Genomic DNA, 144,179 nt, shown 5'->3' with positions numbered 1-144,179 from the left:
TTCTGGAGGAAAAATTGCACAACAATGTTTATATTTGGAGCATACGTAATTGTGTACATATTATTCATGTTTTGTGCACTCCTAACTGCTTTATTCTCGTTTTTTCACGTCCAGATTGCTTTCTTTTTGCGCATTTTTGTACTGCCGTTGTTCTTGGTCGTTTCACAATTGTGTTTATATTTACTACATTTGCATTTGTGTATATTTAAATAGGGTTGTTCGTTTTCGGGTTTTATATTTTTTTAAATTCGCGGGGTAGAAATCGGGTGCTATTTTTTAAGGGATAATCGGGGAGAAATCGAGTATTTTCGTGAAAACATTCCGAAATTTTTTTTTCGGGTTAAATTTACAAATACGCTCAGTAACACAGTCGTTTTTTTTTTTTTTTCGGATGTTATCGCGAGTTGCTTAATGGTAACGCGTTAAAATTAGACATCTGTTTCAAGCTGGTAATCGGGGGACCTCAGGGATCTCTAGCTCCGATTGCCGCCTGTCGCTTCAAGGGAAGCATCGCCCACGGAATCCTCGATCCTCACCCTCCGGTGTCAACAGAAACCCCGACCGTTCGAGGGACGGTCGTCTTCGATCAGATATTTCGCTATGGAGTAAACCTCTTACGTTTTTCTGATCTGTTTACGCGACTGACTGTCTCGAACGTTGTTCGTGAGAAAGGTTGGACGCCAGCGAGATGGCCATGCCACCCGAAAGATCCTGCTGGGCGTTGACACCAAACAGCGGCTGAAGGAGATTGATAGTGGATTCCACAAGCTGCGTGCAGCAGGGCCGAAACTATGTGGCGTGCCGAGGCGCTTCTACCCGCACAGCGAGGGGACAGAAATGTCCCTCTGAGGCCCCAACGCCTATTGTCGCTTTTCCTCAGCCGGCCTCGCAGAATGTCACGGAGAGTTAGGCGCGCTCGTTGGGCGGTTGGTTGAGATTCGTGTTGCGTCCACATTGCTGCACGCAGCTTGCGAAATGAACTATAGGTCACTGTTGTCCCGAGGTAAGGTAGCTAGCGTGTGTGCACCGCAAACTTCGTAAGACAAAAAAATTAATAGATTGGTTATCTGGTTTTGGAATTCAAGGAGAAATCGGGTTTAACCCGATTCTCTTGAAACGTGTTCGGGGTGTAAAAATCGGGTAATATCGGGTTTCACCCGAAAACGAACAACCCTATATATATATATATATATTAGTCATCTTGTCTTGTGCAACCCTAACTGCTTTATCACCGGTTTCTTTCCCGTTCTGGGCTTTATTTGTGCTAATTTATTACTGACTGTGTTCTTGGACATTCCACCGGTGTTTCTTTTTTTCTTTTTTTTTTTTTTTGGGGGGGGGGGGGGGGCGGCGTCACACAAGCCAATGATCGCTTTGATGTCCCCCGCACTCCTGCATGAATTGACGAATGTTCCTGAATACAAGCTCTTATTAGTATTATTATTATTATTATAATTATTATTATTATTATTTATAGTGGGTGGGCTTTCGTGGCCCATTTCATGCATTGTTAAAAAGTTTTATAATAAATCGTACCCAAGTTGTTTCAGTTGGTAACGTACACAGCTCCCTCGCTTTCCTAACTTCCGGAGTTCCACAAGGCTCTATTTTGTCTCCATTATTTTTAACATCTACGTAAATGATATTTCAACGTCAATCACAACTTCTAAAGTATTTCAATATGCCGATGACACCCTTATACTTTCTCGACATCTAGTGTACGAGCACGCAATTGAAATGCTTCACATCGATGTCGCTAAAATAATGGACTGGTTTTTTGCCAACAAGCTTCGGGTAAACGCTTCAAAAACGAAGCTGGTGTGCTTTCATAGCCCTTTAAAAAATGTAAGCTTGACTTCTCAGCTATTTCTCCACAACACCAATTGCTCATGCTCTAGCTGTACACCAGTTGATTATGTTAGCTCCGTAAAGTATTTAGGTCTTCACTTCGACAGTGATCTCTCATGGAACTCTCACATGTCATATATATGTCAACGATTAAGAACTGTCTCATGTCTGCTTTACAATATCAAATCGTTTCTACCTTTGTCAATTAGAAAGAGCATTATGCACGCGTTAGCCTATAGTACACTAAGGTATGGCATAAGCGTATTTTTTAACTGTCCCCTCTTTTGGCACTCAAGGATTGATCGTACGTTAAAGGGAATTCTGAAGAGTGTAGCATACAACACGCACATGTCATCTAGTACGAGCTTGTTTGCTTCACTTAAGCTACCGTGTTTTCATTCACTCTTTCTTTAAACAGTAATTTGGCGACACTTCTGGGATAGTGAGTTTAAGGTCTCGGCCAGTCCATCTCGCGAGCTTAGATCTGCTCTGCGTTTTCAATCTCCTCGAGCGAAAACTCACTATGGCGAAAGCATGCGTTCCTTTTATGTGCCAAAGGTTTTTAACGACGTTCGAGCTACCCTGCTTGCCATTACCTCAAAAAAAATTCTGAAGACCTCTCTCAGAAACATGTTCGCCGATGTGGCTAGATAGTGACGTTTTCCCATGTCATTTTCCTTCTCTTTTGTAGTATAGTGCTGTACGTGCTTTTTGTTGATAGACGTGCTGCGCTGCGAAGTTCTACAGAACAAACACGTGACTAAAAATTGAAAATGAAAAGGATGAGTTTACGTTGAGATGAGGAGAAACACAACGACCACAAATAGGCGCAGACTAACAACTGTTTATTCTTTTCTTTTTCCTCCTTTTCAATGCATGAGTTTCCCAATGCGTGAGTTTGAAAAGGAGCGAACGCTATGGAATAATGATAAATGTCTTCATGAAGATGTGTGGACTTTCGATTTTTGTGGTGTTTTTCCCGTTTTCTGATAAACGTTTGGTTTTTGTGGTGTGAGAGGGGAGCTTGAAGCTGGTGCTGGTGTCCGCCTCGTTATGTTATGTATTGTCTCAGCAGTTCGATTTCCTTTTTGTTCAGTGCAATGGAAGGATCACTGGCACACGTGCCGTGCTTCCCTGATGCCATGTGGAAGGCTTCTATGATTTCTTGTTTGTTTCCATTTTTTGATCTGTCCATGACTGATGTGTTTTCGAATAGCGGTTCGCAGCTGCATCTCGCGCAATGCGCTGCTAAGTTGCCAGGTGCTTGCAATTGCCCGCATGAATATTTATGCTCTCTGAGTCTGTCATTTAAGCACCTCCCCGTCTGCCCGATGTATGAGTTTCCGCACGTCAATGGTATTTTGTAGACGACCCCTTCTACGCACTCGACGAACTTGTTTTTGTGCTTTACCCGACACGACGATTGACCCGATGTGTCGCCTTCCTCTTTGTTAACCTTTTTGCACAGTCCTTTAAGCTTGAATGGGGCGGATAGGGCTACTTTGACCTCGTGCGTTTCGGCGATCTTTTTCAGTTGGTGCGAAAATTTATGAATGTATGGCATCACTACCAGAGGTTTTTTGACCGGATCGCCGAAACGCACGAGGTCAAAGTAGCCCTATCCGCCCCATTCAAGCTTAAAGGACTGTGCAAAAAGGTTAACGAAGAGGAAGACGACACATCGGGTCAATCGTCGTGTCCGGTAAAGCACAAAACAAGTTCGTCGAATGCGTAGAAGGGGTCGTCTACAAAATACCATTGACGTGCGGAAACTCATACATCGGGCAGACGGGGAGGTGCTTAATTGACAGACTCAGAGAACATAAATATTCATGCGGGCAATTGCAAGCACCTGGCAACTTAGCAGCGCATTGCGCGAGATGCAGCTGCGAACAGCTATTCGAAAACACATCAGTCATGGACAGATCAAAAAATAGAAACAAACAAGAAATCATAGAAGCCTTCCACATGGCATCAGGGAAGCACGGCACGTGTGCCAGTGATCCTTCCATTGCACTGAACAAAAAGGAAATTGAACTGCTGAGACAATACATAACATTTATTTATTTATTTATTTATACAGTACCTACATCGCCCAGAGGGCATTACAGTAGGGGGGTTAAAATACATAAAAGATGGTTGCATCACACTTGTTAAACGCAAGTAAAACATAGTGCTTGAAAGCACCAATACACAAAGAAATGCAAAAAACATCAAAGATCTGTTGCAAGAAAAAAGGAATACAATCAGCAAGCACATTACTAACAGAAAACACGATACCAGTATAACCAATAAACAAAATACAGGATATTGAACACTGAGGGAGTTTCATAGGTCCAATAGGAGAGAAGAAAACCTGGCATCTGAGGTTTCTGTCACCACAAGTTCAGGAAGGGCATTCCACTCATGAATGCTCTTTGGAAAAAAGGAATGTTTAAACAGTTCTGTTCTACATCTAATTTCTTTTATTTTAAGCGAATGATCTACCCTTGAGGAAATGTAATCAGGACTATGAAGATACTTATCCTTGTTAATTCGTGTGCTCTGTAGGAAAATACTTCTAAAAAGTTTTAATCGCAAGCACTTTCGCCGTGAAGCCAGCAAGTGCCAGTTAAGTTGCTCTTTAAGTTTGGTGACGCTTGACCGAAAGGCGTAGGTATTTGTAACGAAGCGCGAAGCTCTATTTTGTACGCGTTCAATTTTTGAGGACAAGTTGAGGAAATGAGGGTCCCACACTGAACACGCGTACTCTAAAATAGGCCTTACGTTAGTAGTGTATAGCAAAGCTTTTATATCTTCAGGAGCCATTTTAAAATTCCTTTTTATAAAGTTTAGGACACGGTTCGCCTTAAGTGTTACTGTGTCCACGTGTTTGGCCCAGGAAAGAGTGCTGCTAAAATAGACCCCTAAATACTTTACCTCCGTAACCTCTTTAAGGTCAGTGCCGTTTAGATTGTACCTTGATAGAAAAGGGTTGCGTTTTTTGGTGAACCGAATATAATTGCATTTATTAATGTTTAGGCACATTCCCCACCTGTTACACCACGCCGCCACTGTTTCAAGGTCAGTCTGGAGTAAGTAGGAATGATCGTCGTTGCAAACTTGCCGGTAGATAACGCAATCATCCGCGTATAAACGAATACTAGATGTTAAGTTTTGAGGAACGTCATTAATATAAATTAAAAAGAGAAGAGGTCCAAGTACGCTCCCCTGGGGAACTCCTGACGTAACCGCTGCGTACGGGGATTTAACACCATTGACAACTACACACTGAGTACGATCAGTTAAATAATCTTTCAGCCACTTGATAAGATAACCAGGTAACCCCAAGGATGACAATTTGTGCATAAGAAGGGAGTGGGGCACTTTGTCAAAAGCTTTTTGGAAGTCTAAAAGCAAGCAGTCAGTTTGTATATTTTTATCGAATGAGAGAGAAATATCATGGACAAATTCAATCAACTGCGTAGAGCACGACAGACCCGAGCGAAAACCATGCTGCTGCGGGGTAAAATAATTATTTAACTCTAGATGAGATACAATATTTGAGTATATGATGTGTTCTAGCAGTTTGGAACAAACACTAGTCAGCGATATTGGCCTGTAATTAGATACCTCGCGTTTAAGACCTGCCTTATGGACGGGTGCAATATTAGCAGTCTTCCAATCCGACGGCAGCATAACGAGGCGGACACCAGCACCAGTTTCAAGGTCCCCTCTCACAGCACAAAAACCGAACGTTTATCAGAAAACGGGAAAAACACCACAAAAATCGAAAGTCCACACATCTTCATGAAGACATTTATCATTATTCCATTGCGTTCGCTCCTTTTCAAACTCACGCATTGGGAAACTCATGCATTGAAAAGGAGGAAAAAGAAAAGAATAAACAGTTGTTAGTCTGCGCCCATTTGTGTTCGTTGTGTTTCTCCTCATCTCAATGTAAACTCATCCTTTTCATTTTCAATTTTTAGTCACGCGTTTGTTCTGAAAACTTCGCAGCGCAGCACGTCTATCAATGTACAACCAACTAGCCCAAACCCAAGTCTAGTGCTTTTTGTGGAAATCGCTGGACATGTCATATGACGACTGCATTTATTGCGTGAAGTTTTTTTTCTCTTCGACCCGTTGACTGAATGATTTTCTTTCTAGTAATAAGTGTTTTTTTTTTTTCTCTTACTGAACATATGAAATATTTGAGAGAAAGACTCATGAATTCAAGGACTGTGTCTTCGAATGTACTCTTACAGTGTTTAAAAATACTCATGCCTGAGTGTTTTTTTTTTTTTTACTTTTATGACTTTAAGGATTGTAATTGACACAGTGATCAAGACAACGTTTGCTATAGTTTCATCTTCACAACTTCACCCAAGTCACTGACACAAGCATTGCGACTACATCCTGTCAAGTTAATCATCTGTATGTTATTTGCTTTTTTTTTCCTGCACGTGATGTTATTCCGTGCGAACTTCCTTTTTTGTATTTTCCAGTGAAGGGTCTGGTCCCACAAGTCTCTGATGGCTTTGATCGGACCCGATACTCAACTGGCTATACCTGCACTACTGAATAAATGTTATTATTATTATTATTATTATTATTATTATTATTATTATTATTATTATTATTATTTAATATTGAAGGAAGGCCTGGACTTCTTTGGTCATCAACTTTACTGCTATTGCATCCACCCGTTGTAGGCGAAGGTTGAAGCCATTCACCAAGACCCCACACAGAAACGAAACGAATGAATTCAACGCTTGTTTACCATGCATGAGTTCTGATTCTTCTGCATGGTAAACATCTATTATCGTTTCTTGCGGGTGAGATCCGAAGTAGTAGCGGAACTTTGCCGCCTTCTTGACAGAAACATTGAGTGAAAATGGGGTGAGGAGCACAAAGGAGCATTTGAATGTTTGAAGTAGTTTTTCAGGTCCGAGTCCCCGCTTGTGCATTTTAATGCAACTGACGCCTTGGTGATGTCTTTCGATGCATCGCTTGTTGTCGCGGAAGCGGTACTCGCTCATCGCCACCCGGAGGGACGTGAGCACTCCGTAGCATAAGCGTCAAGACGTTAACAAATACGGAAAGAAATTATTCGCAGTTTGACCAAGAGTCACTAGCAATGGTTTTCGAGGCACTTCATTTCCTTCAGAATTTATGCGGTAGAATATTTATATTATTTACTGACAAGATATCATTCTTGGGAATGTCTCAACAGCAAGAGCAGACACATTCTGCGCGATTACCTCGTATGCTACTGGAGACTTTAATGTTTGCAAAATACGACCAGCAACTAGATTACAGGAAGACGCAAGACCACGGCAACGCAGACACTTTGAGCCGACTACCACCTCTGGTAACCCAACACGAGACCTAAAAATCAGGCGATGTACTTCTGCTGGAAGCGGTGGATTACCACTTGAGGAAAGAAAAACTTTCCATCTATTGTGATTGCCTCCTCAGTGGATATCAGATACTTGGGCCTGAAGCACTGCAGAAGCAAGTTATCATTCACTTGCATGCGAATCACCCAAGAGTGACTTCGATTAAAGTTATTGCGAGGTTGCACGTTTGAAGGCCCAAAATGGATGCAAAGATTACAAAATTCGTGAGGCTGTGCAAGCTTCGTCAAAATAAGATAAAGAGTGAACCCAAAGCGCTTGCTCATTTCTGGATAAAGTTTGAGCGTCACTGGGTCCGCATTCGCTTTGGTTTCCAGGGCCCGTCAAGGGCGTGCTTTTCTTGATCGTTGTCGACGCTCTGTCAAACTAGGCAGAGGTCGAGATATTGTGTTCTCTTCACTGGTCTGCGGTTGTCGAAATGTTACGTCGAATGTTCGCATTGTATGAACTACCAGGCTCGTTCGTGTCTGATGATGGAGCCGTTTTCCCGAGTGGTAAAATGGAACCTCTCCTGAAGTAAACGGCGTCTTGTATATGTATATTGCCCCATACTATCCCTCGAGTAAACCAAGAGCGGAATGCATGGTCCGCGAGCTAAAGGATAAGCTCAATAAACAAATGCAAGGAACGGTTGCCTGCTAAGTATCACGTTTTTGTTTAAGCAGCACTCTACGCCTCACTCCGAGGCGGAACAGGCTCTGGCAGAACTCACGTTGAGCAGATACCTGCGCTCTGCTTTGTAAAAACTTTACCCCGACGTATACCGGGAGGACAGATGTACTATGCAGGCCCTCCACGCAGCTTCCAGTGTGGCAACTCCGTGTACCTACGTAACTTCAGAGAACAACCGAAGTAGCTAGCTGCTCGTCTGCTAAGATGTCTGAGTCGCGTCATGTATAAACAACAGGTGTCGGACGGCAGCGTACAGCAACACCACCGTGACCATCTAGAGAAAACCTGGGAGTTTTTATTTTCGACCCAAGCCGGACGAACTCAGCCCTTCCTTCAGGTTATCACCTACGCCAAGTGCCCTCTCCAGTTGCCCCGCTCCCGAACCATTCCACCCACCATAGCCGCTTCGTCGCTCCTCCTTGATCGTTGCCCGGTGCCTGGCTAAAGCATCAATAAAGGCGAGGAAGAGCAGCAAGTTGCAAATTTATCGTTCTCTTTCTTTTTTGCTGGCTCGCTTCTAAGTATCGGAGCCCCGTCTACGACCCCTCTACTCAAATGGCTTCTCTTCTGAAATAACGCGTTTTTTAAAGCGTCCGCTTCGGTAAATAGGCCAAAACTACGAGAAATTCGCTTTAGTTCCATCGCTCGACGACACGTGGCATCTAAGCCCGAGCGGAATTAAAGCCCTTCTCTCCTGGGAAAAGTGGTGCCGTTCAATGTTGTAAAAACATTCCAGGCACCTGCCGCGCGTCACTTCTGAGAATAACATGGTGTCTGAAATCTAGCTCAGTCGTGAGCTGTGACGCCATGAAATTCAAAAGACTGCACGTTGCACGCAACTCCTGCATCGTTGCACTTTGCGCTACTTTTAAAAATTGAAGGGCCCTTAAGTAGAACACGTTTCCAATTTCCAATCTACCCTTTCTTTCCGCCTTCTCCGCGGCTCCGCCAATCTTATCTTATGATCCGAAACGGAAGCATCTTGTAATGCGGCAAGGGCGTACTACGCTTAAAGGCCTGTCCAAACAGGATACTACAAAACTCACGACTCCGGCAAATCGTGCCGCGCTCCGCTTCCGGCCGTCGGGGGGAAATTTCGCTGCGTCAAAGCTCCTGGGGGGAAACTTCCCCCCGTAAAATCTCCCCCTCGCTTCCTCCACGGCGGCCTTGCTCTGCTCATCACGTGAATCCGGAGAGCCACTCACACGCTTTGTTCGGTGTCGTTCAATCGCTCAAGGCCTCCGCTCAGAATACGGAACCGCATCGGGCGCCATCACAACGAAAGTGAATCTCAACAAAGAAAGCAAATCCGAGGCGGCCGAAACGCACCCTCCGACGCAGGAATGTCCCAAATCCACCCGAAGCCGGACCTCCTTGGCCTTCGAGCCGAGGCGACGGCGGTACGCGAGGGCGTTGGCGAGGTGAGACAGATGCAGGTGGCGTGTGACGTCAATCTGTCGAGGAGGGCAGTCGTGATCGTAAAAATTTTCACGACTCCTGCAAACATTTTCGCGACTCCGACAAATCGCAAAAATAGAAGCGTCCGCTTCAATTTTCACGATTTGTCGGAGTCGTGCGTTTTGTATTTCCTGTTTGGTCACCCCTTAAGACGGCTCGGGACCGCGGAACCTTCCAAGGCCAGAGCTGAGCGCGTATAGCGCAGAAGCGCTAAATCTTCACTTGCTTCGCGCTTGAACTCTGAATTGGCTCCTGCAGCCAATTCGCATTTTAAAGCGAGAAATATACACGATAGTGAATTTCGTCTTAAGTTCGAGCGAAGTTAAAGCTAGAAACGCGAGCTGAACGCGTTGGTTCATAGCCTTTGGCTGTGTTCCAAATCTTATCCAAAAGGATCCGAGTTACTCCGGCGGACCGCATCACGTGACAGCAAAGATTGAAAAACGCTGGACGCGGGTAGGTTTAAAACGCTAAGGGTACAAAACCCTTACCCTGGAGCAAGATAGAGTAAATTTCGGAACACGGCCTTTGATATACTGACTAGAGACACTAATTGAGCTGCGCTTAGTGTATCGGCACTCCGCTCCCCGACACTGTTGTGGGCGGAGCCATTTCTGTGCTTGTCCTGAGCCGACACAACTGCCGATCGTCATGACTCACAAGTGCGACTACCTCAGCGTTGAATTCGCTGTTAGGAAGCTCATGTAATTGCTTTGCTTTGTCGCGAATTGTTTAAACATGTTTGGAGGACGAAAAAGCGTTTCTTGTGATTTCAGATAAAGCTTCAGATTATTGGCAACCAGGATTTTAAGCCACAATATAGCCAAGTGTGGTACTCTGAAGCTTATCTTATTTATTGACACTAATACTGACAAAACGTAGCAGGTCGCTAGGGAAAACAGCCGCCGAAATGGAAAAGGTGGAGCGGTAGACAACGGATGAGAAAAAACACACGTGTCTGACGTCCCGCTTCGGCAAGACGCCGAAACGCAGCGTCTTGTCGCTGCCTCAAGACTCTGCGGCGAAACGTGAGAATCCCAAAGTGTGTTTAGGATCCTCGCAACTGTAAAATCTCTGTGCTGACGTCCAGGTTCCCCGAGATATGGCTCTTTGATGCTCTGTGATACAAGATATTCGATCTCTAAATCCGTGGCCGGGCACTCAGCGGCTCCGTTGTAGAACTGACATACATTCGTAGTATAGCGGAGGCCGATGGCTGGGTCACTTCCTACCTCACCCGCCCGCTCCTGCAGGAATTGTTTCAGGAAGCATGATTGCTCCTGTAGCTTCGGCTTCGCCCGCACATAAGGTGGAACAATGCTAAGGGTGCTTTAATGTGCAGCCGTCTGTTTCAGGCTGAGTTTTCTCTTTGTTATCTTTCGAGTGTGTTAGACAGGGTCTTTTGGATCGATATGAAGTTCGTCTCACCTTAGCAATGACTATGGTTAGCCATGAAGGCAAAGACGCGAGCTGATTGCTCGGGGTCACTTCTTGGCGGCTGTGCTAGCGCTCATGCAGCAAGTGCCAGTCGAGGCGGCCAGGGCTACCCGCTGGCACTTGAACAGCCTTTGGAGTTTGTCAATGCTAAGATGAGGCCAAGTACCACTTGGCCGCGAAACGGTGGCATATTCGTGTCAGGTATATTTTTGTCTATATGTAAACAAGTTCCCTGCAACCCAGTAATGCCGAATACCTGCGCGTTTCCGGTTTTTATCTTGTTTTCATTTTCTTTCATGTCTTTTTGTTTTCTGTACAACTCGGAACGCACGCATGTTCATATAAAGGTGTAATCCGTAACGCAAAGCACGCTTCACATTGTAGATCAACAAATAGGCAGATCACCGGAAGTCTACTGGGGCATCAAGCACTCTGGCGCTCTCGTAATATCAACTCATGCCAGGTGCGTGTGAATAATCTGCATTAGGTAGTACCGAAAGCACCCCGGTGGTGCCTTGGTTGAACCACACCGAGAAGGCCAGCAGGAAAAGCCCCGCCTCCAGCTCGCGCTTGTCACTATCCGTGACAACTGCAAGCTGGAGGAAACGCCAACGCTCGGTCTTTATCCTGCGTCCCATCCGATTAAGCATGCAATGTTGCAACCACTCAGCTATTTTTGTTAATGCACTTAGCTAAAATTTAATGCGGGGTTGCAAGCTTTATTTCTCGTCACGAGGCAGCTGGCTGGGGGCACGATTGCGGTCATTTCACAAGTGAGTGTGTAACAGGCCAGGAGAAGAGGTACACTCTCTTGCTTCGGAGGAAACCGAAAGATGAAATGTGCTGGTGTAAAAAAACTGTGCTGCCGCAAGAGGAGCGAGATATGGCTAAAGGCCGTTTAAGAGATTAGCGCTTGACTGCGTTGCGTCCGCCTGCGTCTTTTTAAATAGATTACGATAATCCCCTCACAATGATAGCTCGCGCCGTCTTAAGGGGACGCAGCTGGTATTAGCGCAAGCAAACGCAGATGTCTGACTCGTTAGTTTCGGGTGGGACTTTTATTTTCGTAGGCGCCGTTTGTAACAACCTCATGAAAGATGTCCCGAAGAACACAGTTTACCTTAGCACAACCTTTGCGACGGTGGTGCGTGAAATTGCGTACTGAGAGGCCGTGCTACTCCGGATTAAGCGCTCACAAGAGTCCCGAGTCTAAAAGAGTTCAACAAAGCATTTGCTCTAATTCGACTCACCGATGCGAGATGAGCTATAGACTTTACAAACTAACCACATAAACCCGTACACTGGGCTCAATCGTAAACCCAGTTTTTTTTTTTTTTTTTGTTTTTTTTTAAGACGGTTAAATTGTTAAAGGACGGTTTGTAGGTGGATGAAGGTAAAAGTCTAGGATTGTTTAAATATGTGCATTCAAAACTATTTTTACGTTCATCACTGGTATTAGTTGCAGCAATAAGTTTGACATCAACCATCTGGAACAATATTCACAAAGTTTATAACGAAGTCTTTTCAACGTTTTTAAACATGTCCTCACCCAAAACACATGTCCACAGCCGGAAATGTCCAAATGCAATCTTTTTTTGCTTTTTGCTTAGATGGTCTTGTGGAATCAGGGATGGACAAAATTTTGTCATTTGGCATGGAACAACTTCAGGATTTACAGGTAAGGTACCTTCCGCAAATAGTCACATTAGTAATGTACGAAATAATAACCTCACTAAAACAGTATTAGCCAAAATTTTAAAATACTCTCCCAGACTAGCGTAATATACATAGTCAACTGCCCTATGGTGGCAACTAAACTTTCTCGGCGAGTTTTTGCGCCTTCCTGAGCAAAGGGAATATTGCCAAAAATGGCGTTAGGACTTAGTTTTTGAGAGCGAAGACACGTGACGTGGTATTGGGGACCAGATTAAAACTTCACAGACAAATAACTATAGCAAATATCAAAATTTTCTCAAGTAATGCGATACTAGACATAAACAACTTCATGACAGGGAGGTATTGAACCATCTTAGGCAATGTTTGTGGTTTCCTGTGATAGGGGCAATCGCTAAAAAAAAAGTTCGTACTTAGTCGCCACCGCGAAGAGAGGTGAAGTGTGAAACGAACGACGAAAATGAAAACAAATCCAAAGCACAATATTTATTTTAAACATAAAATTGCTCTTCTGGATATTGATATAGACATAACCAGCTGCGTCATAAATAAAAATTGTATCTCCTCAGGTGGCCTTTGTGGCTTCCTGAGCCCGGGAAAAATGCTAAAAAACCAGTTCGTACTTAGTCAGAACAGCGAAGAGAGGCAACTTGTGGTACAAGGGGAAATATTAAAGATTTCACAAAAAATATTTATTATAAAAAATAAATAATTATCTCGTAAAATGTGATAGTATACATACTGAGCTATGTGTAGGAATGCGAAAGCATTATAGTTCCCTGGGTGAAATGTTTTCGAGTAGCGTTTCGACCCGTATTAAAGTTTAGAATGACGTATAGGATGACGTCGAGGACGGCGCCCAGAGATCGACGCCGAGTAAGGCGTCTAGGACGACCTCTTGGACGACGTCGAGAATGATGCCTAGGGGATTACGTGTAGGACGACGTCTAGGATGACGTCGAGAACGATAACTAGAGAACGACGTCGAGAACGTCACCTAGAGGACGACGTGTAGGACTACCTCAAGGATGACGCCTAGAGGACGGCCTCAAAGTACCGGTTGACAACGTTAGACTTCATAGCGTAACGTTAGGCCCTACGTCAGGCCAGCGCAAATCCGCCTTACCGCTGCGCCGCCAGCACATCGATTGACTCCTTACCGACGATGACCCCATTGCTATGGAGTCACATGACGCGTCGCACCCTATAGGAAATTGGGACTCGTTTCACTCAGCCAATAAATATTAGGTGGTGCTTTTCGCCCGCTTCATTTCATGGGATAGTTAATGCTATCGCATTAATACATATTTCACCTGCTAAAATAGTAAATATGCGCGAGATTTTTTGAGCGGGTGATTCCTGTTGTTCCAACTATGTTTTCACGCTATTGCACGCTCTCGATTATTAGGGAACTTCAGAACTCGATAAGTAAACATTGAACGTGAATTTCAAAATTGTCTTCTGAAATATATTAAGGATAAGATTAATGAAATAATCGTGTTGGACTCCAAGTGCCATTGGCGCCAAGAGTTTTTTCCTGGGAGGTGAATGTCGTGGTCTATTTTTAATGGTGTCTATGAGAACAGGTTCATTGATTTAGGAAGTAAATATAATGGTCGGGTTGCGTTGAAATAATAAAAAAAGGCAGACTCTTACGTCAATATGATAATCCGCCAAACGCAAAAAAAAAACAAGAAATATATTTTTTTTTTCACTGCATTACAAAATTATAACTTTTTTTGCCTATTGATTTAAACTTGGGAGCTGATGTGACTGCCGAAAGGTGGCGTAAGGTTTAAACAGCGGCGTGCTCCCGAATCTTGGGGCTACTACAGTTTGATTTGAGATTGCAAAATAAACAACGTACTTAGTAGCTCAGTATATACTTTTAAATTATGCAATACGTTTTGTCACGATTTTCCGTGTGTTTTTTTATAAGTTTGCAGACGTGTAACATGTTATTAAAAGCTCACAATCACCTCATGTTTTTAAAACAGGCTACCACCCCCAATAAACCTACACTCTAAAAAAAGCCCGTGCATCGACTTTCCCGCACAACACTTGGACAGCCAAACAGCGAGTCTTACGAAAGCGCCTTAGCGAATGACGATGCCAAAACATACGTTTAGACCAAAAAACTCAGTCTGAGTTGTGACATTAAGCAATGCAAAACGTCACTCTTGCAATGCTTAATGTCACAACTCAGACTGCGTTTTTTGGTCTAAACATAATATTCGCCATTGTTATTCGCTAAGCTGCCTCCGTAAGTTGCGCTGATTGGCTCTCCGAGTGTCGTGTGGGAAAGTAGGTGCACGGGCTTTTTTTAGAGTGTAGAACTTATGTGGGTGTCAATAGTATAAAAACAATATTTCGATACAAAATGTGTGACCGTATTTTCTAAAATAAATTAATACCAAAGCCGTTTTAAAATTATCAAGTTTCAAAGAAGACTAATAAAGGCATTTGTCTACAAATATATACTCAACGGTAATATGCAGTCTAGAAGTTACAGAACAAACGAGCAAAGTTAGAAATAATTATTAATAACTAAAGCAAAAACAAAATTTGAGTTTTTCGTTTATTTTTGTTTTTATGTTGAAAATGTTGCAAGATATTGAGTTCTGAAACTGAAATTCATAAAAGTTTTTGCTCTAAGTATGGTTACTCCATAACTATATGTAACTTTTTTAATAAAACAAAGCTATCAAAGTTTCAAGAGTGTAAAGGCCTGTTCACAGATACAGCGGAGCGCTAAGTTAGCGCTACGTGAGCGCTCCAAGGAGCACTCATGTGGCGCTTCCTGGCGCGTCACTTAGTTCTAACACAGCGCGCGATTAGCGCTTCTGTAGCGCTTTGTTAGCGCTCCAGTAGCGCCTTGTTAGCGCTTCAGTAGCGCCGTGTTAGCGCTTTAGTAGCGCTTCTTGTACCGCGGTGCTGCGGATTAGCGCGTGCACTGCGGTTCCGGTTCCTGTGCTTGGGTGTTAATCAGCAGCACCATGACGGACATGTGGGATGCTGAAATAGAAATTCGACCAATGCGACATAAGCGATTAGTGCATATGTGTGTGGATGGCTTAACGCCCAGAAGAGCCTTCTGGGTGCGTGACACCTTTCGCCACCGAGATACCGACAGGTACCTAGTGAACCTTGCTCCTAGGCTGAGGAACCGAGACACAGAGCTCTTTCGAAGGCGGGTATTTTTAACTGCGTGTCTTTGAAACCAGCGTCACGCATATTGAATAGAAAGCGATGAGGTCGTACCCAATCAATTAGTCGCTCAAAGTCCATGACTCTGGGTCGCCTGCCCGACCCTTTGCTTGGAGAGCGGCTGTTTTACTTCCTCTTATTTCAATGCCAAAGGAAAAACAACGACAAAGGAATCGCCGTGCACGCGCTGTTCCGCAGCAGCATGCACGGCACAAGGAGCGTGCATGACAGCGCTAACAAAGCGCTTCTGTAGCGCTAACACAGCGCTAACAACGCGCTTCTGTAGCATTAACAGTGCGCTAACAAAGCGCTTCTGAAGCGCTAACAGAGCGCTGCTGAAGAGCTAACCAAGCGCTACATCACGCGCTAGGAAGCGCCACATGAGCGCTCCTTGGAGCGCTCACGTAGCGCTAACTTAGCGCTCCGCTGCATGTGTGAACCGGCCTTAATGCTCCTAGCATCAGTCCTATGGAAAAAAAAACATGCTTACTAAGAAAAGTCCAGAAAACCTAATTCGTAATTAATTTTTTATGTTCATATCAAAGATGGCAAAATTAATTTAAAAAATTTAATTAATTACATTACTAATTACTTTTCTGGAAACTGCAAAAGTGCACATAAATTACATTACAATCACCTATTGATTTAAAGTAAAGGCGCTACATTAAAATTACCTTGCAGAAGTAATGAAATTACTCTGACAATATTTTTTTAATACCTTGATGCAGTAATTCGTGCTCATTTTATTTGACACATATGTACCAAAACTCAGATTTTTCTGTTTACACCGCAAGAACCTTATGCGTCTTAAATTGAGCCGTACTGAACAGTTGTTTTGCTGGCACACACGACGTAATTATTAAACATGAAGAATAGCTCCTTTACGTGTGACCAAAAGACTGTCGACTAACTGGTTTCGCCGTTGATTCAATGGTGAAAGCCCTTACTAAAAGGGTGAGACGTTGCCGTCTCCCTGAGTTAGAATTTATAGTCCTTGTCAGTTTGTTCAGTCGGGCCATAGGAGCTCGTTCATACAAGGAGTCGTCACGTGAAACGTTTCCCTTCAGTTTCGGACGTAATGTAACACTCTCCTTCCAAGAGAAGTAGTTGACGTATTCCCGGTGATTCCTCTCAAAACCTATTGTTCACAAACACTCGAAGTAGCCAATTTTTGGCGCACTCACACACAAAGGGGCTGAATTACTGCTAATCAGAGGCGTCATTCGTTGAAGGGATGAATGGCGTGAGTTTCCCTAAATCATGTACTATTCCAGCAAACAGGTGGTGCTATCTGCTCGTATACTCATTCCCGAATAAGCTTCCCATGGGAAGGCAGCGAGGCCTACCGCGGGCGGTATCTGCTTTGCTCGAGGACGCACGAAATGTTCTGGGGCCTTGAGAAGACATTTGTAATTCACCATTTATTTCATCATTTGATGTTCCCAATGGTCGAAGCTTACAGTTAGACCTTGCTTGATTAGAGAACAAGAAGGCTGGGGATCTGCTTCTCCTGTCCTCTCAAGTTTTAAAATGTCTTGACCTCACTGGCGATGTGCCCTTCGCCTTGTAGCTTATAGCTCTTCATCCCTAAGCTAACAGTGAGGTGGAAGCTACGTGCTCGTTGGAACAGTCACAAGTCTATCTCTCGTCACATAAGCACGCTTTCGGTCATACCTGCGCGCAGAGAAAGAAACGGGTCAGGTGATCAAAAGAAGGTGTTTGGTTGGTTCTGGTTAGCCCGCAGCATCCACCGCACAGTCAGCTTAGGGATGAACGAAGTATAGTATCGTCATGATTGTGTGACGCCGTGAATCTTTCTGGTCTGGGGCTCTGGACCCTTCAGACTCAAAGTTGGGGCCGATGTTCCGTACGCGTAAGCTTTTCTCCTTCGTCTTTCCAGCCCGCCTTTGTGCGTCCGTCCAGTTCTTCATACGAGGCTTTGCGCTCAGGTGGCCGTCGTTCATTTTCTCTGATGTCTCCTTCGTGGCATTTCACCATGCAAAATATTTGTTCTCTTTCCTTTTTAAAGCTCGCAAACCAGCATTCTAATTTGGGACAAAAGTAATTACAAAAGTAATGTCTATCTTTTTTTCTAAATTATATCCTGAAAATAATTCATTAAATTACTATTACCAGCAGAGAAAAGTAATCCTTACATTACTCAATACCGCAAAAAGTAATTTAATTATTGTAATTTATTACGGATTGTCATTACTGCCATCTCTAGTTCATACACGATACTTTAACATCAATATATCTTCTAATCAAACACTTTTTTATTTTGACAGATTCTAGGAGCATATAAGCAGACTCTTTCCCGTTTTTTCACAAATGTAATGGAATGATAAAATTGCCAGCCGCAACTGTAATGGATGCAATGCCGCTGCCAATCAATAATCCCGATAGATAGTTGCAGTACGAAAAATGATTGGAACGAGCGACCATTTTCTGTCCTTTCTTCTCGCGTGTGGCCGCACGCTCAAAATGCTCCAGTTTGTGTATTATGTTTACATTTTAATGAGCAACGAGTAATTAAAGTAATCCGCTAGAAATATTTTGTAACGAAGCTGGTTACAACTTACTGCCGCCAGAAAATGAACGTGGCAATTGCAAAATTGCTTGAAAAGTAACAGACTACAAGTAATTCATTACTTTTAACGAAATACCCACGCAGTCTACATATACTGTCGGAAGCGACTAGAAAAGGCTCGTCCCCTTTAGTGATGGCTGTCTCGTTTTATTATAAGAAATACAAAAATGTAGCGAAATTATACTAAAACACAGCTTGATCATCTTGGCAAGATCGGTACTCGCTTCAACGAATGAATCAAGATTCCCTGAAATCCGCACTTGAAAATCGCGAACTTGAGTCGGATTGAGATTGGTCTCATGAAAACACAGACAGCAGCACTTCCACCTGCTATTGCCGGCTTCTTTGCGTATCCGACTATAGTCATTCACATGGAGAGAGCGGCAGGAAGGAGCTCAGTTCGCCTCCAGCGTGCACCACATACCTTCGACGATGCTTCGGCGTCTTGTGCACCTCGAGCACAAGCGCTTATTTAATGCACGAAGGAATTCATGGAGCGCGTGCTGGAGGTCGGGTGTTCGAAGATATTGCATACTAGCGTCGTCTGCCTTGTAGTTTAGTAGCATCGTCTGCTAAGGTATGCATTCTTATTTACGCTAAACAGCGCACAAGAACAGACACAGTTAAAACGTTCACTCACACAAAAAAGAACACTCACACTGCTCTGACTCTCAAATCTGGTTTGTATTGTGGTATTTCTTAAACCTTTTTTACTTGAATATATAAAAGTCTGATTGATGCTACAGCTGATATCACTAGGTTACTTTTCCTAAGCAGTCTCTGTTTTTTATAAAGCTATCGAGGGGTGCTAATACATGTGCTGTCTAGCGTTAGAGTGTTCGTATTTTCTATGTTTTCTTTAGATACCTCATTATGTTAGCACCCGTTCGATAGATTTATAAAAAAAAAGGTTACCTAGCTATATCAGTGGCAGCTTGAATTGGTTATTTATATGTAAGAGTAAAAGAAGATGGACAGGAAGCTCAATCCAAAAACAAGAGTTGAAAGTGAGAGCAGTGTTTGCGTTCTTTCTTTGTATGAGTGAACTTTTGAAGTGTGTCCTTTCTTGAGCGCTGTGAAGTGTAAGCATGAACGACCACCTCGCCCAAGCTGAAGTACGGAAACATGCGCGTCTTTTCCTCAGGACGGGGACGGAGAAACAAATCAAACAAATATAATAAATAATCTTTTCTGAAAAAAAAGGACTCGACAGTTTTTTAAACTTTTTTCTTTGTACTATGTATTACCAAATTCGAAAGAAATGCGAACACTGATGGAACTTCCAGCTCAACTATGTATCACCAAATTGGAAAGAGATGCGAACAGTGTATGACGGAACTTCCAGCATACCAGTGGCGCCGCATAGAAGCTTTGGTTATGCTGGACGAGCTTCAAACAGATCGGAGTAGGACTGGCATCATACTGGCACCCTACCCTCCGACCCGCAGTTTTGTCAGTTTAGAGAGGCCTCCAGGAGGCGCTGCCTGGGTCCATGGCCACGGGCTCGAGTGGTTGCAATCCATTTGAGCCCGGTAGTACTTTACATATTTATGCAGACTTAGTTAAAACACCTCTTTTTTTCTTTTGTAACTGATAATTCTGCAACCTGCGCCATGCTAAATATAGACCAAAATTAAAAACAAATATTTCGTTGCAAAAATACACACACACACATATATATGCATTCATATATATATATATATATATATATATTTATATATAAGCCCTAAATATTGAGTTCTTAGGCCAAACACCCTTTGTTTCTTGCTTCAAAAAAGAAGTAATTTGCAATAATTTCAGTAAAAAATTATAAAATATAGGTATTTGCCTTTGTTTTTAAAGATACTTTAAGAAAGGTTATTTGTTTTCTTATTTATGACCACATATAAACCGAAAAGTATATGTTTTAAGAAGAAAAAAACTCACTTTATTTCTTGCTTGGAATAGTTTGCAATAGTTTCAACAGTGGAAATTGACAAAATTCAAAAATTATGTTTTCACATCAAACTTTGTTCTTACATTTGTTTGTTGTATGGATTCTAGACTATTCAAATGACTAAAGTATATGTTTCTAGACGGACCACATTTATGAGTTTTTTTTAACTGAGTATTTTTCTATTTGTTCAGTATTGTTAACTTATTTCAGGAAACACGGCAGGGGCATAATTTTATATAAGCATGTTTTTCTCTAGCATAGTTTTTTTTCACTAAAACACACAAAAGTTATAAATTAACTATGAGGGCGTGGTAGAAACAAAATACGTGAATATAAACTTTTTATGGTATTTTAACTTCTCAGCTCCCCTAAAAATAGTTGGGTGTGTTTCCCCCTTGGGCACTGTGTTCTGCAAAAATTCAAGGTGCACTCAAACAAATAATAATAAATATTTAGAGGTAAAACCCCTTACAAAAATATGTATGGACGTCCTATGTCCATTCTTTTGCCGTTCTATTACCCCTTTGTCCATCCTATGGATTTCTGTAGACAGTTCTTAGACCGTCTATGTACCACTGGTTTGCCACAGAAGGGACACAACAAGGCTATAGAGATCTTCGCGAAAGAAAAAGGTTTTCATTCCTTCCTATTTCCGTTCTATGGTCCTGGTGAGTCTATGGACATCCTCTTGCCTTTCTATGGTGTGAGCTATATATTGGTACATTAATAAAATGATGCCGGGTAGACGTTTTCTTTAGGTGTAGCGAGGTGTCCGAGTTAAAGAGTTGTTAATTAAGTTCCGGGTATCAATATGCTACATTGATGTCTGGAGGCATATCCAACCTCAGGGTATATTCATTGTGGAGATGGAAGTGTTTAGTATGTGCCGGAATAATGTTTTTACTTTCTCAGTGGGAGGTAGATATATGTAGGTCGCTGCGGCCCCCGTAGATATTCGCAACTTTCACAACCCATAGGGGGCGCACTGGTGCCTATCAAAATTGCGGTCATCTGGATGATCGTCGTAAAACAGCGGTATACTAGGCTGGGTCTGCGCGCGACGCGTAAGTAAGTCTAGTTATGCTGTATACGGCGCGGTATCAAAACCTTACTTTATGTTTTTTTTTTTTTTTTTTCACGTCAGGAGAGTGTAGGCAAGCCATTTTATTATGAGGCCAATCATCCAGGAGCTAGGGAGTGCGATTCTCACACCGCGGTACCACCATCGCTTAAAGTGGCTTCTCTATGGACCCCGTAGGGACTCCGTGCAGACCCTGTATGGCTTCTCTGCAGTCTCCATAAGGGGCCCTGCAGACCCTGTATGGCTTCCCTGTGGACCCTGTATGGCTTCCTTGTGAACCCCGTACGTACTCCCTATAGACCTTGTATGACTTCTTTGCAGACCCCTAAGGACCCTACACTCTTTAAAATGACTTTTACAGAGCACGTTTTTGCGTAAAAACAAATGGGAAAAAGCTCTTTTTGTAGAAACCTTTATTGGAGATAGTACAAAATGACAAGGGCGTGATGTTTGCATACACTTTTAGCTTACAGGGTTTTGCGGCACAATTAATATTTCTTTTTACAGCCATGCCTCACTGGCGACTTCAGGTAGCGCGTTTCGACTTGGGTGCGTCCTAACTTAGGTTGCAATCAGGGTTGCCAGGTTGGGCTATAAATAGCCAAATTGGGCTAGTTTTATTTGCAATTGGCGGGAACAAATGGTAGTTGGCTATTTGGCTAGTATTGGGCTATTTCTAACCTGTGCATTGGGCTATTTTTGACCTGTGAATTGGGCAATTTCTGACCTGTGCTGGAACCAAAATGCCTGAAAGCACTTGGGTTTATAGGTTCGAATGTATTTTTAGAGTAAGTTACATGAACATTTGGCGCTTGAGTCCCTTAACCCTGATTGCGACAGCAAACAAATTCCTCTTCTTTTTGCGCGCCTTGTGCAATTGTTTAGCTCCGAATGCAAGCATGTGCTGTTATTCCTCCATCTCAACAAGTGACGGCGCAATTCCTTGCGGCCGTAACAGCACCTGTTCTGCGCATTCTTTAGGTTGTCTGAATTCTGCATAGTTCTCCCGTGACGTCAATGTTCCAATATAGTGGAAGGTATGTTGTCATGCGCTTGTACGAGCGTTTCAGGAAGTTTGCCGAACGTGCAAGGGACGTCATTTCTAGGGCATTTGATGGATAAAAATGTATTATGTGTCTTTTCTGCTCAAAATAAATGTTTCAAATGATAAGTTTTTTGGGGGGGGCTATTTTTGGGCTTTTTTTCTGGATCGACATTTGGCTATTTTTGGGCTATATCTCATAGACGTTTGGCGGGTTGGAGTTGAAACACCTGGCAACCCTGGTTGCAATTCGCGGCGCGTCCGCCGGGGAGACGGGGGTTGGCATCCCTGAAACCCCTCTTCTACCGTATATGTTTCGGCGCCAAAGTGGCCGATTCAAGCCAAAGCAGAACAGTCACATGCTGTCGAATATCGATAGTCCCAAAGCAGCACACGCGGTCGTGCAGTTATCCGAGTGGCCGCTGCGGGTGGAATGGTGGCGTTGCGATCGCAATTAATTCGGTTTTCGAGTACAGATCGGTGCCGCTTTTTCAGAGCAAGCTCTTTAGCGTTTCCCAACTGACTTGCTCTAGAAACGTTGGTCGGTGCGGACCCCGTCGCAGAGCCCATGCAGACTGCCTGGCTTCTCTGCGGACCCTGTGGGGACTCCCTGTAGACCTTGTATGGCTTCTCTGCAGAACCCATGAGGACCCTGTGTAGACATTGTATAGCTTCCCTGTGGACTCCCTAGGGACTCCTTGTAGACTTCGTATGGGTTTTCTGCAGGCACCCTATAGACACCGTAAAGACCCTGTGTAGACACCCTATAGAGTCCCTATGGACTCTATGTGGCGTCTTACCATAGCGAGGGTATAGGAAGACCACACATCATCCATAGAATAGGACGTCCATAGAACGTCCGTTGGCCAATATTCTATAGGGCAGCCATAGGACGACTTCACGGAGGCAACAGAGGTCGTGGTCTTCCTATAGACGCCTTTTGTTCTGCCTATGGACGCTGCTCTATAGAACGTCCTAGAAGTGTCCATACATATTTTTGTAAGGGTCATATTGATAAACGAACTATTACGCCACCAAAAATACATAAAAGCGTCTTAGAGCGAATTCGTGAAGTTCCAATGTTCGCCTCTATCGTTGGGTTGAATAGAAGTTGTCGAGAGCGGAAGTTAAATTTCAAGGAGAATAAGTGGCAATAAACATCTGAGACGTCGAACGCCATTTGTACTGAACTAAACACGCAGCAGTAGATCAGAGGAAGGGTAACTAAGATATAGACGTTGTCTTGCTTTACAGAGTGAAAGTTTATGTAAATTTCCTACTTGCTCTATTATGACTGACTTAACTTTTCTTGCTGACCTGTCACAGTTTTTTTATAAATATTGTTGCCTAAAAGAGTCTATACAAAGCAAAACTAGTGTTCTGTTAAAAAAAACACGTGAAAGTTACACTTATGCAGTTTGTGTAGATGAGTTTTTACGGCCAAGGGGTACATACTACAGGGGCTTATCGTAACAGTCATTGGGCTAATAATCAAATATTTCTTAATATAACTTTTTATTTAGTGAAAATAGACAGCTGGTTCCAATCAGAAACTTACCGAGCGTCATCAGAAACCACTAAATCAACTGATTTTAGAACAACTTGAAGTTCGGACGAAACTCGGGGGCTCACCAAAGTTAACATCCGTGCTGCAAGCGCAAAGCTAGCAGTAGCGGAACGCGATGATAATCTAATCATCCGCCTTTTGTGACTGCTAGCTTCGCGCCTCCACCACGAGTGGTAAATTTGGTGCGCCTCGACTTTCAAATGAATATCAAGTCGTTCCAAATATAGTTGATCTAGCGGTTTTTGATGACGCTCAGTACGTTTCGAATGGGAACCATTGTCTGTATTCACTAATTAAAAAGTTAATAACGATTTGTTTATAGTTTGCCGAGTGATCGTTACGATTAGCCCTCTATACTATGTGCCCCTCACCGTATAACCTACCTGTACAACTTGATAAAGTTTAGGCTCAACGCCTGTATTTAAACAAATCTGTGAAGTTTAAAAGAAAACACCCGTATATGTGAGAATGCAAATGAAACTAAACATGCTAGTGAGCGTGACCTGGAATATTCAAGGAAACAGATTATTCAATGAACTGTTCAATGCCGGGATAAAGCCGATAACGATGTATTTTAAATACCTTATATATTCAATTCCAGGAGTTCCACTTGGCACAAGTTGGATATCGTGTCATCCCCAGCACTGAGGGATTCTTACAAAGAACAATTTCGTGCACGGACATATCTCGACAGTCATTTCGCTGGAAAAGTTTCTCCTTCCCAAGTAGAAAAAACACATCGTTTTCTTCAATCGGGTAAATACCGAATTCGAAATGTTTATCTGTTCAAGTTCCTAATGTTGTTGCTCTTATGGTTGCCGATTGATGAACACGTAGACTTAGTGCTTATTTTTGTGTGGAAATTACAATTTGAGAACTCCGGAAGGTGCAGTTTTAAAGCCGCAGCATCCAGTAGACGCTTTACGCCCATCACCGTTCTTCGATTGCACGTGCGTGCGAGAGAGAGAGAGAAAGGGAGAAAGAACCTCCATTAAAGTCGCCCATGTCCGGGCAGTGGGTACTAGAGGGTGAGGTCTTCCGAAAATTTTGGCGCGTCAAGTCGAGTCGGGACAACTGAAACTCCTTTTTGTGGTTCCGAGCATTTCAGTTACTACAGCTGTCTTTACGATTAAAGTTACTTTCTTAAAGTTCCACATAGCATGCACACTCGCGTGCACACGTAGCATGGCGACGTCATGACGGTAAAAGGGAGCCACTTTGAAAGGAGAAACACACAAAAAAACATGGCAGTGAAATGAAGCTACTTCCCTTCCTCGCATTTCTATTGGGTGAAGTGTTCGGTGTCTCACCCGAGCACAGTTGGACGCGTAAATTGTGATTACAAAATAGGTAATGTTTGTGAACTACGATTATTTTGAGGATGAAAGCAAAGTAAATATATTATTGTATTTATTGGCAATTAAACTGGGTCAATAAAAAAACTCCGGTCTCTTTTCATATGATCTGATTCAGGGCGAGACCGTGTTGGATGTGGGCACTGGTCCGATGATTCTTAACTCGCTCATGATGTCAAGTCGATTCAAGCACATCGTGTTGAGCGACTTGGTGGGAGACAACAGGCTGGAACTCAACAAGTGGATTAACAGGGATCCAGATGCCATTTACTTGACCCCCTTTGCAGAGCAGATTGCTGCCATTGAAGGCTATGGGTATGTAGGGCTTTAGAAATCATTGCCGCATTAGTGTATTTTAGTCGGTAGCTTTCGTATTTGGTCTCCCTTTTTCTGGCGTCTTTTCCGTTCTTTTGTCCCCTTCTCCCTCGTGGTCCACTTTTATTATCGCTAAAGCCACCTTACTTCTCCGGACCTTGGAAGTTTTCCTTTGGAGATCTGAAAATGCATATAAGCTTAATCATGCTGACAAGGACCTGGAATCACAGAATGTGTTCAGCGCAAACTACCACATTACAGGACGACCTTTTTAAAATTGACATCACGACACTTAAGGTGGCCTGTTCGCGCCACGAGACATCACTTATTTCCACTGAATATAGCGGAGAAATTGGCGTCATATCTTTTGGTCACGGTGACATGACGGCAATTTCTCATCGCAATCTTTAGCGCGGAGACTGACGTCATGTGGGGTAAGGTCCAAAGGCGTTGTCACCTGATGTCGAATAGCCTAACTAAACATAAAGGCGAAATCAACATCAAGTGACTTGATGCCAAAAAACGCTGTCCCGTAAAATGAATTTATACTCTAAATGAAGGGTCGGAAGTTGACGTCCCGCGACTTTGGGGCACATTACGTTTTTTAAGGTACTTCATATATCCAATAAATTTGTCTGAGAAATTAAAAGCGCGCGTCAATAATTTTCTTGCTCAACTTAGCCGGTAAATTGACGTTATTCTTCTTTGCAAAGAAACTCTCTGACGGTCCTTCATTGGAGCCTTCCTGAGGGTTTCCTACACAATGGTGTCACATGAAATCACGGTGTCATGCTGTTGCGGGACGTCATATCGTCACGCGCCTTATGATGTCACGTAATACAATGATACTCCACTATGCCTCAGCTGGAAAACGCTTCGGTTCATTGATGTCCTCCCCGGCACGGCAAAAGGCACGCCAAGTAAAAAAAGAAAAAGAACTTCATGCGTGGCTCGACGCATTGGTCGGTTGGTCGTATACGAAGTACAGCTACCTCTCGGCTCTGCTGGTTGACGTTCTCGCGGGTGGTCATGCGGCCGGTTTTCAAAGTAAAGGAACTGCAGCCTGCCCCTTTCGGGGTTACGCGGACCGTCGACGAGCTCTCGTTCATGTGTGGGGCCTGAGAAAACCAGCTCCAGGCAATGAATGTCAGCCATATTGTAATAAGGGAATGAGGCGCTACACTTCTTTCAACAGGTGTTTTAGCACTGAGCCTCCAACCGGCCGATTGAATGCATTAATCGGTTTTTGGGGCGCGGAGCGACGTGGCGATGGCAACGACCTTGTTAGGCAGGCGCTGAGAAGGGGCGCCGTCGAAGTCGTAGTTTTGCTGTTCGCGAGGAGTCCACGCACAGGATAGTTCGATTGCGTCTTCATCTGAGGATGGTAGCTTCTAATGGTCACTTGCCAGGACGAGGTCTTTAATCGTTTCACAGCTGCGCCGATGTAGATACGCGTGATCACAGGGGTGGCATTGTCGGATGAGGCACGCGACCCTCTCCAACTCAGGAGCAGCTCGCTCTACTCGGTGGTACAGTTATTTATACCCTGGATGTACCACACGAGGTCTTCACCCGGGTGCTGCGTGCGACGCTAGAGCTCAAGCTGGATCCCGGACTCGTATCCCGCTGGCAGGAACTCCCGCAGCTCTCCACTAGATGGCTGGATGGCGCGTTGAGCAAACAGGTATGAAGCCACCGCAAGTAAACGGCTTGTCCCGGAAGTGAGCGCTTGACAGGCTTTGCCACTCTGAAGATTGGTACAGTGCTTGGGACAAGCACTGTCCAAGGCGCTTCATTTGCTCTTGTTATACCAAAATGGCCTGCGTGTTGCGCAATAACCGTTCACGCAGGCCAGAGAAGCGTTCTTGGAAGCCATATGATGAGTAAGGATTTCGAGATTCTAGTTGATTAAGTGTATATGCCCCACGTTAAATCGCCTCAATCTCAAGATTAATAATCGAAAATATGTTTAACACCTACGTAAAAATGCAAAAAAGCATGAACGAGAACTAACTATATGCACTATAAAACCTGGCAGACACTCGACTTCCGGTAGAGGCATCAAATTTCCGGTGCCTTCACTCGCGCGCGACTTGGAGCGCCGCTAAGCGGTATCCAGCCCTCTATTGTATAAATAGAGAGCTGGACACCGCGAGGAGTGCCCACGGATCTCTATAGAGATCCGTGGGAACTCCTCGCGGAAAGTGGCGCGGAATGCTGCGAGAGAGGGAAAGGTGCGCTGATTTGCAAAGCAACGTCTCGCTCTCATCTTTTTGGTTGGGCGGGGGGTCCACTCGAGGTGCCGCCACTCGGACATGGGTGTCGAGCTTCTCCAGGAAGTTAGCGACATATTCCCCGTAGTCATATCCTGTGTAGACGGGAATTGTGAGCCGAGAGCGGAGCTCGGGCTCACGCTGCCGCTGACTGCCGGTGTCGCCCGTGACGGCTGCCGGGCGCTCCCTCACCACATCGCGAGGTTGACGGCCATCCAGTTCATGACGGCAATGACGCCTGCGGACGACGGCAGGGCCCCCGATTCCGGGTCGTTGGAGTCGTGGTATTCCTTGATGTCCTCGTCCCGGTGACGAAGCTTGGGTGGCATGGAAAAGGAAAAAGCAAACCGAATGGAAACGAAAAACAAAGAGGAGGGCGCAACAAAAGAATTGCGAAAACACAGGGGAAAGGGAACACTAATACGCTTGCTAACTTGCGTACCAGCGAAAGCGTGTGTCAGAAGGTGCACAGGCAGAGAAAAAGTAAAGGGACGCAATAAACTAGCACTCAAAACCCAAACCTGCCAGAATCGGTGCAAGCGAAAACCGTGCAAACAAGCAAGCTGTCAGGAAGAAGAACAAAAACGTATAGACAATCACAACCCTGCAAGCCGGGAAAATGGCGCAGAGCGAATTACCGAATAATATAGGCCAAAATCACTGCTGCGGCCCCGCTGATTTTCGGAGAAATGCATCAGCATTTCGCACAGCGGTTATGTGAGCAAAGCATGGTGAATGCACCCTCTAAGCCCTTCTCCGCGGGGTGAACATTCTCGAAACCCCTCTTCTCCCTGGTTCATGCAGATCAGGTCACTTGGCGTGTGCAAGAAGGACGTGCGCGCGATACGTGAAATATGACAGAGCCCTTCCGTTGATTTGCATTCATTTTGTGCATATAGGGGTACGACACCGTGGGCTTGATGCGCGGTGACGTGGTAAGACAACTGCGAATCAAGAACGACGTCACAGACACAAGAACGGAACCGCAGGCCTTGTGCGTTCACAAATCTACTAACGGAGGAGCAGCCCGCACGGGCCATCCCGGGTACCGCCCACCGTTTACAAATGCGCGGGCACAGAAAAAACAACGAGTTCAAATCAACAAATTTTTTTAAGGTTGTGGAATAGTAGTGCGCGTACAAGATGTCCCCGGTCGTTGCTGAGTCCATTTCACGAGGTTGCCTCCACGTGCCTTTGATCTTTTTAGAGCGCAGCTCTTAGGCGCCCGTTTCAGGCATGAGCGGCGTCGGCGTCGCCGTCGGCGTAAGCGCGCGGTGCATTATGGGTAAATTTCCCCGCTAAATCTAGCGGAAAAAGTTCGCCCCGAAATCGAGCGGAAAAAAGTTCCCCACTAAATCTAGCGCAAAAAAATTTCCCCGCTAAATCTAGTGGAAAAATGTTCACGCTAAATCTAGCGGGAAAATGGCCCCGCTAAAACAAGCGGAAAAATTTACCCGCTAAATCTACCGGAAAAATTTCCTCGCTAAATCTAGCGGAAAAATTTCCTCGCTAAATATAGCGGAAAAATTTCCCCGCTAAATCTGGCGGAAAAAATACCCCGCTAAATCTATCGGATAGTATTTCCACGCTAAATCTAGTGGAAAAATGAAAGCCGTTTACAACTCCCTGTAACGCCGGATTAGAGCGCAGCTCTTGAGGAGGAGGAGCCAAGGCCACAAAGGTTACGTGACCCCCCCGGAGGTCACGTGACCTCGGGGCGGGGGGGGGGGGTCACGTGACCTAAGGGGGGTCACGTGACCTGGGGCATCACGTGACCCCCCAGAGAAACTTTTCCGCTACATTTAGCGGGGAAATTTTTCCGCTAGATTTAGCGGGAAAAGTTCTCCGCTAGATTTAGCGGGGAAATTCACCCATAATGCCCCACGCGGTTACGCCGACGGCGACGGCGACGCCGGTCAAGCCGGAAACGGGCGCCTAAGAGCTGCACTCTAAAATTTCCCCACTAAATCTAGCAGAAAATTTTCTCCGCTAAAGCTAACGGAAAAATTTCCCCGCTAAATCTAGTGGAAAAAAGTGAAAGCCGTTTACAACTCCCTGTAACGCCGAATTGGAGTGCAGCTCTTGAGGAGGAGGAGGGAAGGGTATTGAGGGGAGGATAGACACTTTCCTCCTCCTCCTCCTCCTCCTTCTCCTCCTGCTCCCCTCATTCTTTAATATGCTCCGGGGGGGGTCACCTGACCGCGGGGGGAGGGGGTCACGTGACCTCGGTGGGGTTGTCACGTGATTTCGGGGGCGGGCGGGGGGGGGTCACGTGACGTCGGGGAGGGGGGTCACGTGACCTTGAGGTGACCTTGGGAGGGGACACCTGATATGGGGGTCACGTGACCTGGGGGTCACGTGACCTTGGGGTGACCTTGGTCACGCCGACGGCGACAGCGACGCCGCTCAAGCCGGAAACGGGCGGCTAAGAGCTGCGCTTTAAAAATTCCCCGCTAAATCTAGCGGAAAAATTTCTTCTGGGGGTCACGTGATCTTGGGAAGGGGGTCATGTGACCCCGCCAAGGTCACGTGACCACCCCCCCTTAGGTCACTCGACCCCCCCCCCAGAACACGTGAACCTCAGTACCCTCCCTCCTCCTCCTCAAGAGCTGCGCTCTAATTCGGCGTTACAGGGAGTTGTAAACGGTTGGACTATCAACCCTTTTAATAAACTTCCTTTTCCTCAGCCCAATCTTAAAAGGGTAGCTTCTTCTTCTTCAGTCAGAGCTTAGACATAAGCTTCCTTTTTCTCCTCACGAAGAAGAGCAAAAACTCCATGGATCGTGAGGAGAAAAAGGAAGTTTCTGTCAAAGCTCCGACTGAAGAAGAAGAAGCTACCCTTTTAGGATGGGAAAAGTCGAAGAGGAGGAGAACTCTACGGTTCGTGAGGAGAAAAAGGAAGCTTATGTCTAAGCTCTGACTGAAGATGAAGAAGCTACCCTTTTAAGATTGGGTTGAGGAAAAGGAAGTTTATTAAAAGGGTTGATAGTCCAGCAGTGTGTTTCTTTCCCTTTCCGTCGCTTTTCCTAAAGTTGTAAAAGGCTTTCATTTTTTTATTAGGCCCTACCCCACCTCCACCAGAGTGCTCCGCGGATAGCAGCCTTTTCTAACCGCGCTACTAGTTTCGTGAAGCTCTCCTGAAGGCCATGTGCACCCGTCTTTCTACATGATGCCTAGGAAACACCTAGGAACAACTCCTCGTTTACCTATATTAGAGTGAACAGAGGTAAACGGTATTATGCCCATTTCGAGCGGGGTTCATATGTCCAACAGATGTGAACTCCCATGCGGATTCACGGAAGTAAATGAACTGTATGTGCCAGTTTACTAGCTATTCATGCCTAAAAGTCAGGTCTTTGACGCACAACCTAAACACGTCTTGCACTTTTTTTTATTTCACTACTTGGCACCCCAGCCGTTTTAGTGAGCAGTCGAAGATCATCCAGATATCTCAAAATATTAAATCGTGTCCATGAAGTGCAATTTTTCAGAAATGGACTTCCTGAACTTCGAAAAGTATTGGTCAGTAAAGGTGCCACGCATGAATCAACGCAAATTCTTCTTTCTTGCAAAAGGAAAGATCATTTTGAAGACAAAAAAAAAACATGCTGTAGTCAAAACGTGAGAACTTCCAAACAATTATGAACCGAAAGGCCACAAGAGGCTTGGAACGCCAGAGAATCGTTTTTCTGATACACTGTCTGATAGAAAAAAAAGGGTTCATGTTCAATCGTGTAAGGCATATCTTCAAAGTCGATCGAAAACACACTACGCATACCGTGCTCATCGTCCTTAAAGTGTTCGATAACGCTTGCTATATTTCGCGCAAAAACAGATCGCGCAGTGTGTATCACAGTAAAGTACTTGCAAACATAGCTGGCAAGAAGAACCTGCCATGACTGCCTCTCCGTACTAATAGCTCTGAGTGCTACACCAGTCCTGCGTTTTTCCGCGGCATTGAATCCTTCCTTTGAAGTTGCTCACTGGATTTGATAATCTTCTGCCGTCCCGTTAATTCCATTGCCCTACAAATATACGTATTACAGAATTTCACCTAGTTAAGTTAGCCAGACATTGTTTGTTTGAAGTTTCGTTGAAGTCTTCTTTTCCCGAATGCCCGCCTGTGTGAGTCCGCGTATCAGTTTGTCAGCGCCATGGATGACGTTGTAAAGAGAGTGGGATGGAGAAGGGGTATCGGGTTTACAAATTAAATACCACGCCACGGCGACCAGGAGATAGGGTGAGGGCGACGCGCGCTCACGTCAGAGCTTCGGACCAATAAGAACGTCGGAATGCTGGCGCGGAGCCGGAGACAAGCAGGCGCCTCCCCGATTTGGATTGTGACCCAGCTCAGTTGCCGATGGATGTGGCATAGAGTAATCTACACAAGGTAAAGAGCGGACACTGCCGTAGGCCCCAGCGTCCCGTATAACAACTAGCGCGCCAAACGGTCGATGAGAAAAGCTTACTCTTGATTCCGGTTCCGGTGGTTTCAGTTTCGGTTTCGTTTCCGGCGCTTTTTTTGCCGAGCTTGCTGTTGCGCGGCTTCTCTTACTTGATGGCACAAATGCTTCTTATTAGAGGCTTCACACCACGAAAGAGCAAAAATTATTGCCTTTACTGCTGTGAAATATTAAAATAGCTACTCTTGTCATACTGCTTCCGTTTGTTTACGTGTTTACAAAGTATTTTCAGGCAACAACAAAAAGTGCTTCAGATTGATTTATTTTCAGGTCAATCATAAACAGACTTGAACAATTCAGAATCGCGAAGTATTCTTCATGAGGGCACACACATTCATATCAAGAAGAAACGTTACAAGAGTCCCACATTTACCAACACTCCAAACCTGAACTTTCCAGCGATGGTAAACTGTTTGATTGAATTAATCATTGGTTGTCACAATGCTGAGCAGTTTCAGTAATGTGGACATGTGGACATAGCTATCATTAACAAGTACTGTAAGCGACTTTATTGTTGCGAGCTCGAAATTTAGCGATGTGCCAGTTTCGGGAATATTTCGCGGGCACAAACTTTCACCACCGTGAGTGACATTGCATGTATTCATGTCCATAGGGCAATTTATTCACGTTACCAATTTCTTGTGAACTTGATGAAATCGCGATATTTGCGAAAATTACGTCCACGCAAAGATTAGATCGTTTACGCTATTAGGGCACAGCCTAGACTGCACAGATTTTAAAGAAGCTGATTCAATGTCAATATACAGTACACTATTTGGAGTAGCCTAACACTTCTCGTAGGCTAACAAAAAGGACCTAATTCAGACCCAGGGAATATTCAACATTCCCATCCATATTCAACACAATGAGTGTACAGCAGAAAATATAGCAATGCTAGTACAGGGCCTGTGGGAATTACAGCAAGAACAGGCAGCTAAGGTCAAACCACCTAACATGTTAGGTAATAAAAATATACAAAAAATCTGTTACCAAGGTAATCACACAACATTTGGTCAATATACAAGGCACATTGATTAAAACATTAACATATCGGACATGTTCGGCATATACTCCACGCACACACCCATCAAAGATCACTTTGCTACAAAACGTCCTCATCCCGTATATAAAAAAAACTATGTCCTGCATTATAAAGTTGCAAAAAAGCCAGGAATATAATCGGCATGCAAACCGCACAGCCCAATTAGAAATCATTCTTTCATAGGCGCCTGAAACACCATACCATACTAAGCTTTGAACTTGTCGAGTTGAGTGCCAGCAACAGAAGAATGAAACCGAACTTTTTCCAAGTTTTGATTAATAAAGCGCACATGCCAGCACAACCGCACCCTGCAAAACATCTTCAAAAACCTCCGCTGACACTCCTCGGAGCATAAATGCAAAAAGCCAATACGTGACAGATGGTGATACAAAACATCACAGACATTGCGCAGGTGTACTACGCTTTCTATAACACACATGAAGTGAGATTCCAGGCTCTGAATGTAAGTGAAAGCAGCCTCCGAAGGCACAGTTAATTGCCGAACATCTTTCCTGGATAATGAAAGGCTTTAGGCATTGTAAAATACTGGTGGGGCCAGTTCAAGTTGTCAGACTCTTCCCTCGGTGACCCAGCCCTATTGGAAAATCTCGATGATGGAAAGATGACGGAAAAGGCTCATACAAGCGTAACCGTAATATGGGACATCCTATACAAGCGAAAAAGGCGGCTCCAGTATAGTGGAATAAGGCGGAACGATACAGGTGGGCGGAACCATACAAGCGTGTCGTATTATGGGACATCCTATACCAGCGTAGTGGATATAGGCGGAACCATGTAGGCAGACGGAACCATACATGCATAACGTAATATGGGACATCCTATACCAGCAAAAAGGCGATACCAGCATGGTGGAGCCATATGGCTCCAGCGTGTTGGTTTCGCCTTTTCACTGTTGTACAGGGCGATTTAGTTTTAAGCTTTACATATATGTTTAGAAAGGTCGTGAAAGCTATATTAATGCGGTTTGTGCAGGCGAGTTATACGGCCAGGCGTACGTAGTATAGGGACCTAGTCGTAACGATCAGTCAGATAATTGAATACAATTTGTTAATCAACTTTTTAATTAGTGAAAATGAAAATATGGTTTCAATTAGAAACTTGCTGAGTCATTGAAAACCACAAAATCAAGTCTTTTTAAAAGGATATAATTCAGGGGTAGCGTTTTATGCATTCTGTAAGAAGCTTTATTTGGACGAGTTTCTAGGTTTCAGTTTCTTATCAGAGCTCATCTCTGCGCCCACGGTCCTGTTCCCCAGGGGCATAGACACGCAACACACATGCGCCTTGCTTCCCTTCATCCTACGAGGGAGGCGAGGGGGCGGCTTCGCACTGCGGTCACCGGGCAGCTGGACCGCAGGTGCAAAGATGTGCTCTGGTAAGAAACCGAAGTCTGGAAATGCGTCCAAATTGACCATTTTTTTATAACGCCATAAAATGCTACTCGTCTTATATCTTTACAAAGAAAATTGATTTAGTGTGTTTTGATGATGCTTAGCAGGTTTCTAATTGGAACCATGGGTCTATTTTCACTTATTAAAAATTTCACGAACATACTATACTTAGAGAGAGGCTGAAGCAGTTTTGTATTTGAGAAAACACTTTTAAATCTCCTTCATTCGACCTCCAGAATCTCAAATATCAAAATTATTTGCTAATTTAATTAATCAAGGCTGCATAGTCATTTTTAAAGCGCTGTGAAAGCACCTCCCTGGAGAGCGACGTCACAACAGCAGCTTTCAAAATCTTTGTTCACGCATCTTCAGCGCCTATCAAAGCTATGCACGCACATGCTATTTTTTAAAAGGGCAGAAAAATGTGTCACGACTGGTGCCAGTGCCGGAGAATATACCTAGAAAACTTGCGATTGGACGCGCGGCCCTTAAGCGACACACGCTTGGCGGCCGAAAGGTCTTCTTACGATGTCACTGTTGGTGGGATGTTTTTTGTGTTTTCTCACGTTTAGTTATATCTTTGAGGAAAACGAACGGGACATTCAGATTCGCGGGATAAAACTACGCTAGAATGAACCTCCATCTAGTTTTCTGAAAGAAGCCTGGCACATCTCTGTAATAAGCCGACGGATCATTACAAATTAGCCTTTTATACTATGCCGCCCTGGCCATATAACTCACGTGCACAGACTGCGTAAATGTAGCTTTTACGGCTTTTTTAAAAAAAATCTGTAAAACATAGAAAAAAAACTGTAGAATGTCCCCCAATACGATACGATTGTATGGTTCCTTCCCCGCTTGCATTGTTCAAGAAAGACTTGTGGACATCCAGCGTTTCATTGGAATGCTGGATGTCAGCGAGTCTCTACATCAGTGAGTGGTTTCAAACAAGCATGGTGTTTGCACACCAGTAAGCTCTTATCCGAGGCTCACCAGGACCACTAAGAGCAGAGGCGAAATGTCGTGACCTGGTAAATTTGGTTGCAGGTATTTATTTTTACAAGAACTGCATGCAGCAAAGCTTAACTTTGCTTAAAAGAAGATTATTAAAAATTCAATACTGAACAATGGTGTCCCTTGAGCTGTCAGACCAAACTCCCACTCTTGCCACTCAGGAGTTCCTAACTTGTGCGTAGAGGATCAGCACAACCCAGATTTGTGCTGCGAGCGCACCTGCAATATAAAAGTTGAATAAACATGAGATGAAATATGAGACGTTTACAATTCTCTGTAACGTGAAATTAGAGCACAGATCTTGAAGAGGAGGATGGGAAGGTATGCCCCTCCTCCCCCTCCCCTCCTCCTCTTCTGCTCCCTCCCATTTAGCAGGAAACTTCCCTGAATTTAGCGGGAAAATTTCCCCACTAAATTTAGCTGGTTAAGTTTCCCACTAAATTTAGCGCAGAAATTGATGTCACATGACCTCAACACAAATGCAGTTTTTCCGCTAAAAGTAGCAGGGAAAATGACGTCGCATGACCGTGTCACGTCAGCCATAAAAAAATTCAGTTTCTCAGCTAGACTTAGCGGAAATATTAACGTCACATGACCACAACATTAATTCAATTTCCTGCCAAGTTTAGTTGGGTGGTTACGCCGACAGCGACGCCGCAAAACGCGGAAACGGGTGCTAAGAGCTGCGCTAAAAACTAAATGCATCAGGTGAAATAAAGTGAACATTAGAGATACTGTAAGAAAAAGAAGAGAATCTAAGATACCGTTCTCAGATCCTTCCTTTTGTCCGTTCTCAAATGTTTTGATTTCAAGAAATGTTTATCTCTTTATTCATACCCAGAGAACACCTCCCAGTTTCAGCATGAATGCAATAAATCAATGCAGACTAGACCTTGTAAACTATAATCCACATGAAAATTAATGTTTGCCACATAGTCATGTATGAGTCAGTGGCTCAGATCTCTAAATACATTTGTATTGAGGAACATTCTTGAATAAAACTTCTGGGCTTCGATTTCAACAGTTTGTACTTCCGTAAGGAACACTGTATGGCACTGATTTTTTTTTTGTGACACATCAGAAACAGCACAGCACTGTCATCCTCGCATACCTAACAAGAATTTGTATTTTTTTTTAGCATGGCATGTGCTATTCTAATGCCCATAAAGCATCCTTTAACAAAATTTCCTTTGTAGAGCTTTTTATTGGTTCTTATTTAGCTCGCACGACAGATTCGGTACCTTGAATTCTCACTCGGCATCAACAGTTTTATATATTAATGTGATAGCGAAAGACAAGATGTATGGACTTGAGTACGGCTCAGCAAGCACAGATGTTGAGAAAAGTACTGAAGAAAACTCAAATGTCAAAATAAAAATAAGCTGGAATGTGGAATTATGGACATGGACATGAATACAGTTAGCAGATTCAATATGAAGAATATGTGTTAGACGCACGCTCAAAGAAACCTGTTGCATCTATATTCATTCAAATTACTTTGCAGAACCCAGCGCTGCAGTCTCAGGTGGGAGTTCGCTGAATGAGTCTACTGAAAATGAGTGTAGACGGAAAAAGCAGTTTGATCTGCGATAATGAACATTACATAAGTGACATGTCATTATTACTGTTACAGTGCCGAATGTTCCAAACTGTCAGTCGCATCATTCTGTGAGTTCCCTCCGTACATTACAGGGTTTGGCTCTCTCGAATGCTTTGCGAGAAAAATGATGAACTGGAAATATCTAGAGTAGTTCTAGGAAAACTATTTCCAGAATCTTATCTCAGCATCGCAAAGAATATAAAAAGTTTCTAAAGACAAGGTTAGTGCAGGAGTTGAATAAACTAAATACTTTGTTTTCGAAACCATCTTGCCGTAGTAAACGTATGAAGTTCCCCTAGGTAGAGCTAGTCATTACGGATGATTGTGCCCATTGCGTACCATAAAAATTTAATTTGCGACCTACAATATTTACAAACTCAATTAACTCTGAATAAGTGGACCACTTGGCATTAAAGATTGGCCTCACCATGACTGTCTGCCAACATCTACATAATAATTTCCATGAACCTATGTATTTCAAGAAAATATTTGGTGCGAGCTGCTTAAAACACAATAGCACTTTTTAGCAAGTGCTGATTGTTGGGCAAGTTGGTACGGTACGTTAGAAAACATGATTGTGCTTTGAAGACGGGGACATAGGAAGGACAGACACCACAGAGTGCTAACTTTCAACTGATTTAATTCAAGAACCTCGGCGTAGAAACACACTGCGTCACCGCACCACATCTTAACCAATCCGTGGCCCTGCCACGGACCGCAAGTACGCCAACTCCTTATCCGCCAAGTCAATTGACGCCACACTGACACAACACGTGCCGCAACTATTTATAGCATCAGCCTCCATAATCTCTCTAACAGTCATATCTTTGTGCCTAGCAAGAACAGTAGACTGAGCAAATAATGGTTTGCACTCGCAGTCATGATCTGTCGTGTCACTGTCATGACTGCGGGTGCAAACCATTATTTGTTTCGTCTATTGTTCTTGAGAGGCACAAAGATAGGACTGTTAGCGAGATTATGGAGGCTGACACTATAAATAGTTCCGGCACAAGTTGTGTCAGTGTGGCGTCAATTGACTTGGCGGATAAGGATTTGGCGTACTTGCGGTCCGTGGCAGGGCCACGGATTGGTTGAGATGTGGTGCGGTGACACAGTCCGTTTCTACGCTGAGGTTCTTGAATTAAATCAGTTGAAAGTTAGCGCTCTGTTGTGTCTGTCCTTCATATGTCCCCGTCTTCCAAGCGCAATCATATTTTCTACCACACTTTTTAACACTAATAGAAAGCCTGTAGTGGGCCACAACTTAAGCAGTTTTCACTTCATTATAAAGAGCAATTACACATATGTGAACCATGAATATAGGCCTGCACTGAATTTTTTTCTTAAGCTGAACGTGCTATGCTCTGTTTACTATATAAATCTTTGCAGAGCTGACAATGTGCAAGTTCCTGTTTTTTTATATTTCACATGTCCCGACTGGTGAGTGTGGTAGGGACATAAGATTGATGACACCAACGAAACACAATGATTATTTTAAGAATTTGTTTGGGTATAGCACGAGCAAGGAGATCTGCGGGAAGTTATTTCTGTGACACCGTCGAACCTACATCCGCGGGCTTTAAGTTCACATGTTAATCATGTCTGCAGACTCCTTTTTGTAATTGGAATTTCATCCAACCCAAGCTTTGAATATGTTTTTTTTTTCATTTTAGGCTTAGTAGTGCTTTTGCTGTTCTATTAATAGGTAAGAAAAATGCTTATTTCAAGTGGCATACCTAACACCTGGTGGCACGAGGACTCCCCTGTCGTGACGCAGACCGAAAGTCACAGCCAGGGAGATACTGCGATGCTCTTGTTGCTGGGATTACCTCCCCCATGGTCCTGCCCAGACCACAGAAAAAGATTGAGTCCAAGCCTGTGGCCACTAGGATCTCCAGATCTTGAGGCACCCAAGTAGCTGAAAATAAAAACAAATCACAATCAAGTACTTGGCAGAGCTACATTAGAATGGCTAGCATATTCTTTCGTGATCAGCACATAGATCCTCTTATTTTAGTCATAGTCACCCCCCAGGACAAAGCTACGTAGGCGTTAAAATGATGGGTACCGAATTTAGGTGAATGATCAAATGCATTCATTTAACCCCCTTTCGCCCCAACCTGAGACTTCTGTCAAATATTCACATTCAACTGTAAAGACTACAAATAAAACTACTACTGCAATGCAAAGCCGTATAGTGGGAGTTTAGCCAGCGGGTGTGGCAACGAAGGCGCCGGAGAGGAGGAAAGGGAGGAAAACGCCGAAGGAGAGAGAGAGAAGGCAGCAGAGAAACAAAGAGGAGACGACCACCATTTTGACGCAAAGCTGTCTGCACGGAGCACTGTTGAGGCTACGTGTCGTCTGCTACGGGCTTATTTATTTTTTTTGCCTAAATAAAAGTGCGTTCAAACATGGAGAAACTTCTTTCTTTAGGTTTTTAAGCCACCGAGGAATAACACTATATCATTTTATTGCCAGAGCCTGCCAAATAAAAGGAAAGAACCGAAATTTGAATATCGATCCCATGCCGGGCGAATGAACGAAAATGGCGGCCCTCCCCGCTCAGCTGGGAGCAGCCTAGAGTTCACGCGCATGCGCTCACGCCTCTTGCTCTGTGCCGCGGGCTGATCAGCTCACTCGGAAGGGAGACGTTACGGCAGCGAAATCATAGACTGCCAGACTCTCCCCATATATGGCTCTGCTGCAATGGAAAGATTTTCCTACCCTCGTGCTCAGCGAGTGTCGACTGTGGATACAACTCCGGTTCATACACTGGCTGAACATGAGGGTAGAGTGTACCAGCAGAGGGCAGGTGTCTGTATACAAAGAGTTTAGTTGGCACACCAAGAGGCTAACGAATAAGAATGGGTACCACTCTGAGCAAAATGCCAAAAAAGCGTGGATCTCGGCTTGACACTAACAGCGGCACACAGTATCTATTTTAGTGACAAAGGGGTACTAAATCATTATTTTCAGCTTCCTAACTAAACTAAATATTCTTCCCGGCTTGCTTTTTAGGAAAATCTCCAAATTTACAAAAACTACTAAGACAACGTCTAAAAAAAAAAAAAAGCAATGGCAAAACCAGCAATTGAATTCGCCTGCTCTCCAGTAGCAGGACATCTATGGCAGGCAGACCTGCAGAATGAGCAAGCAGTTTGAGAAACAGAGTATGTCCTATGTATAATTTTTTTTATGCTGCAAAGCAAGCGCTGGAAGGAGGTTTCACGACATTAACGAAATTTCTTGCAATCAGTTGAGAACAAATTAGAGCAGTGAACTTGTCCTTGCTTCTGGCATAACGTCTTAGTGTTGCCCATGGAAACTCACATAAATTTGAAAATAAAAACAAAAAAGACTAACCTTCATAAAAAAATCTAACTTCGGCAAAGAAAAGTTACCTTGGAAAAAATATGTACAATACAGTTGTACAGCGTGCATTTGTGTGCTTAACCAATTTTGAGGCAAATCGGCGACAATGAAAAGAAGATGTTTGAGTACAATTAAGGGAAAGACAGAAAGGATGCATACCTACAACAAAAACATTTAGAACGACCACGGGCAGGAAACTCTGGTGAGGCTCTCGGAGTGACTCCCTCATATGGGCCTGCGCAGACCACGTAGAACAAGATCGGTCAGAGCTTGCAGCCATAAGGTGCTTCATACCATGAAGTTACAGAAGCGGGTGCAATTGGAAGCAAAGTGCATTTCATTTCTCTGAAAAACGAAGAGTTTAATAGGTAGCTTGCATTCATAAGGTGATACAGTCATGAATGCACAGACTTTTCAATGCAGCGCTATATCACCAACTTGTTAACCATGCCGGGCAACACTAAAAACTGAGAGCATTATTTTAAACTATCTCAGCTTAAAGTTAACCACGACAGAAGCTTCAAGCCATCCTTGCAAATTCAGTGCACAAAGCAAGCCATGTGACCTAGTTGGACGCCATGGTACGTCGAGCTTATAATCATGCGTCATGCTGTTTTTGCTGCAAAGGCTTGTAGTTTCAAAAGTGGTCCAGCTTAAAGAGACTAAAAGTATAGACGTTTATGAGTGGGGCCCTCATTTAGTCTGCAGCTACATTGCGAAATAGGACGTTCCAACCGGGATGTTTGCTGCCTGTAACCACACGACCAGCTTGTGCCCAGCGATTGTTCGAGCTGAATACATGTCCTCGACAGTGCCATTATTTGACAAGCATTTCTATGACTGTTAAACATGACTGACTTACAGAGAGACTCCACCTCAACGACTAATGACTTGGGATACCTAACTGAATACTGATATATCAACTAAATGCAAAACAATTACCTGGCAAGCATTAAATTTTTCAAGAGGCTGGGTTGACTCCGCATTAAGTTGAAGGAGTCGATGCGTAATAGGACAATACAAACAAAAATATGCCTTAGAATTCCTTTTGCACCCCCAAAATGATGTGTTTTTGAAGGTAAGGTACACAATGTTCTTGATTTAGAAAGTGCCTCAGCTGTACAAATGCATATGCAATAAGGGCACTTGCCAAGCCTATTCTACTCAGCTCTGTGCAGGTTGAGCTAAGTTAGATAATAGAAGTACATGCTCACTGACACCATCAGAAAGGCAGGGAGAAGTCTCCGTTGTTCGACCTCCAGCCCGTCTGCTACCTTCGATGACGTTTCAGCGCCTGATGAGCCTGGAGCGAGCACATCTGTCTAAAGCGGGGTGAAAAGCACAAGCATGTGCTGGAGGACGCCCAGCCATTCTCTTTTTGTCATTGGCTATACTACATATTTTTAGTAAAACATATTTTTAAGTGAGGAAAAGTACTGCAAATATGCAGTCCACCTTAAAGATAACAACAGTTGCCATTCACCATTTTCCAAATAAGTGCTCCCACGTACCGGAACATCTACACATGTGGTGCGTGAGTAGGTTCAGGACTGAGAGGCTAGAAAACGAAGCGCTCGCAAGGCTTGTCTGGCCCTTCCAACCATGCGGGTACATTCGTTGCAAGTTCCCGATTTGTAGACAAAATGATTTAGAATGAGCAAATCTTGTCTACGCCCGAGGTAGAACATTGAATTGCGATTCCCCCATATTGTGCGAACCATCCTTCAAACTGCGGTACCACCTGCAAATAAACTATGTAGTGCTGCGGCACGCGTCCTTGCTGCCTGCTTCAGAGGAAAACCACTGCTCGTGTTGAAGACGACATCCCACAGTGGACAGGCAACAATTTTTAACGAACAAAAACAAAATTGATATCATTCAATAGACACAGATAGGCTCACAAAGTGTCGGCACCATGATTGTTGTTGTTGGTTTTACTCTTGCATACAAACAAAGGTGACTTCCTCTCTCCTCCATGGACAGTAAAACCCCCTTATCTTGGTGGCCCCTATTTCTTCTCGAATCGGTCACAGAGGACATAATCGCAGTCACTGAATTCCGCAAAATTAAAGGCCGCGAAAAGTAAAGGTTCGCCAACATTAAGGGGTTTACTGTTCTTCTGAGTGTCACATGATGTTAACATTTCAAGGAGGCTGAAGGTATTGGTTTAAGAAAAAATTGACCTATGAAAAAAATGCCCTTCTCCAGGTTAGGCACGCGAGGTTCTTTTGCACTACCTATAAGGTGGCAAGTTTATTTCGGCAGAGCTTTTGGTAAAACGGAGTCACAAAAGTAGCTATACTTGGCGTCAACTATTTTGTGCTGCATTATAAAGCCAGAGTAGATTCCACAGTGCGTGCTTCAGCAGAGCACTGTTTGTTGCGAGAGCATATGTGGTTTAGTGTTGCATCCCATTTGCATAATCTAGAGAAACTAGCGCTGACAGAGTTGGAGCACTCCAAATATTAACAGCCGACTGTAGAAGCATTGAGAGATGCACACATGCGAACTGTGCATTTCTTAAAGGTGGGTCCGAGCAAAGGTAAAAACAATATCTATACTTACGGCGGCCATACTTGCCTTTCCCAAGCATGACCACTTTTCCCTCGGTAGCACCATCCAGTAAGAAGCACCAGCAACACGCCCATGAGACGCCGCCGCCTCCTGGATTGAATGACGACCCGCCTGAGGTCTTGGAAGGAGATCCGGAACACTGCTTTAGGCCAGATGTTGTATCTGGTGGGGCAGAGACTAAAAGCAAAAATTAACAAATTTATCTGAAGCGCTACATTCCTATAGGACAGCAGTATTTTTTTTAGGCCAGTGACTCGCTTTATTTAAACACAAATGGTTGGTTTATATGATGAACCATCAGCCCCTATTTTTCTTAAGTGTAACGCAGTGTCTAACGTTACGTCCGACGGAACACGAAATAAAAATTTAAGTTACGCCCAACGTAACTGTCAAGCATTCGAGTTACGTCCGACGTAACCCAAAATAAAAATTAAAGTTACCGTATTTACTCGAAAATAGGTCGAACTCTATTTGTTGGACCCACCGAGAATAAATAAAAAAAAAAAAAAATTCAAATATAGGTCGACTTTTTTTTTATATTTAAGAACAGGGGAAATTTTGGGCAAAAGAAAGAAACCTTTATTTACATCACTTCACAGCTTGGTAGACATCCTCGCAAATCCGCCACAATACTTCACTGACACCGTTGTAAAATGACGACAAGAAACGAAAGAAGGTGCGAAGCGACGGAAGACAAACTACAAAGACGCAAACAAAGCCGCCGTGTCGCCATGAGCAACACGCGAGCCGAGCCGCCTCAAGCAACTAACAAAAGTAACATCTTTTTTTTTTTCTTTTTTTGTGCGCGTTTGCGAGGATGGAGGACAAAGTGCATGGCGCATCGCGTTCCTCTCCTTCCCCATTGCCCAGCAAGGGGAACGCTAGAGGTGCGATGGCGAAATCCAATGCCCCAAGAGGTGCGCGCGATAGCGGCATCGGCCACCGCTGTTGTTTTCGGTTGTTTAACAAAAGCTTTTGGAAACAAGAAGCGGCGCAGCTCTACGGCAACGCCGGCTCGGTGACTCGATAGCTTCATGCCTCCGGTACGGTCGCAAAATTTGGTCGCGAATGTAGGTCGAAATTCTTTAGTCACGATTTCCGAAAAAAAAAAAAAAATAAATAAATAAATAAATAAAAGAAAAGAAAAAAAAAGGTCGACATATATTTGAATAAACACGGTAGTCAGCTGCGCGACGAGACACACATTATGAAAGCGATTGGTGCGAGCGATCAAGGTGATGAGCGACGTTTTCTAGAAGCCCAGGAACCGAGCGGCGCAAGCAGCGAGAGTGAGAAATCTTCGTCGCTCGGCGCCGGCACTCGTAGCTTCTCGTCGTCGCTCGTCTCGTTGATCGCTATATTGCTTACATGCTGTTCAGAAAGGTGCTCAAAGTGGTTACCATTGCATTGGGACCAGCCTCGCATCCAACCGTAACCAGTCTTGACTTTTTTTTAAGCCGCCCAGGTAGAAGTTAACATCGTACATACATCGTTTTCAAGCATGGCTCCTCGTTCATTGCTCGATTTACTTTTTCGTAAATGACAAACCGCAATGAAGCACAATTATTCTAGTTCAAAATTGTCACGAACACTTGGCACGCATGCTTACACTGTAGCGCACCTAACGTAATTTAAAAGTAGAACGAAAACGGGACGAGATTCGCTTACCGCTTCACGGAAACAGTCCTTCGGATCCTAGGCCTAACGGCCGAAATCGGAAGTCGCCTGCGGTCCGGCGATCGGACGAGTTGAGCCGGCCGCGCTGTGCTGACCCCGGCTGACCACGCCTGGTTGAACCATGAGAGGCGTCGTCGAGTTGAGAGCCAGAGACGCAGTAGAAACGGACCGTAAAACATCTGTCCCGTAAAACGCAGAAGGAGCCAGCGCCAAAACCGCTACGTCTGGCTGCGTCGCCATCTCCACGACGACCGGAAGCGTGTAAACCGGGACTGGCCGGGAAGTTAGAAAAGGCGCGGCAGCGGAAGCCACTGGGCGGAAGCTTTACGTTTCGGTTTCGCTTTTCTCCGACATCGGCCACGGTCGCGGGCTGGTATGTTTGCGGTTGGTTGCGACGACGCGAGGGGCCACGAAAAGACGCCGAGTTGGCCGAGTACGAGTCACGGCCCACGATACGAGCAACGGGCCATTTGCCCCTGTCGACCGGCGATGCGGTATCCGCGGCTTAGTGTCACGATCGGTTTGTTGCCGTGCACGTTGACTCAAAGCTCGAAGTTATGCAGTTCCGTCAGTTCCGTTCCGGCACCAGCCGCACCACGTTTTCCGGTGCATCGCACGTGGAGGCCTTTCGACGCATTCAGTGAACGTAAAGATCGCGCCCGCTGTCTTCGGTGCTGTGGAAGAAGTTGGGAGACGGAAGAAGCATCAAAACCAAGGCGTTTAGGACTCCAGTCCGGGCCGCCGGTCCACTCTGAACGAGAGGCGACGTGTGTGTGCACGCTTTGAGGAAGCCTCCACGTTTCGCCGCGCCAGACCTCGCCGATCGCGACCAGACCCCGAGTCCGAGAGGCTCTTGCGCAGCCAGGAACGGCAGCGAGGTAGGAGCTGCTCGTTCTGCGCAACCATGCAGTGCTCTACAGTGATCGGAGCTCTCGGTGTCATGCGTGCTTGCACCGAAGCCTTTGTGACCCCTCCGGACGCGCAAGTCGTACTTCGCAAAGGTTTGGACGGGGCCGCCCTCACCGAGCAGCTCCGCTAAATTCCGCTTACTTATGATCGCAATAAAAGCTTGCGTTTGTTCTCGGGAAAAAAATTGCGGGACCGCTCTCCGCGCCGCCGACGAGGTTGGCCGCCACCATGTTCTCAGCTGTTCACTCGCTCCCGCAGCGAGCGCCTTCCGATAATCCTCCCCGTTCCAAAATGCGATGCGATCTTCGTTTACATGGGCTGAATGAATGCGCACTCGCCATCTCGATCCACCTCTGTCTAGCGACTTTAATGCGATGCGCTTTGCGCATTATGCCGTTTACATGACCGCATATTGAATGCGGCAACTGGATTCAATGCGACTAAGTCGCATTCATGTAAACGCGGCTTATGTTATTTTTCGACATGTATGATGTATGTAACGATACCGGTGGTAAACGATGGACGTTTTTGTTGGAAGATGGCGGTCGTCTTTCTGCATGTATGGTTTAGTTATACCGGTGGTCTTGTGGTATAGGCGTTTCGTTGGAAAGATGGCGGTCGCCTACGTCATCGGACGCAAAATCATACCAGCCATACCGAGTCATATCGGCGAGCAAACCGGCTGCCAGTATAGACAGACCCGGAGCCATAGCGGTGCCGGTATCTCCAGTTATGGAGAACGCAAAACCAAACTAGCTGCATGTATAATAACAATAAATTATGGTGGTGTCATACCAGGACTGTACAAGCAGCAGGTTTGTTTCTTGTACGTTTTTCCAATAGGGAGAACAGAGAAAACCATGTGAACTTTTTTCCAGGAACAGCGTGATTAGAAATCCTGCAACATAATAGGTGGCAGAGTCGTCTATTATGTTAGAGTCTTTACTTGATAGAAGTTCCGAAATATCGTCCAATGGAGGGAAGTCGTCTACGGGGGCACATTCCACGGCATCAGCGATTGAGGTTATCTCTAGTGAAGATGGGGACACCTCCTGAAGGAGGTTAGTGTTATCATCTTCAACATTTCCCTTTTCCGAGAGTTTTAGGAGCTTCCTAATCCCAATGTGCTTCAGTCCACAAGTAAACTGATACACATTAGGATTGGTGTTCTAGCCGTGTTTTTGCCTCATCTGCCAGAAACTATTTTTGAGGGCATCTTGCTGCAGTCGCCGTGTGAAAAGAAAGCTGAAGTTATATTTCTCAGAAATATTCTCCCAGAGCATGAGGACAGCCCTGATAGTAACCTGCCACCCAGTGACTGTTTGTGGCTGCCATCTACCCTCAAACTTCCAGGCTGCTACCCATGGAAGTTGGTTGCAAAGGAAATCAACGATTTCAGTGTCGCCGTTTCTAATCGCATAGCCTAACTTTTGTTCAGATTTTTTTGGTCTCGAGCTGTTAAAACAGTCAAAAAGTTTGTCCATGCGGTCACAAAAGTATGCCGTGGACATGGCCGCCCCAGGGAGCTGTCTGGCATAAACAAGAGCTAAAAGTGCAACGCATACTGATGAACTCCCTGTTGGAAAATCTCGATGATGGAAAGATGACGGAAAAGGCTCATACAAGCGTAACCGTAATATGGGACATCCTATACAAGCGAAAAAGGCGGCTCCAGTATAGTGGAAAAAGGCGGAACGATACAGGTGGGCGGAACCATACAAGCGTGTCGTATTATGGGACATCCTATACCAGCGTAGTGGATATAGGCGGAACCATGTAGGCGGACGGAACCATACATGCATAACGTAATATGGGACATCCTATACCAGCAAAAAGGCGATACCAGCATGGTGGAGCCATATGGCTCCAGCGTGTTGGTTTCGCCTTTTCACTGTTGTACAGGGCGATTTAGTTTTAAGCTTTACATATATGTTTAGAAAGGTCGTGAAAGCTATATTAATGCGGTTTGTGCAGGCGAGTTATACGGCCAGGCGTACGTAGTATAGGGACCTAGTCGTAACGATCAGTCAGATAATTAAATACAATTTGTTAATCAACTTTTTAATTAGTGAAAATGAAAATATGGTTTCAATTAGAAAGTTGCTGAGTCATTGAAAACCACAAAATCAAGTTTTTTTTAGAAGGATATAATTCAGGGGTAGCGTTTTATGCATTCTGTAAAAAGCTTTATTTGGACGAGTTTCTAGGTTTCAGTTTCTTATCAGAGCTCATCTCTGCGCCCACGGTCCTGTTCCCCAGGGGCATAGACACGCAACACACATGCGCCTTGCTTCCCTTCATCCTACGAGGGAGGCGAGGGGGCGGCTTCGCACTGCGGTCACCGGGCAGCTGGACCGCAGGTGCAAAGATGCGCTCTGGTAAGAAACCGAAGTCTGGAAATGCGTCCAAATTGACCATTTTTTTATAACGCCATAAAATGCTACTCGTCTTATATCTTTACAAAGAAAATTGATTTAGTGTGTTTTGATGATGCTTAGCAGGTTTCTAATTGGAACCATGGGTCTATTTTCACTGATCAAAAATTTCACGAACATACTATACTTAGAGAGAGGCTGAAGCAGTTTTGTATTTGAGAAAACACTTTTAAATCTTCATTCGACCTCCAGAATCTCAAATATCAAAATTATTTGCTAATTTAATTAATCAAGGCTGCATAGTCATTTTTAAAGCGCTGTGAAAGCACCTCCCTAGAGAGCGACGTCACAACAGCAGCTTTCAAAATCTTTGTTCACGCATCTTCAGCGCCTATCAAAGCTATGCACGCACATGCTATTTTTTAAAAGGGCAGAAAAATGTGTCACGACTGGTGCCAGTGCCGGAGAATATACCTAGAAAACTTGCGATTGGACGCGCGGCCCTTAAGCGACACACGCTTGGCGGCCGAAAGGTCTTCTTACGATGTCACTGTTGGTGGGATGTTTTTTGTGTTTTCTCACGTTTAGTTATATCTTTGAGGAAAACGAACGGGATATTCAGATTCGCGGGATAAAACTACGCTAGAATGAACCTCCATCTAGTTTTCTGAAAGAAGTCTGGCACATCTCTGTAATAAGCCGACGGATCATTACAAATTAGCCTTTTATACTATGCCGCCCTGGCCATATAACTCACGTGCACAGACCGCGTAAATGTAGCTTTTGCGGCTTTTTTAAAAAAAATCTGTAAAACATAGAAAAAAAACTCTGTAGAATTTCCCCCAATACGATACGATTGTATGGTTCCTTCCCCGCTTGCATTGTTCAAGAAAGACTTGTGGACATCCAGCGTTTCATTGGAATGCTAGATGTCAGCGAGTCTCTACATCAGTGAGTGGTTTCAAACAAGCATGGTGTTTGCACACCAGTAAGCTCTTATCCGAGGCTCACCAGGACCACTAAGAGCAGAGGCGAAATGTCGTGACCTGGTAAATTTGGTTGCAGGTATTTATTTTTACAAGAACTGCATGCAGCAAAGCTTAACTTTGCTTAAAAGAAGATTATTAAAAATTCAATACTGAACAATGGTGTCCCTTGAGCTGTCAGACCAAACTCCCACTCTTGCCACTCAGGAGTTCCTAACTTGTGCGTAGAGGATCAGCACAACCCAGATTTGTGCTGCGAGCGCACCTGCAATATAAAAGTTGAATAAACATGAGATGAAATATGAGACGTTTACAATTCTCTGTAACGTGAAATTAGAGCACAGATCTTGAAGAGGAGGATGGGAAGGTATGCCCCTCCTCCCCCTCCCCTCCTCCTCTTCTGCTCCCTCCCATTTAGCAGGAAACTTCCCTGAATTTAGCGGGAAAATTTCCCCACTAAATTTAGCTGGTTAAGTTTCCCACTAAATTTAGCGCAGAAATTGATGTCACATGACCTCAACACAAATGCAGTTTTTCCGCTAAAAGCAGCAGGGAAAATGACGTCGCATGACCGTGTCACGTCAGCCATAAAAAAAATTCAGTTTCTCAGCTAGACTTAGCGGAAATATTAACGTCACATGACCACAACATTAATTCAATTTCCTGCCAAGTTTAGCAGGGTGGTTATGCCGACAGCGACGCCGCGAAACGCGGAAACGGGTGCTAAGAGCTGCGCTAAAAACTAAATGCATCAGGTGAAATAAAGTGAACATTAGAGATACTGTAAGAAAAAGAAGAGAATCTAAGATACCGTTCTCAGATCCTTCCTTTTGTCCGTTCTCAAATGTTTTGATTTCAAGAAATGTTTATCTCTTTATTCATACCCAGAGAACCCCTCCCAGTTTCAGCATGAATGCAATAAATCAATGCAGACTAGACCTTGTGAACTATAATCCACATGAAAATTAATGTTTGCCACATAGTCATGTATGAGTCAGTGGCTCAGATCTCTAAATACATTTGTATTGAGGAACATTCTTGAATAAAACTTCTGGGCTTCGAATTCAACAGTTTGTACTTCCATAAGGAACACTGTATGGCACTGATTTTTTTTTTTGTGACACATCAGAAACAGCACAGCACTGTCATCCTCGCATACCTAACAAGAATTTTTTTTTTTTTTTAGCATGGCATGTGCTATTCTAATGCCCATACAGCATCCTTTAACAAAATTTCCTTTGTAGAGCTTTTTATTGGTTCTTATTTAGCTCGCACGACAGATTCGGTACCTTGAATTCTCACTCGGCATCAACAGTTTTATATATTAATGTAATAGCGAAAGACAAGATGTATGGACTTGAGTACGGCTCAGCAAGCACAGATGTTGAGAAAAGTACTGAAGAAAACTCAGATGTCAAAATAAAAATAAGCTGGAATGTGGAATTATGGACATGGACATGAATACAGTTAGCAGATTCAATATGAAGAATATGTGTTAGACGCACGCTCAAAGAAACCTGTTGCATCTATATTCATTCAAATTACTTTGCAGAACCCAGCGCTGCAGTCTCAGGTGGGAGTTCGCTGAATAAGTCTACTGAAAATGAGTGTAGACGGAAAAAGCAGTTTGATCTGCGATAATGAACATTACATAAGTGACATGTCATTATTACTGTTACAGTGCCGAATGTTCCAAACTGTCAGTCGCATCATTCTGTGAGTTCCCTCCGTACATTACAGGGTTTGGCTCTCTCGAATGCTTTGCGAGAAAAATGATGAACTGGAAATATCTAGAGTAGTTCTAGAAAAACTATTTCCAGAATCTTATCTCAGCATCGCAAAGAATATAAAAAGTTTCTAAAGACAAGGTTAGTGCAGGAGTTGAATAAACTAAATACTTTGTTTTTCGAAACCATCTTGCCGTAGTAAACGTATGAAGTTCCCCTAGGTAGAGCTAGTCATTACAGATGATTGTGCCCATTGCGTACCATAAAAATTTAATTTGCGACCTACAATATTTACAAACTCAATTAACTCTGAATAAGTGGACCACTTGGCATTAAAGATTGGCCTCACCATGACTGTCTGCCAACATCTACATAATAATTTCCATGAACCTATGTATTTCAAGAAAATATTTGGTGCGAGCTGCTTAAAACACAATAGCACTTTTTAGCAAGTGCTGATTGTTGGGCAAGTTGGTACGGTACGTTAGAAAACATGATTGTGCTTTGAAGACGGGGACATAGGAAGGACAGACACCACAGAGTGCTAACTTTCAACTGATTTAATTCAAGAACCTCGGCGTAGAAACACACTGCGTCACCGCACCACATCTCAACCAATCCGTGGCCCTGCCACGGACCGCAAGTACGCCAACTCCTTATCCGCCAAGTCAATTAACGCCACACTGACACAACACGTGCCGGAACTATTTATAGCATCAGCCTCCATAATCTCTCTAACAGTCATATCTTTGTGCCTAGCAAGAACAGTAGACTGAGCAAATAATGGTTGGCACTCGCAGTCATGATCTGTCGTGTCACTGTCATGACTGCGGGTGCAAACCATTATTTGTTTCGTCTATTGTTCTTGAAAGGCACAAAGATATGACTGTTAGCGAGATTATGGAGGCTGACACTATAAATAGTTCCGGCACAAGTTGTGTCAGTGTGGCGTCAATTGACTTGGCGGATAAGGATTTGGCGTACTTGCGGTCCGTGGCAGGGCCACGGATTGGTTGAGATGTGGTGCGGTGACACAGTCCGTTTCTACGCTGAGGTTCTTGAATTAAATCAGTTGAAAGTTAGCGCTCTGTTGTGTCTGTCCTTCCTATGTCCCCGTCTTCCAAGCGCAATCATATTTTCTACCGCACTTTTTAACACTAATAGAAAGCCTGTAGTGGGCCACAACTTAAGCAGTTTTCACTTCATTATAAAGAGCAATTACACATATGTGAACCATGAATAAAGGCCTGCACTGAATTTTTTTCTTAAGCTGAACGTGCTATGCTCTGTTTACTATATAAATCTTTGCAGAGCTGACAATGTGCAAGTTCCTGTTTTTTTATATTTCACATGTCCCGACTGGTGAGTGTGGTAGGGACATAAGATTGATGACACCAACGAAACACAATGATTATTTTAAGAATTTGTTTGGGTATAGCACGAGCAAGGCGATCTGCGGGAAGTTATTTCTGTGACACCGTCGAACCTACATCCGCGGGCTTTAAGTTCACATGTTAATCATGTCTGCAGACTCCTTTTTGTAATTGGAATTTCATCCAACCCAAGATTTGAATATGTTTTTTTTTCATTTTAGGCTTAGTAGTGCTTTTGCTGTTCTATTAATAGGTAAGAAAAATGCTTATTTCAAGTGGCATACCTAACACCTGGTGGCACAAGGACTCCCCTGTCGTGACGCAGACCGAAAGTCACAGCCAGGGAGATACTGCGATGCTCTTGTTGCTGGGATTACCTCCCCCATGGTCCTGCCCAGACCACAGAAAAAGATTGAGTCCAAGCTTGTGGCCACTAGGATCTCCAGATCTTGAGGCACCCAAGTAGCTGAAAATAAAAACAAATCACAATCAAGTACTTGGCAGAGCTACATTAGAATGGCTAGCATATTCTTTCGTGATCAGCACATAGATCCTCTTATTTTAGTCATAGTCACCCCCCAGGACAAAGCTACGTAGGCGTTAAAATGATGGGTACCGAATTTAGGTGAATGATCAAATGCATTCATTTAACCCCCTTTCGCCCCAACCTGAGACTTCTGTCAAATATTCACATTCAACTGTAAAGACTACAAATAAAACTACTACTGCAATGCAAAGCCGTATAGTGGGAGAGTTTAGCCAGCGGGTGTGGCAACGAAGGCGCCGGAGAGGAGGAAAGGGAGGAGAACGCCGAAGGAGGGAGAGAGAAGGCAGCAGGGAAACAAAGAGGAGACGACCACCATTTTGAAGCAAAGCTGTCTGCACGGAGCACTGTTGAGGCTACGTGTCGTCTGCTACGGGCTTATTTATTTTTTTTGCCTAAATAAAAGTGCGTTCAAACATGGAGGAACTTCTTTCTTTGGGTTTTTAAGCCACCGAGGAATAACACTATATCATTTTATTGCCAGAGCCTGCCAAATAAAAGGAAAGAACCGAAATTTGAATATCGATCCCATGCCGGGCGAATGAATGAAAATGGCGGCCCTCCCCGCTCAGCTGGGAGCAGCCTAGAGTTCACGCGCATGCGCTCACGCCTCTTACTCTGTGCCGCGGGCCGATCAGCTCACTCGGAAGGGAGACGTTACGGCAGCGAAATCATAGACTGCCAGACTCTCCCCATATATGGCTCTGCTGCAATGGAAAGATTTTCCTACCCTCGTGCTCAGCGAGTGTCGACTGTGGATACAACTCCGGTTCATACACTCGCTGAACATGAGGGTAGAGTGTACCAGCAGAGGACAGGTGTCTGTATACAAAGAGTTTAGTTGGCACACCAAGAGGCTAACGAATAAGAATGGGTACCACTCTGATCAAAATGCCAAAAAAGCGTGGATCTCGGCTTGACACTAACAGCGGCACACAGTATCTATTTTAGTGACAAAGGGGTACTAAATTATTATTTTCAGCTTCCTAACTAAACTAAATATTCTTCCCGGCTTGCTTTTTAGGAAAATCTCAAAATTTACAAGAACTACTAAGACAACGTCTAAAAAAAAGCAATGGCAAAACCAGCAATCGAATTCGCCTGCTCTCCAGTAGCACGACATCTATGGCAGGCAGACCTGCAGAATGAGCAAGCAGTTTAAGAAACAGAGATGTCCTATGTATAATTTTTTTTTTATGCTGCAAAGCAAGCGCTGGAAGGAGGTTTCCAACATTAACGAAATTTCTTGCAATCAGTTGAGAACAAATTAGAGCAGTGAACTTGTCCTTGCTTCTGGCATAACGTTTTAGTGTTGCCCATGGAAACTCACATATATTTGAAAATAAAAACAAAAGACTAACCTTCATAAAAAAATCTAACTTTGGCAAAGAAAAGTTACCTTGGAAAAAATATGTACAATACAGTTGTACAGCGTGCATTTGTGTGCTTAACCAATTTTGAGGCAAATCGGCGACAGTGAAAAGAAGACGTTTGAGTACAATTAAGGGAAAGACAGAAAGGATGCATACCTACAACAAAAACATTTAGAACGACAACGGGCAGGAAACTCTGGTGAGGCTCTCGGAGTGACTCCCTCATATGGGCCTGCGCAGACCACAGAACAAGATCGGTCAGAGCTTGCAGCCATAAGGTGCTTCATACCATGAAGTTACAGAAGCGGGTGCAATTGGAAGCAAAGTGCATTTCATTTCTCTGAAAAACGAAGAGTTTAATAGGTAGCTTGCATTCATAAGGTGATACAGTCATGAATGCACAGACTTTTCAATGCAGCGCTATATCACCAACTTGTTAACCATGCCGGGCAACACTAAAAACTGAGAGCATTATTTTAAACTATCTCAGCTTAAAGTTAACCACGACAGAAGCTTCAAGCCATCCTTGCAAATTCAGTGCACAAAGCAAGCCATGTGACCTTCTAGTTGGACGCCATGGTACGTCGAGCTTATAATCATGCGTCATGCTGTTTTTGCTGCAAAGGCTTGTAGTTTCAAAAGTGGTCCAGCTTAAAGAGACTAAAAGTATAGACGTTTATGAGTGGGGCCCTCATTTAGTCTGCAGCTACATTGCGAAATAGGACGTTCCAACCGGGATGTTTGCTGCCTGTAACCACACGACCAGCTTGTGCCCAGCGATTGTTCGAGCTGAATACATGTCCTCGACAGTGCCATTATTTGACAAGCATTTCTATGACTGTTAAACATGACTGACTTACAGAGAGACTCCACCTCAACGACTAATGACTTGGGATACCTAACTGAATACTGATATATCAACTAAATGCAAAACAATTACCTGGCAAGCATTAAATTTTTCAAGAGGCTGGGTCGACTCCGCATTAAGTTGAAGGAGTCGATGCGTAATAGGACAATACAAACAAAAATATGCCTTAGAATTCCTTTTGCACCCCCAAAATGATGTGTTTTTGAAGGTAAGGTACACAATGTTCTTGATTTAGAAAGTGTCTCAGCTGTACAAATGCATATGTAATAAGGGCACTTGCCAAGCCTATTCTACTCAGCTCTGTGCAGGTTAAGCTAAGTTAGAGTATAGAAGTACATGCTCACTGACACCATCTGAAAGGCAGGGAGAAGTCTCCGTTGTTCGACCTCCAGCCCGTCTGCTACCTTCGATGACGTTTCAGCGCCTGATGAGCCTGGAGCGAGCACATCTGTCTAAAGCGGGGTGAAAAGCACAAGCATGTGCTGGAGGACGCCCAGCCATTCTCTTTTTGTCATCGGCTATACTACATATTTTTAGTAAGACATATTTTTAAGTGAGGAAAAGTACTGCAAATATGCAGTCCACCTTAAAGATAACAACAGTTGCCATTCACCATTTTCCAAATAAGTGCTCCCACGTACCGGAACATCTACACATGTGGTGCGTGAGTAGGTTCAGGACTGAGAGGCTAGAAAACGAAGCGCTCGCAAGGCTTGTCTGGCCCTTCCAACCATGCGGGTACATTCGTTGCAAGTTCCCGATTTGTAGACAAAATGATTTAGAATGAGCAAATCTTGTCTACGCCCGAGGTAGAACATTGAATTGCGATTCCCCCATATTGTGCGAACCATCCTTCAAACTGCGGTACCACCTGCAAATAAACTATGTTGTGCTGCGGCACGCGTCCATGCTGCCTCCTTCAGAGGAAAACCACTGCTCGTGTTGAAGACGACATCCCACAGTGGACAGGCAACAATTTTTAACGAACAAAAACAAAATTGATATCATTCAATAGACACAGATAGGCTCACAAAGTGTCGGCACCATGATTGTTGTTGTTGGTTTTACTCTTGCATACAAACAAAGGTGACTTCCTCTCTCCTCCGATGGACAGTAAAACCCCCTTATCTTGGTGGCCCCTATTTCTTCTCGAATCGGTCACAGAGGACATAATCGCAGTCACTGAATTCCGCAAAATTAAAGGCCGCGAAAATTAAAGGTTCGCCAACATTAAGGGGTTTACTGTTCTTCTGAGTGTCACATGATGTTAACATTTCAAGGAGGCTGAAGGTATTGGTTTAAGAAAAAATTGACCTATGAAAAAAATGCCCTTCTCCAGGTTAGGCACGCGAGGTTCTTTTGCACTACCTATAAGGTGGCAAGTTTATTTCGGCAGAGCTTTTGGTAAAACGGAGTCACAAAAGTAGCTATATTTGGCGTCAACTATTTTGTGCTGCATTATAAAGCCAGAGTAGATTCCACAGTGCGTGCTTCAGCAGAGCACTGTTTGTTGCGAGAGCATATGTGGTTTAGTGTTGCATCCCATTTGCATAATCTAGAGAAACTAGCGCTGACAGAGTTGGAGCACTCCAAATATTAACAGCCGACTGTAGAAGCATTGAGAGATGCACACATGCGAACTGTGCATTTCTTAAAGGTGGGTTCGAGCAAAGGTAAAAACAATATCCATACTTGCCTTTCCCAAGCACGACCACTTTTCCCTCGGTAGCACCATCCAGTAAGAAGCACCAGCAACACGCCCATGAGACGCCGCCGCCTCCTGGATTGAATGACGACCCGCCTGAGGTCTTGGAAGGAGATCCGGAACACTGCTTTAGGCCAGATGTTGTATCTGGTGGGGCAGAGACTAAAAGCAAAAATTAACAAATTTATCTGAAGCGCTACATTCCTATAGGACAGCAGTATTTTTTTTAGGCCAGTGATTCGCTTTAATTAAACACAAATGGTTGGTTTATATGATGAACCATCAGCCCCTATTTTTCTTAAGTGTAACGCAGTGTCTAACGTTACGTCCGACGGAACCCGAAATAAAAATTAAAGTTACGCCCAACGTAACTGTCAAGCATTCGAGTTACGTCCGACGTAACCCAAAATAAAAATTAAAGTTACCGTATTTACTCGAAAATAGGTCGAACTCTATTTGTTGGATCCACCGAGAATAAAAAAAAAAAATTCAAATATAGGTCGACTTTTTTTTTTATTTTTAAGAACAGGGGAAATTTTGGGCAAAAGAAAGAAACCTTTATTTACATCACTTCACAGCTTGGTAGACATCCTCGCAAATCCGCCACAATACTTCACTGACACCGTTGTAAAATGACGACAAGAAACGAAAGAAGGTGCGAAGCGACGAAAGACAAACTACAAAGACGCAAACAAAGCCGCCGTGTCGCCATGAGCAACACGCGAGCCGAGCCGCCTCAAGCAACTAACAAAAGTAACATCTTTTTTTTTTTTTTTTTTTTTTTTTGTGCGCGTTTGCGAGGATGGAGGACAAAGTGCATGGCGCATCGCGTTCCTCTCCTTCCCCATTGCCCAGCAAGGGGAACGCTAGAGGTGCGATGGCGAAATCCAATGCCCCAAGAGGTGCGCGCGATAGCGGCATCGGCCACCGCTGTTGTTTTCGTTTGTTTAACAAAAGCCTTTGGAAACAAGAAGCGGCGCAGCTCTACGGCAACGCCGGCTCGGTGACTCGATAGCTTCATGCCTCCGGTACGGTCGCAAAATGTGGTCGCGAATGTAGGTCGAAATTCTTTAGTCGCGATTTCCGAAAAAAAAAATAAATAAATAAATAAAAAAAAAAAAAAAAAAAGGTCGACATATATTTGAATAAACACGGTAGTCAGCTGCGCGACGAGACACACATTATGAAAGCGATTAGTGCGAGCGATCAAGGTGATGAGCGACGTTTTCTAGAAGCCCAGGAACCGAGCGGCGCAAGCAGCGAGAGTGAGAAATCTTCGTCGCTCGGCGCCGGCACTTGTAGCTTCTCGTCGTCGCTCGTCTCGTTGATCGCTATATTGCTTACATGCTGTTCAGAAAGGTGCTCTAAGTGGTTACCATTGCATTGGGACCAGCCTCGCATCCAACCGTAACCAGTCTTGACTTTTTTTTAAGCCGCCCAGGTAGAAGTTAACATCGTACATACATCGTTTTCAAGCATGGCTCCTCGTTCATTGCTCGATTTACTTTTTCGTAAATGACAAACCGCAATGAAGCACAATTATTCTAGTTCAAAATTGTCACGAACACTTGGCACGCATGCTTATACTGTAGCGCACCTAACGTAATTTAAAAGTAGAACGAAAACGGGACGAGATTCGCTTACCGCTTCACGGAAACAGTCCTTCGGATCCTAGGCCTAACGGCCGAAATCGGAAGTCGCCTGCGGTCCGGCGATCGGACGAGTTGAGCCGGCCGCGCTGTGCTGACCCCGGCTGACCACGCCTGGTTGAACCATGAGAGGCGTCGTCGAGTTGAGAGCCAGAGACGCAGTAGAAACGGACCGTAAAACATCTGTCCCGTAAAACGCAGAAGGAGCCAGCGCCAAAAGCGCTACGTCTGGCTGCGTCGCCATCTCCGCGACGACCGGAAGTGTGTAAACCGGGACTGGCCGGGAAGTTAGAAAAGGCGCGGCAGCGGAAGCCACTGGGCGGAAGCTTTACGTTTCGGTTTCGCTTTTCTCCGACATCGGCCACGGTCGCGGGCTGGTATGTTTGCGGCTGGTTGCGACGACGCGAGGGGCCACGAAAAGACGCCGAGTTGGCCGAGTACGAGTCACGGCCCACGATACGAGCAACGGGCCATTTGCCCCTGTCGACCGGCGATGCGGTATCCGCGGCTTAGTGTCACGATCGGTTTGTTGCCGTGCACGTTGACTCAAAGCTCGAAGTTATGCAGTTCCGTCAGTTCCGTTCCGGCACCAGCCGCACCACGTTTTCCGGTGCATCGCACGTGGAGGCCTTTCGACGCATTCAGTGAACGTAAAGATCGCGCCCGCTGTCTTCGGTGCTGTGGAAGAAGTTGGGAGACGGAAGAAGCATCAAAACCAAGGCGTTTAGGACTCCAGTCCGGGCCGCCGGTCCACTCTGAACGAGAGGCGACGTGTGTGTGCACGCTTTGAGGAAGCCTCCACGTTTCGCCGCGCCAGACCTCGCCGATCGCGACCAGACCCCGAGTCCGAGAGGCTCTTGCGCAGCCAGGAACGGCAGCGAGGTAGGAGCTGCTCGTTCTGCGCAACCATGCAGTGCTCTACAGTGATCGGAGCTCTCGGTGTCATGCGTGCTTGCACCGAAGCCGTTGTGACCCCTTCGGACGCGCAAGTCGTACTTCGCAAAGGTTTGGACGGGGCCGCCGTCACCGAGCAGCTCCGCTAAATTCCGCTTACTTATGATCCCAATAAAAGCTTGCGTTTGTTCTCGGGAAAAAAATTGCGGGACCGCTCTCCGCGCCGCCGACGAGGTTGGCCGCCACCATGTTCTCAGCTGCTCACTCGCTCCCGCAGCGAGCGCCTTCCGATAATCCTCCCCGTTCCAAAATGCGATGCGATCTTCGTTTACATGGGCTGAATGAATGCGCACTCGCCATCTCGATCCACCTCTGTCTAGCGACTTTAATGCGATGCGCTTTGCGCATTATGCCGTTTACATGACCGCATATTGAATGCGGCAACTGGATTCAATGCGACTAAGTCGCATTCATGTAAACGCGGCTTATGTTATTTTTCGTCATGTATGATGTATGTAACGATACCGGTGGTAAACGATGGACGTTTTAGTTGGAAGATGGCGGTCGTCTTTCTGCATGTATGGTTTAGTTATACCGGTGGTCTTGTGGTATAGGCGTTTCGTTGGAAAGATGGCGGTCGCCTACGTCATCGGACGCAAAATCATACCAGCCATACCGAGTCATATCGGCGAGCAAACCGGCTGCCAGTATAGACAGACCCGGAACCATAGCGGTGCCGGTATCTCCAGTTATGGAGAACGCAAAACCAAACTAGCTGCATGTATAATAACAATAAATTATGGTGGTGTCATACCAGGACTGTACAAGCAGCAGGTTTGTTCCTTGTACGTTTTTCCAATAGGGCTGAGTCGCACGTTTCACCTTCATGTTACTGAAAGGTTTCTGGTGAATATGCCAGTCTGTTAGTTTCGGGGCTAATCGTAGTCGCATCTCGTGCGTGCAGTGGTAAAGGTGCACAATGTAGTTCCAGTCTACAGTTTCACTCCCGATGTGAAGCTTGTGGGCTAGCAGGTTGTTACGGGTGGTCTTTATCAGGTTCGGGACATCAAAAATAAAATAGACACTTTCATTTCTTACTTTGAAGAATGGCTGCTCAACAGACACTCCAAGGTGATGCTCCAAACTTACGTTGGAGGCACCCTGGTCACAGACCACAGCTTTGATACTAATGCCAATGTCCTTCAGCTGCTCAATCAATGACACAAGCAGGTTACGAGTTACAGAGGATGGTGTTGACGTATGTCCACTAGTATATGCTACAGGTTGCACCCACCTCCTAGAAACTCCAGAGAGGAGGAAAACTTGGGCTCTGTCAGCAATACTGGAAGTTCGCTCAACATCATCATCTGGAAATCCGAGAACAACATCCTGCGCCACATCGTCTGACAAGTTCTTTTTCAATATCATCTCGTCAAACACTAAGGTACAAATGCGGTCGCGTTCGTTCCATGACTTTGTTTCTGACGAATTCGATGACATGAAGCCTGGAATGATACCTGGCGTCATTTTGACATTGGCGAGCCACCTTCGTAGGGAACGCCGAGATGGTAGCGTGAACACTGAAGACATAAATCGGTATGCCCGCGGTCCATGAAAATTCAGATGGAGAGCAAATTTCTTCAGCCACAGTGGAAATCGCTTCCCCTTGGCATTCGACCTATTCTTTACATACGATGATATGAGGTGAAATACCTATTCAGAAACATGAGGCCGAATTATTTCCAGAGCTTGAGAAGCTGTCTGAGGCGTCTTCAGCTGCTGTTTCCGCAGTCTGGCTATCGTCTTTCTGTAGCTGGAAACAGGTGCAGGATGGTTTGGACCAGCTATAAAAATGGCAACAAGTCAGTGAGATTGAAAGCAGTTGCAATAATTGCGATACAATTAAACCAGTACAAGCACCACTAACCAGTTCCTGCTCCAGAGTAGTGCAAAAGTAGCTCAACTAAGAAATCATGGTTTTTGCGCATGAGGACGAACACAAGGGAGTACAAGAAGCACAAGCGCGCTTGTGCTTATTGTCCTCCCTTGTGTTTGTCCTTTCGCACAAAAACATGATTTCTAACGTTCACCACCTCGCCCAACAAAAGGTCATTTTATAGCTAATTAACAGCAGGTGCACATTCACATTTTTTAGGAAAAGACAGTATCAGTAGAGAGCAATATTCACCCCACCATGAAGCAGCGCTTTTATAACTCAAATTTAGAGCCACATTAAAAAAACACGAAAATTCACCCCACCATGAAGCAGCACCTTTATAGCCCCAATTTAGAGCCACATTAAAAACGATACATTCAAGCTATGTATGAGACAAATCAAGGGCTGCTTCTTTTCCTTAACAATTTTGTCTTATAAGATTATTTTTGTCAGTTTTTATCTTCAAAGAAAAAGTGGTAATTCAGTACTAAAATTAGTATAACTGACCTGAGATCGCTTAGCCCAAATCCCCACATTACAGTTAAGGCATCCAGTCAACTTTAGCGCCTGATTTAAAAGCGCATTCTAGTAAATAATTATATTGTAAAGAAAAATAAATTATTGGGATTTTTTTATATGCTCAAGTATGCAAATGGTTCCAAGGAACTATTGACAAGAAGGAGCTCACGCCAACATACCTTGCGTCACGTGGGATTCGGAAAAACTTTGTGCCGGGTTTCTTGTGCGTTTTACCGTTGTTTTAGCACCATGCGACACAGCAGTAGCTACTGTAGTAGCAACTGGAGGGAATCTGAGAAAGAAAAAATGTAAGATATAAACATAAATATTCGTAGCTCTTAGACGATAGCGCAGCCCATGTAACAATAATAACACACACGGGGAAAGCCGGCTGCTGTCTGAGGTTTATTTCGCAACGTCTGTTGGACCTCTCAGCATGCAAATAACGGGTAAAACAAACGGACACGATACAGTTCGCTTTTTTCTCTTGCCCTTGTCTGCGCACGCTGTGTTTTGCTCGCGACTAAGCAATAACAAAGAAATGAGAAAACGTCTTACCTTCTGAAGAAACCTGTTAGGCGCAGACAATATCCACGTTGTGCTCACATTCCGCTTGCTGTGCTCACATGTGCTCAATACAAAACGCGTTGACAGGTGTCAGGCACCATGCGGTCACGCCGTCCACGCACGCACGCGTCCGTCCGTCCGTCCCGCTCCAGCCACTCCAGCCGCTTTCTCCGCTTTCTCAGAGCAACTGCAGGAACCGGAACTTGCCCGTACATCACGTGATCCTCTTAACGTAGTAAACAAAAACTATTTCACCCTTTATGATAGTTGCAACAATTTTAAATATAATAAAATCAAAACTTGAGTATTTATTTATAACAAACCTCACGAAATATCTTCATTCTTTGGCACACTGGCACCACTTAGCGGTCGGTGAGAAAACTAAATGCTCGGCCGCGAAACGGCTCGAGTGGCCACTCTTTCCCTTGTGTAGATTACTCTATGGATGTGGTTCTTTCCACGCGTAATATGGCTGTCCGTATTCAAGAGCAACGACGGAAGAAATCTGAGGCCAAGCGTAGGCGACGTCATGCCGAAACCCAGGAAGAGCGAAAGCGTCGTTTGGCCGCTTCTGCTGATAAAATGCGATAGAAGTCTGCATCGGACAGCTAAGAAAAAAGGCATCAGATCGAAAGGTCTTGCGCATTTCCATTAAAAAAATCCTATCGATAATCGAACAATTTTTTGCTTCTGCGTGGCTCGTCCCTTGTTTTTGGTTAAAGTATCCGGTATTACCGCAAAGCCTTCTTTCCTTGTCCAAAGTGAGGAGCTTGAGGTTACGGTCCAAGTAGTGGTGGATGATGGTGTTGGTCTTAATGTTTGTCGTTCTTTGATCCTACAAGCGCTGGAGGACATCAACGCCCTCGGCCACACGCCTACGTCGGTCTTCGGGTTCGGATCTATCTCATTCATCTTATCAATGCCTTCTTGAAACGAGGCGCATATTGGCTGAAGTTCGGCCCGTTTTTCAAGCAGTCCTTAATTTGTTCCTTACAGGGTAGCGTCTTCTAGAAAAAAAACCCTGTGCCACCACCTCACGCACCTTCAAGTTTTTTTCTTTTTTTTTAATCGTAGTTTTTTTGTGGTTAGGACTCCGTGTACGCGGGTGCTGTCCGGAGGGAAATTTGAAGGTCTTTTCAGCTCAGCTCTCTCTTGATCTCCTGTTGTGGCACTTAATTCTCATGACGTGTACGGACTTTCCCACATGCTGCACTGACTCGGAACTCACAATACTGCATATTCGTTTCGCGTGGGTTCCGTTCAGTTGAAGAGTGCGACGACTTCACGCTGGTAGTTTCAGTGGCGGATGGGAAGGCTCTACTGCCTTGCGTGGCAGCACTAAAATGCGATTAGGGTATTAGACCCCTTTCGAAAATCACGTGCGGATTATTAGAAGGTCGGAGCCACTGCACAATGGCGGAACAGTTGATATTGTAAAACGTGCTGGTCACTCCATAAAATCGCGAACGTCGGAGCGCGGCCGACGCTAGGAGCCGAAAAGCCAAACAAACTGCGTCAAAAGCGCAAAGTCACTGCGCTCTTCACTTTGCTATTGATTTTTTTTTAATCAAACTGAACGCAGAAAATGTGCCGTGACTTCCTGGCTCTAGTCCGCGATTTTGCAGGGACTCCACAGCTACAAAGAGAGGGCAGTCTTTCGAAAAGGGCCGATAGGGACTACATGGTATAATGAGTTGCGGTAGAACATAGAAATGGGCAGTGTGTAAAAGAAATAAACTGCGTTAAACTGACGATTTCGGCAAGTTGATTCATTATCACTTTCAAAGAACCAAAATCACGTAAGGGCAATAAGAATGGGGCCACTATATAGCACTTAGTATAACCATGGGCGTGCCTTGTGTTTAAGTCAGAGAAGTGATGAGCGTGCCTAGGCTGTGCGGCAAAGGCCTAGGGTTTAATCATGAAGAGCCAGTAAACGGGAAAAGACAAATCCTGGATAGCAGGTTACAGAAAGAGGGCTACCCCTCGAGCACTGTAACAGATGTGGCGGACATGCTAATAGAATGAACAAAGACACACGGAGGCATTGTGATGCACAAGACTCAGCAAGGCTGTGGGTCATTGCATACTCGCACCCACTAAACCACAACTTCAAGATGTTGCTGATCTCTACGAAGTGCCCTCCCTTTTGTGCGTGTCTTCTTTGTTCTTGGTTTTTGTCATATTTCCTATCATATGACCTTACTATGTTCACTCGCATTGACCTATTTTAACATGTTTTCTAATAGGTCAGCGCTATAAAACATACCAAGACCGGATATCCAGATGTTGATAGACGCTCATCTAACAACCGGCCGGCGCCGGCTGGTGTGGTTCCTCTCGCCGCCAGCATGAGGAGCGCGTGAGCCTCGAGACAGCCCGCTACTGTTGCATCGTTGGCTTTTCCCTCCACTGTACTTGAATAATTTAATCTACCATCATACGGCTTTTGTTTGAGGGCTCTGCCACAAATTCCTAAACAAATATTACACCTAAAGAGGGGGAACACTGGACCATATGCTAATGCCATTCCTTCGCATATCCCTTCATGTGTTCCTTTCAAAAGCCGCTAACAAGTGGTTCATATAAAATATCACTCGCTCTAAATAAACTTGGACACTAGTGCCGCTAGGATTCTGGAATGCAACGTACCCGTTCTGACGAATACTCACTGGTAAAAAAGTGGTTTATGTGGTCCCGAGCGGGTGAAAGAATGCATTAGTCAGATCGGGTTGGCTGTTAAGAGAAACCCGAAACGTGCAATCCACAAGAAAGCACAAGATTCCTTGAATTTCGGAAGGAATTCCCTGACACATCAGCGGAATTTTCGGAACCCAACATGATATAAACCCAGAGACAATAATATAAAACATGACGGACAAGATTGTGTGTCCTATTGTTTTTTTATTATGTCTCCTTGTCTCACTCATTAGATTAGGATGTTTCCTGACTAGCACGCCTACATTTTTTCACTCCCAGCAAAAAACGACACAACAAAGACTCAAATGTAATGCTTAAAACTCAAATAAAAACAGCGCTAACAATAAAAAGAAAGCGTAAAAAACAATAAGACCAAGAGCCGACTTACAACTGCTTTTACTATAAAAAAACATAATACTGCGCATGCATTGCTAACATCATCCAATTGCTTCAGTTTGTAGAAGATATGCGATTTTTCTTTTTACACATGACGCAATAGACGGTACACTGGCGCACGTAATTTCCTCGTACTGTGCCACAAGAAAAATATTTCCGTTATCCCACGAGTCGTTTGGTTTGTGACACGCCTACCAATGGCCTCGCGAGCTAAAGGAAGCGACGTCACTACTTTTGGAGCGAATATTGGTCCACATCCGCATCTATTTCAAGGAATCGGTGTATGTCCCCTGTGTGATGACTTAATTGTCAGCGTTGGAATATATTCTTAATGCATCTGCCCGACTGATCAATGTATATTATGCCGCATGGCAAACAATTGTGAATACGATTCTCACTTTGAACTCTACTAACCAGTTTCCGTGTTTCTTTTCCTAATGCACCACGGACCTTCCACGCTGCGCAATATTTTCACTTTTTTTTTGTTGCAGAAAACATCACTGGTACGCTGTGTTCTTCAGCTGCCTTTTTCATCCGGTGACTGAATTTACGTATGTTTAGAACTATCACAGATCTGAAGAGTCAAAGGCATGGCGGAAGAACACCTAATACGCACAAGACTAGAATCATACATTTGATATTAATATTTTTTTACATAAAATCAGCCGCCAGATAAAAAAACGTAGGGGAGAAACAGTGTGCCAGTGGTGTACTCTGCGCCTAAACAAAATGAGAAAAAAATGTAAACATATAATCGGAGAGAAGGCGCACGTTGCGAAAAGAAACACAAAAACAGCTTTGTAGAATGCGCGGTGGGAATTGTATACAAATTCCCTATGTCATGCGGCAACGTATGCATTGGTCAGTCGGTCAGATGTGTGAAGGATAGATATCGGGAGCCCTTGTTCGTCGTTAAGTCATCGCTCATTGGACATCTTGCAATGCGTTGCAATAGATGTGGATGTGTACCAAAATTTGCTGAAACAGAGGTTATGAGGCGACACGCCAACCAAAGGACTCGTGAGGTAACGGAAGCATTCATTATGACGCAGGACGAGATGTTTATCAGTGCACCGTCGGTGGCGTTATATGAAAAAGAGATCCCATATCTTGTACAAGCCGAGGCAATCGAATGATGTTAGCAATGTAGTGTCATATTTAGGATTCCGGAGCATAACAGTTTTTTATGGCAAAATCAGTTGTAAGTAAGCGCTTGGTCTACCCAGTTTCTTTGACTCGTCCGTTCCTTTTCGCGCTATTTTTTTTCGAGATGCGTCCCCGACTATCCCAAGTATGCACTAATTACGTAAAATCTCGATGCGTCCTAAAACTGACCCAGCAAATGACACGCTGTAATGTAAAAAAAAAACTTTTAAGCAAATTTACGGTTGCCTATGTTCAATAAAAAATAGCAATGTAGGGCCCGACACAGTCTTACAGAATTTTCTTTTTTTCTTAATGCGAAAGCATTAACTGTCTCATAGAGCGAGCCGTCGTCGTCAGCTTTGAAACCATACAAAACTGCACCTTAATGAAACTCCGCAAAGCTAGCCAACGGCAACTTTTATACTTCGGTCCCATTGGCGGACGCGCGTCGACGACGCTCCCATTGGCCGCTGCGAGTCAGTTTGTGTGATGTCATGCTGACTGTCTCATCACACTGTTGAGTTCTCACTGATCGCCGTGTTCGCTCGCCTCTTATCGGTTAACCATAGTTTTGTTTAACCCGAGACTGGGGTATTTCGGAAAAGGGACGAGAAGAAAAGAGGCCACAAGGAGGCGACATCGGTTGTTCGGCGCGTAAAAATATATATGGCGCATGGAATAAGAAGAGGGGTTCGTTCTGCTGGGAACTACGCTCCTGTCTGGTCTTCCCTCGCGCCGCAAGGCACACTACAGTTCGAACGATTGCTCACCCGATGGCGCTGCGTGTCTGCGAGGCAGCGGTTCCACTGTTCTACGCCCAAAGTCAGCACGTTGTCCGCCGCAGATTAAAGACGGGAGCGAAGAGCGGCGTGCGTGCTTTCGCATTCACAACTCATAAGAAGGGCTTAGGTGGACCTCGAGCATTGTTAATCGCGTTTTGCATCATAGTGAACATGACTTAAGTAAACATAGTCCGCTGTAGATTTGACTTTTAATAAGCCATTGATGTTTTGACTCGCTGCATCGCTTGAAGCGTTCGACTTCTTGACACACATTGGATATCTTCACCCACATTTGATTTGATGACCCATATTGAAGATTTTAATCAGTTATATCTAGTGACTCGGATAACCTTTTAACACGACTGTCACGTGAGCTAGACCTTTTGCCACGAAGCGCCTAGTAAAATAACTCCTAAGCTCTGACGATTTTGATTTTTATGCGCGTATCTTTACACAGTGTCAGCCTCTGTACCTGCCTAAAGGCTGACAAACACTTCTTCGTCCTCTTTTTCAGCGACACCAAGAAAGGGGCGATGGAAATACTTGAGCGCACACGCTCGGCCATCCGCAAAGTGGTACCCTGCGATGTTCTGGAGCCCGGAGTGCTCCCCGTGGAACACAATGAAACCTTTGACGTAGTTCTTTCCTCCGGATGCCTGGATGTGGCTACAGCAGAGCACGAGTCATATCGAAGGGCGGTTTGCAATGTGGCAACCCTAGTCAAACCTGGCGGTCTGCTTGTCATGTTCGGAATAGGTGGTGTAAAAGTATTTCCTGTGGGAAACGCTAATTTTACTCTTGCGAACCTCACCGAAAATGTAGTGAAAGAAGCCGTGAGAGATGCTGGCCTCCAAATGGAACTATACCTACCCAAACAAATTGGGTGTTTAGCGGGAAGTTCAGACGCATTTATGTTTAGGCTGGTGGCACGTAAAGCCTGATTCAAGGAACTGCAGTTTATTTATGCAACGTACATTCCTTCACCCCTTTTCTGCTTTGTTGCTCTTAATATACACAACTGTGGAAATAAATATTTCTTATTCCCTTTCGTGACTGTGAAGCAAATCGAAGCCAAACAAAATTTGATTTTGTTGAAGGTCAAATTAGAGCGAAAAACTCTGGGAAATATCAGCCATTCAAGAACACAAAAACAATAACAGGCACACACTATCATGTTCCAGCAGTGGTCAGTATCGTGTATGTTTTGTGGAGCCTGGACTGGTGAACGCAATGTCTGATGAGTAATGGCCAGCATCAGGATTCACAAGGGCCTTAAAGGCCGGAGAATCCCAGTACTTGACAAATGTCTCGAATCACCAGATACCAATTGCATTCAGTGACCATGTTAATGTGACGAAAGCCGATAACAAGTGTTCACACGGTACTGAGATGCATTCAATGGCAATGTTGAAGTGACGAAGGCCATTAACTGGTATTCAAGTGCATTCACCAACCATGTTCCAGTGACGAGCGCCGACAACTGTTAATCACCATCTGTTCAGTTCCATTAAATGGCCATTTTCGGGAGACGAAAGCCGATAACTTTTATTTGCCATCTATTCACCACGTTTATAGGTGTTGTTCTGTCAACATTTTGCGATTGTTGTCATTTGCAGTCTATCAATCGGCAATGTTCTCGCATTAAGTGCCTATCATTCTACCGTAATCATTAAAGTTAGAATTGCCAGTCCTTAGATTTTGTTGTCTTTTTGCTGCTTCAGTACGCTGGCTTAGGCTCACGCTGGTTTTCAATAGTAGCCTCCACTATATAGCCGTCATTGGTAGCGTCCGGTGAGCACATCCTGTCCGAGGGGCAATATATTTATTAAATGAACAGTTGAGATACCTGTAGCCACATAAAATCAAACAATTTACTTTTCAATATTTTTAATATCCAAAAACACACGATTCAACAAGATGCTCCCCTATCTCGCCCCAACAAAGGAATGGCCAACATGTTCCGGCTTTCTGCTACCCTCAGCACTCACTAGTACTACTACTACTATGCTTCCTTTTTGCACTCACTGCTAGTTAAATTTTTGCTCGGCCATGGTTCAACAGCAAAGTGATACACTTCTTTTATAACATTCAGGAAATAAGCATTCCAGAATGCTAGTTGTAATCGGGTCAATTCACTCAGATGATGCAATCGTGTGCACATGCGCATTCTTGGACACGGCTGTCATAATGCGTGCAAGTAATAGCTTAAACTTGATCACACAAAGAACAGTACATAACCATGAAATACTCGAAGCGACGTAACACTCCCGGCAACCGTGTAGAAAACGTAAACTCAAAAGTGTAAACATTCCTGCTGTCTTGAATCTGCGGCACCAATATGACCGAACAACGCTGGTGCATATTCACCTGGCTGTGCGAGTTCGAAACTGTGACTGATGGTGTAATCAAGTACATCCGTAGCCAAATATGAGTCACAACACTAAACGGAGAGTCGATCCCCTCCTCCTTGTCGATTGTTACTATGTAGTGGAGCAATAAGCCGTCTTGGCCAAGCTGGTAGGAATCAATAGGTTCGTAAACTGGACCGGCAGTGTTCCCGGTATTCCTTGACATTTCCGCAATTTTCCCGAACACCCGCTGACAAAAGCCACCTGATTTCTGGGCCTCGACAAGCTCTTCCCTTTCTCACCACTTTACCCCAAACAACGATCCTCCGCTCCCTCGTGCGACCTCCTAACACTGCAACGAGCTCCTGTTGCATTTTCCCTTCCTAATGTCTCGCTTATGAGCGGCCGCGCGGGAAACGTCTCTCGCAATCTCCTGGTGGCGTCCCCTTCTCCCAAGCGCTATCATAGGGCGCCCGAGAAATTGCGTCTGCAACCTTGTTGGTGGAGCCCTTTCGGTATGCATTATATGAATATCGCTGGAGGGTGAGTTTGCACCGAGCTAACCTTCCCGCCGGCTCTTTCAACCTTTGAATCCAGGTTAGGAAGACGTGGTGTATCTGATGACAAATCTGGCCCCGTCTAAATACAAATCGAACTTCTTTAGAGCAAACAAGACGGCTAGCCCCCTTTCCCTTCACGCTGTAATTATGTTTTGGCTGTGTAAGTGTTCCGCTGGCGAATAACACTGGGCGCAGCTGTCCATCATGTTCTTGCAATACCACAGCATCGTCGCTGTAGTCGCTTGCGTCTGTCCGTACGACGAGGGGACGGTTAAGGTCTGGGGGGCACAGACTAGCTGGGACTAAGCTTTGTAAGGGAATAGAAAGCTACCACTACCACTTCTTCTCGGCCCCAGGCCGATCTCAAGCCTTCATGAAGCAGCAGGTTCGGTGGCCGTGTTAGTCGAGCGCACCCTAGGATAAACTGACCATAAAAGTGAAAGCCGTTTACAACTCCCTGTAACGCCGAATTTGAGCGCAGCTCTTGAGGAGGAGCATGGAAGGGTACTGAGGGGAGGGTAGACCCCTCCTTCTCCTCCTCCTCCCCCTCATTCTTGAATATGCTCCGGGGAATCACCCGACCTCAGGGCGGGGGGTCACGTGACCTCGGGGGAGGGAGGGGGTGTCACGTGACCACGGGGGGGGGGGGGGAGGTGACTTCGAGAGCCACGTGATTTTTGGTGTCACGTGATCTTGGGGATCACGTGACGTGACTTTGGGGTGACATTGGGGGGGTCACGTGACCTCGCGGTTACGCCGACGGCGACGGCGACGCCGACGGCGACGCTTACGCCGCTCAAGCCGGAAACGGGCGCCAAAGAGCTGCGCTCTAAAACCAACCATTCCAAGGAACCCTTGAAGGCTCTTCGCATTGCGTGACGGTAGATAATTAGGAATTGCTCTAAACTTATTCTCGTTCGGCCTCGAGGTACCCTCATCTACGATAAATCCTAGGGGGTTGACTTTTGAGGCAGCGAGGTGTAGCGTGTTTGGAGTAATCGCTAACCCACCTTGCTCATCCTGCTTAAGATTTACTGAAGATGTGTCAGGTGCACCTCAAATGACTTTGAAAATACATTCACATCATTCATAATTGTCTTGGGAAAGTTAAACTTCGCATCTTCCAGCATGTTGTCGGTCAAGAGTTGTAAACTTCACTGCGAGTTTGACAATCAGATCGGAAGTGGATAAACTCCAACAAACCTGTATGACAGGTGAATTCCGCCTTCTGGACATCATCTAGTGTTACTTGGATTAGCAAAACGCCTCGGCTACGATCCGAGGTAGTAAAAATCCTTGCACTACCCAACGTGCCTAATGGACTTAATAGAGAAGAAGGAATGCGAATCCCTTCGTGTCATCACATTATGTCGGCGGTAGTCTACGCGGAGGCGAGCCGGTGCCGTCTTCTTTTCTTGGCGCGCAGACTAGAGGGCAATTTAAGGGGGTTTGTGAAGGCTGCACGTTCCCCGTGTCTATCACCTCATCGAGAGCCTTCTCTAGGAGAACTGGTCCGTGCGCACTCAGCGGTCTGGGATTACGATTCCGTAGCCTAGCATCTCCTGTGTCAACTCTATGTTGTCAAATGTTTGTAAATCCCGGCCTCTTGGCAAACCTACCTGCGTGCTCATACAGCGCATGTGCTAGACTCCGCCGTTCTTCTACCGGCCCGTTGTAAGAAGCAGACTCGTGCTCCTTACTTGAAAAATGTAATGGACTACCTTTACAAATTACGCTCGCTGGAAACTAACGGATTAATTTACTCGTTACGTTACCAATTACTTTTCCGTTACTTTTAGAGCGCAGCTCTTAGGCACCCGTTTCCGGCTTTAGCGGCGTCGCCGTCGCCGTCGGCGTAACCGCGCGGTGCATTATAGGTAAATTTCCCCGCTAAATCTAGCGGAAAACTATCCCCGCCAAATCTAGCGGAAAAATTGCCCCGCTAAATCTAGCGGAAAAATTTCCCCGCTAAATCTAGCAGAAAAATTTCCTCGCTAAATCTAGAAGAAAAAATTTCTCCGCTAAATCTAGCGGAAACATTTCCCCGCTAAGTCTAGCGGAAGAATTCCTCGCTAAATTTAGCGGAAAAATTTCCCCGCTAGGTCTAGCGGAAACATTTCCCCGCTAAATCTAGCGCAAAAATTTCCCCGCTAAGTCTAGCGGAAACATTTCCCCGCTAAATCTAGCGCAAACATTTCCCCGCTGAGTCTAGCGGAAACATCTCCCCGCTAAATCTAGCGCAAAAATTTCCCCGCTAAATCTAGCGGAAAAGTTTCCCCGCTAATTCTAGCGGAAAAATTTCCCCGCTAAATCTAACGGAAACATTTCCCCGCTAAATCTATCTGAAAAATTTCCCCGCAAAATCTAGCGGAAAAATTTCACCGCTAATTCTAGCGGAAAAATTTCCCCGCTAAATCTAAAGGAAACATTTCCCCGCTAAATCTAGCGGAAAATTTTTCCCGCTAAATCTAGCGAAAAAATATCCCCGCTAAATCTAGTGCAAAAATTTCCCGCTAAATCTAGCAGAAACATTTCCCCGCTAAATCTAGCGGGAAAATTTCCCCGCTAAATTTAGCGGAAAATATTGCCCGCAAAATCGAACGGAAAATTTCCCCCCTAGAGTTAGTGGAAACATTTCCTCGCTAAATCTTGGGGAAAAATTTCTCTGGGGGGGTCACGTGACGCCCCCAGGTCCCGTGACCCCCACGTGATTTCGGGGAGGGGGTGACGTGACCTCGGGGTGACGTGACGCCACGCTCGACACAGCTGTTGCAATGATGGGCTCGGGGTTTGTGGGGACGGCAGCGAAATTCAAGGCGGCGGTAGCACACTGTGTAAGGGACATGGGTTCCAATGAAGGTTATGATGGCTGAACCTGTTGTGCCTACTCGCCTTGCGTGAAGGATGTCACCTTGATAAGACTCCAGATCATTGATGATCTCGTCGGGGGTGGCCTCCGAGGCGATTTCACGTATAACACCTCGGCAGGAGTTGTTTGGAGCGGCTAGGTAGGAGTGGACGGGAGGGGAAGTGTTTTGTAAGGTGATATTGGTGATGCGAAGTAGCCAGTTGACGATCGCTTCGTGATGTGTGCGGAGGACGGTTATTTTGCCGGAGGTGGAGCGACACGTCGGTACATGTATGAGCAGGGAGCTGTGCGGCTTGCAAGAACGCCGGCTAACTGTCAAGAGGCAGCGCAGCTGCACCAGCAGGACGGACTGGGAGATGCACTATAACTACGTGAAGTTCGGGGTCAAAGTTCGGGGTCAAAGTGTGATCCATTTCCCACCTTGGTCGTCTCGCTCTAGAGAGATTTTCATGTCCTGGCTCAGGATGGACGCAAAGATATTGGTGTGCTGCGAAGCGGCGATGTCGGCTGTAGCCATATTCGACGCAGAAACGGGCGTGCCGCTCGCAGAACGAGACTCGAGCGAACCGATCTCTTGGCGGACGTGCTGCGGCGGGCCGACGGAGCGCGGCGATGTTTATAAAAGGATCACGTACAGTCGCGTATAGTTCACTGGGGTTTGCGGAGCCCGGAGAAGACGTCCGCTCTCGTCGGAGGTTTGCAGCAGTCTCCGGACACTGAAGGTAAGGGCGTTCACATCGAAGAGTTCACTATTGAAGGGGGGCTACTGAGGTTTTAAGAGCCACTGATCGTAGCAATCGCATCCCAAAGACACCGCGTTGTCGTAGATTGTTTTTCACCGGCTACGTCCTGTAGGGCTGAGGCCAGGGCTGGGGGATCCATCGCCGGAAACGCGGAGGAACCAAGCAACGACGTGAGGCTTGCCGAGTCGGTTCGTGGGTGCCGACGACATTCGAGCAACGCTTCCAAGAAGACTGGATATTCTTTCCGGCAACGACACAATACTTAGACAGCATGCTTGGGGCTGATGAGGGTCGCAGGAGGTGGATAACAGGACAACCAATGCACAGCAAATAGGTCGAGCACGGTACACGGCACAATAGTAGTCGCCGCCATGTTAAATTGAAACGAAGCTGACGAAGCCAAGCTCCAGTTTAGTACACAATGCGCTTCGACATGCTTTATTACAAATAATTTTATAAATCTTAAAACAATTTTTTGTATCTTAAAGTTTTAATTTAAGTCGAATAAAACAAGCAAATTCACGTTGCGTCAAATAAACTTGGTCAGAACTCGGAACCAACGAGCATCGCCACATCGCCATCGCCATCGTAACAAAACGCAAAAACTTAGCCAAAACTTTCAAAAACGAAGCGAGTTTCAAAACTTTCGCAACTTTCGGGTGCTTTAAGACTTTAGGAACAAACATCGAAGAACGTTCTTGGAAAAGGGAAGTGCGCTAGGTGCCGGCGTGCCCGTAAAACCAGCTGTGGATATGAGTCTAATTGGTGACTGCTCGCTCACTCGTTTTACTTTTTGAGTCCTTTCTGTTCGGAGCGTTTATGACGTGATCCTTTTGTGTGCAGACGGCGTGAAAGCGAACGTGTGCGGTTCCTTGTCGCACAGGTGCTTTCCGCATTAGATGCCCTCCAGCTTTGGCCAAGGAAGCCACGGAATTGACGTGTCACTGCACGGGCACTCAGATTGCGGGATCGCAACCAAAGGCAAAGGTCCCAACGGAGGCAAGGGGGGCCAAGCGAGGCACTTGGTGAGTGTATCAGGGAGCTTGATTCCAGCAAATCGGGTGGCGGCTTGGTACCAGATAGCTAGGTGGTGTGTTTTGCGGCACCCATGACTGCTAAAGGTACCCGTTAGTGCGATGGCGCTTGTATTCGCTTCCACTGTGGGAGGTTAGATTCAAGTTCGATTTTCGTCCTCGGAAATTACTCGAAACATTGCGTGACGTGCGCCTTTAGAAGCAAGGTCTGTATTGATGATGTTGCTTGCGAAGTGTATAAACGAGTTCTCTCTCGACTGGGGCACTGACTTCTTATAAAAAAATTTTGTATATGGTGCACTTTTTTACTAACCCTCTGGCAGTACTTCACTGTAAAGGTTAGGAGAAAAAAATAACGCGCATTGACTAGTGTCAAAAGAAACAGAAAAAAAAGTGTTTTAAACTACTTCCTCCTCAGCTCATAAGCAAAGGGAGAAATCACGTGGTCGTATTTCACTGAAACCCAAAGTTATCCCAGCAGTCTGAGAGTCAGCAAGGGCAAAGCCCTTAATAAATTGCATGCTTCACATTTTGGCAAGTGCCAACAACTATAAAGTATAAAGCGCATGTAAGCGATTTAGCGAGCAACAAGAAAAGTGATGGCGACCCTTTTTGCTATCGCTCGATCAGCTGCACAACGAGGCAAGCAACATGAAAGCGACGGGAGCAAGCGACCGAGGCGATGAGCAAAGCTTTTTAGAAATCCAGAAACCGAGCAATGAGAGCTCTCCGTCAGTCATTGCCGTCGCTCGCTAAATCGCATACATACGGTTCAGCTTGAATTGTATGAACGCGAGAGACACATGTAACTCACTTCCAAATGTCTTTCCTTTCAGGGCTACACTGCCATTTGCGTCCAAGTGCTGCACGGGCCTCGTGCACTGGCACTTTGACACCACTTAAGAAACTAACATAAACATATCTAGGGGTTTTAGGTTAGGTTAGCCATCCTACAGAAAGGTGCTGCTCAGTTAATAGACGATTCGCTATTTTCCCGAGCGCCCCGGCCCGCCCGCGAGGAATTGTGGGAGAGATTGTCCTCGCCTGGCCGCTCTGCCATGAGATCGCATTGCCTTGTCGCTTGCCTTCTCTTAATCTTGTTTTTCGATTCCATTACATAATTTTATCTATTCCAGTGTATTGTTTATCGGTTCTAAGGGTTTCAGTTCTCTTCTGTGCACAATATTTCTTGTATATAGTATTTGTGGCTTTATTTTGCCTTTTTCGACGGGAGTGCCGACGGACAACACGCCACTTCGCGCGTCGTTTCCCGGGAGGAGTACTACCATTGCTACAGATTCCTATCGCGCTGTTAGCTGTTTGTGTTGGTTCAATTTGACCCGCGTACAGTCGAGAGGAGCCGTTTATGAACACCCGCGCACATGTCATAGGGATAGGCACAGCTCTGAATCAACTATCGTGATGCAAGAGCCGAGCGCGCTGTGATTTGGCCACCCACGCTCGCTCCATTTACTCGCACTGTAGCGTCCGCCTTCGAGTGCCGCTTACTAAACTAAGATACAGCACACCGCTGTATCTTAGGGGGGCAGGGCAGGGCCCGAGGGTTGGGCCCTGCCCTGCCTCCCTCTGCCCCCCGCGGATCTCACCAGGGGGGGCACGAGCCCCGATGCCCCCCCGAAGTCTACGCCTATGCTTAGAAGCAATAAAAAAGACATTGGAATAGATAAAAACAGGTAATGGAAGCAAAAAACAGGATTAAGAGGAGGCAAGCGACAAGGCAATGCAATCTCAAGGCAGAGCGGCTAGGCAAGGGACAGTTTATCCCACAAATCCTCGTGCTTGGGGGATTTTGCAAATGGGCTATTTATATCAAGTTCAAAATGAACAGCACTCTTCATTGATGGCTTGTTCACACGACAAACTGATCCACAGACGGATTGATCATGTCCGCGGTTCGTCCGTCTCCCAAGCGCATCCACACGAAGGAGCAGACGCGCAAATGACAGCCAGGACGAGCCGAACATGTTTGCGACCACACTGTGGTACGGTTGTCCAAGATGGAAATCGACATTTGCTGCTTTGAACAAGAACTGCGCGCCACTGTTACGTGCAGAGTGAGACATAACACCATGATAGGCTTAGTGCGAAGCGCCACTAGCCTTACTAAACCAAACCATCCCTATCGAAAAGACCATCAGGAAAATCCTGATGGTCTGATGGTCTGATGGAGTCGTATTTTGGGACGTCTGATGGTTTGATGGCCTGATGGTCTGTTGGCCTGATGGTTTGATGGTCTATTGGCCTGACGGTTTGATGGTCTGTTGGCCTGATGGTTTGATGGCCTGATGGTTTGATGGTCTGTTGGTTTGGTCTAATGGTCGAATGACCTGTCGTATTTTGAGACGCCTATTTTTTTTACGGTTTGATTATGGTGGTTTCATGGCTAATTTGAAACAGTTCGAGTTGGCCACAACTTAAAAACACAACAATATGTGAATGCATAATCTGGAAACTTAATTATGCCATGCCTGGAGCATGACGAGGTGCATATCCCACTTATAATTTAATTATATTGTCCACTGCACACTGGTAATCGCCAGCCCGACATTTGCGTACGGCGAATGCAGCTACTAAGAAGAACAAATTCAAACAAGCTGCATTGCTTTGATATTTTTATTATGAAGGGTTGAAATCATACATTGTTTCGCTGGGTGGAATGGCTAGGTGGTACAGAAAAACCAGAAACATTTGAGGAAGTACTATTGTGACCAATATTAGTTGAAGCGCCATGACGCATGGCGTGTGGTACTATCAGAGCCACCTGTCGGATTTTCAGTGAACCTCTGTGTTTGCTGAGGTTTAGGCAGGTTGCTTCTTGCACTCATTGTGCCACTATGAGCTGAAAACTGACACGGAACGGCATAGTGGTGCAACGAGCACAAGAAGTGATTTGTTTCTACCTCAACGCATACCAAGGTTTGCTGAACAATCTGAGAGACAACTCTCATCGCGTGCACCGGCTCGTTAGAACTACCCTCGGAGCAGTCCAGGTCCACTCACACATTCGCCCCGTCGAGCGCTCGAACGTTAACTGTGCACTCCAGCACACGAACACGAGAACTGCACACGACACAAGGCAAAAACGGCAGGTTCACATCGGAGAGATTAGCGACTTGCGAACTCCGACTGGCCCTACCTTGCTTGTCGTACAATATTGCCAAGCGTTGCTTTTGAAAGGAATGCATTAGTTTAAAAAAAAATAAAACTAAATAAAAAAAACGGAAACAATTGTTTTTTTTGGAAACGTTTTTAGTATGTGCTACGTGGCTATTTTCATCCCAGTTAAACTAAAATGAAAATATAAACGCTCACAAACGAATGCAAACGAGACAGAAAGTGAGTAAGCCGCATGGCCATTGCATCAACAATGGCTGCTGCGCTCGCTGCAGCGCTGGCTTACACATCGTGCTGGTACGGAGGCTGCGATCGCTATAAAGGCAACTCCAACCTTTAAACATGCCCCCTCATACACTATTTGACGCCACGATTGCGTGTAGATACCTCCCCCTGCGATCCGATACAGCAGGTACGTCGCTAACGCTGGCAATCCGGTATGAAGCAAGCGCCGCCATCTTCTCCGCGGTTTTGCGGTGGCAAATAGCTAGTAAAAAGGTAATAACCGTCAGAAAAAGATAACAATGGCTGCATCTGCTAACTTTTTGCTACCTATCGCGCGTTTGAGGTAGTCAATAGTTAGTGAAAGGTAGTGACGTTCACAAAGGGGTAGTAACTGCTGCAGTTTCTACCTTTTTACTAGTTTTTTTCTAAGGGTGTGTGGCCGTCGAAGAGGTTGTCTGAGCGTTATCCACAGTCAGCTGTCCCAGGAAGAAACCGTCGTTGTCAAGACTGGATATGTGGTTCGCTGGGCAACATCATCTTTGTCGACATACAGATGCAGAGTGTCCTAATTTTCCCACCGAAAGTAGCTGCTCCCGTAGGCAGGGTAACTTCTAGGGGCATGCACCGTACTACACCTCGGGCATGGCCGGGTTGTAGGCGAGTGCTGTGGATGCTGTTGCGGTTGTGGCGGACGTTGTTGTTGTTGCGGCGGTTGTGTTGGGTAATTTTACCGGCGTCGTTGTTCGCGGTCAAAACTGGCATCTCGCCAATTGTTTCGATGCATCTCGCCCACCACTGTCTTCGGTGCAGATGCCTGGTGATCCTTGACATGTTTTCTTTTTTTATATTTCTGCGGTTTCGCAGGTTGCTATTATTTTCTCAAGAGTAAGGTTCTGCTCGCAGAAAACCCGTTCGCGAAGTACCGAGTTTTCGATCCCAACGATAATCCTGTCATCAATGAGCCGATCCTCGTGCTGCCGAAGTCGCAACGTTGAGTCTGAGGTCTGAGCTCACTGACGAGTTCATCAATGAACTGGCCCGCCTGTTGTGTCATCGAGTTAAAGATGCCAGTTGCTTGGGTTACGTTCTTGTAGGCTTGGTAGAGCGCGTCAAACTGCTCTAAGATATATTCGACCTCGTTGAAGGAGGCTGCGGCTTCTGTGGGCAAGGGTGAAGGCAGTGGAAATGTCTGGTATATCCGACATTCCTGGGGTCTAAGTACACGGAGGAGGAGCGCTTTCCGTGCTGCTTTTGGTTTCTTGGCGCACTCGCAGGCTGTCTCGTAGATGAGGTAGGAGGACCGCCATTCCTTCCACGAGATCGCCGGGTTTTTCGTGTCAGGCTCGAGCGCCGATGGTGGCTCGATGTTGACACCTGCCGTGCAGCAGCTGGTGCATCGTTGTTGCGTTATTGCTGGGTCGATGGCGGCTGGTGCATTTAGCGGTTCACTTCTGACTGCATGCTATGTACCAGACTATGTTTATTTGCAGCATAGTCTAGAACATAGAATGATATGCTTCTTCTGGTCAGTCACAAAACAAAGACTACGGGAAGTCATGTGCCAGTATGGCACAAAGCCCCTCATTTGCACTTTTTTGGGCTGTCGTTCTCTTACTGAATGTAAGATAGACGTAAAGTATGCATGCATGTCAAATGAACTAGCTCTTCCACTAATTCACTCAATTGTGATCTTCATTTTTTCTTTTGATAAATAGTGTGCTGAATTTGTATTTATATAAAACGTTAACGCATTAACAACCGATCAGTCATTAAAAACCGGCACTATATTTATATTTATTCGCTTGCGGTGGGAATGCTGTATATTACTGAAGATTCATGTAAAGCTATAAACCAGTAAGAATATAAAGTCCTATAACTGTAGATAATAACATGTAACGGCAATACACATGTTGTGGTAAACACGTTGGAAGTACTTCATTTAGGCGCGTGCTGCGAATTTTGAGTCCTTCGGCAAAAAAGAAAAACAAAACACAATGATAACAAAAAACAATGCAGTTGCGTGCGTACTGTTTTGGCTCTGCTGTTTCGGCTCCGCGCTGTTTTAACACCGTCCTGTTTTGTCGCACGCTGCTTTGTCGCGCGCTGTTTTGACGCGTGCCGTTTTGTCGCTGCATTATTTTGACAGTGTGCCAATTTGACGTTTGCTGTTTCGTCGTGTGCTATTCTTTCGCGTTCCGATATTTACCGCACCGTAACATATTAGGAATACCTTAGTCATTTTGTGTTTTAAAATGCTGCCGTCGGCTAGACAGCTTTTTTTCTCGACCACCGCCATTAACTGAGGATGGAAATAAGCTTGTCATTGTTACAACTCATGCCATGTCGTATAAAGAAACCACTAGAACCACTGCCAAGCGAGAACGCTAAAAGGCCGTCAGCCAGCGTGCAGCAAGTCACTGATACCGCCTGACGAAACCACGAAAGTAGTCACAGTTACATCACTAATTGATAGTTAAAACCAGTTAAAATATGTGAAGTTACATACATTAAACATATATAGTGAGGCGAAAGAAAAAAATCAATAACCAAAACGAAACCAATTGTTTATACATACCTTTATTTTCGTACTTGAGCCGATCTCCACCGTTGAAAGAAAGAAAACGATAGCTATGCCTCCTTTCACGTGGCTGTCGAGAACGACGGCTTTGACGATATCAATGTACCGGACACTTGGCCAACCGGATGTCTTTCTTGCCCTTTTTTCGGCATTCTTAGAGTCACGTCGGCGACAGTGGTCGATGTAAATGCTTAACCTTCTAACCTTCTACTATGGAATGCACGCTCTATTACCAGAATGTTCGCGGCCTTAGAACGAAGTCCTCCTAGTTTATGTCGCAAATTGTGGGCAATCCATACATCATTGTGTGTCTTACTGAAACTTGTCTAGAGGACAGTATTAATAGCTCTCAATATTTTCCCCCGTCATATACAGCATTTGGGAAAGACCGTAACTATGCAATTAAGGGGCACAGATATGGAGGCGTTTTAGCCGCCGTGGACGCGTCACTGTGAGCATGTAGAAGATATGACCTGGAGACTTACCCGGAATGTGTGTGGGTTGAGGTTACGTCCTGTGAGGTGCTTAATTATCTGATAGGGAACTATTATTTTCCACCACACTCTGACTCAGTGGTTTTCGCCCGTCATTTTCAAAATCTAGAACAAAAGCTTGATATGACGCAGCTTCGTGTCCAGATATATGGGGATTTTAATTTACCAGAAATTGGCTGGCTGTCAGGTTATGACTCGTTGGCGAGCAAGGTTACCAGCCTGAATGTTTCCAGCATGTTAGATTTTATCTATTTGAATGGATTCGTACGAAGCGATATTATCCAGAATTCAGAGGCAAATATACTTCACCTTGTTTTAGGTTTCTCGCCAATTGTTTGTATCATGCCAATTGTGGACCCCTTAACACGTGTTGATCATTTCCGTCCCCCTTTTATTGTGTCATTTCTTTTTCCGCTGCGTCAACGAGGCTCGTGCAGCCAGGAATATTTTTTTACAGTAAGGGAGATTACGTTAATATGTACAAGCACTTGCAGAGCTATAACTGGCAACCGATCTTGAAAGATAATTGTGCGGATTCGGCGCTGCTGAGGCTCTTACAACAGTAGTTTCGAGCGCCATAAATAAATCCTTTCCTAAGCATTTTTCTCGTGCAAACAAGTACCGTCATGGTTTTCAAGGGAGCTCAGGCGTTGCTTGCGACGTAAGCTTCATAATTATCGTCTTCTTAAAAAATCTGGAGTGCATAAGTGGTACGCCAAATCTAGTGTGTGTCGTGCTTTTGCAAAAAGGCTTTTTAAACAAGACGAAAGTATGCATACGGCTGCACTTGAGACCGTTATGCACACGAAACCCAAACACTTTTGGAAGTATGTACCATCAATAAAGAAGCGAAATCATAATGTCGTCCCCATAAGAGATGATTCTGGTTACGCATGTGAACTAAGTAAAATTGCGAATAAGTTTGCAGTGCATTTTAAATCCTGTTTTTTGCCTGCGGCAGTAACTGAGGGTAGCACGACGTGCCAAGGCACCTTAGATTTTCTTTCTTTTACCCCATTTGACTAACTTGAAATTAAGGAAAGCATTTTTAAAATGAAACTTAAGCTGTCTTGCGTTACAGATGGCATTCCCAGTTTTATTGTGAAAGGGTGTGCAGAGCTTCTGTTTCCTGTCTTATTACTTATATTTAACTCATCACTTCGTTCAGGAATATTTCCGCCTATCTGCAAAAGCGCCGTAGTTGTTCCGATTCACAAATCAGAGGATCCTAGTATTGTAAACAACTACCGTCCCGTTTTATTACTGCGTAGTTTTCCCAAGGTTTTTGAGATGGTAATACACAAATGTCAGTACAATTACTCCAGCCTAGAGATAAACCCAGAGCAACACGGATTTCTGAAGGGAAAGTCAGTTCAAGCTAATCTGTGCTCTTTTTTAGATTATACTCTTCCATTTATTCGTCGCCATGCACAAGTCGATGCAATATAGTTCGATATGACGAATGCCTTCACTAAGGTTGATCACAATATTCTTTTTACCAAACTTGATAGTTATGGTTTGTGCCCAACATACTGCCATTGGTTTAAAAGTTAACTCTCATGTCGTGAAAATTATGTTCGTTTCTCAGGGCTCATGTCTGATAAATTTTTGTCGCCCCCCGGAGTGCCCCAAGGAAACAATCTTGGTTCACGTTTATTCTTGATTTTGTGAACGACATCTTTCATATATACATATGTATACCCTATTGAAAAAGGCCAATATGAACTCGGCTTATTGGAAATATTGTATTCCAATGAAGTTGATGGAAACAATAAAAACTTATTGTTATCCGATTAACCCAATACGCACGATGGAAATTCATATCGGAGCACAATATCCCGATATTGTATGCGGTTATTGGTATACAACAGGATATTGGAGCACAATATCCCGATATAACTTGCGGTTATTGGTATACAACACGATATCGAAGCACAATATCCCGACAGAACTTACGGTTATTGGAATAGAATACGACACCGCGTGCATATTGGTGACCGACATGGACATACTGTGCGGCCACACGATATATAAATATCGGTCGTCGATCACGGGCCCAAAGGAGAATACAATATCGCGTGGATAAATCTCAGAACGAATTCCAAGTTACCAACATGAATTACGTCGGCATATACCGCGGACTAAGAGGATACGTAACACAGTATTGATCGCCCGTGAAGCAACATGTAGATATCGGTACGCCCACAATACGACATCGCGTGAATGATATCGTAGAACAGCAGGAGTTACCATACGGCAATACGAGAGAGAACGATATTGGAGGTGGATACACACAGAACACAAACGTTCCGCGTTGCAAACACATTCACATTGATCGAAAGCGCAAGTGTACGTACGGCACACAGTACACACAGCCTCGAGCGCTTGAAATGCTAGACAGCCACCAAACCATTCAGAATAACTAGCTGGGACACCCGCGACCTGCCTTTCAATGAGAAAGCCCAATAACGACGTGCTCATTGGAGTGATCGTTTTCAAACAAATGTTTATTGCAGTTTTAATGCAACAAAAGTTAGGTTACCGATGTTGGAACCCAAATCGAACGCGATACGTGACAATGTCAGTTCGCACGATAAAATAATGAGGATTAATGGGCTTGACAGGTCACGTGCTTCTTACCCGCACATTTATCGATATTGACCTACCTTTCTGGGTAATCCTACGTCGTACACAAAATCCACAACCACACGCGAGCACATTTCACCCACCACTCTTCGTCGCCTGTTTCGCAAGATTCACACACTGTAAAAAACGACGGGAAAAATACGTGCATTTGCGCCATCAAACGATACGTTACAGACTCGTTTTATGAGAAAAGTTTCCATCGTCAACCCGCGCGCGCGAAAGCTCGAGCGCTCGAGCTTCGGAGGCAGTTCGAACTCCGAAGGGAGGCGGGAGGCGAGCCCAGCGAGCCGGCGCGCCTGCGCGCATGCGCTGCCAGACGAACGGCTGAGCGAGCCGTCGAGATTGCGCCGCCATTGCGCAACGTCCGCGACCGCGCCAACGAGGTAGAGGGGCTTAGAGTGATAAACCGGAAGTTCGGAAGTGGCACCCCCCCGGTTGCCGCCATATTTTACGCAAATGTGACCACTCGTCACGTGACCTCCCAAGAGCCGTGACGTCACAGGTAAGATGGCAGCGCCCAGAGCTGGCGGATGCGAGTTTGTTCGGTGCGCGGTAGCCGTGATGTGCAGCTGCTTTCCGATGACTTCGGGCTTCTTCGTGCTCGCTAACGCAGGTATAATGTGAAAATATGAAGGAATGAGACTTTATACCGTTTTTGCGCAAGATCGCTCTGGATCATCTGGATATTAACGCCTGTGAGACAGCATCAGCTCTGCATCGCCGTTTCGGTGCTTGGATTCCGGGATGTGTCCGAGGATCGATAGAACTTTGAGTGCTTTTAACATGAAATTTTCGCATTCTCTTAGCTTTGTTTGAACGTTGAAATGTCTGAGAATCTACGCGAAATGTATACGTCGCGTTAAGGCCTAAGGGAAGTTGTTTCAGCCCTCCGTCACCGAACAACCATAGCAACTTTTAGCGAGGAAGCTCCTGCGATTTTAACCTTTTGTGCTAATCCACGATTCTACATTCGATCGCTTTTCTTCCTTTTTTTTTGTGTGTGTGTGTGTGAGTGCGATGTGCACCCTTATTTTCAGCTACGAGGTTGGCGTTTTATTGAGTATGGGGAAGAATAAATCGTTGCAGGCACCTGCTTCAAAGCTATTCGATTTGCTATAAGAACAACTGTTTTGGTGCATGCATAGATTAACTGTGCTCTGTTTTGTAGGATTTATTGCAGCTATACTCTTTTCCATCAAGAGTGCATTGTATTAGTCGGTCAATTATTTAATTGTTCTAATTACCTGGATAAGATGATTCATATTTGTGTTCATCCCTTGCCTGGAGAGCAGTCTTGTTGAAAAATGTTGACTACCATTCCTTTCGGTCTCTTCAATAGACTCTTTTTAAAAGTGTGGGCTGTCTATACTTCGCATCACCGTAACTTGGAAAAGGCCAACCGCCACAGCCCCCTCGAGTCAATCAGATAGACGGAGCGAAGGTGTGTGACAAATCTGTGCAGACGAGCACTCTGGTGATATGCTGTCATGTGCCTCTCTCCAATGTGTGTATTGACTCACCGAGACCGTAGCCTTTGCCGTCTGCCAAATTCTGATGAAACAAATTACAGTAGCTACTACTGTAATTACCCCAGGATTTCATACTTTGGGTATTTGTTTGACAAGAATGTTATGTCCGCCATCCCTGTGAATTCGGCTCGGCGCCTATTGGACTCGAATGCTGCATTGGTGTTCGACGTGAACTGGGGCCCATTCGTGTGCTTTGCGCCGAAAAAAATGGTGACGGTTGTGTTGCTTGATAAGGTTCTGCAAAGGGTCTATTGTGTCATACATATAGGAAGTGTCATGCTATATAACAATGCATCAACACATACTATTAAACTATATGCTCAGAGGTGTGTTTGTTTTTCCAATTAACAAGTTACAGCAGTGTGCTTTAATGCTATTATCATGTATGTAGTTTTACGTATCCTCTCTGCAATGCCTACGAAGGCCCCTGGAAGGAATAAATTAATAAATAACATTTTCACATCACTGGAGTTGGTTTTCGGATGCACCACATGTTCAGGAAAGGTTGAATGAATGCAGCCCCTTGCAAGAAGTCTGCCAGTCTGGTATGACCCCTTAATTAATATTGAAGGGTCAGAGAAGCGAGTGTCCTCGTAAGGTCCAGAGCGTGCAATGGACACAATTCTTGGTGTGTAGACTCTCAAGGCATGAAGGCAAGCGGAAATATGTTTATCTGGTTAGTGTATCAAATATGTTTATTTCCACTTGATTACATAATTATTGATTCTTAGTAAATGGTTCCATAACGAGTTTTTTCTGCGACAGTCTTGTGTCAGGCGTTCAGTCGTAGTACCTGTGGACCTTGTTGTCGGATGACGCTCCTGGCACGTCGGTATTCAGTTTGGTCGAGTGGCAACTTTGACCGACTGATGCTGTCTTGTAATCATACGTCATGTGCACTGAAGCTGCAGGGCTGGCTTCTAATCCAAAAATTTCCCTGGTAGTTTTCGGCATCAATGTAGCAAGCTCGGGCATGTATTGCTTACGTGGCTGTGCCTTTTGCTGTACCGTTGACTTGAAAGCTGGCAACAATTTTTGTTTGCTATCCAAGTCTGGTGATGCTTGCAGTTCACTTTTGAGAGCAACCAACCATTCTATTCCTTCAAGTCACTCAGGGGCATTCTCCCTCAAAGTTGGAAATTGTGTGCTTCGTGGAGTGGACACAGAAAATTGGTGTCAGCAAATTTTTAGGTATTGTCCTTGGACGACAACCGACACCAAATCCACTGTCTCTGCATCGCCGCTCACCTGCTTTGTCTTGCTTACCTCTTGTTGAGGTGATGGACATGAGGAGTGTTCTTCCTGTGTATGCGTGATTTTCGTTTTTAAGTGTGTCTGATCTTGTGCGCTGTGAAGCATTATCATGAGGAGCTTTGGGGTAATCAGGGATTCAGAATCTTCGATTCAGCACCTTCGGCATCAGGGACAAAGGTCGCAGAAGGTAATCCTTAATCTCCCGTGGTCGCTCCTCGAGACGTAATCGAGGGTCGTTTGGCACGAACCCTCGCCGACCAACTCATTGGTACGGGCTGCTTTGGTAAACATGGTCGGCTTCATGCAGTGGTAGCAAAATGGTTTTCGGTCGCACATTCGCATCACCTACATTTTCCTCAGTGTACTTTGTTGAGCACAGTCCTACACACGATGTCCGGAATGCTTCGGCGTTAGAGTGTCTCATTGAATTGGCATTGAATACTAAGGGGCAGCCGGTGGCGGTCGTCGTGCCATTGTGGCGTAAGTTGCCCTTGGTTTGTCAGATGCCGCTTCGCTCGCAGAAGTCTCGGTTGAAATACCTGTCAAACTTGTTCCGAAACAATCTCGGCAATAAAAATAAAAGTCGGGCAACTGATGGCAGGAAGTAGCTTCCTGATCTCCTCCCAAAAAACGTTGTGGGTAATGTCGTGGATGCCTGGGAGGCTGGCGTCGAAGTAGTAGCTGGACAACTCGAGTGTCGAGACGCCGGGCAGTTGTTCATGGTGGCAGGCTCGGGCATGCAGTGAACACTCCATGTTGGAAGCCTCAGTGATATGAACACTTCGACTGCTGTTGGGGGGTTGCGGACAAGGCTGCGGAAGGTGTTGTCCCTCACGTGAGGCGCATGGGATTCTTAGGTTCTTGTCTTCTGTAGCATCAAGGTCGGCGTGGGCGTGGGCGCTCGATCAAGCGCAAAACATCCTCCACGAGTGCGGTGGCGCTCTCATTGGGGCAGTGTCCTGGACAGAATCAAGAATGCGGCTCTCCTTCGTTGATGTTGGCTGACGGATGCGCGCTTCAGCTTGATCTTGCAAACTTCCCGTGACGTTACGGAGGATCCATGGTTCTCAGACCAGCGCCGGCAGTTGCTTCCACGAGAAGTATAGGTTCTGCAGGAGCTGGTTGTCTGTCCACCGAATGTCGCAGGCGACACTGTCATATTGTTCAATCCAGTCCTTGACATCTTCATACAGCTTGCGTGAAAAAGCGTCGGAGTGTGATTTGCGACGGGCATGCAAACAATGGTGGGAGGGGACACGGTTTGCTGCTACAGGTTTGTTATTGCTGGCTTAGTCAGCTTCGGATTTTCTGACAGGAGACCGAATTCCGGTGGTTTTTCCTGGTAGCAGCAACTGGCTCGGATTTCAGGTGCTTCGTGGTGTATTTCCGAGGTTACTCCTTGTGGTACTCGGTCGTCTTGCGGTTGTTCTGCCAGGCTCGGGTCAGGATTTTGCTTACGGCTCGACGGGGGTATAAGACGCAGAATAGTCCGCCAGCCGTGTCCCATTATCGGGTAACTCGGCTGAAGAGCCGCCGGGTTCACACAGAGTGAAGGGCTACGGGTAAAGTGCTCTGCACCTCCACCTGAACATACGATTACAGCTGAGCATGACCTGCAGTGTCCCAGAATAGTGAATATTGATAGAAGATAGGACTGGAACAAGGATCCGTGACAGTATAACAAAACTAGCAGAAGAGAATCTATCCTGACCTCTGAAGAAGCTGCATTGCTTTAGTTGCATTCTGTCCGAATAAATCCTCTCCTTCGGGGTTTGGCGACTGCCGTGGACGAACTGAACTGAAATGGATGTGGGACCATTTTTCTGGTAATGAGCCACTGCAGACTGTTGCCACAAAGCGGCGTGAGCTGGGTACGTAACACGCTCGGTGAAATGTCCGGACAGCTTGCAATTCGCGTAACGAGTGTGGATGAAACGTTTGTGTTGACGAAACGTGCGACAGACCAGCGGGATCAATGCCAACTGCAACACCTGTGCTCCGTGAAAGTGCACGTCTACGCCGGAACAATTTCGGAAGCAGCACAGCCTCACCTAAAGCATGGCACAGGAACTACCAGCTTGAAGGCAGCTCTTCGGTGCGCCGCACACCTGTGCTCCGTGAAAGTGCACTTCTACGCCGGAACAATTTGTAAGCAGCACAGCATCATTCAGCACGGCACGGGAACTACCAGCTTCAAGGCAGCCTTCCGGTGCGCCGCACAACCGAAGTGAGCCCTCGGTCATTTGATCGAAGCTGCACCACGATTGCACACCGCCAAGCACGACTCACGCAATTTCCGTCGCTAAACTGTGTATCCAAATATAATGCACACGCTTCACTGCAAACCTCGAAGATTCCGATGGTCAACGAGAGCACAGAAACGTCGCCTTAAATTTTATCCTAGCGGTATCCGAATCAATCCGAGGTCCGAGCAACGTAGGTCAGATTGTCTTTTCCGTGGCAATATCCCGGTCGGTCACCAGCGAAATGCACACCGTTTCTCCGTATTTTCACGTTATACCTACGTCAAACACCACGCTGAACTCTGAACTCGCTTTCGACCGGCCTCATATGACGGCTTCCGCGTCTGAAATCAACTCGCCGAGACGAACGACAACCAACAAAGCATCCGACAAGCTCCGGCCCAGCTGGGGCCAGCCGCTGCACGGGCGCTGCCATCTTTCCTGTGACGTCACGTATTTGGTTTGGTCATGTGACGTGTGGTCAAATTTGCGTACAATGGCAGCCTCCTTATGGGGGTCACTTTCGAGTGCAGACCGGAACCCCGGTTTATCGCTCTAAGCCCCTCTACCTCGTTGGACCGCGCCAACCCGGCGAGACGGCGGCCATGGCGGAACCGACGGATAACAGCTCGTCAAGTTCGTCGCGCACTCAGCCGAATGCAGCTAACGGAGTTCCCGGTTGGGCCGATTGGGGCGCCGCGTCGCTGGCTTCTCTCTCGTACGTCCACCCAAAGAGCAGATTCGTTGTTCTAGCCAACAGTCTCACGCCAGACTCTTTCGCCGCTGTACTTTTGAGCGCTGGCGTCGTGAATAGGATCTTCGCTACCAAAACCGAAGCACTCTGGGCTCTTCCGACCAATCACCAACCTTCAGTGTGAGGGCAAACGACCGTTTTTGTCTTCTCTTTTTGCTTGAGCTCGTCACCGTCGTCACTCCAAGGTTTCAAACCGTTCCGCGCGTGTTGAAATCGAAAGTGTAGATTTCACGGAGTACGGAGCCGCGCGTCTGCGCTCAGAAAATGGTTAGAGGGATTAGAGACGTCTCTAGTTTGACAGAGATTCTGCCGAGTGAGTTGCGTGCCTCATGACGGCGTATTACGGAGTCTACTGCGCGGCCAAGTGGAGTAACAGTTCTTCAAAAGAACTCGGAGTGCTTATTCTTACGGTTTCCAACAAACGGCGGGTGAGCCTTTATATCAAACTTTTTTGTCAACGTTCAAAACTGGAAGCATTGAAATATATGATCTCTCAATCTTTCCATTACAGCATCGAAATGGATTGCGTATGCAAAGCGCCAGGACTTTGGAAGCCTGCCGGTGAGCAAGCTGCGTCCGTGTCATCTGTGCAGCAAGCACGCCGGTGCAACCGCGTTTGCAAAATGTAGGAAGATTCGTTTGCGGAAAAACACGTGCCTCACCGTTCTTGTTACGAATCCGTTGCTGCAAGGACTGGTCCCTCCAAGTGAGTTGCTGTCAGAGTCTTTAGTTAATTTGACAGCTTCTAGGATAGAGTACCTAAAAGCGCCCACAATCAGTCACTCCAGAAGATTTTTTTTCTTCTTTGCGTTGCCAATTAGGGAGTTTGTTTATGGTTTATTTATCGTTTATTGTTATGGAGCTCGCCTGCAACCCTGCGTTAATTAAATTAAAATGCAAGCCTGCTTTATACCCTAGCAAAAATTCCCATAGAGAATTCCCATAGCCTATCGGTTTATTGACACCTATGGGTGTATCGGCCTATGGTGTATCGGCCTATAGGTGTATGGGCCTATAGTGTATGGGCCTATCGGTGTATGGGCCTATAGGTGTATGGGTGTATAGGTGTATGGGCCTATAGCTGTATGGGCCTATTGGTGTATGGGCCTATTGGTGTATGGGCCTATTTGTGCATTGGCATATAGGCCATCTGCATGAGCACACAGGGTATGGTGGTGCCTTTATACATTTTATTATGCAAAAAAGGGTCTTGGGGTACACTTGCTCCTGTTATGAAGGCATCTTGACGCTGAACACTGTCACAAACTGAGTCTTGAAGGTGCCAGAGCGTAATGGCATACTTCTTGCTTGAAATCCTGAAATGAGCAGCAGAACAAGCGAAAAGAATTAATCGGCGGCGTGGCAAAGGTGGAGGATGATGTCACCACAGAAAGTGATTAAGGCTAAAGCCATTCGATAGATGACTCGAGCATTTTTAAATTTCAGACTGAAAAAAAAAAATTAAGAGGCTGGATTTCCTTTGTTTTCTGTGTAAAATTAATATCAGCTTTGTTTGTGGGATTCCTAAGAACGCTTCATTTAGTTCGGTCAACAAATACATAGTAAGTATATAAACTCAGATTAATTCGGGAAAGTCAGGGGATCGAAGTTTGCCCTGTTTGCCTTGACAGTACCATCCAGTCCACTTGCATAACTTCAAAACTAGTCGCATGCTGTCACGCGTTTTATAAAGATGGCTATTTTCGAACCATTTTGACTGCAAAGGTATAGTGGCTCTGCATGAACCGAATACTATGGAAAACTTGTCAAATGAAATTAAGTATGATCAATGTAATCAATTTATAGTGGAACCACTTCAGTTCACTGCTAGACCAGTAAGACATTTTCTAAAGAAATGCATTGAAGGTAGCATTAAGGAATTTAGTAAGTGTGCTCTATTGACATAATCTACACTTTCTCGGATCACACCCGGAATGAGTGACTACTTATCTCTATGCGACGCGCAGTTCCAAACATAAGAACAGGTAAACAAGCACAACTAGTTAAAAAAATAGCTTCACAAGCAAAAGTGAGCCAAGAAAATATGGAGCTTTAGAATAACGGGCGCTAATTTATCTCGCGTTACGGACGGCAAAAGCATTTCTCTGCCAGGGACCCAAAACGCAAGCATCTCACACTTAAAGCGCCACCAAGATGCTGCGATAGCTTTTATTTTGAAGTTAGAATGTTATATATTTAAAATTAAACAAGCTTATCGTCTGGAATAACATTTTTATAGTTGTTTTATACTCAATGCCGCATGTTTCTGTCACTGTCAAGCTGCTCTGTTGTACTTCCGAGGCCACGACGATCCACTTGCAACCCCGGCATATTTACATTTCTGCCGCGATCGCAAGCACACGCGCTTTGATAGCTTTGAGCTCTGAATCCAACGGTCTGTGACATTTTCTGTACGCTATGACTATACCAACCGCGGTCGCCAAGTGCGACTCACGCAGTCCCAAGCGGGCGGCGGGCGTTGAAGACGCGATCAACAAAATGTCGTGGGCGCCGCCATTTTCGGTATCCGCGCTATTTCCGAGAAATAACGGGCCCCAAAGCCCGAGCCCCAATGCTCGTTTTGGGTCTGCGCATTCGCACTAGCGACGACGTTGTTTATTCGAGGTTGCGGACGTCGTTCTGAAACTCCCTAATGTTCAAACTTCCACGCGTCTACAATACAAACAAAAGACCAAAAGCGTGCTTACCAAGTGTGTTGAGGTGCTCGCTTGACTGTCGCGTCGTGGGTCTTCCAAATTCTTCTTGAACATAATCAACATAAGAGGAGACTTCACAGATAGGTAAACTTGAATAAATGAGCACATTTCCATGTTTGAAAGCATTTTCGTCCCCTGACAGAAACACACCCGACGCACGACAAGACAATGTCGGGGAAAAAAAAAAGTGAGGTGTCGCTAGCGATGGGGTGCTGTAACTAGTACGAGCTCGATAGGAATAGATAACTGGGCAAGTTGGTGAGAATTCATGTTGAGAGACAGTGCGACCTGGACGAGGACAAAAAGACGAAGAGAACACAGGACAGGCGCTGTCCTGTGTTCTCTTCGTCTTCTTGTCCTTGTCCCAGCCGTGCTGTTTTTCAACAATATGAGCTCCTTACAAAATCGAACCCGAAACTGGCCGAATCGCGATGGAGGGTGCCATAAAAATATCCTTACAAACTTAGGAATAAAAGAGGGTGAATACAACTACTGTTATAAGCACATTAAATAAATGTGTAAATCATGACTAGTACCGACTTGCCATTTGTTTTGGGTGAAATGGAGTAGGAAGTAGATTTCTTTGTTTCAACCCATCAAGATAGTTTCTTTATTTTTCGTGGAGATTACTTTTATTTACACTTTCCTTACAGTATTTTATTAGTAAATTATTTTGACGCACCAGGGTCCCAAGTTTTATTTAGAATATTGCCCTAAAATATATTCAGAAAAGCAAGCATTTCATTGTGCTATTTTCCTCTAAATTGTGCATGACTCTGTGTGAGTCTCTTATTCTAGCATTATTTCAAGCTACAAAACTATATGAATTTTTATAACCCATTGATTTACAATGATGGTGTGTTATGTAACCTGGGCTTAAACCATTTTTGCCATTCGAAAATATTGAGGAAAAAAAAGCGTAACATTGTCGCATAATTAACTTGACTGATGTAGTTTTATGCATGCTGTTCTAAAGTGGACACATTTTTTGCATTTGGAATAGATATTTGCATCACACAGCCCAGGTTACATAACACATGCATCAAATGGGCTGGTGTATTTCTGACACGGACTATTCTGACAGACATATGTCTAATTTATTCCTATTGCTCAAATATAGACATGCACGATTGGTACATTCCTATTGAATGATTCGAGGTTTCCACTAGTCAAGGAAGCATTCCTATTTGGCCAGCAAAACTTTTGGTTTCACTGATATATTCCTAACCGTCCGATAAAGTCCTTATGGGACCAGTCTAAGTTTCTATGGGACCAATAGGAATGCCTATTGGACCGATCGAAATTTCTATAGGCCCAATACGCATTCCTATGGGACCGGTACACACTCCTATGGGACCGATACACACTCTTATGGGACCGATACACACTCTTATGGGACCGATACACACTCCTATGGGATTAATACACACTCTTATGGGACTGATACACACTCCTATGGGACCGATACACACTCTTATGGGACTGATACACACTCCTATGGGACCAATAAAACTTCCTATGGGACCGATACGCACTCCTATGGGACCGATACGCACTCCTATGGGACCGATACACATTTCCTATGGGACCAACTGAACTTCCTATGGGACCAATACAGATTTTTATGGGACCGATACAGATTTCTATGGGACCAATAGAAATTCCTATCGGACCGATAGAAATCTCTATTGGTCCGATACAAATCTTCATTGGAATTTTCGCTAGGGTATCGGAGTTGATTAGTTTGTTTGGGTATTCAGCATTTTTGTTTGTAGGTGTTGTTTATAGACGCATTTAGATAATTCGATTATAAGTGCTGTTCTGTTAGTTTGTACATTAAAGTGGTTAATTTGGTTTTTACATATTTGATAACGTTTACTGCCTACTACAGTTCTTGGTTCCGCTCAAGGGGCGGTGGACTGCCGACGGAGTTTGTAAATACGTGCTTGGAATACTGCAACTAATTTGAATGGTGTTCAATAAAATATACATTTCAATGAACGTGCTGTTTTTGTTTTATTGCACTGGTAATTAATATCTCGCGAAGCGCATTTGTTGCGAAGTGTAGCGCGCGCGGCTCGTCTGCTCGACCGGTGCCGCGCTGGCCGCTCGCAGCGGCCAGCGCGACACCGATCGAGCAAACGAGGAAAACAAACCGAAAAAATAATAATAATAATACAAAAAGGAGCGGGAGGGAGAGAGAGCAGAGAGAGGGGGAGGAGGAGGGCCGGAGAGCGCCTGCCGCGCCTGCGCACGCCAACGACATTGGTGGCGCCATCTGGCGGTCTCCCGATATTTGATTTGATTTTATGTTATTCACGATACCAGAGGCACTCCTCCTACAAATGCCCGCCCTGTTTTAAAGAAGTTTTGGCCCATCTGACTGACTGACTGATTTACTTTTTTCAGTCTCACGCCCTACTTTCTGCCACTTGCGACTTGTGGCGCTAGTTTCTCCTTACCACGGTGGAGGCTACAGCTGCACTCGGCTGGCGCACTTTGTTTGTGGGTTCCAAGTGAAACCAACGCACTTTCAATCGCTTCGAAAGGTACGTATAGACGACTTTATTACTTGCAGCATTGAGTGCTTTGGTATACACACATCAAAGTGAACACTGAAGGACAGAAAGGAGACATGATGTTTTGAAATCGCAGCTTATCTGAACGCATGCGTCCCCTGCTGAAAGCGTCTGGCTGTGATAGTGATAGTGATAGTACTTTATTGCACTTAAAAGTTTGTGGTGCCGTTCGGTGTGCAGGTGAGGAGGGAAAGGCGTGCGCCCATACACATATTGTGCCCCTTTCACCAACCGGACGGCGCTATGAAGACTATTTTAGTTCTTATAAAAACTAATCTAGACACAAAAAAAAAAAAAAAAAAAAAAAAACACGTTTTTCCACGCACACACGCACACGCGCACGCACGCGCGCGCGCGCGCGCGCACACACACACACACACACACACACACACACACACACACACACACACACACACACACACACACACACACACACACACACACACACACACACACACACACACACACACACACACACACACACACACACACACACACACACACACAGGTGATTATGCTATTGTCCGAGTAACTGTTCTACACAACTCGCGGATGTCGTCTCGGTTGCAGGGGATTGACTCCGTGAGGTGGTGTGGGAGTGACCTCCAAATTTCTGCAGCACGCATTAGGCACGATGTCTTGTGGCGCAAAGTTCGCGACAGTGGAGGTTGTAGTCGGCCAGTTCGCTTGTTGAGGCGAGGTGGGGAAGGCACGTCAGGGTGGCCAGCACCCATCATTAGGCAGAAGAGCCTGATCGAGGCTACGTCTCTGCGGTGTTGCAGAGTCCGCCACTGGGCGTACTGCAGGAGTCTGGTAGTGGAAATATCTCTGGCGGCAGTGTGGTGCGACGAGGGGGAATCTCGTCGGTACAGCGTAAGGGCTGCCCTCCGCTGTATGGACTCAAGAGATTTCTTATGCGTTGTTGAGGGGGGGTCCCAGATAGCAGAACAGAATTCCAGCTGCGGGAGTACCAGCGACGTGTATAGGTGCCTGAGTGGTGCGGCTGGCATGCCGCGCGTAACTTGGGTGACGAAACCCAGTGTCCGCCTCGCACGTGAAGCAGTTCCCTGGATGTGGCGACTAAAATCGAGGCGCTCATCGAATGCGACTCCGAGCAGTTTTGTGTGAGTGACACGAGAGAGTTCGGTGCCACCTATTGCAAGGGGTGGGGAGTGTGAGGGCTTAGCCAAGGACAGGCTGACTGTCATGCTAAGGCATTTTGTAGGGTTTAGTGGGAGGCTGTGTGTTACGGACCACCTGTAACAGGTATCGAGGTCGTTTTGAAGGGAGGTGACTGCGTCCTTAGAGATTCCTGGTTGTATCAGAGAGAGGTCGTCTGCGTACAGTATTGCCTTAGATTTCAGTCCATCGGTGATGTCGTTTATGTACAGCGAGAAAAGTGTAGGGCCAAGCACACTGCCCTGCGGCACACCGGCGAGCACAGTACAGGGTGGCGAGAGATGACCGTGGAAGGCAACTCGCTGGGTTCGATTCCTGACAAAGTCCATTAGCCAGTTGGCCAAGGAACCCTCAATCCCCACTTTCTGGAGTTTTTTAGGGAGAAGTGCGTGGCCGATACGATCGAATGCTTTTGAAAAATCCAATTGTACTAGTTGGCAAGGGATGCGCTGGTCTAGGTGTGAGCTAAGCATGTGAACTGCTACTGCCAAGGCAGTGTCGCAGCTGCGTCCCCTTCGAAATCCGTGTTGTGCCTGATTTAGCAAGCCATTGTCCTCCAGGTGGTTCAGGATTTTTGTATTTACTATTCTTTCCAGTGTGCGGCTCACAACTGAAGTGGAGGCGATGGGGCGATACGAATCAATATTGTTGGTGTCAAGTCCATTACCTTTGTGGATGGGTGTTATGATGGATCTCTTCCATTGAAGAGGTACGGTGCCAGAGTCGACTATGCGTTGAAACATGTGGATCAGGATGGGCTTGATCAGAGGGGCGGAGAGCTGGAGAAAAGCAGGATGCACTCGGTCTGGTCCAGGGTTCTGTGCTGGGCGAAGGGAGGACAGTGATTCCTCCAAGTCTTCTTCGGTAATGGATAGGGATGACAGAGAGGCTCCAGGTGGAGGGGACGACTCGGGATTAGCTGGGTGGGAGGGGGAGGCTTGGGGAAGTACGAGAGGCATTCGGGGTAGAGGTGAGGCGGAAGTCATGTGGGGAGACCAAATTGAGGAGAAGTGTTCACTAAACAGAGAGGCTATAGTGGGGGGGTCTGATACAAGTTTCTGGTTGTGTTTGAAGACTGGGTGGCCAGGTGAAGAGGACTTTCTTTGGGATTTGACGTAGGCCCAAAACAGCTTAGGCTCTTTGGCTGCTCGGGCTGCAATGCTGGTGACATACTCCTGATGAGATATGTGTACCAGCCTCTTTATGTCTTTTTGCAAACTTCTCGCTTCAACGTAGCTAGATGTACAGTGTCGCTTTCGAGCACGATTGAAGAGTAGGCGCTTTCGTCTTGCAAGTTTTACAATGTCTGTGGTGATCCACGGAGGCCTCTTTTTCTTCGAGACTGGCGAGTGAGGAACGCATTCCGTCTGGATTGCAGTCATAAAGTCAGTCCAGAGCTCGTACATTTCGTGGGTAGAGGGTTCAGACAGCACCATCGACCAGGGGGCAAGGTGAAGGAGCGCGCGTAGGTGGGAGAGATCCGTCTTTCCATACCGGTATATCATTTGGGTGAAATGTCCTTGGCGGGGGAGAGACGTGTAACATTCAATGTGTATAGCCTTGTGGTCGCAGCCGACCAGACTTTCCTGTGCGTAGCAGTCCAATACAAGGGTAGGGTTTGTAGTGAAACAAAGGTCAAGTTGTGACTCATTGCCGGCAGCTGACCGGTATGTGGGGTCGCTGCAGAGCTGGACGAGACCGGCAGTCTCTACCATCTCAAGGAGCTGCTGGGATGCTGGGTCAGCAGCTATAGGCGACGATAGGTCTCTCCAATCAATATGCACATTGAAGTCACCTAGTAGGTAAACACTTGCATAGGATGTGCCGAGTTCCAAAAGTCTGTCGATAGAAGTCTGGAGAGAACCAAAGCTCGAGGAGTGCGTGTTTGGGGCTATGTAAACACAGGCCAGAAGGAACTTGCTGCGGGGAGTCCGCAATTCTACGAAGACAGCCTCAAGGTTATCCTGCTCCAGGTCGGCTCGGCGCCGACAGATGATATGAGACGGGGCGAGCACCATGACTCCGCCCCCACGGGAGGTAGAGCGGTCTTTGCGAAAGATCTGGTACCGGCCAGTGTCGGCAATTTGGCCGTCGCGTGTCGTTTCATCTAACCACGTTTCAGTGAGGGCGAACACTGTGTCGTCTGTGGACTCGAGCATGGTGTTAAGTTCAGGCAGCTTGTTTTTAATTGAACGCACGTTAGAGTACCAAAAGTTTAGGTGCGTTGCACGCTCTCTTCGTGGCGTGGACGGGCTGCGGTCATTTGTTCGTGGGTTCCGAGGTGTAGTAGATAAGAGAGCTGCGGGGGACTGTTGGGCTACTGTTACGAATAGCTCGTCCTCAAAGCGCGGGAGCTGGCATGTGCCGCAATACCATTCCTCGGGAGATGAGGAGAGACGGCGGTAGGCCGAAAGCGGGAGGTACTCGCATTTTCGGTGCACCCAGAGTTGACACTTGTCGCACTGTAGTGCGGCCGTGTTGCCCTTGACGGCCCGGGCGCAACGAGGGCACGAATGCCTTGGTCCGGGGTTTAGGGAGATGTCTCCGGCAGCAAGTAAGAGCCAGACGACGTGCGGTCGGGCGGACGTGAGGTGCGGGCTTTTAGGCCTAGTGGCACTTGAGGTTACGGCGTAACCGACGGTGGTGCCGACGTTACACAGGAATAAGGGCCGGCAGTTCAGTCTCTGGCGGAGCCCGGAGCATTCACGTTGAGAGGCGTCGGCGAGAAACAAGGCACGCATGCGCGAGTAGATCAAAAAAGCAACAAGTAGACGTAGCCAAGCTGGCCAAGCGCACACCGTGCCGGCGGCCATTGCAGTCGACTGCGTGTACTCTGATGTAACGTCAGTCAGTGTTTACACTCGGCTAGCTATCACTCGGCTTGTTATCTCATGTGCGAAATAGACGTAGAAACCAGCGCCTCGTCTCTTTCGGATATTCAACCTCCAGCCCCCTGGCTTTTAGCGTGCTTACCGGCGCAAACCGTTCGACGTGTTGGATTCATGGGCTCGTTCGAAGAGCCGTTGTTTAACGCTCACGAGTCGTCGAAGTGTTACCGGAGCTTCTCTTTACGAAAGTCGCGATCGACGCTGGGCTCTGAGGTCGTACTTTTTTCTTCCCTGGTAGACTAAGAGTGCCGACCACTCATCTGTGGTGCCGACTGGCACCGTACGAAGTTGAGAAAAGCTAGCGAGTCTGTCAGATTTTCGTGACGCCGCCCAACTGCTCTGCTACCGGCTGCGCTCAGCAAATAAAGTAACAAAAAAACAAAAAAAAACGCGTTTTTTATTTTCAATTTTTTTTTTTTTTTTTTGCCATGTTTCATTTTAGTCGCCGCAAAGTAAATCGCGGCCGTACGTCGGTTGACTCCCGATTACTGTCTCTACATCGTAGATTGTCTCACCACACTGGTGCCTCGTTGGTGTGATCTTATTCTGATATCGTTACATCTTGCTTTTTCATCTTAGCACACTTCTAGACGACCTTCTACACGTTGCACTCCTTGTCGACATGTCGCTGGTGTTAGGGACAAATCTGAAGTCGCTGTTTGCTCACTTCTTGGTGCACATATTTCATGTTCAACATCAGGTATCTGAAAGAGGCGCCATGAAACCCTGGAGTTGGTTTAGAGATACCTCAACATACTGTATTCAAGTGTCGTTTTGTGTGTTATAGTTTCCTACAAAACCAAATTTCACTTTGTTCGTAATATACCCTATAACTGTTCACAACAATTAAAGTTGCTATGAAACATTGGCCACGAGAGGTGACTCGGCCAACGCAGCCTGAAAATTCCTCGCATAATTTTCTTCATGGGTCATTTTGTACATTGACACATTTTCTTGTGAATAATGAGTGTTATGCACATGTGTTCTACTTTTCGTACAGGTACTTCAGTTAGATAAACCCCCGCAAATGCAGCAAGACTGTCTCATGGGGTCACACCAAGGATGACTGCATTCCTGCTCGAGTCCCGAGTCTTGTCACCAAACTTCACTGAACATAATGGTACATTCCGTTTCCTTAACTTTTTCTTCTGAAATGTGTCATATTTTTTTATTGTTGCATTTTTCTATTGAAAAAAGGGTAGTACAATATTTAAACACCCAATGTTTTTTTTTTCTTTTTGTAAAATGTGTAGTACATCGTTTAAACACCCAAGCGTTCATAAATGGTCTCTGTACCAGACAATAGGGCGTCTTATACTCTGTTTCATACTTAGCGTGCAACGCTGTCAAAGGTACTACAGTGGTGCGCATGAAAAAATAGAAAAAGTGTTACTCCGCGCGTTTCGTGGACGAGTGGTAGAAGGCGCTGCTCTGGCGATATTGACGTCTCGGTGGCCGTGGTTCGAACCCATTTTACGCGCAAAGTTTTTTTTTTTTTTTAGACATATTTTTTTTGCAAGATTGTGCGCATTGACGAAGTGCATACTTCAGTTCCTCCTTCTTGATTTTTATTTATAAGTCGCCGAGAGGCCAGATTTCTACCATCTGGTTTGCCGCTTTGTAAGTGTTATTTGCCTCCAGCACCGAGTTATATTTTTCTTTCGTGCAGCGTAAAATGAGGAATCGCCCTGATAGCGGCCTTGTCCCAAAATTTATAATAAAACATTAACGACAATAGTTGTGGCCTGTACAGTTTATTTTGAAATAGCTGTCAAGGGTAGCAATCTCCCTCTCGGAGCACTTGCAATGCACCTTCAGGCGAATGGCGTTCTGTGTGAACTCCTCATGCTTGACGGTCCCCGTGCTCGAAACTTTCTTGTTGCGAGGTCTTTGCTTCGGGGACGCCACCTTGCCAGATAGGCACTGTGCCTTGCACTTCGCGACAGTACAGGGCACACTCCAGTGTCGTTACTGGCCGTCTCCTGGACTTCACTACCGAATTCTCCGGGGAATGTGTTCTTATACTCCCGTACACATTGGCGATCATCTGTTTGCACTCTTTCAAGATTTTCGCACAACGAATCTTCGAAAACATCCGAGCAGGAAAGGTACTTGAGCTTGCTCCGTAAGACGCCATCTTCTCAAAACCAGCCAGTGCCACACAACCCGAAAACCCACAGCGGCTGCCACACGGATGAACACGAAAACAATTTAAGGTGGTTTACATTATCTTTTCCTTTTTCTTGAAAAACGTTTGTGCTCCGTTGAAATCATAACGCCAATATCAGTTACTAGCCGCGAGGAGGCACATTTTCCGACTTTTTAAGATTTTTCTGCAGGGGACGCACTATCTTATGGGGCGAACGTAGGCACGGTCAGCAATGCAAACCGGTGCGCTAGCTTTGACTGCGTTGCACTCTATGTATGAAACAGAGTATAGGATCGCTTCAGACGGGGCAACCTTTCCAGCAATTTTGGGGCTGCTGGCGGGTTGTTCCCTAGTTTTCCCTAGATCGACATGAATTGCTGAGATTGGGTCCGGCTCGAAGCGGACGAGCAACTCTGACTACTCGGAGATGATTGAAGCGGCAGCAGCCAATCAGGAATGCAATATTTTCACGTGACACCCCTGTGGTCGTGATGATGAGAACTGAGGACTTAGTTCTAGTTTGAAATGGATCATTTTTGAAAATAAACTGTTTTAAAAAGACGAGTTAGTATTCTCAGCCCAATTTAAAGATATAAAAACATGTTTTTAGGATATAACTGTGTGTCTAAATACTGTAAGAAAAATACAATTCCATGATGATGATGGCAAGTCGTAGCAATTCGGTTGCTGCATGTGAACGCGGGCGGCCCGTGTTGCTGGTGTTGCGACATGAAGTTGCTGGGCGAAATTGTTCCGTCTGAAGCGGGCTTTAAGGAACTGAATTCAAGGGCCGTGGAGCTCTGGGGCAAGCCCACCTGGAAACATTTTTTTTTTTCTTCTTTGCCTTTTTTAGTATTTAAATATATAAATATATATATATATATATACTTTTAACATATAGATGCATAATTTACACACTAATTCATTTTCGGAAGCGCTTTTATTCACACTCTGTGGCTTTCTAGTGCTTGCAATAGCTTCTCGGTGAGCTAATGCCAGCTCTGCAAAGGGAGAGGGATCTTCCCACGCTTTGCAGGCTGTAAAGCTGTGGCTTGCACAGCTCTAGTGTGTCACACCTCGCTCACTGGCTCCATCGCGAAGCATAGGTGCTTCATGAGTCGCGCCACACCGTAAGCCCAAAAAACGGTTGGGTGACAAACCTGGGACCATTTGTCACTGCACTCAGCTATGGTATGGTGGCATGGTCGGGGCATGAAGCAGGGGTACAGCTTGTAAATGCTGATCTTCATGACATTTTAAACATATTTTTCATTACTTTTGTGTCGAGTTGTCAGCATTCTAAAGGATGAGAAAGCAAGCAGCAGCGACAGCAAGAAAAGAAAAATTTAAGACCGCTTTCACCAAGAATCAATTACGAGCACTAGAAAGGCATGGAGTGTAATTAAAACGCTTCTAAAGGTGAATTAGCGTATAAATTAAGTACTTGTGCCTCAAAAATACAAGAAAACAATGTAAATATAGTTATAAGGATAAAAATATACACCAGGAGGACTTAAGCCAAAACTACAGTCTGTAAGTTTGAAATTTGACACCTTAAACCACTTGGCCACCACCCAATTTCATTTCCAGGTCGTTCATCGAGGTATATGAATTTTGTTTGCAGGTGTCGGCTGCAAGAGAGATTGCCTTCTTTTCATTTACTTTACTATTCCCACCAAATATGACAAGTGATAAAGAATAGAACCTCATTTGGTTGGCCGAGGCACTGTGCTTGCATCAAGGCAAACTAGCCTGTCTTGCTGTGTTCATATTTTGTTTCATCATCTGTTTAGGATTCTGTTGTCGCTCATCAAAAGAAGAAAAAAAAATAAAAACTAATTCTGACTTATTCTGGTGTGCAGGTACCCTTGGCAGTAAACTCTGCTAAATGGGGCAAAATATAGATACTTTTTTTAGCAAATATGCATTGTTTTAGCAAAATGAGCTACACTATTTGACTAACGTGAAACAGAACGAGCCTCTCCACTTGGGTCTTTTTTCATCTCTCGCAGACACTATTTCCTGCTTTTTGTGGTTTGTATCAGACTTTGTATTCTGTCCGGCCAAAGCATCTGTGTTACACTAAGACTGGGTTCTTTAGGATATCTACAGGTATTCTTCGCAGCAAATAGCTTCCAATCAGGAACACGAGTTCGTTCTCGGCCACCGAGAGCAAGTATTTTCAAGGTGAGCTATTGCCCGCCTATGAGTTTTGTATTTCATTCCTCTTGAATGCCATAACTTATGTGTAGTGGTCTTGCATTAGTATTTTGTTGTCTCTCTTCTGCAAAAACACCCAAGTTTGACTAAGACCAGGTTCTTTCTTATACATGCAGGTCTTGGTGGCAAGCACCTGCCAATCAAGGCCAGAAGTTTGCTCTTTGCCGCGCATGGCAAGTGTTTTCAAGGTGAGTAATTGACGCCTATCTGAGTTGTGCGTTTCATTCCTCACAGACACTCTATTTCCTATCTGTATAGTGGCCTTGTTTCAGGCTTTTGTGTCTCTGTCCGGCCAAAGCATCTGTGTTAGACTAATCTTTAGGATATGTGCAGCAATTCTTGGCAGCAAGTGGCTACCAATCAGGAACACGAGTTTGTTCTCGGCCACCAAAAGCAAGTATTTTCAAGGCGAGCTATTGCCCGCCTATATGAGCTTCAGCATTCATCAAGGAGCGCAAAATCAAAGCCCGGGGGTTGGCCATTGCAAAAATGTTGACTCGGAAGCGCATAGGGAGGAAGCTTTATAAAAGTATCCACCTGCTTCTAAGACAAACCGAAACTAAGAATGTGGGTTCCATTTGTAAAAAAACAAAACAACATTGTCAGCCTGAATTAACTCAGGGGCGGCACTGAGCAAACAAGCCACGGTACGAGTATGCTTGGTTCAGGCGTTTGTAGGGGTGGTAGATGACTCGGTGTTTTCTAAAAAAAATATTTTTTTTTTCTAAAAGTGTGGTGGTCGAATATTCAGGGATGGGCATTGAGTCGGGATGTTAAGGTAAAAATTCCATCCACATGCCGGGATTCATGTGGCTTGTCCCCCTAGCGAGGGGGACAAGGCCTTCAAAATTTTGGGTTCGCAAAAGGGGTGCGTCAGTATTGACGTCTCATTTTACATCATTCGTCTCAATTTAAAACGCACTATAAATGACATGATTGAGATTCGTTTGGGTGTACTTCCTCTCAGCAAGTATATGGTTCTGTCTCAAAAAGGTCTAATCTGATGTTGACTGCTCCTCAGGTCTCCACTGACGATTCATCAGGACGAGACGCGACCGGGACACTAGGGACGAACGGCTTAAGCAAGGGAGGCTACATTACGACAGCTTCTTGCGGACAAGAAACGAAAATAGATAGATGGTGTGTGTTTCATTTGCTATGCCTTTTGTCGTGAACATTATGTTTGTTATGTTTCAAGATTCCTGCAGAGTTCGGTTTCAACTATTGTAAAATACCGAGCATGCGCCCAGGTCGCAGAAGCGCCTACCCTCTGATTCGGAACGATCCGCAAATAAGCAAAGGGCATACCAGACACCCATCCACCTGTTTTGAGCCATGCTCAAAATTGTTAGCTTCCTCGCAAAAGAAGACGACTGACCCCAAGCTCGCGCCACCACCCGCGTGGCGCACCGTTCTTTTTGCTGGGCAGGCGTACCTGCCAGACGTGATTAAACGCTCCCTTTTAAACCTTCACTGGTTCCCCGTTTCCCATGTCGAGGCTCTAACATCTCAGAAGTGGGATGGACCAAGCGTGATCCAGGGGCCACGACCGAGCGCAAGTCGACTTCTGTGGCCACGAATCGTCACAGCAGCGGCACCGACCAGCACCTTGACATGGACGAGGAAGGGCGGCGGCGGAGCGAGCGAAACCGAATACGGCAGACTGCGGCGGCGGGTCCTCCCCGACTTCCAGCAACCGTTACGACTGGAACAGGGAGCACGAGCCTTGGCGGTAGCGACGACGCAACCACGAGCCAAGATGGCGTGGCAGATCAAGATTGGGAACGCTCCGACACCGACACCGTGGGGCAACGAATACCTTTGGCAGGCCCAGCAAACGTTCCACCAACAATGCAAACTGGGTTGTATGGACCGACAGGTGATCTGCCTGGGCTTCAGACTATTGTACAAGAGGTTGTACAAGCTGCCGTTCGAGGAGCGGTCGCAGGCATGGCTGACCTGCTTCGTCCCGCAACCCAGCACACGCAAGACCAAAGACCACCTGCAGAGTCCAGCATCAGTGACGAAACGCTCATTCGGAGCCTGAGCGCTGTCAAGTTTTCTACTTCAGAGGATCTGCTGGAGTGCCTCAAACGTTTGGACGACCGACTCACCGCCGTCGGGGAAGCGTTCCACCGATCCGAGGCGGCAACCGGCTCAAGGGCAGAAAAGAATGCCAAGGCGATCCTTGTCGACGCACAGTTGCGGATGCAAGAAGGCAAGGAACACTGTTTACCTGCTTGTGCAATCAACGTCAAAGAAGATGGCGATACGGTTTTGCCTATTTTGAACATATCCAGTTCCAACGTCAATATTTCAAAAGGTGATGTAGCAGCCAGAGGCTCCTGGTGCTCAGAAATATCTGAAACAGCCATCAACCGAAGGACGACGAATCTCCTGGAACCGATGAAAGCGGATGATGTACGAACAGGACCTCAGCTTTGCCCTGAGCTGTCGAGGAGATACCGCCTTACAACAGAGGATGGTCCTATCGTGCGAGAACCTTTCAGGACGCGGCCAGTTAAGGAATGCTACTGCTACAACTGCACAGCCCAAGGCCAATTTGGTCACCAATGCCACATGAAAATAAGGGGCAATCGGGTTACGCCCTGCATCATGTCCTACGACGACACTCACGAGTCTCAACATCAGAGTAGACAGTCAGAAGGAAATCGGCGAGCACCACCGAACAAGCAGAAAGGAGGAAAGGGCAGCCGCAAGCGGGTGCACAGCGAAAGCGCGTCGGCAAGAAGACAACCAAGGAAACAACCTCACTGCAATACGAATCACCAGCACCAAAACAACGACGGCGGCTACGACAAGAAACCTTCCGTGAGCAACAGCGGAGGTTCGAGAAAGAAAAAAAAAGAACAAGAAGTCTCACTTGTAGCGGAAAATCGATGCGACTTTCTAATGCCACCTACCGCATTGAGGATATATCTGGCCACAAGCGGACTCAACGTTTCTACGCGTCAACATCTCCCGTCGACAAACTGAAACGAGTCAACACCTTTGATGTTGACATTGAAGACATATCAAGTGAGGACACTTGAATTTCAGGATAGCCGAATGTTAGCGCCCTCGCAAAAGAAGACGACTGACCCCAAGCTCGCGCCACCACCCGCGTGGCGCACCGTTCTTTTTGCTGGGCAGGCGTACCTGCCAGACGTGATTAAACGCTCCCTTTTAAACCTTCACTGGTTCCCCGTTTCCCATGTCGAGGCTCTAACAAAATATTGAAAGAGCACATCAAGCGCCAGGTGCTGTGGCGCCTTTGCCACAATAGCGCCAGTCGCAGGGCTGACAGATCCGTGACTGGCGCAAGCCATGGCATGGCCTTTGGGAACCAGGGAATCGAGATTAAAGAAGCAGCGCAGAAATCGGAGGCGGGTGGTGAAGGTGAGCAGAGTTAATGGAAAACAAGGATGAAGGGGGTCCGTCGCATGAGGCATCTATGTCCGTGCATGTAATTTTGAGTGTGCTGTAGGTGGCTACCCAAAACAATTGTTACTTGGACGTAACTAATCGCAAACCTCTCTTGCAGTTTCCATGGCCCACAAGCCAGCCGGCGCCAGTTCGTTCTGGTTCAAAGGTGAGGATTCTAGATTTTCTAGATTGCTCTGAAGCAGCAATACTGAAGCCAGAGAAGCGGTATGGCATATTTAATTGACAGAACGACTGGGGACGCTTTCACTGAAACTTGTTTTGCTGCAATACACGTGTGTATTGCAGCAAAACAAGCAAACGTTCCAGTCGTTCTGTCAATTAAATATGCCATACCGCTTCTCTGGCTTCAGTATTGCTGAAGCCAGAGAAGCGGTACTGAGCTCGGTCAATTAAATATACGTATCCAGACGAGCGGATACGTATATTTAATTGACCGAGCTCAGAATGACCCGTGGCAGTGGCATTGAAGCTTATTTTTCCACAATCAAACGAAGACATAATTTTGAATCTATCCAGCTTGGTGAAAAATTGCTACTTGTCGCGAACTAATCACAAATTTTTATTTTGCAGTTTCTGTATAACTACAGCTAGCAGGTGCTGTTTTCATTAAGGTGAGGATTTCACATTCCGTTTTCAAACATCAAGTTTTTGAATGAGAGTCCTAAACAATTAACTTTCTTTTGCAGTAAATGCCCGATTTTCCAATTCAGGAATATGTTAAATATATTTGGTATGGGTAAGTCCAGTGCTTTGCTTCTTTATTCACAATTTCACAACAGCAACATTTTTTTTAATTTATCACTCAGAAATACACACAAGAAGAGACTGCGTTGCAAAGAAATGTTGCGCTGAACGTGATATTCCAACTCGTATATAGTTTTATTGGTAGCCGATATAATATATTGGATTCTAATATCCATAATACGCTGAGTATATTGGAATCGTAAACCCTTATTCTATCCCCATACGACACATGGGGATCCAATAAGGGTTTATACGGTATTGGATTCCAATATTTTCAGCGTATTATAGATATTGGAATCCCATAACAAATCCTTATTGTAATACAATACAATAAATGTAATGTTTTGCAATACACTGTCTATATTGTATTGCAATACAATAAAAAGATATTGTTTACCAATATCCATAATACGCTGTTTATATTGGGGTTTTCCAATAGGGTATATATATATAGAGCGTGAAAAACTCCGAAGTATTACTATTTGCCGACGACATCAAACGTTTTCGCTGTGTTCGTTTGTACTCGGAGTGCAAACTTCTTCAGGATGACGCGCTGGCAATTTCAAGGTGGTGTTCTATGAACCACGTTTTGCTTAATGAGGCAAAGGGAAAAAAATGTTACTCTTTAGAAAGCGTTAGTGACTTGTGTTCCCTTACACAATAGACGGCAGAGTTATCTCCGGAGTGTCCGTCATTCGTGATCTTGGAATTTTTGTTGATTCATCTTCAAATTTTAAGAATCATGTTGCAGCTATATGTAAGACCTCTCTTAGGAATCTTGGGGTGATATTTCGTTTTACGAGGCAATTTTCTTCTCCTGAATGTCTCGCGCGTTTGTTTTGCTGCTTAGTGCGTACAAAGCTGGAGTTTGCTTTAATCGTTTGGAGTTGTATCAACCACACTGCATCATGCTCTATTGAGCGTTTTTAAAGACGATTCATTGGCATAATCTATGACCTTCATTTTGGGCGCAAGCGTTACTACAACTATAATGTACTACTTAAGAAACTAGGGTTGCGCACCTTGCTCGATAGAAGGCGTTTAGATGATTTTATGTTTTTCCATAAGGCTGCGAACGAAAGTATTGATTCATCGCTTTTGTTAAGTACTGTTTGTTTTGATGTTCCCTTGCGGTCAAGTCGGTTTCAGAGCCCATTCTATCCCCGGATTTTATATGATACCTCTCCCTTAAAGAGAATGCATCTGGAATTTAACAGGCTTGACCAATTTGCTATATACATTTTTAGTGACGTGACAACTTTTCGACCTACACTGGAGTCAATGATTTGTGTATAATGTTTGAATCTATGTAACTGTCTGCGATTAATTTCCAACGACGAACTGTGTACCACTATTTAGGCTATGTGCTGTTTGTGGAAATAACAAAATAAAGATTATTATTTTGCTATGCGGCTTTTGGCGGATGTATAGACATCCACAAACGGACGTCCGATTTTGCTGGCCTTCGGTATAGCCCCTAGACGTCCCCTTTTGGACATTGATATTCGTACCTTTTCTCAGTGTCCGACGGACCCTGTGTTTTGCTGGGGATGTTTAAATGGAGGTTAGTTAAGACTAGGCCACACATTTTCCAAAGTTTATTGATGAGAAATTCTCTAAATTTTCTTTTTATTTCCTGTTTAGATTTTGGCGTACCGTCTTGTAGGGACGCTTAAAGTGGTGACCATGAGCTGCGTTTACATAAATTCGACTTGAGCGCATCGACTCCAATTGACCCCCAAGTAATGACGTCGCAACGAGGCACTCTGCTCTAAGCTAACCGTTGCTAGGGCCAATGTTATGAACAAACATGGGGGCTCGACGTCAGGTTAAAAATTGTTTTATAAAAAAGTAAATAACAGTTTGTAGCCATTGTGTCTTCACTATAACTGGTTATCACCTCCACTCTGCGGCGATTTTGCCCGCTTCAATAAGTTTTCCGACCCCTTCGCGAGAGCCACTAAATAAGCTACGTTTATGCTGCGGCTCAAGGGGACACAATACATAACCGAGTTAGCAAGTGATGGTCTTGCGCTCACGGCTACATTCCACTAATCTTCGAAACAATACCCGCTTTTTGTTGAAGTTCAAATAATTCTTCAAACTTGTTTTTATATCTTGAGGTATTTTTTAGTCCTGTTACTTTTTGGTCAAGGCTACTGAAAAATCGAGTTGCTATTGCTTGGACGAAACCGCCATTGAGACGCGGGGAATGCAGAAAATACGGCTGCACCCGGTAAATGCATTTCTGAGCTTGGCTGCTCGCGTCCTCTCCGTGGACCTCCAAGCCGACAGCGCGGTTGCAATCAAGCTCACTCTTTCTATCACCCGACACCGCCCTAGATGCGCGCTCATGGCCGGGCGGTAGACTGCCTACAATGCGAAAGACAGACGTATTACTAGTACAACGAGCACATAGCTTCCACCACACGGTCAACGTAGGAGTGAAAGAAGAACATGACCAGAGACAAAACGGCAATCCCGGCTAATCCATTGCTCAATGCCACATGAAGGTCATGGGACCAAAGGTACACGCTTAAGGCCCGTTCACACTCTTGCAACCGAGTAAGATCGAGAGACACGAGACCGTTTTTTAAGCCTTTTGCGACTTCTTAGGACCGGGTGCGATGCAGCGGAGCTAGTCCTTGGAGATCGCCAGAGGTTTAAAACCGGTCTTGTCTCTCTCCGTCTTACTCAGTCGCAAGAGTGTGAACTGGCCTCTGGGTGGGCAAGAGGGTGCTTTGTGACGGAAATAAAAAACAAGATGTCGGAGGAGGATGCCAGCGACGGGCGCAGAGTACCATGAAGTGAAGGTGAGAGAATGAGCGAAGTGAACGGGAACGGAGACAGGGTCGAGGGCGGCTGGGGAAACCGAGGTAGTGGTTAGTCCGGTAAGAGTAGGGGATAAAGGGAGACGTCCCAAAACACCAATGCGACGCTGTGTTGTCAGCGAACGATGGGCCTGCGGGGCTCGCACAACACCTTCTAGAAATAAGGCCGTAGCGCTCTTCTCGTGACGTCGCGAAGGAAGGCCATCGGGGGCGCGCGTCGAAGCGAAGGCAACGCGCGTGGATCGATTGTCGTATCGCGCTTTTAGTCCCATACGCGTCTTATTAGCTACAATAAAAGCTGGACATAGCAACGGGTCTGAGAAACACTTTATTACAGGGGCACAATATTACACCGCTCAATAATTGGTACAAAATGGTACGAGGTGTGCGTAGAAAATGTCTATAGAAAATTAGATTGTGTTAAGTCGAAAACATTGAATCACGTAATTATTGCTCTAGGAAATACTTCGACAAAAGGGCGAGACATGACATGATTAGACACAGCAAAACAGATCACTGCTAAAAATTATGTGGACGTAGTCAACGCGGACAGGGCTCGACAACTGTCACGACAAATATCATGTAAACCAACATTGGCAACTCCTGCGGAGCGCCGGCGAAAAGCGATCGTAGCTCCCCTGGCGAGCTCTAAGTATCCGCTGGCAGACGAAGTCTCCACAACGCATTGGTTTTGCCTATCTCCATGCGAGGTGACCAATGAGAAAAAATTGTCACGGTTATCCGCTGCTTGGAATGTTAAAAAAGGTGCCATCTCATCAGTGAAGGACATTTTCTTCGCGTGGGAAAGGTGTTACAGGTTTTGTGAACTTTTTGGCTCACCTGATGTGAACACTCTGTCAGAACTTACGTAAGCAAGGCAAAACACGAAAGCACCTTCGCCCTGTTTCTTGAAAAGGGGCAATGTAAAAAAAGTATCAGAACATAGGTACGTTTCAACTTTACTGTTCTTAACAATCAATTCGTTTTGTTGTTGCAATTCCACTTCCTCATGAATGTATTGCTTAAAACCGTTTCGTCGAATAGGCGAGCTGGCTAATACCGATCACTTCTGGATGAAGAAGGAAAAGGCAATTTGAAACTACGTACTTTACTGCAATGTCTGGAAGAAGTCGATTGTGAGCCATGCAAATCTATTACTAAAACCTAAAAAAGCGGAGTTCCAACTAAAACAAAAAGCATCGGTTGGACTGTGGTGCACCTTCTTCCATTTTTTTTTTCTTTTTGGTTTGAGGCAACGCTATGCCGCCGCGGTCTTCCTCCTGCATTTACGTTTTTGTTCGCATTTTTTCTTTCTTGTGTTTACTTGACGGTCAAGCCATCGCGTATTTTGCTTTGCCTCGTTTTGCTTAGTTTTTGCTTTGTTTTTGTTCGCTTCGTCGCTTACTACCACCGGTTCGTCCACTACGCTATGCCCGGACACTTGGAGGGCTGTCTGCAGCTTTGTTGTTATTGCTTTTGTTTGTTTTTTTCGATCTCGTCTCTGATACTCTCCTATGTTCGCCTTTGAGTTTCTAATCCGAAATCTTCGTATGTACTTTTAGAGCGCAGCTCTCAGGCGCCCGTTTCCGGCTTGAGCGGCTTTGGCGACGGCGTCGGCGTCGCCGTCGCCGTCGGCGTAAGCGTAAGGTCAGGTGAACCCCCCCAGGTCATGTGACCCCCCCACCCCCAGGTCACGTGACCTGGGGAAGGGGGTCACGGAGGACGGAGGGATCTACCCTCCCCTCAGTACCCTTCCCTGCTCCTCCTCAAGAGCTGCGCTCCCATTTGGCGTTACAGGGAGTTGTAAACCCTACTGAAAAAAAACATTTGAAATTCAAACGGGTGGCAAACTGGTAAATCAAACAGGTACAAACTTGTCGACCCGTTTGGATCAAACGTGATTATGGGATACGGGTAGCCGTTTGAAACGGTGCCCGCTCGAAACTGTACCCATTTGATACAGGTGCCCGTTCGACCTTGCACGTGACCACACGTTTGAACGTGCCATTCGAATCCGGAAATTATGCGCTAGCCCTAAACGGGGATCGTCTGGGAGGTTGGTCATCTTAAACTTATATAAGACGTTCCGAAACTCATAAACCTATTTCTAACATGGAGGAAACATTTAGAACAAATGTGCTCACGTTGGTGCTTGCAAATGAACAGGAAAACAGACTCAAAAGATTGTTTTCAATTCTCCTCAAAGTTTATTACGTCTTCTGTAGACAAGTACAAACATGCAAGCGATCTGTGAAATGTGAGAGGCACTCTAAGCTTTCATACAACTGAGAAGATAGCAAACCAAACAAGAACCGAGGTAATTCTAGACTATGAAGGTAGACTTTTGCGTTTCCTTTGATCTGGAGCGACCCCGCTGGCTTCCGTGACGAAGCATCTGCGTTGCTGTGCTTTTCTTTGTGTTTTGTATCTGAGGCGCGTCTCCCTTGATCTTGAGCGACCACGCTGGCTTCCGTGACGAAGCATCTGCGTTGCTGTGCTTTTCTTTGTGTTTTGTTTCTGAGGCGCGTCTCCTTTGATCTTGAGAGACCACGCTGGCTTCCGTGACGAAGCATCTGCGTTGCTGTGCTTTTCTTTGTGTTTTGTATCTGAGGCGCGTCTCCTTTGATCTAGAGCGACCACGCTGGCTTCCGTGACGAAGCATCTGCGTTGCTGTGCTTTTCTTTCTGTTTTGTTTCTGAGGCGCGTCTCCTTTGATCTTGAGCGACCACGCTGGCTTCCGTGACGAAGCATCTGCGTTGCTGTGCTTTTCTTTGTGCTTTGTATCTGAGGCGCGTCTCCTTTGATCTTGAGCGGCCACGCTGGCTTCCGTGACGAAGCATCTGCGTTGCTGTGCTTTTCTTTGTATTTTGTTTCTGAGGAGCGTTGCCTTTGATCTGGAGCGACCACGCTGGCTTCCGTGACGAAGCATCTGCGTTGCTGTGTTTTTCTTTGTGCTTTGTATCTGAGGCGCTTCTCCTTTGATCTTGAGCGACCACGCTGGCTTCCGTGACGAAGCATCTGCGTTGCTGTGCTTTTCGTTGTGTTGTGTTTCTGAGGCGCGTTTCCTTTGATCTGGAGCGACCACGCTGGCTTCCGTGACGAAGCATCTGCGTTGCTGCGTTTTTCATTGTGCTTTGTATCTGAGGCGCGTCTCCTTTGATCTTGAGCGACCACGCTGGCTTCCGTGACGAAGCATCTGCGTTGCTGTGCTTTTCTTTGTGTTTTGTTTCTGAGGCGCGTTTCCATTGATCTGGAGCGACCACGCTGGCTTCCGTGACGAAGCATCTGCGTTGCTGTGCTTTTCTTTGTGCTTTGTATCTGAGGCGCGTCTCCTTTGATCTTGAGCGACCACGCTGGCTTCCGTGACGAAGCCTCTGCGTTGCTGTGCTTTTCTTTGTGTTTTGTTTCTGAGGCGCGTTTCCTTTGATTTGGAGCGACCACGCTGGCTTCCATGACGAAGCATCTGCGTTGCTGTGTTTTTCTTTGTGCTTTGTATCTGAGGCGCGTCTCCTCTGATCTTGAGCGACCACGCTGGCTTCCGTGACGAAGCATCTGCGTTGCTGTGCTTTTCGTAGTGTTTTGTTTCTGAGGCGCGTCTCCTTTGATCTGGAGCGACCACGCTGGCTTCCGTAACGAAGCATTTGCGTTTTTGTGTTTTTCTTTATGCTTTGTATCTGAGGCGAGTCTCCTTTGATCATGAGCGACCACGCTGGCTTCCGTGACGAAGCATCTGCGTTGCTGTGCTTTTCATTGTGTTTTGTTTCTGAGGCGCGTTTCCTTTGATCTGGAGCGACCACGCTGACTTCCGTGTCGAAGCATCTGCGTTGCTGTGTTTTTCTTTGTGCTTGGTATCTGAGGCGCTTCTCCTTTGATCTTGAGCGTCCACGCTGGCTTCCGTGACGAAGCATCTGCGTTGCTGTGTTTTTCTTTGTGTTTTGTTTCTGAGGCGCGTCTCCTTTGATCTTGAGCGACCACGCTGGCTTCTGAGACGAACCGTCTGCGTTGCTGTGCTTTTCTTTGTGTTTTGTTTCTGAGGCGCGCTTCCTTTGATCTGGAGTGACCACGCTGGCTTCCGTGACAAAGCATCTGCGTTGCTGTGTTTTTTCTTTGTGCTTTGTATCTGAGGCGCGTCTCCTTTGATCTTGAGTGACCACGTTGGCTTCTGAGACGAAGCATCTGCGTTGCTGTGTTTTTCTTTGCGCTTTCTATCTGAGGCGCATCTCCTTTGATCTTGAGCGACCACGCTGGCTTCTGAGACGAAGCATCTGCGTTGCTGTGCTTTTCTTTGTGTCTTGTTTCTGAGGCGCGTTTCCTTTGATCTGGAGCGACCACGCTGGCTTCCGTGACGAAGCATCTGCGTTGCTGTGTTTTTCTATGTGCTTTCTATCTGAGGCGCGTCTTCTTTGATCTTGAGCGACCACGCTGGCTTCTGTGACGAGACATCTGCGTTGCTGTGCTTTTCTTTGTGTTTTGTTTCTGAGGCGCGTTTCCTTTGATCTTGAGCGACAACGCTGGCTTCTGAGACGAAGCATCTGCGTTGGTGTGTTTTTCTTTGTGCTTTGTATCTGAGGCGCGTTTCTTTGATCTTGAGCGACCACGCTGGCCTCTGAGACGAAGCATCTGCGTTGCTGTGTTTTTCTTTGTGCTTTGTATCTGAGGCGCGTCTCCTTTGATCTTGAGCGACCACGCTGGCTTCCGTGACGAAGCATCTGCGTTGCTGTGCTTTTCTTTGTGTTTTGTATCTGAGGCGCGTCTCCTTTGATCTTCAGCGACCACTATGGCTTCTGAGACGAAGCATCTGCGTTGCTGTGTTTTTCTTTGTGCTTTGTATCTGAGGCGCGTCTCCTTTGATCTTGAGCGACCACGCTGGCTTCCGTGACGAAGCAACTGCGTTGTTGTGCTTTTCTTTGTGTTTTGTTTCTGAGGCGCGTTTCCTTTGATCTGGAGCGACCACGCTGGCTTCCGTGACGAAGCATCTGCGTTGCTGTGTTTTTCTTTGTGCTTTGTATCTGAGGCGCGTCTCCTTTGATCTTGAGCGACCACGCTGGCTTCTGAGACGAAGCATCTGCGTTGCTGTGCTTTTCTTTGTGTTTTGTATCTGAGGCGCGTCTCCTTTGATCTAGAGCGACCACGCTGGCTTCCGTGACGAAGCATCTGCGTTGCTGTGTTTTTCTTTGTGCTTTGTATCTGAGGCGCGTCTCCTTTGATGTTGAGCGACCACGCTGGCCTCTGAGACGAAGCATCTGCGTTACTGTGTTTTTCTTTGTGCTTTGTATCTGAGGCGCGTCTCCTTTGATCTTGAGCGACCACGCTGGCCTCTGAGACGAAGCATCTGCGTTGCTGTGTTTTTCTTTGTGCTTTGTATCTGAGGCGCGTCTCCTTTGATCTTGAGCGACCACGCTGCCCTCTGAGACGAAGCATCTACGTTACTGTGTTTTTCTTTGTGCTTTGTATCTGAGGCGCGTCTCCTTTGATCTTGAGTGACCACGCTGGCCTCTGAGACGAAGCATCTGCGTTGCTGTGTTTTTCTTTTTGCTTTCTATCTGAGGCGCGTCTCCTTTGATCTTGAGCGACCACACTGGCCACTGAGACGCAGCATCTGCGTTGCTGTGTTTTTCTTTGTGCTTTGTATCTGAGGCGCGTCTCCTTTGATCTTGAGCGACCACGCTGGCCTCTGAGACGAAGCATCTGCGTTGCTGTGTTTTTCTTTGTGCTTTGTATCTGAGGGGCGTCTCCTTTGATCTTGAGCGACCACGCTGGCCTCTGAGACGAAGCATCTGCGTTGCTGTGTTTTTCTTTGTGCTTTGTATCTGAGGCGCGTCTCCTTTGATCTTGAGCGACCACGGTGGCCTCTGAGACGAATAATCTGAGTTGCTGTGTTATTCTTTGTGTTTTGTTTCTGAGGCGCGTCTCCTTTGATCTTGAGCGACCACGCTGGCTTCTGAGACGAAGCATCTGCGTTGTTGTGCTTTTCTTTGTGTCTTGTTTCTGAGGCGCGTTTCCTTTGGTCTGGAGCGACCACGCTGGCTTCCGTGACGAAGCATCTGCGTTGCTGTGTTTTTCTATGTGCTGTGTATCTGAGGCGCGTCTCCTTTGATCTTGAGCGACCACACTGGCTTCCGTGACGAGGCATCTGCGTTGCTGTTGTTTTCTTTGTGTTTTGTTTCTGAGGCGCGTTTCCTTTGATCTGGAGCGACCACGCTGGCTTCCGTGACGAAGCATCTGCGTTGCTGTGTTTTTTCTTTGTGCTTTGTATCTGAGTCGCGTCTCCTTTGATCTTCAGCGACAACGCTGGCTTCTGAGACGAAGCATCTGCGTTGCTGTGTTTTTCTTTGTGCTTTGTATCTGAGGCGCGTTTCTTTGATCTTGGACGACCACGCTGGCCTCTGAGACGAAGCATCTGCGTTGCTGTGTTTTTCTTTGTGCTTTGTATCTGAGGCGCGTCTCCTTTGATCTTGAGCGACCACGCTGGCTTCCGTGACGAAGCATCTGCGTTGTTGTGCTTTTCTTTGTGTTTTGTATCTGAGGCGCGTCTCCTTTGAGCTTGAGCGACCACTATGGCTTCTGAGACGAAGCATCTGAGTTGCTGTGTTTTTCTTTGTGCTTTGTATCTGAGGCGCGTCTCCTTTGATCATGAGCGACCACGCTGGCTTCCGTGACGAAGCATCTGCGTTGCTGTGCTTTTCGTTGTGTTGTGTTTCTGAGGCGCGTTTCCTTTGATCTGGAGCGACCACGCTGGCTTCCGTGACGAAGCATCTGCGTTGCTGCGTTTTTCATTGTGCTTTGTATCTGAGGCGCGTCTCCTTTGATCTTGAGCGACCACGCTGGCTTCCGTGACGAAGCATCTGCGTTGCTGTGCTTTTCTTTGTGTTTTGTTTCTGAGGCGCGTTTCCATTGATCTGGAGCGACCACGCTGGCTTCCGTGACGAAGCATCTGCGTTGCTGTGCTTTTCTTTGTGCTTTGTATCTGAGGCGCGTCTCCTTTGATCTTGAGCGACCACGCTGGCTTCCGTGACGAAGCCTCTGCGTTGCTGTGCTTTTCTTTGTGTTTTGTTTCTGAGGCGCGTTTCCTTTGATTTGGAGCGACCACGCTGGCTTCCATGACGAAGCATCTGCGTTGCTGTGTTTTTCTTTGTGCTTTGTATCTGAGGCGCGTCTCCTTTGATCTTGAGCGACCACGCTGGCTTCCGTGACGAAGCATCTGCGTTGCTGTGCTTTTCATTGTGTTTTGTTTCTGAGGCGCGTTTCCTTTGATCTGGAGCGACCACGCTGACTTCCGTGTCGAAGCATCTGCGTTGCTGTGTTTTTCTTTGTGCTTGGTATCTGAGGCGCTTCTCCTTTGATCTTGAGCGTCCACGCTGGCTTCCGTGACGAAGCATCTGCGTTGCTGTGTTTTTCTTTGTGTTTTGTTTCTGAGGCGCGTCTCCTTTGATCTTGAGCGACCACGCTGGCTTCTGAGACGAACCGTCTGCGTTGCTGTGCTTTTCTTTGTGTTTTGTTTCTGAGGCGCGCTTCCTTTGATCTGGAGTGACCACGCTGGCTTCCGTGACAAAGCATCTGCGTTGCTGTGTTTTTTCTTTGTGCTTTGTATCTGAGGCGCGTCTCCTTTGATCTTGAGTGAGCACGTTGGCTTCTGAGACGAAGCATCTGCGTTGCTGTGTTTTTCTTTGCGCTTTCTATCTGAGGCGCATCTCCTTTGATCTTGAGCGACCACGCTGGCTTCTGAGACGAAGCATCTGCGTTGCTGTGCTTTTCTTTTTGTCTTGTTTCTGAGGCGCGTTTCCTTTGATCTGGAGCGACCACGCTGGCTTCCGTGACGAAGCATCTGCGTTGCTGTGTTTTTCTATGTGCTTTCTATCTGAGGCGCGTCTTCTTTGATCTTGAGCGACCACGCTGGCTTCTGTGACGAGACATCTGCGTTGCTGTGCTTTTCTTTGTGTTTTGTTTCTGAGGCGCGTTTCCTTTGATCTTGAGCGACAACGCTGGCTTCTGAGACGAAGCATCTGCGTTGGTGTGTTTTTCTTTGTGCTTTGTATCTGAGGCGCGTTTCTTTGATCTTGAGCGACCACGCTGGCCTCTGAGACGAAGCATCTGCGTTGCTGTGTTTTTCTTTGTGCTTTGTATCTGAGGCGCGTCTCCTTTGATCTTGAGCGACCACGCTGGCTTCCGTGACGAAGCATCTGCGTTGCTGTGCTTTTCTTTGTGTTTTGTATCTGAGGCGCGTCTCCTTTGATCTTCAGCGACCACTATGGCTTCTGAGACGAAGCATCTGCGTTGCTGTGTTTTTCTTTGTGCTTTGTATCTGAGGCGCGTCTCCTTTGATCTTGAGCGACCACGCTGGCTTCCGTGACGAAGCAACTGCGTTGTTGTGCTTTTCTTTGTGTTTTGTTTCTGAGGCGCGTTTCCTTTGATCTGGAGCGACCACGCTGGCTTCCGTGACGAAGCATCTGCGTTGCTGTGTTTTTCTTTGTGCTTTGTATCTGAGGCGCGTCTTCTTTGATGTTGAGCGACCACGCTGGCCTCTGAGACGAAGCATCTGCGTTACTGTGTTTTTCTTTGTGCTTTGTATCTGAGGCGCGTCTCCTTTGATCTTGAGCGACCACGCTGGCCTCTGAGACGAAGCATCTGCGTTGCTGTGTTTTTCTTTGTGCTTTGTATCTGAGGCGCGTCTCCTTTGATCTTGAGCGACCACGCTGCCCTCTGAGACGAAGCATCTACGTTACTGTGTTTTTCTTTGTGCTTTGTATCTGAGGCGCGTCTCCTTTGATCTTGAGTGACCACGCTGGCCTCTGAGACGAAGCATCTGCGTTGCTGTGTTTTTCTTTTTGCTTTCTATCTGAGGCGCGTCTCCTTTGATCTTGAGCGACCACGCTGGCTTCTGTGACGAGACATCTGCGTTGCTGTGCTTTTCTTTGTGTTTTGTTTCTGAGGCGCGTTTCCTTTGATCTTGAGCGACAACGCTGGCTTCTGAGACGAAGCATCTGCGTTGGTGTGTTTTTCTTTGTGCTTTGTATCTGAGGCGCGTTTCTTTGATCTTGAGCGACCACGCTGGCCTCTGAGACGAAGCATCTGCGTTGCTGTGTTTTTCTTTGTGCTTTGTATCTGAGGCGCGTCTCCTTTGATCTTGAGCGACCACGCTGGCTTCCGTGACGAAGCATCTGCGTTGCTGTGCTTTTCTTTGTGTTTTGTATCTGAGGCGCGTCTCCTTTGATCTTCAGCGACCACTATGGCTTCTGAGACGAAGCATCTGCGTTGCTGTGTTTTTCTTTGTGCTTTGTATCTGAGGCGCGTCTCCTTTGATCTTGAGCGACCACGCTGGCTTCTGAGACGAAGCATCTGCGTTGCTGTGCTTTTCTTTGTGTTTTGTATCTGAGGCGCGTCTCCTATGATCTAGAGCGACCACGCTGGCTTCCGTGACGAAGCATCTGCGTTGCTGTGTTTTTCTTTGTGCTTTGTATCTGAGGCGCGTCTCCTTTGATGTTGAGCGACCACGCTGGCCTCTGAGACGAAGCATCTGCGTTACTGTGTTTTTCTTTGTGCTTTGTATCTGAGGCGCGTCTCCTTTGATCTTGAGCGACCACGCTGGCCTCTGAGACGAAGCATCTGCGTTGCTGTGTTTTTCTTTGTGCTTTGTATCTGAGGCGCGTCTCCTTTGATCTTGAGCGACCACGCTGCCCTCTGAGACGAAGCATCTACGTTACTGTGTTTTTCTTTGTGCTTTGTATCTGAGGCGCGTCTCCTTTGATCTTGAGTGACCACGCTGGCCTCTGAGACGAAGCATCTGCGTTGCTGTGTTTTTCTTTTTGCTTTCTATCTGAGGCGCGTCTCCTTTGATCTTGAGCGACCACACTGGCCACTGAGACGCAGCATCTGCGTTGCTGTGTTTTTCTTTGTGCTTTGTATCTGAGGCGCGTCTCCTTTGATCTTGAGCGACCACGCTGGCCTCTGAGACGAAGCATCTGCGTTGCTGTGTTTTTCTTTGTGCTTTGTATCTGAGGGGCGTCTCCTTTGATCTTGAGCGACCACGCTGGCCTCTGAGACGAAGCATCTGCGTTGCTGTGTTTTTCTTTGTGCTTTGTATCTGAGGCGCGTCTCCTTTGATCTTGAGCGACCACGGTGGCCTCTGAGACGAATAATCTGAGTTGCTGTGTTATTCTTTGTGTTTTGTTTCTGAGGCGCGTCTCCTTTGATCTTGAGCGACCACGCTGGCTTCTGAGACGAAGCATCTGCGTTGCTGTGCTTTTCTTTGTGTCTTGTTTCTGAGGCGCGTTTCCTTTGATCTGGAGCGACCACGCTGGCTTCCGTGACGAAGCATCTGCGTTGCTGTGTTTTTCTATGTGCTGTGTATCTGAGGCGCGTCTCCTTTGATCTTGAGCGACCACGCTGGCTTCCGTGACGAGGCATCTGCGTTGCTGTTGTTTTCTTTGTGTTTTGTTTCTGAGGCGCGTTTCCTTTTATCTGGAGCGACCACGCTGGCTTCCGTGACGAAGCATCTGCGTTGCTGTGTTTTTTCTTTGTGCTTTGTATCTGAGTCGCGTCTCCTTTGATCTTCAGCGACAACGCTGGCTTCTGAGACGAAGCATCTGCGTTGCTGTGTTTTTCTTTGTGCTTTGTATCTGAGGCGCGTTTCTTTGATCTTGGACGACCACGGTGGCCTCTGAGACGAAGCATCTGCGTTGCTGTGTTTTTCTTTGTGCTTTGTATCTGAGGCGCGTCTCCTTTGATCTTGAGCGACCACGCTGGCTTCCGTGACGAAGCATCTGCGTTGTTGTGCTTTTCTTTGTGTTTTGTATCTGAGGCGCGTCTCCTTTGAGCTTGAGCGACCACTATGGCTTCTGAGACGAAGCATCTGAGTTGCTGTGTTTTTCTTTGTGCTTTGTATCTGAGGCGCGTCTCCTTTGATCTTGAGCGACCACGCTGGCTTCCGTGACGAAGCATCTGCGTTGCTGTGCTTTTCTTTGTGTTTTGTATCTGAGGCGCGTCTCCTTTGATCTTCAGCGACCACTATGGCTTCTGAGACGAAGCATCTGCGTTGCTGTGTTTTTCTTTGTGCTTTGTATCTGAGGCGCGTCTCCTTTGATCTTGAGCGACCACGCTGGCTTCCGTGACGAAGCAACTGCGTTGTTGTGCTTTTCTTTGTGTTTTGTTTCTGAGGCGCGTTTCCTTTGATCTGGAGCGACCACGCTGGCTTCCGTGACGAAGCATCTGCGTTGCTGTGTTTTTCTTTGTGCTTTGTATCTGAGGCGCGTCTCCTTTGATCTTGAGCGACCACGCTGGCTTCTGAGACGAAGCATCTGCGTTGCTGTGCTTTTCTTTGTGTTTTGTATCTGAGGCGCGTCTCCTTTGATCTAGAGCGACCACGCTGGCTTCCGTGACGAAGCATCTGCGTTGCTGTGTTTTTCTTTGTGCTTTGTATCTGAGGCGCGTCTCCTTTGATGTTGAGCGACCACGCTGGCCTCTGAGACGAAGCATCTGCGTTACTGTGTTTTTCTTTGTGCTTTGTATCTGAGGCGCGTCTCCTTTGATCTTGAGCGACCACGCTGGCCTCTGAGACGAAGCATCTGCGTTGCTGTGTTTTTCTTTGTGCTTTGTATCTGAGGCGCGTCTCCTTTGATCTTGAGCGACCACGCTGCCCTCTGAGACGAAGCATCTACGTTACTGTGTTTTTCTTTGTGCTTTGTATCTGAGGCGCGTCTCCTTTGATCTTGAGTGACCACGCTGGCCTCTGAGACGAAGCATCTGCGTTGCTGTGTTTTTCTTTTTGCTTTCTATCTGAGGCGCGTCTCCTTTGATCTTGAGCGACCACACTGGCCACTGAGACGCAGCATCTGCGTTGCTGTGTTTTTCTTTGTGCTTTGTATCTGAGGCGCGTCTCCTTTGATCTTGAGCGACCACGCTGGCCTCTGAGACGAAGCATCTGCGTTGCTGTGTTTTTCTTTGTGCTTTGTATCTGAGGGGCGTCTCCTTTGATCTTGAGCGACCACGCTGGCCTCTGAGACGAAGCATCTGCGTTGCTGTGTTTTTCTTTGTGCTTTGTATCTGAGGCGCGTCTCCTTTGATCTTGAGCGACCACGGTGGCCTCTGAGACGAATAATCTGAGTTGCTGTGTTATTCTTTGTGTTTTGTTTCTGAGGCGCGTCTCCTTTGATCTTGAGCGACCACGCTGGCTTCTGAGACGAAGCATCTGCGTTGCTGTGCTTTTCTTTGTGTCTTGTTTCTGAGGCGCGTTTCCTTTGATCTGGAGCGACCACGCTGGCTTCCGTGACGAAGCATCTGCGTTGCTGTGTTTTTCTATGTGCTGTGTATCTGAGGCGCGTCTCCTTTGATCTTGAGCGACCACGCTGGCTTCCGTGACGAGGCATCTGCGTTGCTGTTGTTTTCTTTGTGTTTTATTTCTGAGGCGCGTTTCCTTTGATCTGGAGCGACCACGCTGGCTTCCGTGACGAAGCATCTGCGTTGCTGTGTTTTTTCTTTGTGCTTTGTATCTGAGTCGCGTCTCCTTTGATCTTCAGCGACAACGCTGGCTTCTGAGACGAAGCATCTGCGTTGCTGTGTTTTTCTTTGTGCTTTGTATCTGAGGCGCGTTTCTTTGATCTTGGACGACCACGGTGGCCTCTGAGACGAAGCATCTGCGTTGCTGTGTTTTTCTTTGTGCTTTGTATCTGAGGCGCGTCTCCTTTGATCTTGAGCGACCACGCTGGCTTCCGTGACGAAGCATCTGCGTTGTTGTGCTTTTCTTTGTGTTTTGTATCTGAGGCGCGTCTCCTTTGAGCTTGAGCGACCACTATGGCTTCTGAGACGAAGCATCTGAGTTGCTGTGTTTTTCTTTGTGCTTTGTATCTGAGGCGCATCTCCTTTGATCATGAGCGACCACGCTGGCTTCCGTGACGGAGCATCTGCGTTGCTGTGCTTTTTTGTCTTTTGTTTCTGAGACGCTTTTCCTTTGATCTGGAGCGACCACGCTGGCTTCCGTGACGAAGCATCTGCGTTGCTGTGTTTTTCTTTGTGCTTGGTATCTGAGGCGCGTCTCCTTTGATCTTGAGCGACCACGCTGGCTTCCGTGACGAGGCATCTGCGTTGCTGTGCTTTTCTTTGTGTTTTGTTTCTGAGGCGCGTTTCCTTTGATCTGGAGCGACCACGCTGGCTTCCGTGACGAAGCATCTGCGTTGCTGTGTTTTTCTTTGTGCTTTGTATCTGAGGCGCGTCTCCTTTGATCTTGAGCGACCACGCTGGCTTCTGAGACGAAGCATCTGCGTTGCTGTGTTTTTCTTAGTGCTTTGTATCTGAGGCGCGTCTCCTTTGATGTTGAGCGACCACGCTGGCTTCCGTGACGAAGCATCTGCGTTGCTGTGCTTTTCTTTGTGTTTTGTTTCTGAGGCCCGTTTGCTTTGATCTGGAGCGACTACGCTGGCTTCCGTGACGAAGCATCTGCGTTGCTGTTTTTTTCTTTTTGCTTTGTATCTGAGGCGCGTCTCCTTTGATCTTGAGCGACCACGCTGGCTTCTGAGACGAAGCATCTGCGTTGCTGTGTTTTTCTTTGTGCTTTGTATCTGAGGCGCGTCTCCTTTGATCTTGAGCGACCACACTGGCCTCTGAGACGAAGCATCTGCGTTACTGTGTTTTTCTTTGTGCTCTGTATCTGAGGCGCGTCTCCTTTGATCTTGAGCGACCACGCTGGCTTCCGTGACGAAGCATCTGCGTTGCTGTGTTTTTCTTTGTGCTTCGTATCTGAGGCGCGTCTCCTTTGATCTTGGGCGACCACGCTGGCTTCTGAGACGAAGCATCTGTGTTGCTGTGTTTTTCTTTGTGCTTTGTATCTGAGGCGCGTCTCCTTTGATCTTGAGTGACCACGCTGGCTTCCGTGACGAAGCATCTGCGTTGCTGTGCTTTTCTTTGTGTTTTGTTTCTGAGGCGCGTTTCCTTTGATCTGGAGCGACCACGCTGGCCTCCGTGACGAAGCATCTCCGTTGCTGTGTTTTTCTTTGTGCTTTGTGTCTGAGGCGCGTCTCCTTTGATCTTGAGCGACCACGCTGGATTCTGAGACGAAGCATCTGCATTGCTGTGCTTTTCTTTGTGTTTTATTTCTGAAAGCGCGTGCTTGATGACTTGCATTTAGGTGCCGTTTCGCTAAGCCAATGGAGATTTAGGCTCCGTTACACACAACCAATGGGACAAGGTGCCGTTTTTTATGGTCACATACAACGCCGGCGGCGTTCTATGGGACGGTTAATGCCTTCGCATGATTATAGCGGAAACCAAAGTCACATATCTCATTACAGTTGTGACATTACTAATTTTTTTAATATCTTAAAAGGTTGGACATGTCAATTGAAGGTGGTGAAATGCCGTTAAACGAAACTTCAATTCGGGTAAAAAATGAAAGCTGAGAGTGTTTCAGTTGCCATGCTAAAACGCCGGATTTATTTCGCCAACTCCGGGAGCGCTTTCCGTTAATGAGAAAGACTGGCTCGAGGCGGTGTTCAAATGTAAATCGATGACGGGGTGCCGTATTTGTGCAGGCCTTTTGAACAACCCTATTGTCACTTTCTGAATCTGAGTCTCTGCAAGCTACGCACACTCTGAAAGAGAAACATCTCAGTTATGTTTACAAAGAACTCGCGTTGATTATGTAGGCGCGCTATAAAAGTCAATCAAAGTTTGAAAGAAAAAAAAAGAAAGAAGTACAGTAAAAGAAGGGATTTTAGCTATACTGAAGTATAAATTTGCATGTTGTCTTTGGCATATGGATTAGGCTTTATGGTGAGAGTATTTTCCATACCCATCGCATAAGTTGGAACTATTATCCAGAATATCAAACCTCACTTGATGATGCGTTTACTGCCTATGAAATATATTCTATAGCCGCAACCTCGCAACCGCAACAACTACTTGAAAACTCAGTAATATTGATTTCAGATTAAAATTCAAGCCTAAATTCAACATACAGTCGCAAGCGGTAAAATATGTTTTATATTTTCTTAGGATATCACTTGGAATAAAGAGAAAGCTAGCCAAGAAAAAACATAACAACAAGGAATTGCTGTCCTGTATCATTATTTTGGGTGACATTTGTTTGAAATAAGGGTCAGTTACATGACTTCTTTAGAGTAGTTTTCTTTTTTTTTCGTTTTCTTTAGTGCGTGTGCAAGTGTGACTTATTTTCCGATTTGACACTTTACTTCCACTGTGTTCGAAAGTTAACTACAGCTTTAACGATTGTTCGATCGATTATATTTGCTACTTGATAAACTAGTGGAAACGCAGGACTTTGGCAATTCATTGAAGACTGGTCACTATTCTGGGTGTTTGAATGAAAACTTTTAAACATTCTAACGGAGGGTGATTCCACAAGAGATCGAACTTGCAGGTCCACTCAACATTTTTATTGTTTTTTTTATATGTGATGTACACAAAAGTGAATCGCACGAAACTGAAATTTTTGTCTCGAAAACACACAAGATTGCGCGACAGCCCTGCTCCCACCGCAGACTGCATTAGTTGTGCAATTTGCGGTCCTGTGGAAGGAAGGCAAAGAGCAGTACGCCAAAAATGTTTTCTGTTGCATGTAACACACCAACGTTTAAGTCAGCTGCATGCAATTACTACGTGCTTTAAGAATTAAAAAAATATGTATAAATATTCATTACTTTAGAGCAGGTGCAACAAATGCACTAACTTTAAGGACTTCTACATTAGTATATATGGCATTAGCGAGTTTGAAAACTACACATAATATAGGCCAGGGCATCTAAATTATTCCTGCAAAATATGAACTTTCAATAAAAGTTTGAACCTAACAAAAATGTTTAAAAAAAATACATAAAAAAACGGTCTCGATTGTTTGAAAACTCTGGGGCACAACTCTGCTTAGCCCAGGCAAAAAGAACGTAAAAAAACATGTTGCACCATTTGCTCGGTACAAAACTTCTAAGCGGTCAAAGTGGCGGTAGCGAAGCGTCTTAACTCCGGCGTTTTTCGCGTCACCCCGCTGCTGGTATCTTCTGCTGCTGGTAACCCAAGGTTAGTGATTGTACCGCATTGGCTAAATCTCTCATCTACAGCGAAGTGACAAGTCACCCGTTGAGGCGTACTAGCATCGAGGCTGTTTAGACATACAAGCAACACAATTTTATTCGGAAGAGCAAACGGCGAACCCCACATTGAGAGTCTCATAAACAAATGACGAATAGGGCAAGTTTTGTCAGACAGAGTGGCGCAAGACGATAGAAGCTTCAGCTAGAAGCTACTGCAGCGTCCCCATCGGACACTAGCGCAGTGGACATCGGCAGCTTCGACGCAAAGCGCACAGGAGAGGAAGAGAGACCTAGCCCACTGTAACCAGGATAAGCTCCCGGCTTATCCAGGCCCGAGATGCACCAACAAAAAGGTTTCCGCCGCCATCAGGATAGCAGTGGGGAAGAGGAAATTTGAAGGGCGGCGAGGAGGATTTCCTACCTTGGGGAAAATGATTTTGTAGGTCGGGCTTCAACATGGCTATAAAAAAACCGTGGCCAGATAAAATTCCTAATAAAAAAAAGATGAGTGGGCGCTTAAATATCTTATTTTTGATTTTCCAATCATCATTCAAAAATAGTTATTTTCAAGGCGTATGAGAACGTGCAAATATCGTACTGGTTTACAAAAATCGGAGTGCTTCAGACGTTAGTAATAATAGCCACATTTCACTGACTCTCGCGTGCTCTAAGTTACTTGAACAAATAATATCTACACATCTAATGTCTTACCTTTAAGGTTTTAAACTGTTGTCCGCATTTAAACTGTTCCTCAGAGGGCTTTCAACAACAACTAATGTGATCGAAAATGTTCACAATCTCTGACTATATATTTCCGTGGTCAAACTGATATCGTGTTTTTAGACTTCACGATAGCGTTTGATAAAGTAGCACATTCAAAACTGATACTAAAAGTCAACTCAAGATTTAGAAATACAATCGACACTCAGTGGTTTTCGTCTTACCTTTCCGTTCGTGAACAGTATGTGAAAGTTGGATTGCATAAATCGATCCTCGCAAAAGTGGCTTCAGATCTACTCCAGAAGGATGTCTTGGGCATCCTTATATTTTGGATTTTTATAAATGATTTGCACAACGTCATTTCAGTACAAATCAAGCTATTCGCGGACGATTGTGTTATTTACAATAAAATAGAAACAGCGGATGACCAGATCAAGCAAAATTACAATCTACAAAAAGAAAAAAAAAAAAAAAAAACTCCGGCGTGACTAATGGCAAATGGTGCAGAACCAGAAAAAACAAATTGTCTGTATGACAAGAACTAGAAGAGAAAAAGTAATATTTTAGAGCTCAGCTCTTAGGCGCCCGTTTCCGGCTCGAGCGGCGTCGACGTCGGGGACGCCTTTTCTGGAGGTCGATACGGGGCAGTGACGTCCGTGACGTCTCTGCCGGAAACGTAAAAAGGGAATTTTTTTTTTAATATATTTTGCGGAGAGCTTGTTGCAGGTTTTTGTGTCTCGTGTTTGGGCGGGTGGAGGCGGCGGTCGCGGCGTGTTAATAGGGAATTGTAGTATACCGTTTCCGCAGCCCGCTAAGCATCCGGATAGCGCTCCGTAATCCGCCACAAGACCTTGAACAATGCAAAGAAGGCTGGCAGCGCGCATGCGCAGCTGCGCCGTTTTCTTCGGGGATACCGTAGCGGAGGAGAAAAACGATCTACTACAATTCCCTATTGTTGCAGTGCCATACGCTAAAAAACAGAGGCCAGATACACGAAACGATCTTACGCCAAGGATGTGCGTACGACAACAGCTCCGGAGCCTTCTTTCCACGTCAAAATCGACATGACCGACAACGTCGCGACGACCAACGGTTATTTATTTTTCTACGTGCTCCTCTCGCAAGTCCCGATTTCAAGCAGCAAGAAAAAAGAAGGAAATACTCTAAACCGGCCACGACGAACATGAACGCTGGATCCACAAACGCCCGAAAAAAGGTTCAAAGGCAACGACGCCACCGACCGAACGAGCTCGAGGCCTAGCAGGCACTCCGACTCATCGCAGCGTTGCCAAGACCGTCTTCCCACGACCGATCGGGTGCATTGCTGAATGGAATACGCGCCTGCGCGACCCTCAATTTTTGTTTAAAGGCTCGTTCACATACTTGCAACCGAGTATGACCGAGAGAGACAAGAACGGTTTTTGATCCTCTTGCGACTTCTTAGGACCAGCTCCGCAGCAGCGCTCCCGGTCCTAAGAAGTCGCAAGACGATTAAAAACCGGTCTGGTCTCTCTCGGTCGTACTCGGTTGCAAGTGTGTGAACGAGCCTTAAGGGAACAGGGTAGGGCAAAATTTTTAAAAAATTTGAGTTTTTGTTTTTTAGGGATTTGGATTTCCCAGTCTTTCCTGAACAATGCTGACTGTGTAATTTGAGCGTGCGCGATTTATCTACAGGAAAAATGACCTTTTCCGAAACCTAGGTGGTGACCGACCACGCCCCTTTTTACACCTATGCACGATCTGTATCTCTTTTATGTTGTAAAAAAACCGTAAAAAAACGCAGATTTTCACTAGGTTTAGCGGAATGTTTATTGCTCGTCTAGCAACAGCAAAAAGCTGTCTAGCTTTTAATTTTTAGCCCCATAAATCCTCAGACACTGCCGGTGTCAGTCGCGACGCGCATACTTTTGCTTCTGCTTCGGCATGCTTCCACGGGCAAGGTAATTTATTGCTTACTTTAACACTATGTTTGGAATGTTATAAATGACGAAGACGAAGAAGATATTTTAAAAGCATCGCTTCCAGAGTAGTCGGCATAGGTCAATTTCTTATGCCGCCGAGTCCCCGCAACGCATTCTGATGCCTGACGCAGCGGCTACCACGTGTGCGTCTTCTTCGAAGCTGTTGCACTCGGCAGCAGGCTTTGAAGAGCTCAAGGCAAGTGTTAGTGACTGCAACTGTGCACTGATTGGCAACGACCTTCTGTCCTGTACCGTCGCCGAAGCTGGGTGTGCAAAGTGTGTGGTGGGGACTTGCAGCTGGTTAAAAAAGCAGCACTAAGAGCTGGCGTCGCCTGCACCTACTTTCTGAACTGTGAAAAGTGCTGGTGGACACACTGATTAGAGAGACGTCAAAACGGACAACTTCGAGCCTCTACTTGGCGTTTTACCAGGATGATTCATGGTGCAGTGGTTGTGGGACGTTGACCGGCGACGACTTGACTTGGCAGACAGGGCTACACAGCTCGTCCCAAAAGAGGCCCAAAAAGCAAGACAGCAAACAAAGAAACTAAATATTGATTATGGAGGTGACAACCTGGCTGGTGGCTACCGAACGGATACATCAGCATGCATTTCTAGAGTGCAAGTTTATTATAAAGTGCCTTTTTTCACTTCAAAGTCGATTATCTCGAAACATCATTTTTTTGCGACGTTTGACGCTTTTTCTCCGAAACCATGACAACTAGAAGTATCATTTTTTTTCCACTAACAAGACAACACAAGGGGGAGTCTACTGAACTAGAATTATGGAAATTAATCAAGGCAATTTTGTTTGACAAGCTGTTTATTGTCTATTTTGGCATTAAAATTAGAAGGGTCCAGTAAAAACAAAAGCAAAAAAGAACTAAAATATATATAACAATAAGTCTAGTTAAGTAAAGAGAACACAGAAAGCTAAATACAATGACACCAACATGAATCCTCTAACCCTAGGAAATCCTGAGAAAAAGGGTCACATACATAGGCTGAAACACATGGGAAGAATAGGGCCTACCCTGTTCCCTTAAGGGGTCATTCTCTTCCCCTTGTCATCTCCTTTTCCGAGGCAGCGGTGAAGAATGCCGTCGTCGATTCTATATCCTTGTTGTGTGTGATATGGAGCTCAAATAAACGCCGTATGAATTACTTTCGCAACACGGTTTGTACACTTTGTTATTAGTGGGCCATTTTTATTCTGACACGCTTGTCGCCGCGGGGGCGCTTTCACGCTCAATTATTTCCGATAGTACATTACTGTCGAGCTAAAACAGTTCGTGGGAGCTACACAATGCCGGTCCCACCTTTCTTTGCCGAGAGTCACGTCAGTTTCGTCAGGTACTCGTAAAAGATCGGTACCGAAACACTTCGATCAACCGTGCGCGTCCGCTCCGAATGTGCACAGGTATTTTACGTGGCTCTTTCTGACACTCTCGCAGTTGAAAAGTCGGCTCACTCCGGCATCTCCGAGGCCGCGAAAAACGCCGAGGCAATTGGTTTCCATGTACGTCTCTTTGCAAATGACTGACACGGGCCGTTATTTACCAACTACGACAGTTGTGTTGACTTCGGAGGAACGAGCTGGGAGCATACTCCGGAGGAGTACACGAAGTGAAGAGGTGAACATTAGTGAACACTGTGGAGATCACAGTAGTGGAAATGATGTCAAGGTGGTCAAGGCAACAGAATGAATCGGACATGACGTCACAGACGTCAAACTACTACTACGCTATTTCGCTCTGCCCCGTATCGACCTCCGAAAAAGGCGTCCCTCGCCGTCGGCGTAACCGCGCGGTACATTATGGGAAATGTCCCATAACGCAACGCGCGGGACTCATGACGTCACGTGGGTCACGTGACGTCACGTGACCTCGAGACGCGTTGCATTATGGGAAAGGTCCCTCCTCCCTCCTTTTTCCTCCTCCTCAAAAGCTGCGCTATAATTTAGCATTACAGAGATTTGTAAACGTCTTTCATTTTTTCATTGGGATTCTTGCATAGATGCTAGCGTGCTTAACAGGGTCAAGATATAAATATTCAGGTTTTACATTTTCTCCTAATATACGATAGAATACCCAAATAAATATTGTTTTCGAAAGGGCTAGTAAAACATTTTGGTGCCTAAGGCGAAACTTAGCTGGCTGAACACCTGAAATAAAAATACTTGCTTCTAAGAAGTTATAAAACTGAATATGCCTTAAAGGGGCCCTGCAATTATATTTAAGCGTCTACCTTTTTTTTTCTGTTTCCACGTCCCTTAGGGTTCGGGCAAGCCAGCGGGGACGGGGAGAGTAACTAAATATTTTAACGGGACGACGCGGAAACCTCCTCCACCTACGGGGGCAACCCGCGGTGCCGAAAGCGCGAAATATGTGATGCCTTTGTCCTGGGCTTACTACTGGTCAGAGCCGCTGAAAGATTCGTTTTAGTCGAATAACAAAATATAAGTGGCACGAACTGTTTCAGTTATTTGTAAAAGTAATTTTTGTTCAGTATTTTTGATCCAAAAAGAAACAGATGCAGTTTAGAAAGTACGGAAACAAGAAACGACCCGTCGACATACCCGCCATAAAGCGGTAGAAAAGGCGGCGCATACTACTGGGAATTCAAGGAGCGGCCAGGCTCTTTAAATCGACCGCGAAATTCGGTTTCTTAAGGCTGCGGTCCCAGGGCAGCCATCTTGAACAAGGCGTTAGTTCAACCAATAGATGGCGACACGCACCTGTGGGGTGGCCGAAATATTGGTTCACGCTGGGATGGCTCGAGCACCATCACGTTCCCGTCATGGCCTTGCTCGCGCCGCTGCCAGCTGTGCTCAGCTGGCTTAATAACGTGGCCCAGACAACTCATGTAAGCGAGAATGTCAGGCTGATATAGGGACATGCGTTTCGGCGGTTGCCACGGGCTTTCGGAATAAATCTTACCAAGAAGAAATCAATTGTTGATTGACGTGTCAATATTCTTTCAATGAAAAATTATTCTGCTGGACTGCACGCTCAGTTGACTCAATCTTCTAAGACACCAGTGGAAGCGGACGGCAAGTAAACTGCTTTGCGATTTACGGTACTTACCTCACCATTATAATGACGACTGAAAAGTGACGCCACAAAATATTGTGTTTCACGGGATCCGGAAAATGTTGTAAAGGTTGTTGCATTATAGGGTTCCCAGAAAACAAACGGCCGTTGCAATATTTTCGGAAGTACCGACACACACAATGTTGTAAGTACAGCTTAGGAGGAATATGATGTAAAGCATCAGAATAAATAGGAAGACGTTTATTTGCAACGACGCTATGAATGAGCGGCGTTTAGCAACGGCAAGTGATGAGCGTTCGGGAATTTGTAAGTTTACATGATGATAACTATGGACATGCTGACAATGAAGACCTGTTTTGTCGGGAAATTGAGTTGCAATGATGACTTGATGTCGGGCGACTCGTGGTAGACGAACATGCTCGTTACTTCTCAGCGAATAATAAACGTGCAGTGCCAAGCACAGCACGTCGCTATCGACGTTGTCGCCGTTTCGAACACTTACCGCTTTCGAGGAAAATGTTGGCACCTGGGCCACGGTGTAAGATAGATTCTTCAGGTGAGGATACTGCGGGGGCTGAACGCGCGGCGCGAGGAATCAGATAGTGTTCGGTCGACGGGCATCCGAAAGGCTGCATTATTCAGCGGCCACCGTGCCCGCGTCCGACAGTGTCGCCGGCGGTCGAACGGCGAAACTGTGTGAGAGCGAAAAAAATTATCTCGTTGCCATGACACCCCGATACACCATGGTCTTTCTGCGCGAGCTCCAACCTCGCTGGAGCTCTGCGCATGTGGAGCATGAGGCAGCACGAGCCGTCTTTGCCGTGCCCATAGGGTGCCTATATGTCTGTCTGTCACAGGGTGAAGACATGCATTGTTGCCCTGAATGTGCCAGCGCGTGACGCTCTCACGCTCCCGGTGCGTGACTAGGGCGGTAAAATGGCGTCTATGCATTAGCCAAAGCTAAGCGCTCGAGCTGAGTGACACCAGATTGCACGCACTTCAAAATGCATAAACAAACGATTGGGCGGAAAAATGGCTGAGATGTCACCACTCAAGCAAAAGCGCGCGTGTGTATGAAGGCACTCTACGTGCCCACGGGTCGACATGTCATCTGCCGGCGCCGCTTGAAACCATAGTGAGAGAGAGAAAGAGAGAGAGTGAAAAGCGAACTTTCTCTGCACTGCGCGAGGAGCGCGCTGTCCTCACCTGAAGAGTATTATCTTACACCGTGACCTGGGCTAACTTTGCGGAAAGACTCGAAGTTTTCGTCAAGTCCAGCACCATCATCAACAGTAACTGAAAACGATCCACTATTTAGTCGGTGGGTAGCGAAACGTATCCGCATCTGCGGAGTCATGGTCGATGCGTACTCCAAGTGGTTGGAAGTTTACACGATGCCTGCCACGAAGTCCAAACACGTCATTGACGTTCTACGCTCTCTTTTCGCTACTATTGCCCTACCGAAAATACTTTTTAGAGCGCAGCTCTTAGGGGCCCGTTTCCAGCCTGAGCGGCGTCGGCGTCGCCGTTGGCGTCGCCGTTGGTGTCACCGTCGGCGTCGCCGTCGGCGTAACCGCGCCCCTCCCTCTCCTCCTCCTCCCCCTCCCCTCCTCCTCCCCCTCCTCCTCCTCCCCCTCCTTCTCCTCCTCCTCCCCTCATTGTGTAGTATGGTCCGGGGGGGTCACGTGACCTCGGGGGGAGGGGTAAAGGAGAGGGAGGGGGAGCAGGAGGGGAGGAGGACTAGCAGGCATGATCACGAGGGAGGAGGAGGAATATACCCTCCACTCCTCCTCCTCAAGAGCTGCGCTCCAATTCGGCGTTACAGGAAGTTGTAAACGGGTTTCACTTTTTTCTGATAACGCGCAGAATCTTGCTTCAAATAAAGTAAACATTTTTGAAAAAAAAAATGGCATCAGGCATTACATTAGTGCATTATACCATCCTGCAGCTAACGGGCAAGCAGAACCGATGGTGTGCGAAATAAAGAAAGCCCTCTTGAGGCTTACGGAAGAAGCATTTCAGTGAAGAATAGACCACACCATGAAATAAACCGATCTAACTAAGCGTTCGGCGCATGCGTGACGCCGTCATAACTTTAGTTCACGGGAGGCAGACGGCCGTGCATGCGAGGGCTCGTGCCGTCTGGTTCTCCACATGTTGAGAGCTCCAGCAAGGTTGTTGCACGTGCAGAAAGACAAAAGTTCCCTCGATGCATTGCGGCAGCGGTGGCGCAGTAAAAGTGGCTGGTGAGATTGGTCTATCGCCAGGTTCTCGTTCGCGACGGTCTCATCTTCCACGGGGAAAATTCCCGCCGAAGCAATGTTCGGTGGACAAAGAACCACACTTCTCGATCTCATGACACTATGGCCTACGAACGAAGATCGATGGATTCCCAGATCGGGAGTAATGGCAGTTTATTATAATCGATCGGACAAGTCGTCTATACATGAGGAATTTCAGCGGAAGTCCGGCTTTGAGTAGAAAAGGCTCTATGTTGGTTGACCAGAAGGTCTCATCCCTCTGAATACGTAGGAGGAAGAAGAAGCCAACTGGGCGTAAGACGTGTCTTTTCAATCGTCCGAAAGCCAGCCGCACCAGTGGCACAGACCATGTCTTCGATCGACATGGTGCTCAGGCTGCTCAGTTACAAGCTGGACCGCAAGCTGGAAGACTCCAAGGCCCGCTTTCGCAAAGACCGCCGCTCGGCCAACACCGGCGCCAACTCCTGGAGCCCGCCCGCGGGGGTGATGGATTCCCTGCGTCGCCGGTAATTCGGCCGGCTACTATGCAACTCGGGTGCGCGAGGAGCCCACTCCAGGTGCTCGAGACCGGCCTGCTAGAAGTAAGCAGCCAAATGGCAGCACCGCAAAGACCACAACCGCGAAGAATGATGTTAGGCCTAACACATATCATAATCATCAGCACTTTCATCTTGTATATTACATCATCACATAATCCCCTTCACCAGACGCGGCACCGCGGGCCTCCTTGGTACGGGCTGTTGCTTTTCTGCGGTGCCGCGGCTCTCCTGAGCAAATAAAGATTATTATTATTAATATTAATATTATTATTATTATATAAATGCCATTGAGTGTAAATATAACGAAATCACAAAACTCTTTTTGTGTATTCTATAAGTGCTCTTATATTTGGTAGTAGAAGCTATGGTGGTGATTTGGACCTTTCACAGCAGGCTCCTTTTTCTTATTTTTCGCCTCATCCTCTTTCGCGGTTTTAGTAGGCTTCTAGAATCTTTTGGAAGTGGAGCACTTTAATTCAACGAGGCCACTTGTTCCAAGCAGTCCATCAGGGTATGCTGCTAGAAATCCGTCCTACATATTAACGAATACGCCGCACTTTTGCACAATGCAGTTTTCCTGTCCCACGTACAGTTGTAAAGCAGCATCCTCCTTAGGTGAACTTCTCACCAAGTGGTACCACTTGCAATTGGTTCATTGAACAGGTATCACCTCAATATGGTAGAATATTTAGCATATTATACCATATTCTGTTGCGGATGAAGACAGGTTTGTGGGTATACGATACTTGAAAAAAGTCTGGCACTGTACGTTGTGGTTCGACACCCACTAATGTCGTCGTCCTTATAAAGCCTCATCATTAAATCATTACCTCGTTACCTCATATTTCTCTTCATCATCAGTAAGTACAATAGGTTACCGCCATATTGCAATCCAAGAATTGAAAAATTAAGTTGTTTTGTCCTTCATTATGTTCATTATTTATATATATAATGCTATTACGTTATTTTACCTTGAAACCATCGACGTCCATCGTCGATATTCAAATATACCTGCATATAAATTGTGCGCACAATCACAAAGAACACAGCGTGCCACCTCTTTTCTTTGGATCGTATTTTTGAAACCAGCGCAAACTCGCCTGTTCTCTATTCTGAGACAGTTACAACGGTCGCACATAAAACCCGCGTTTCTCCTACCCGGCCGCTTCCTCCTGTTATTATGTGTAATTGGTTATAACTAAATACGCAAAAAAAAAAATTACACCATCTTCCCGACGGGAACCATGGGGTGATGCGGAGCATCGCGGATCGTTATTAATGGTGTTATTACCGGTGTTAGTAACGTTGTTGAACTTCACGGTCCCGAACCTCTGGTTCTGCTGCTCGACGTTCACGAACCAACGCGGCTTCCCGTTCTCGAAGGTCCGGTTCCGCCGCTCGCTTCGTACGTTTACGTTGAACTTCACGGCCCAAACCTCAGGTTCTGCTGCTCGACGTTCTCGAACCGCCGCTGCTTCACGTTGTCGTATTTCAGCATCCGCCGCTCGACGTTGACGAATGGACGCCGCTTCTCGTTGCCGTAGTTCAGGGTCTGCCGCTCGCTTCAAGCGTTTGCGCTCAGCGTCGCGTGCCCTTCGCTGCGCAGCTTTGTCTTCAGTGAACGTAGCGTTGCTGTTAGTTTGTGGGGTGGTGCTGACGCTCGCTTGCGCCAACCCACTAACTGACGGGACTGTCGCTTCCATCACACGTCATCGGAAGAACGGAATGAAGTGGAGTCAACAGCGGGTGAACTGAACGCGCGCAGCGCGCTACCGCTGCTTATATTCACACTTGAAGGAGAGGAGACTAGAGGAGGAGAGTTGCGCATGCGCGCGCGGTGTGAGTAGAAGCGAACGCACGCGAAGTGCACGCAGCTGGTAGAGAGAGAGAGCGGAGACAGTAACGCGCAGCTGTTGGAGAGAGGGAAAAAGGAGAGTTGCGCATGCGTAGTGTGAGTGCGGACTACGACGCCGCGGGACATAGACCCGAGCAAAAGATGCTCCGCCTCTAAAAAGTAAATTGGGTTATGGGGATATTTATAAAGCGTGTAGTTGGTCAGCCATTTAAAGTTGCGACGAGTCACACGCTGTAGACGAGCAGGGGCACGCCGTCCGACGTGCCCCTGCTCGTGAGTTCAGCAGAGAGAGCAAGAAAAAAAAAAGAAAAAAGATGAAAAAAAAGAAAAAGAAAGAAAAAATAGGGGGCTCTGAGATGCCATTTCATCTGTCTTTTTAAACAATGAAAACGAAGAAAACCACACATTCTCCTGTACTTCGTCTCACCCTAGCACGGACTAACCACGAAGGCTGTCCTAGCGCGAGCGGCCAGCCTTGACTGCCTTGACTTGAGCTTTTGCTGCACGAGCGCACGTGCAGCCACCGCGGCTCCATTCAAAGCGACTAGCTCGCGCATTTAGCACGCGCGGCTAACAACATTCCATACTAAGACGAGACGAAGTATACTGACATGAATGAAAACGGCACCATCAGCACTACCTATGACCAAAATCAGTATAAAGAAAAAGAAAAAAAAAGAGTAGGGGTAGGGTGCCTACATGTCTGTCTGTCTCAGGATGAAGACATCCATTGTTGCCCTGAATGTGCCAGCGCGTGACGCTCTCGCGCAGTCAATGCGTGGCTTGAGCGGTAAAATGGCGTCTACGCATTAGCCAAAGCTAAGCGCTCGAGCTGAGTGTCACCGGATTGCGTGCACTTCAAAATGCATAAAAAAACGATTGGGCTGAAAAATGGCTGAGATGTCACCACTCAAGCAAAGGTGCACGTGTGTACGAAGGCACTCTAAGTAGGGGGTTCTGATTGCCATCCCATCTGTCTTCTTAAAAAAAGAAAAAGAATAAAACCACACATTCTACTACTGACATGAATGAAAACGGCACCATCAGCACTACCTATGACCAAAATCAGTATCATGAGCACCACCCGAGCTTCGCCCCACTCATCATTCACCATGTGGAGATGCGGTAATAGTTCATATTTAGTTTCAGTTTAAGACAGGGAAAGGAGGTTCGCGGGAACTAGAGCCACTAAATGAGCGGCGCTTAGAGTAGCGGCACTCCGTTCCCCGACATTGTTGTGGGCGCCGCCATTTTGGTGCTTGTGCAGAGCGGACGCAACTGCCAATCGCCATGATTCAAAAGTGCGACTTGCTCAGCATTAAATTCGATGTTAGGAAGCTCATGCAATATTGCTTTGCTTTGTCGCCAACTCTTAAAACATTTGTGGAGGACGGAAAAGCGTTTCCTGTGATTTCAGATAAAGCTTCAGATAACTGGAAACCATGATTTTGAACCACAATATGGGCAAGTGTCACTACTCTAAAGCCTAGCTAATTTGGTGGCACTAGCGGGAACAATGAGGAAGAGGCAGGCGTCAAAACGTACTGGCATGTGGAGCTCACGGGGCTTGCATCATGGCCCCTCCAGGTATTACATGCTCGTTGAACAAGGGCATGAGTAGTGCCATTAAATAAGCTGCGCTTCAGAGTAACGACACTTGGCCATATTGTGGCTTAAAATCATGGTTGCCAGTTATCTGAAGCTTTATCTGAAATCGCATGAAACGCTTTTCCGAAGCAAAAGTTGGTGGGCTAATAAGTTGAACATGGAGCACACAATTGGCGTGACTCAGGACGAACCCAGGAAATAAAGAGAAGACAGGACAGAGCGCTGCTTACAACTGACGTTTTATGAGAGGAACGAGGAAGACAAAGATACGATTAAGACTAAAATCACAGAAGTAGGAAAAGAAAGACAAGAGAGAGTAGCAGTAAGAATTTTCTCTGCCTTAATTTAATTGTTATTTTTCACCAGCTTGTCACATAATCCTTCTAAATAATTTTGTCGTTTTTTGTAAATAATTTTTCTCTTTGTATTCTGGTCAGAGCCCGCTACGCCATCTCTCGTGGCCTGTGCGAATCGGCGTCGTATTGTTTTAAAGGCCGGTGCGTTTCCATAGGAGCTAAGCCTTTCTCTTTATTTAATTTTCCCTCAGGTAAGTTCGCTCCTTGCAAAAAAAAAAAAAAACACTATGTGTGGGCAACGTTGCACAAAGTCGTAGCGGAATAGGTTAAGAAACCAAATTTTGAGGTCGATTTAAAGAGCCTGGCCGCTCCTTGAAACACCCTGTAGAAAGGTATAGGGGGATCAGGCACCGACAAGCGGTGAGCGTAGAAAGATCTCAGATGTACGCGGTGGCGCTGTGGTCGTACAGACTGGAGGATTCGTCCGGTTCCGAGCGTTCCGAAGGCCTTCCCCGAGCAGCTTTGGTTTGCGTTTTGGCCGCTTGGCAGTATGGCAGCGCGAAGTGGCTCCCGTTCTTAACTGATCTTTACCCCGTGTTTGCTGTCGTTTGTGGCCAATGAAGTGTCATGCCGAATTAGTGTTGAATCGCGCAGCAAATGCATTGCTAGTCGCCCTGGCTGCCCGCTTCATACAGCCTATCCAACACGTGCTTTAGTGGCGCCATCTCGAGCCGTCGACACGGAGTGCGGCAGCCGTGAGCGCTCGCTGAGCTGACTGCTCCTCCTCTAGTTCACGAACACTCAAGCGTTTAAGGACGTCATAAAGGAGGCTATTTTTTTTGCTTCTTTTCGTAATTTTAATTTGTCTATAACTTTTAACATAAAGTGAAATTCGAGAAAAGAAAAGTTTCATTAAAAAAATTGGGTTGTGTGTGTGTTTATACAGCCTAGAACTTGGTCTGCCTCACAGGGGCGACGAGTCTCCCAGCTCTAGATGAGAAATTTAGCCAGTGCGGTACAGCCGCTAGCCTGGGGTCTTTAACGTGCATCACGCAGTAGTGATACACGACCGCACGCCGGTACGATGCTCATCCAGATCGAAACGGGCAGGGGTGGGGCTCGAACCCAGGATCCCTGGGTTCTGCAGCGCGAGCTTTCGCTCCACGTGCTCCGAGCTGGTGTGCGCTAGACCACTCGGCCACCGATTTTTTTTTTCTTTACGGCCGGATTTTTTACATTGTCAAATAGGGAGGCTTATCGCTCAAACCATAGGAAGCAGGGCAAGGCTAAACTAAACCAGTCCGAAGTGACTGGCGTCGGAGGCTTAAATTGTTTCATGGACAAAAGTGCCTCAATGCGCGGAAACTACTCAGGCTCGCACTTCTGTGCTCTGTTGACTTCAACTAACAAAGATACACTTTCACTAAGATATTCCCGCCCCTCCCGTACATCCCCCATAAAAGTTTAATTAAGTTACTACGTTCAGTGCGCTCAGGTTCGGTGCAAATTTAAAATCAGTAAAAAGTCCTTGCAGGGCTTTTTTCGTATGGAACTCGCATAGCACATAATAAATTGTCCTAAGCTAAATCAAAATCCAGCGGCGAGTCTCCTGTTTCATCTTTAATAAATATCGCCGCATTGACTCGCCTGCTACGTTATGGGAACTTGCCAATCTTCCATCACTTGAATCCAGATCTAGGCTTGATATACTTGACAGGTTAAAGTATTGTTTTCAAAATTATTCATATTCATGTTAAAATTAATAAATCCGGCTACATTAAAATCCACACAAGCGAATCGTCAAGGCATCGCCCCATAGCAGGTTGCGTCCAAACCTATCTGTTTGCAATGACTGTTCTAAATTCACTTCCTTCTATACAGCAATCATAGAGTGGAATGCTTTACCGGATAAAGCTCAGTCATGCACATCTTCCAGTGATTTTTTTTAAAATGAATCGAAAATATTGTTTGATTACCAGTAGATATCGCGATTTGGCCGTGACATTTACTTTTTTGTGTCAATAAAAATGGATACCTGTTACTTTTTTTCTTCTGACAGTTTTTGTCTTTTGATGCATGTTTCGAATATTTATGCCATGATGTTGGTGTTTTTACTGGGAAACTGTTTAGTTGTATATTTATTTATATCTGTTAATCTGTATGTTTTGTTTCAAAACGCAACTCTTAGGTGCCCGTTCCAGGGTTAAGTGGCGTCGCCGTCGCCGCCACCGTTGCCGTCACGTCGGCGTAACCACGCGTTGCATTATGGGACGTTTCCCATAATGACGTCACACCTGACTTCACGTGTGACGTCACGAGGGTAAAATTTTCTCCACTAAATTGTGCGGGAAATTTGTCCGCTAAATTTAGTGAGAACATTTCTCCGCTAAATTTAGTCGAAAATTGATTTTGCTAAATTTAGCGAGGAAATTGACGTCACGTGGACCTCAACACCAATTCAGTTTCCCCTCTAGATATAGCGGGAAACTTTTTGGCTAAATTTCCTGCTAAATATAGCGGAAAACTGTTTGTAATTTTCCCGCTAAAGTTATCGGGAATATTTCACCTCCAAATTTAGGTGTGAAATTTTCACTAAATTTAGCAGGAAATTTAGCGAAACTTTCCCGCGAAATGAGAGAAGAGCAGGAGAGGAGGAGGGCAGGGTACCCTCCTTTCCTCCTCCTCAAAAGCTGAGGTCTAATTGGGAATTACAGAGAATTGTAAACGCCTTTCATTTGTTGCGTTGGGATTTCCACCCCTGTACAGCCAGCACGGGCTGACAGTATTCTTAAATGAACGAATGAAACGAAAAAAGGCAGAAAGAACAACCATTTACTGCGGTTTCACGACAGTTGAAAACATTTAAAATGCCTTTTATTGTTATATACTTTACAACCTTGGGTTGTATCAAAACTACCATCGAAAAAAAACAAAAAAAAAAACATTGACAATGTCGGTATTGAGGCAAATTTAATTTCTCTGCAACCATCTATCCGAAGCGGAGTGCGAACTGGCGGCTGTAGGCCACCATATCGTCCAGCTTCTCCAAGGGTAGGTTGGGGAAAAGAGTCCGATTCAAACACACCTGCAAACGTTACGCGAAGAGAAAGGGGGCGTCAAGCGTGAAACACATGCACACAAAAATGGCATCACGTCGGCGTAACCATGGCAACTGCCGCCGCTGACGTTGCGACAGGACGAATGCCACGCCGTTACGTCACAGCTTCAGCGACGGTTGCTATAGTAACACCGCTTGGCGACCCGACGCGACGCGATTTCTGGGCCCGTTTGCTCAAAGCTGGTTAACTTTAACCGCGGTTAAAAGTTAACCGCCCTTTCCCACTAGGTACCTACAAGTACCTAGCCAAGTTTGACGAGGGCTGGACGAGCGATAGCTCCGTGTTTTATTATGAGGTGGTAGCTGGTGTCACCTATACTAATTCTAGTGAATATAAGTGGCTTCTGTGGAAAAAGTTTCCGAAAAGGGGGGACCCCAATACACGCACATGCTTCTGACGTGTCTGAAGACAGTGTTTGTTAATTTGACCAGTGTGAACGATCATACTTGGACGAAACACGCTTCAGAGGGTGTCCGCAAACTCTCTTTTGCAAGGAGATGTTCGCACTGTGACTGCGACTTTACACTTTGTCCTACAAAACGATAGACCATGGCCGAAGCTATGAGTCGCCGTGTATAGTCAGGCGCCACTTAGAAAGAACGGGATTTATCTCTCCGACGGATATTCGCAAGTCGCGACAATACCACTTTGTTTCAATACTATTTGCCACGCATCGCAGTTATACGAATAACCTTCGGTTTTCGGTGGGCATTGCTAATTTCGCCGTTCCTTTACGTGGTGAATTGGCATACCTGTGTACGTAAACGTTGTGGCTGACACTATTTCTCAATTGACCAATCAGCAACACTATACCAAAAACCGGGAGAGGCCTGTAACAAGACGGCGAGAACTTTCCTGGAAGCATCAGTCAAATGTCTCAATGGGGTACCAACGATCGACCGCCAATATGGTCGATGCATCAACCAACTCAAAGGACGCCCACTGGGGTCACAACTTCAAGGGCGAAAAAATAGAAACTCTTCTCCAACAAAAAAACTAGATGGCGCGCGGACGTAACGACACTTTTTAATTATACCGAGAGAACGGTACTTAGAAACAGCGACAGTCAGGGCTAGGTAGCGAGGTTGTCACAACTAAAAAAATTACTGCATCTCCACGTGGTGATTAATGTTGATTGGGGCGAAGCTCGGGTGGTGCTTGTCGTGGTCGAGATAAGATTAATTGAACTGCGTAGGTTTACTTTAGCATAGCAATACAGGTACGTGTGAGTCGTGCCGTGTCTGGTCGCGATCTGGTGGAGAGAGGGTCTGCGCTCGGAAGCGGCGGGCACAGTCCAGGGTCACCCGGCGGCTGTGGCGATGATGATGACGGCAGTGGCGATGATGGTGATATCCCGACACCTCCCCCACTTTGGAAGAAAAACACTCACACTTCCCCAAAGCGGTCAGGTGGACGACTTATACGTCCACTCCTTGTCACGGTAGTTGCCACGGCCGGTTGCAGGTGTCCTCTTGTTCGCCGTGTAGTGCCGGTCGTCGTCTGCACCACGTAGGAACGGGGTTGAGGCGCTGGCCCTAGAATGTGGCCGTAAGACGCTGCTCGCGTCAGAATTCTGACTGCAGTTCCAGGTGGAAGGGTGTCGAGCTCACGTGTTCTGCGGCGCTCGTCATAGTGCTGGCGCATCTTTTCCTTGTATAACGCGTTTCTGGAGCGAAAGTCTGTGGTGTCCCATCGAGGTTGGAGAGATTTTGGTTTTACTGGCACGTTTGTGCGCAGTCTTCGTCCCATGAATAACTCCGCTGGCGCGTCACCTTCGATTCCCGGGGTCGCAGGCTGGGCCAACAGTGCCTTTTGTATGTCTGTCGATTTCCCAAGGAGTTGCTTAACCGTTTGGACTGTCCTCTCAGCCTCCCCGTTGCTCTGCGGGTAGTGCGGGCTTGACGTTGATTGGGTCACGCCCCATTCCTTCAGAAACACTGCGAATTCGCGTGAGGCGAATTGCGGTCCGTTGTCTGTTCGGAGAATTCTCGGTGCTCCATATCGTGCAAACATTGGGTCGAGGACGGCGATGATGTCCCTGGTCGTCGTCCGCCTCAGAGGTTCCAGCTCGAAGAATCTTGAATAGTAATCGACAGCAATCAAGTATTTA

At 46.0% G+C, this 144,179-nt stretch overlaps 2 protein-coding genes and 1 long non-coding RNA gene across 3 annotated transcripts; 1 reads left to right on the top strand and 2 right to left on the bottom strand.

Annotated features, from left to right (window-relative positions):
* Positions 1–24,379: 24,379 nt before the first annotated feature.
* Positions 24,380–68,398, top strand: LOC120844459 (indolethylamine N-methyltransferase-like). Its single transcript, XM_040216252.3, has 4 exons — positions 24,380–24,399; positions 24,513–24,665; positions 25,372–25,581; positions 67,972–68,398. The coding sequence occupies exons 1-4, from the start codon at positions 24,380–24,382 to the stop codon at positions 68,396–68,398; spliced, it is 810 nt and encodes a 269-aa protein (XP_040072186.1).
* A 22,641-nt stretch (positions 68,399–91,039) lies between these two features.
* On the bottom strand, positions 91,040–92,866 carry LOC121833439. The gene is made up of 2 exons (XR_006076714.1): positions 92,578–92,866; positions 91,040–91,185 (listed from the first exon to the last, which is right to left on the bottom strand). It is a non-coding gene; the product is annotated as an uncharacterized LOC121833439 (long non-coding RNA).
* Positions 92,867–95,677: 2,811 nt separating this feature from the next.
* LOC121838248 lies at positions 95,678–97,087 on the bottom strand. The gene is made up of 2 exons (XM_042294364.1): positions 97,012–97,087; positions 95,678–96,546 (listed from the first exon to the last, which is right to left on the bottom strand). The coding sequence occupies exons 1-2, from the start codon at positions 97,085–97,087 to the stop codon at positions 95,678–95,680; spliced, it is 945 nt and encodes a 314-aa protein (XP_042150298.1).
* Between the last annotated feature and the right edge of the window lie 47,092 nt (positions 97,088–144,179).

The sequence above is a fragment of the Ixodes scapularis genome, unplaced genomic scaffold (genome assembly GCF_016920785.2).
Source record: "Ixodes scapularis isolate PalLabHiFi unplaced genomic scaffold, ASM1692078v2 PGA_scaffold0__279_contigs__length_252992795, whole genome shotgun sequence".
NCBI classification, from domain to species: domain Eukaryota; kingdom Metazoa; phylum Arthropoda; class Arachnida; order Ixodida; family Ixodidae; genus Ixodes; species Ixodes scapularis.
Note: the sequence above shows the minus strand (reverse complement) of the source record. Positions and strands in the feature narration are given on the sequence as shown.

Bases quoted from the DNA above. Each gene is read 5' to 3' on its own strand.
- LOC121838248 (XM_042294364.1), bottom strand. From the start codon at position 97,087: ATGTTTCAACGCATAGTCGACTCTGGCACCGTACCTCTTCAATGGAAG. The intron at 96,547-97,011 runs GTAATGGACTTG...CGCTGTACATAA, and splicing joins CATAACACCCATCCACAAAG to ACGACATCACCGATGGACTG.
- LOC120844459 (XM_040216252.3), top strand. From the start codon at position 24,380: ATGCAAATGAAACTAAACAT. The intron at 24,400-24,512 runs GCTAGTGAGCGT...ATTCAATTCCAG, and splicing joins ATGCAAATGAAACTAAACAT to GAGTTCCACTTGGCACAAGT. The intron at 25,582-67,971 runs GTATGTAGGGCT...CCTCTTTTTCAG, and splicing joins GCTGCCATTGAAGGCTATGG to CGACACCAAGAAAGGGGCGA.